Consider the following 123,058-nt stretch of genomic DNA (forward strand, 5'->3'; position numbering starts at 1 on the left):
TGGATACAACAATCCAAGTGGAAGATTTGAATTTTGATCTTTTGTGTGTGTGTGTGTGTGTGTGTGTGTGTGTGTGTGTGTGTGTGTGTGTGTGTGTGTGTGTGTGTGTGTGTGATACCTCGCCTCCTGAAGGGTTTGTCACTGAGTGGTGGGTGTGGTTACTTAAGCTGCTGCTGAGGTCAGCTGGACAGTCCAGGAAGCATAGGATAGGAAGCACAGAGAGAGAGGCCAAGAATAATAGCAGGTGCAACCAATATCAGATTCACTTGCCTTATGGAAAAAAGCAAAATGTTTATTTCCCGAAGATAATACAAAAAACAACAATATATAAATGGAATGTTTTTTATTGTTTGTTTGTTTTTTTTACACACAGCCCCCAAATGATTTTTAGTTCTGGGAACTGTTTAGAGCTTGTCTGGTGTCAATGAGTGACCTCTGAGGCTCCTGTACAGGAGCACACTGTGTCAGGTGACCCTTCAACCTGACTGCATGCGTTGCTGCCTCTTGAACCTGGAATGGACCTGTGATGAGAGAGACTACCAGTACAATTAGTGCATCATAACAGGATGTGTGGTCAAACTCTAGGGGCGTCCCCCTTTTGCACACAGTGGCCAGTGTAGTGATTCTGCTGCCTACAAAGGGGAAAGAAAAAACATGACGTACTGCTGGATCTAAAGATAGGCAGTAAAACACTTTAACCAAATCGATGGTGGAGAAATAAGGTTAGGTGTAAACTGAGAGAGAGCTGTGTATGGATTCTGAGCTGATATGGGTGGTGTGGAGGTTATAGATTCAATAATGCACCATACAATATTTATCTGTATTGGGTGTAGGTACTGGCAGAATGGGTGTATGCTGACTGAGTATATTCTAATACACCTGATTTAATCAAACTGCTTTTTAAAAGGAGGCCTGTAATCACAGGAAGTGCTCACCATTTAAATCCAACTCAATGAGTAGTAACATGACCAGCAGGGACAGTTAACACAACAATTACTCAAATCAATATAATCGGTGTGTGGATGAGGTATGTTCAAACATTTTGAAGCTGTGTCACAATGACTTCAATTTAGCTGAGTTTCATCATCATGATATAAGCTGAATGTCACAATTACACATTACTAAATACAGTCTGAGTTATGTGATCCGTTGATTTTGATGTCCATTCATTCTAGGAGCACGGAGCGCTTTTTTTTTTTTTACCTCATTTTTGTACCAACCAGTCACAGATTTTAGGTGACATACCGAGCAACAGGGTCAACGAAAGAAGTTGCATTTCCTTGCAGCAAATGTCTTGAAATGCTGAAGCTGAAGAAGTGAAAATACTATTGGAAAAAGCTAAAAATGTAAAGAAAAGAGCTAAATAGTTGAACAAAGTATGAACTGAAAATTTGGAGTGTAGAAGGACTAAAGAGGAAGGGAACAAAGAGTTAAGACAGAGTAAAGAAGGAGTAAAAAAAAAAAGGTGAGTGAAAGTAAGGTAGAAATGAAGAAGAAAGGTAGAAGAGAAAAAGTGAGATAGAAAGTAAAAGAAAAGTTGAGAGGAAGTGAAGAAAAAATGGTAAGGAAAATGAAGTGAAGACAAGGAGTGGATAAAGACAGTGAATACAGTGGAAAATGTTAATCAGCCTGTAAAAGTTACAATAAATAAATTCAAAAAAAGAGAGAAAGATCAAACAGTGAAATCTCCAGAAATGTAGAAGAAAGCTGAAATCTATGACTAATGTGTAAATAGGATAAAGGATAATAGGACCAGTTTAATGCCTGAACAAAGTCCTAAGTCAAAGTCTGCAGAAGGTAGAAGCAGTTGAAGTTGAATGAGTTTTAGTGTATCAGCAGATTATTTTAGTGTCTGTCTTTGTTGGCAAAATTGTTTAAATAAATTTCCATAATTTAAAAGTTAAAAAAGGCTATATATGTGAACCAGAGCTGAAAATGTGGAATGGAAAGAATAAGAATTAGCAGAAATAGGAAAAAAAGTACAGAGGTTAACGTAGCACTAGTATTAGAAGAAGAAGTAGTAGCTAATGTTTTGGCATTTTGTGGCGAAGCAAGAGTCTGAATCTTCTGTCGCCTTGCCAAAACCGTGAGGGCTAGGACAAAAATATACACGCCATAAGAACCACAAGATCTTGGGGAAGCTGCCAGTGCAACTTTCATGTATGAAGATGCAGAACTGTGCCATTGAGAGCAGTTTGCAAATGAGGGAAATTCCACTGATCTTTGAGAAAACTCCTCAGGAATTAACATTGGAGTAAATGGCATGCTGGTGCAGACTTTTCATGACAGTTGGTCATTTTGTGATTAAGTGCTCTATGTTTTGCTTTAAACGCCACTTTGTCAGAAGCAGGACAAGATTAGCTACGTTTTGATGTATTTTCTAAGTTTCTACTGTGAATATTTCAGAAGTTATGACAATTTTTCAGAGACAGCTGAACCTTTCAGCAGGAGCCTCTCCCACTCTGGCTGAAGATGATTGCACTCAAGGAGCTGAGATTTTAGGGCAAAGTGGGAAAAGTTTATGTTGCTTGAACAGTGAAATCTCAAAAACAGTAAAAGATATTTAAGAGCAGACATACACATGAAGAGTGGAAAGATAGCTGAATATTTTAAAGTTTAAATGAAGTCTGTAAGTGGAAGTATGAGGAGACTGAAACTTCTCAAAGTTGAAGGAGATTTTTCAAGAGAAGCTGAAGTTTCCAATGCATTTCAGATGGAGAATTATTTTCATAAAAAGCTGAATAATCAAAAAAAGTTTAAGGGTTAAATATGAGAAGAGTCATAGCATGCATCTCCAGAAGAAGTTGAATAGTTTAAAATTTGAATAGTGAAAATCTGACAAAATTTGAAGAAGTAGCGAAAAAACGTACAGAAGAATAAGAAGAAAGTCACAGGAGAACAATATGTTGAAATGCTGACTCAGCATTTCAACATAATAATTTTTTTGTCACAGAACATATGCTGTGAATGCATTGCTGCATTCACAGCAATAAAGTCACAGGAGATGTTGAAATGCTGACTCAGCATTTCAACATAATTGCACTTCCTCTCTAAGATCAAAGTTTCTGTCTCCTTCTTGCTCATAGCTGCTCTCAGAAACTTATCATGAGGCCAATGAGACCCTTTTCTTTGCCTCTCATGCTTGGGGCACAATCAGTACACACACTTGCAGGTTTGGACCAGCAGATGTGTTTTTCCACAAAACTTGATAAAGGGGCATTCAGAATATCCTCATCTCTTGTTTGTCCATAGAGTGGTGGTAAGGACAACACTTCCTCTCGAAAAGAGTTCTCTTTTGGGAACCTCACCCACAACTGGGCAACATCAGTGATATCTGTGCTTTCATCCACGGAGATGCTGAAACATGGAGCTGCACGCAGATCAGCCAACAACTGGTCATGAATGTCCTTTCCAATGTCTTCTATCTGCCTCATTATTGTTGAATCCAACAATTGTATTCCTTTTATTTGTTTAGGAATCGCATCCTTGTTGTCAAAGTCTTTCAACAGTATTTTTGCTGAAACCAAAAAGCAGTCTTTTACCATTTCTGAGTTTTTAAGTTTGCTGCCAGGTGGATAGCTTTCACTGAAATTTGGATGCACCGTTTTGAAATGGGGCTCCAAGTTGCTTTGTTTGAAACAGGCGCGTGTTTGTTTGCATATCAAGCACAGAGGGGTCGTGCCATTTAGACTGAATAAGAATTTGTCTGTCCCTTTCTCTTGAAATTTCCTGTGCTCATCTTGTATACCTCGTATCTTACGTTTTTTACTCTGAACACCTCCAGCTTGCCTGCCTGCCCCCTCTCCACCGTCATGTTGACCTTCCTTTGCGGCTTCCACTGACTCTTTATCTTGATTATTCATTATGTCTGTTTTTTTTGTCTTTTTTTTAATAAGGAATCGATCCATTTTGCAGTGGCTACCTGGGCGATCGTGACCTGAAAGTGTGCACTGCAGTCAAGTGAGCTGGTGTTGCAAACGTGCTGTAAAACGTGCTGTTTCTCTGTTTATAGTGTACATGTATTCAGCACATTTAAAAAGAAGCATTGGTTGTGTTATATTGATATAAGCCGGCGTACCATGCAAGCTACCAATTAAAGCTTAACAAGGCTCGCGAGCTGCGCAATGAGTAACCCTGCTCTAAATTGTCCACAGGTGTGAGTGTGTGGGTGAGTGATTGTCTGTGATTGACAGCCCTGTGATTGAAAGCCCTGTGATTGACAGCCCTGTGATTGACAGCCCTGTGATTGACAGGTGACCAGTCCTGGGTGTACCCTCCCTTTTGCCCAATGACAGCTGGGATTGGCTCCAGCCACCTGTGGCCCTGCACAGGATAAGCAGTTCAGAAAATGAATGAATGAAGAAATTTGGTTGATGTTTATTAGTTTCAACAACTTGGACATGAGGAAACTAACAGCAAGTTGCACAGAACATCATCATGTACCAAGAGGCTTTAATGCAGCAGTATCTGAATATCAGCCCCCATTTCAGGGCTAAATGCTCTCATAAAGGTGACCTGCCGCTCTAAAGAGGGGGAAACGGGCATCTTGCCTCATGTATTTAAATGGTTTACAGACATAGAAGCATCAAAAGCACATTGCATCCAGAAAGGGAGCAGAGGCCGACGGTCCGACCCCAGCCCCCTGTGCTCTGAGAAGTTGAGACAGAGTCCAGGGAGACCCTGCAGAGATAAAGACATCAGACATCTGCTATCACTGTAACACAATACAGACACTTTTTTTTAATGAATGAACACCTCCGTTACATCAAACCACCATAACTCCTACTTAGAAAGTAGCAAAAGCATAAAGAAACATTAAAATGGGTGTCAATGGTAAATGGACTTGAGCTTATATAGCGCTTTTCTAGTCATGGACTACTCAAAGCTGCTTTACACCACAGGTCACACTTACCCATCCACACCCATTCGCGCTCACATTCACTCACTGATGGATCCAATTTTTACTATGATAGCTATCCATCAGTATCTCTAATACAGTAACGCCCTTTCATACCCATTCACACACCACTGACGCAGCAGTGGGAGCAACTAGGGGATAAGTGTCTTGCCCAAGGACACATTGCCATGTGTCGCCCAGAGCTGGGCTTGAACCTGCAACCTTCCGATCACCGACCAAGCGCATTCTCCAACTGCGCCACCGACTTACCTTAGTCGATTTGGTGGGCATGCTGTCTTCTGGCAAATGACAGTGATCAACCTGCTGATTTGGATTTCAGATTTTTGCTAGGAAGGAAAAAGCATTGTTTTCCCAAGATAACTAGAAAAAACAGCCTAGATCTTGAGATAAGATCTAAAATTAACTAATTATCTCAAAAAATAAAGAAAAAATATATTATGAAATCTTGGCCTTTTGGTGCTTCCATACCTAAACAAACCCAATCAAGCAAACAAACTAAGGTAAAGTGCAACTTAACAGTAGGCTTCAGCTACAACCAGTGGCTGGAAGCTGTTTGTGGCAGCTTTCATGGGTTTATATCAAGAGGAATAAAGTATTAATGGAGTTAACGTAAGTTCATGCAGGACACGGAAGTCATACGCCCAGATGTGATCAGCTGACAGACTGATGTTCTAACCTACCCCTCTCAACCAATCAAAGCGTGTGTCTAACAACAAGGCGGTGTATTTAAATCACGTCTTCATCCTCAGTTATTCCTGCTACCTCATTGTTGCTCAGCTGCTGCTGTCTCAATAATTCCACCTCCACCCCAGCCTTCAATTTAGCCTCATGTGTGTATCTTATTGATCTGTATGCATCCATTTGATCTGTATGTATGCAGGGGTTGTTATGCACTCCCTGAAAAGCTCGAGCAAGCTGCTCGGCTAACCCAGGGAGGACTCTGAAAAGCAGAGCTTTAACCCCAATTCTAACTGTATTCATTTGGCAATAAATGGTTAATCTATGACCAGAGTGTTCCTGACTGAAATGAAATTGTTGTAATGAGAAGACAAACTTTTTTAATGTGTAGAGATAACGAGATAATTCCTTATTACAAGGAAACTATTTTAGTTATATAAAGATAATGTGTGGTTACTGTGTAACCTTGGTTCTCTGAGTGAAGAGACTATCTCTCCACTTCGTTTTATGTTCCATATGTACAGGATATGACCTCCGCTGCTTGTCAGTTTACTTGGATAATTCTTCAAGACACACTGGCTAGCCCGGCCATGCCCTATTGCGTAGCTATAAAGCGCCAGGGCTGGTGTGCGATCACTGATAGTTTGATTGAAACGTGTCTCCGAGCGCCCTTAAGACTGGAGAGATAGTCTCTTGACTCAGAGAACCAAGGTTACACAGTAACCACACGTTCTCTATCGTCTCAAGACTATCTCTCCACTCCATTACATATTCCATATGTACGGGGTAGACCTTTAAGACACCCTGTGAGGAGACAGTGCAGCCCACAATCCCACATCACAATGTGCAACAAACGAACTATGTACAAATATACAATATATACAAGACCCAGGAGTAGGCCCCGCCAGGCGCTAGGGCCCATCCTGAGAGGGAAAGGGGCACAATGGAAGCCCGCAAGATGCAAGGCAACCAGTCAGGGGCCCCGCAAGACGCAGGGGCCAGGCTGGCCGCAGGGAAGCCGCTCACCCAGCCTGCAAGACGCAAGGCCGAGGGGAGACAACGTGTCTACCATTGGGCTGAGCCCAGCACCCGCTCCCCAAGGGAGGGGCTGGCAGCGACGTTAAGATAGTAGAACCTGGTAAAGGTTGACGGGGATGACCATGTAGCGGGAGAGCAAATAGAGGCAAGGGAGGCCCCTCGCCACAAGGCCCAGGAGGCAACCACACCCCGAGTGGAGTGCGCCTGGACCCCTGATGGGACAGGCACACCCGACAGGACGTAAGCCTGATGGATAGCGTCCACCACCCAGTGTGACAGTCTGGCCTTCCCAGGCATCCAGGGTCGTAAAAGACAAAGAGCTGATCGGACCTCCGGATAGCCTGAGTCCGCTGAATGTTCCTTGTCGAGGCCCTTACCGAGCACAGAGCGGACTAACCCTGCTCGGCGTCCTCACCATCATCCGGAGAGGAGAGAGACCTAAGCTCAACCAGTTGAGACAGGTGGAACTCAGTGAGGACCTTGGGCAGAAAGGCTGGGTTGGGCCTCAAAACGACACTGGAACCGTCCGAGGAGAACCGGCAGCAGTCGCCATGCACTGACAGTGCATGAAGTTCACTCACTCTCCTGGCCAAGGTAATGGCAAGCAGAAAGGCGGTCTTAATGGAAAGCCACTTCAGATCAGCACCCCCAAGGGGTTCAAAAGGGAGACTCTGAAGAGCCCCAAGGATGACATACAAGTCCCATGAGGGAACTGCGGGACCAGCAGTATGCATCGTAAGCCTGTGGGCCCCCTGGAGAAACCGAGAAATGAGGGCACAGTCCTCAGCACCCAGTGCAACAGAACCCTGGGCCATGGATGAGCCAGAGCATCCCAGCCCAAGGGGAGATCGTCCTTCCTCAGCGGGAAAAAGAGCTGGTAATGGGACGACTCCCTTGACGCGAACAGGTCGACCTCTGCCCTGCCGAAGCGACGCCATTTCTCGGACACCACTTCCAGATGGAGCCTCCATTCCTCCGGTTGAGGGGCCCCCCTCGACATGATGTCCGCCACAGAGTTCAGTTCCCCCGGCACATGCACGGCTCTGAGCGAGAGGAAGAAGGGGTGGGCCTACTGCCAGAGAACTGTAGCCAGCTTGCACAGGACCGGGGAGCCCAGCCCCCCCTGCCTGTTGATGTAAGCGGCCGCCACTGTGCTGTCGGTGCGGACAATCACATGATGACCCTTCAGTCTCGGCAAGAAATGACGCAGAGCGAGAAGAGCCGCCCTCAGTTCCAGGACATTTATGTGCTGACCCTGCCACCGGCCGATGACCCTCCAGCCTTCATGTACCGCGCCCCACCCTGCTGGGGATGCATCGGTGTACATCAGCTGGCGATATATCACTGGACCCAGATCGCAGCCCGCCCTGATGTTCGCGGGGACCTTCCACCACTGTAGGGCGCCTGGGTGGAGCCTCCGGGAGACCAGTACTTTGGTCTTGTAGGACCTCTTAGGGCACAGACCCGAGCTCAGCAGACACCTCTGTACAGGCCGCATGTGCAAGAGGGCGAGAGGAACCATTTGCACCATGGCCTCCATTAGCCCCATGAGGCGAAGGCAGAGGCTCCAGTTGACCAGAGCGCACAGCTGGAACAGGGCAACAAAAGACTGAAGGCCAGCTGCCTCTCCTGGGTCAGAGCAACTGTACCGCTCCTCGAGTCCAGGACCATACCCAAGAAGGAGGTCACCTGGGCCAGTTCGAGCCTGCTCTTCTTGTAGTTAAGGTGCAGGCCTTAACTCCAAACGTGGTCCAACAGCAGGGCAACGTGTTGGCGGCATTGCTCCTCTGAGACTGCGCAAACCAGTCAGTCGTCGAGGTAGTTCAAGATCCTGATGCCCTTGTGCCTCAGGGGGAGAGGACTGCATCCATACATCGAGTGAAGGTGCGTGGTGCCAGGGAAATACCGAACTGCAGCACCTGAAACTCGTATACCTTGCCGGCAAAGCCGAACTGCAGGAAAGGCCAGTGACCCCTCCAGATGGGTATTTGGAAATAGGTATCCTTCAGATCTATAGTGGCAAACCAATCTCCTGCAGAGATTGCCTGTCTCACCCTAGGGACCATCAAAATCCGGCATCGCAGGGACCGGAGATACTGCTTCAGCCCCCTGAGGTCCAGAATCTGGCGAAGCCCTCCGTCCCTCTTCGGGGCCAGAAAGTAGCAGGAGAAAAACCCAGCCGGCTGATCCCCTGAGGCCACCTCCCTTATAGCCCCGTTTTCCACAAGAGTGGACAGCTCTGCCTGCAGAACTGCCCCCTGGTGAGGATCGGGCACAGTTGTAAACCTGGGTGTTCTTGTAATTGGCTGTCGGCGCAAAAACTGAATGCGATAACCGTGGGCCATGGTGGAAACCACCCACAGGTTGTCCTCCAGGGCCAACCAGGCCATCCTGTGAGCAGCAGATGGGGAAGCCTGGTTGGCCCGAGTCCGATGATTGTCAGGAGGGTTGAGGGCGCTTAGAGGACCCCTCTGCCTTAGCAGTCAGTCCTCTGCCCCTGACCTGGCGGCAGTGCCTCTGCTGCCGGAAGGCCTCTAGCTGGAGTCTAAGGTCCCCTTGACCCTGGGGCTGGAGTGTGGAACTGCTGGCACAGCAGCTCCTTAAAATCAGGTAGGAGCGGCACCTGCGTAAAAGCAGGGCACATCTCCGCACCCTCTTCAAACCGAGAGGATGTAGCCCTGGGATTCTCAGGAACGGCAACGCCCAGAGCCCTAGAAGCCCTGGAAATTACCTCCTCAAAACGATTGGCTACCTCTCCCCTAGTTACCTCACTCACAGACGGCTGTGGGCAAGAGAGAACATTCTCCTCAGAGGAAGAGACGGTCTCCACATCTACATCCTCCTCCTCCTCCGCCTCCTCCTCCTCCTCCTCCCCTAAGGGAAGAAGAGAGCTCAGCGGAGGCTGAACCCTGATAGGCTGAAGAGGAGGTAATGGAGCCTGCCAGGCACCAGAACACTTCCCCCTCCCCTCCGAAGCCACAACCACTCTTCTAGTTTTAGGCTGTGGTCCCTCATAACCTTAACACCCATACGCTTCGGAGCAAAAAATCTGCAACGGGCCTCTCTGGTACGTGCAGGCAGAATAAAGCAGTCCATGCACGACTGTGGATTCTCTCTTGAAACTAAAGCATGTTCATGCCCCAGACATAAAACACAACTATCATGCCCATCCTCTAGGGGCATCACCACCCCACAGCCCACACAACAATGTCCCTCCTGAGCCACCATACTGACCCAGAAGTACTCCGTCACTTCCTGTTAGCCATAGCACCGAAGCTAGCTCACTGATTTCCCCTTTTTTGTGTGTGTGTTTGTTCTTGTAATGGAATGTGGGTGCCGGCCGCTTGTGGGAGCCGCACGCTATGGTGGGGTGGACAAGGGAGTGCTTGAACTATTGGAAGAGAGACTATTGGAGAGGGAAAGACTGGCGTCCGTTGCGTTAGCTCCCAAACCGTAAGCAATACACTGGCGAGAGGACACCGTCAGATCAAGGAGCTGGAGCGTCAGCTCTGGGCGGACCCTCAGACGATCAACACTGCAGCTGACACAGTCAGTACCTAACCACCGAACACGTCAGCTCACAAGCCGTGAGCAATACGTTGGGGAGAGAGCACCATACCGAACAGTCAGCACCAGGCGTGTATCCACTGAGCGCGTTAGCTCATGAGCCACAAGCAATACACCCAGAGGAACACAGCGGGAGGACCTCCTGCTCAACCAGACAGGATGACTTCGTTCACGGAAAACAGACAGGAAGAGCCCAAGACACAGTAATCCAGGGAGGCTGACAAAGACAGACGCCCTGACTTACAACAGGTAAGCTGATTCAACAACTGCACCCTCGCTCTTTCTCTATCGTAGATTGAGAGATACTGCACCCTGATGCACACTTGGAGATCAAACAATCAATGATCGCATGCCAGCGCTGGCGCTTTATAGCTACGCAATAGGGCATGGCCGGGCTAGCCGGTGTGTCTTAAAGAATTATCCAAGTACCCTGACAAGCAGCGGGGGTCATATCCCGTACATATGGAATATGTAACGGAGTGGAGAGACAGTCTTGAGACGATAGAGAACAAGATTAGGCATCACCAAAAAAACTATCTTTGTTGTGCAGAGACCTACCCGGAGTGGCTAATCGGGAGGACCGGGATAATTCCCGGTGGGCCGTCCTGAAGTTTGGGCCGCAAGGGCCGGCAGAAATGGACAATTTTTAATATTTTTATAATTTTTTGGTTTGGTGTTCATTCGTGGCCCTGAATGAGTGTTACCTACATGCTAATACCGCTGTCCCTGTGAGCCGTCTCCATTGGCAGCTTTTTTTTTTTGTCTCAGTCCTGTTACGTCAAACCTGACATAACAGCACGTCCGTGCAGGCTAAAAACAATTAGCTCCGCCAGTTGGAGTCTGTGCAACGAGTCAGCATGTAGCTACTGACAGCCAGATGGATCAAAAGAGCAAGGGTGGCTCGGAGAAGTTTAGAAATAAAATTAGGAAAGCGCTGGAAAATGACGCTTCAAAATGCGCAAAAATAGCAATTAAAAAAAAATAAAATAAAACGCCAACGGGCTCGCAGTTTGTAACAGCAGAGGATGGCGATGAAACTGGTAAGGCTAGATGTTGGATAAAATGCAGCTTGCACCATGTGATGAGACGACACCACATAATTGGGGAAACTTTGTCTTGTAGCCCCTCAGAAGTGAGATGCAGCAGCACCAACCAGCTATGAGCCCACCACAGGTGCAGAGTGAATATTAGAATTGATATCAGCGTATAGTGTAGACCTACTCTATATAAAAATTGTCCTGAGAGAATTGATACTTGATGATTCAGCACTACAATAATGAAATTGACATGCATTGACCAGAAGGCTGACTATCGACTATTTTTTAAAATGTGATTTAATGTCAGAGGAAGACACAGGGGACAGTGATGAGGAAGGGATTGCTGCTGTCAGTTTTGAAGAAACAGGTGAGCTGTTGTAACAGAGTGTGTGAACAAGCAAGCATCAGTTCTAATATAATCACTGTCTGTGCTCAAATATTTGTAGTGGCCCTTTTTATCATCAAAAGTAAGATGGTAAACAAAGCACACAATTGAAAATGAATAAGATTAACGTTAGATGCAATAGATCTGCATTTTTTTGCCACTGAACAAAATATTATTGTTTATTATCATTGATTCTTATTACACAGGTTTAGGTGAGTTTATGGAACCTGGAGGAAGTGTGAAAGGGAGAGCAGAGTCTACTCTGAGACTGATTTCAGAGACAGCAGCTCAGCAGCAGCAGAACCCTGAACCACAAGTTAGGGATGAGATAGATGAAGATGAGTCTGTTGATAGTTTTGACTACTTTGCTCGCCCTCAGTCACAGGATGTACATATATTTTTTTTTCTAATCTGCGCTCTTAACATGTAAAGTTATAATTACATTATTTTAATACAAAAGATCATGATATAAAGTGGGCCGGTTTGAGGTATGAAATTCCAGGGCTGAAAATGAGTCCCACTCCGCCCCTGTGCAGAGATGACGAGATAAGTCATCATCACGAGAAAACAATGTTTGTAATGTAGAGGGAACAGGATAAGTCATTATCATGAGAAAAGGATTTTTGTTACGTAGAGATAATGAGATAATGAGCCATTATCATGAGATAACTGCATCAAAAGAAATGAATTGCTCTTCTGGGCTTGTGTAGTAACCACTGTTTATCCTTAGTTTTTTTATTTAATGCCACAAGATGATCGGGGCTCATGGTTCCAGAGCAGGATGCTGGTCAGTTTGCATATCATCTGCTGTGATATAACAATCATTGAGATCAAACATAAAGCCAAGCTTCTTTCCTGTAAAAAGACAACCTTTCTCATAAAGCCTTGCCCATCAAAAAGTTGCCAGACAACTCTGATTTTTTGGAACAGAGATATTTATTAACCCTTTCAACAAAATGCACAAAAATATTTCATGTTTCATTTTCTTTATGATGCAATTGGGTTGTTTAGGGAACTTTTGCGGTAAAGTTTTCCGTAAATATGCATCCTTTCAATGCAAGAAATACTTCATGTAAAAAATGATGAAAAATGTAGATGTAACTCTTACCACAACTTCTGAAAGAAAAACAATAGTTATAATGAAAAAAAGAAGCGTTTCTACCATTTTTATGAGAGCAGGCATCTGAAAGGGGCCCAAAAAAACAACTTCAGCTGACTTTAGTGAAGTGTTATATAAATATATAGTATTTAAGGAAACTGTTTATCATGTTGACGAACTTAAGAACGAAATATGAAACGCTTGGCAGCATAAGGTTTGATCTCTTAATGTCACAACATTAACCGGTACTACGAAAAATCCCCACTGACAACAAGAAATAAAAGTTTTGTACAGTGCATGTCTTGTCTTTCATTGCAACTTATCTCTATTTGAGTGTTTGTTTAAGCAGCTCAAAGCGAGGCAGCTTTCACACCCACTCCTTTTTGTGTTCTCATTACTGCTGTTAAGCTCACACAGGAACAGGAGTGTCCCCACATCCTTGTGAAGTCCCAGCCTCTCCTTCTTCCATTGTGGAGTTTAAAAGCAAAGAAGGCAACTTCTCCAGGTGTGAAACCATCCACAGCTTTTTGTTTCAATCACAGCTTTCCTCTTTGCTGACAGGTTTGAACCTCTGCTGAACTTTTTAATGATTTAAATAGAGATGTGCAAACTCTGCTTTTTTTTTTTTTTTTTTTTTAAGAAACAACAGATTTTTCAATAGTAACATTCATCAAACGTTGAAACTGGGAGAAAGTGAAAATTTCTGTCATCACTCATAGTCCATAAAACATCATGTTTCTGTTTAAAGAGCCTGAAGTAGTAAAATATCAGTAACTCATTCTTTAGTCACAGGAAGTCATTAAGTCTGACACACCAAATACAGACAGGTGTCAAGTGAGCAGGTGTGGAGTAAGCAGAAAGAGTGAGCAAGTGTGGAAAAGGCACATGAAGAGTGAATAGGTGTGGAGTGAGCTGGTGTGGAGTAAGCAGGTAAAGAGTGAAGAGCTGTGGAGTGAGCAGTAAGCAGATAAAGAGAAAACAGTTGTGTAGGGTTAGCAGTTGAAGAGTGAATAGGTGTGGGTGAGCAGGTGTGAAGTAAGCAGGTGTGGAGTAACTGGGTGTGGACTGAGCAGGTGATGAGTGAGCAGGTTTGGAGTGAGCAAGTGTGGATTGAGCAGGTGAAGAGTGTGTAGGTGTGGAGTAAGTAGGTTGGGAGTAAGCAGGTTTGAAGTGAGCAGGTGTGGAATGAACAGGTGTGGATTGAGCAGTTGTTGAGTGAACAGGTGTGGAGTGAGCAGGTGTGGAGTAAGAAGGTGTGAAGTAATCAGGTAAGGACTGAACAGGTGAAGAGAATACAGGTGTGAATTGAGCAGGTGTGGGGTAAGCAGGTGAAGAGTATACAGGTGTGGACTGAGCAGGAGTGGAGTAAACAGGTGAGGAGTAAACAGGTGTGTGTTAAAGATGGGTGGAGTGAGTAAGTGTGGAGTAAGCATGTGAAGAGTGAACAGGTGGGAGTTGAGCAGCTATGGAGTGAGTAGGTGTGGAGAAAGCAGGTAAAGAGTGAACAGGTGTGGAATGAGCAGGTGTGGATTGAGCAGGTGTGGGTTGAGCAGGTGTGGAGTTGGCAGGCGAAGAGTTTACAGATGTGGAGTGAGCATGTGTCAGGTGAACAGGTGTGGAGTGAGCAGGTGTGGAATGCAAAGTAGGACCTCAAAGTTCCCTTTTGTTCTGATGGATGATGTGTTTGCAGACAGCAGCCAGATGAAATTAAAACTCAAGCTATGCTTTCTAGATTTCACAGACATTTGGATGTTCTTTCGAGAGAGGGAACTTTTCAGAGTTAACCTACCTATGAACTAAATTCAAACTCTTCTCATGGGAAACTTTGCACTGTTGAGAAGCACCTGTCATGTCAACAGTAACTGCGTTTAAGTGCAGCCTCATGAGGTCCCCATGTGTACAAGCAGAGCTTTGACAGTCCCAGTGAGGCTTGATTGAGCCACCCAAAATGAATAACCCAACCAAAAATAAATACCTGACCGAAAATATCAAAACTGACCAAAAACACAACTTATCAAAAATGTAATTTAAAAAAATACAATAAAAAATGCCCCATAAGGATGTCGTCATCTAACTTCTTATGGACATTTTTGCACTTTCTATACCCTTTCTTACTTTTGTTTTCTTAAATGCTGCGGTGACTCCTGAATTTCCCCTCGGGGATAAATAAAGTATTTTCTATCTATCTATCTATTCTATAAGATGAGCCTGGAACAAAAACAATTAAATTAAAACCAAAAGGGTAAAAGGAGTTAAATTGTGGGTTGTTGTTACGTTCTGGGTTTTTTTTTCATCATTTCCTTTTTACCTTATGGACTGTTGTTACATTTATGTTGTTGGTACATATGGGTTGTTGTCACATTATAGGTCTATATTACATTATGGGTCATTGTTACATTATGGGTCGTTGTCACATTATGGAATGCTGTAAGATTATGGGCCATTGTTAGATTTCCAGTTACTGTTAAATTTCGGGTTGTTATTACATTACGGGTTGTTTGTAGATCATGGGTTGTAGTTACATTATGGGTTGTCGTTGGATCATAGGTTATTTTTTACATTATGGGTTGTGTTACAGTTTGGGTCTTTGTTGTTAAATTATCGGTCTTTGTCTCATTTTGGGTTTTTGTTACATTATGGGTCGTTGTTTCATTTTGGGCTCAAACAAGGCTTATCAGAGTCCAGTTACTGGTCCAGTTTAGTTACTGGTCTCTCCCGGCTGCCATCGAACAGGTTGTGTTTGCGTTGTTTCCTGTGGTTCATTGAGGTGAGATCTTTATTAAACACCTCTCCAGAGCGCAGAGCCGACACCAAGTCATCGAACTCCCCGTCCTCCTCTTGGTTGGCTCTGGCATTCCTCGCCTTCTGCTCCCGCTCTCTCTTCAGCTGCAGAACAAGAGGAAATGTTCGAAAGACTGACATTGACATTCATTGAAAAATCATCTTCCTGAAGTTCTCCAACTGGATAAAGACTCCACACCTGTGCTTCTATGAACGCTCGTCTCTCCTCCTCCTCCTTGCGTTGGGCTGTGTTCTCGTTGTCCTGTTTGGCCTCAGAGAACGCCGTTAAGAATGCGTCAAAGATCCTGAAGAACTCGTCAGGCTGCATATTAGGAAGTTCCCCAAAGTGTCTCAGTGCTTTCTGAAACTTTAGGAGAGATGAGGAGGTTAAGAGACAATCACTGCTCATTTCTCTTCTTCTCCAACCTATTTCCAGTGAAACAGGCTGTCACAGCTGCAGAGAACCCTTCATCAACCAAAGAACATCACTTTGAGCTTTGCTGTTGGCGACCCTGTGTTCAGACCCTTTACTGCAGTCCTTTAGTCACAGCTTGAATCAGAAACATCCTCTACTGAACGGACATCTATGCAGTCTTGTTTGGCCCACTCACCGCTTCTTTGGCCTCACTGAACGACTCCTCCACCTCAGAGAAGCTGAAGGAGGCCACAGTGATGAACTGACTGACCACAGGGACGAACTTATCCAGCGGCCCAGCAGAGGAATGAGCCTGCTGGTACTGCAGCTCCTGCACACCACACACAGACAGAGAAGGTGTTGTACACACACTGCTCAACACACACTGCCCCAGTCCTCAAAAAGATCTCAGTCTGTAGAGCTCACTCACTGCCTCAACGCTCTTCAGCCCAGACCTCAGATTCCCCATGTCCTTTTCCAGCTCTGTCATACTGAGGAGATGGTGACACACAGTACCTTACTTACTTTGTTTTTCATAAACCTGTATCATAGAGACTGGCATCCTGTTTCTACAGCAGCACAGAGTGGACAAACCAGTGACAATGGCCCTCATTTATCAAATGTGCATACACATGAAAAATGGGTGTACGCTCCTTTTCACGCACGGATCGGCATTTATCAATCTGAACGCGGGCATCAGGTACGCTCAAATCCCAAGTCAGGTCTGAGTTTGTGCATGCAAGTTTCATGTCAGTGGGCAGCACAGTGCAGCGGGGGAAATCTGTCTGTGGAGGAGAATTATTAGATCATATGAGCACAAAACATTTTCAGACAGAGAAACTGATGTTCTTACATTAATATTTAGATTTCTGAATTAGATATGACACCAAGAATGTTTCTAACATTTTACTCTTCTTCCGACAATCTATGAAAGACTTTACTATGAAAGAGCAGCGCAAGCTGTCAGCTGATTTCTCTGTTTAAAAAAATGTGTTTCCTTTGTTGTTTACTTAAAAAAAATGAAAAAAAATAAAAATAGAGAGGGGGTTATCAGTTTTTAATACACTCTCATGTCCATGATGAAGTCTCAGCAGAGAACATCCAGAGGACGCTGGATTTAACTTTTAGCCTGGATTTAACTTTTAGCCTGGATATTTTTAAAGAAACTGAATTGATAACAGATTTACTGTGAAGATGATTATTTCACTCCTCATGATATTATCATATCAACGTGAACTGTGTGTGATAAAGTGACTAGTTATTAACAGAAGACGTTTATTTACATTAGATCACAACCAATGTTCTTGTCTCATGGTACAAATAATCATAAAACTCTAGTCTACCCGTGCGTAATAGCGCATGATCGGCACACTTCAGCTCCACTCCCTCCTCAGTCTGTGACAGGTTCAGGCTGGAGTCTGCAGCTTCTTTCAGAGCTCAAACACATTTTTAAAAGACAGCTTTCCACATTTCTGGACCTGATCAGAAACAATGAATAATACTGTGGCTTCTAACAGTCAGACAGATGGATTAATCAAGGTATAAACAAAGGCTGTGTAGATTAAATGTTTAAACTCTGCTGTATTTTCGTTTGTCACATCTGCGCTGCTGAATCACTGCAATGATATCCTTGCAGATGAGTTTTTTTCTGACTGCCGAACAACTCTATCTCTGTTGCTATGGCGTTGTCGATTACCAGCACGGGAAAGTTTCCTTTTTCCCGAAATCAGTCCCTCCACGTCATAAATTCCGTGGGTTCAAGTAAAGTTATGTAAATTACGATTGTTTTCAGCCACCACATTTATCAACAGCTGATCAGGCGCATGCCGTGATTGGTCCTAGTACGCATAAATCAGACGTGAACGTTGCCGTAGGATTGTTTTTACATCCAGATCTGCGCCAATTCCCATGCAAGATTGATAAACGAGGGCCATTGTGTTTTAGTATTTGGTGAGTAATCATCAGAAAAGTGAAAGCTGGAAGAAGAAGGAGGAGAGAGAGTAATGTCTGCAAAAAAAAAAAAAAAAGGTAGAAGGGAAAACCTTGGTCAGGCTCTTACTAATAGGAAGGATGACTGCAAACTGAAGATCTGTTTTTCATTCTCACTAAGGCATGTGGTCTCAGCAGCCTTTGTCAGGACCTGTGAGGCCAGTTGTTCCTACCTGACTTTAGCAGCTTCTGGCACATTCTGCAGCTCCTCACTCAGTAACAGGACCCTGGGATACTTCTTCTCCAGCACAGTGATCATGTAGTGCAGCAGAGTAACATGTCTGCAAACACACCACACACAGCTTTAACAGGCAACCCTGTGTATCCTTTCTTTCCTCCAGCCAGAGAAACAGGGGGCTGGACTCTTCTGAGTCTGATCCTCTCTGTGGACTGATAGAAAGCTTGACTTACTTATCGGTGCTCGACTTTGTGTCCGCAATCTTGTTGAGGCTGGACACTCTAAATCCGTACGCGTTTCCTCGTTGTCCTTTGTTCATGAAGTTCCCAAAGGCCAGGATGACCTCGAGGAGCTGACGCAGAGTCGGACTCTGAAGAACCTCTCTGGAAGCCAGACTCAGAGCTGAAACAACACCACAACCACAAGTTATCAGCCACTTCAGACCCTCAGGCTGTCATCTTCACCAGGGCCGTCAGGACGCACCCACCTTGGATTTTGGGTTGCACCTCTGCCATACGCTCAGCAAACTTCTTCTTGAAGTTGAGGGACTGCAGTCTCTGCTGATAGTGGTTGATGCTGGAGACAGAAAGGGGACACGCTGTGAGATGACTGCTGCTTAAAAAAGTCTCTACAGCATCTGAGAGACCAGACAAGCAGGCAGAGAGGGGACCCTGTGAGTGTGTAAGTGTGTGTGTACCTGCTCATATCGAAAAGGAAACGATCTGCTTTGGCCATTCGATCCATCTCATGTTTGTGCTCTTCAAGCAGCTCAACATCACTTTTTTCAGGAACAAACTTCAGCAGCTTCAAACGCACACACACACACACACACACACACACACACACACACACACACACACACACACACACAGACATTACAAAGTGCATGTTACTTATATAGAGCCTACCTGGGATTGGCTTTAACATGATGGGAGTTGATCAAAGAGTGAACAGTTCTACAGTTTCATTTATCAGACGCTTTTGTCCAAAGTGATGTACAACAAAAGCAAGAATTTAGACAGAAGGGAAAACCTAAGTCAGTGTGACAAAGTGACATTTGGCTGCAGGTGCTGCCACCAAGCGAAAGAGAAATCCTCACTCCCCACACCAACCCACGCAGAATAATGTAGCCATATCTAACCACAAGTTATTGCTGCAACAGTAAAGTTCATCCTTTAATAACATGCAATGATCAGAGCTAAATACTAACTCAGAGCAGACTTATTTTACCCCTGAGGACAAAAAGGAGAAGGGTCAGCTTAAGTGCCTAAGTATCCCCTGAACAGATGAGTCTTCAGACATCCCTTAAAAGTAGACAGAGACTCTGGGGGATCGTATGGTTAGGTAAGTCATTCCACCATTTGGGCTCAACAGAGAAGAAGAGTCTGGGCACCAGGTGTCTTTCTCATACAGAAGGTTGTGGGCGAGAATGTGTGTAGACCTGGATGAGGGATCCCAGGTAGGCAGGAGCCGTTCTTGTCACTGTTTTGTATACCAGGAAAAGAGCTTTGGATTGGATTGGACCTGCCACCGGAAGCCAGTGAAGAGAGATGAAGAGTGGGGTGACATTGGCTGTTTTAGGCACGTGAAAGACCAGATGTGCTGCTGCATTCTGGGTAATCTGCAGAGGTTTTAATGTACATGAAGAGAGGCCTTCTAGAAGAGAGTTGCAGGAGTCAATGTGTAAAATCACAAGGGCCTGTACCAGAAGCTGTGTGGCCTGTTGTGTCAGGTGAGGTCTGATCTTCCTGATGTCATAGAGGACATATCCACAATTCTGAGCAATCTAGGCCACATGAATGTTAAAGGTCAGCTGGTCATCAATCAGGACACCATATTTCTGATAGAGTTTGTGGCTCAAGTTGATTGGAATCAACCAGGACACTGATCTGTGGTCGAACTGAGGTACACGCTGGAAAGGTTCAGTTGGTTTAGGGCTGGGATTAAAGGGATAGTTCAGTTTTTTTGAAGTGGGGTTTTATGAGCTCTATGTGACCACTAAGGACATTAGATACAGTAGAAAGTTGTCTCCTCTCCCTCAGTAAGACACAGACTGTAATCTCTGGTGACGAGGAAACAGGAAGAGACAGTACCAAATTCAAAGGCTATTTTCTCTGCCTATAAGAACTAAAATCAAAAAGTAATACCACAGTTTAAGAGTACGATACATAAAATATTTTTTAAGTGCAATAAGTCTTTGGAAATGTAAACATTTATCCGGACCTAACTAACTGGTCATGTCCCCCCTCCTCCTTTTAGCTGTAGGGAATGTAAACAAGCTATGCTTCAGGCGCCAGTTGTAGCCTCGTGTAAGTTTGATCAAGTGTCCTAATTCTTTTGTTTGTACTCTAAGGATTGTGAGGCAGGCAGGAAATTCAAAATGAGTGACTATGACAGCGACAATGAAGTTCCATTCACTTTGGAACCAAAAGGATACCTGTATGAACCGGAGTACACAGAGAAGAGCTGCTACAGATGGCGACTGGGAGGAATACAGAGGAAACATCCATAGGCACTGGACATCAAGATGCTGAGTGTTACTGCTGCCATGACTGTTGTTGTTGTTGTTGCTGTTACAGGACACTCCAGAATTCAGACGAGCAGGGAAAAACTGTGGTGTTACTTGGTGGGGCAGTTGGAGAATGCGCTTGGCCGGTGATCGGAAGGTTGCAGGTTCAAGCCCAGCTCTGGGCAACACATGGCTATGTGTCCTTGGGCAAGACACTTAACCCCAAATTGCTCCCACTGCTGCGTCACTGGTGTGTGAATGGGTATGGAAGGGCGGGACTGTGTTAGACATACTGATGGATAGCTGACATCGTAAAAAATTGGATCCATCAGTGAATGGGTGTGGATGGGTAAGTGTGACCTGTGGTGTAAAGCAGCTTTGAGTAGTCCATGACTAGAAGAGCGCTATATAAGCTCAAGTCCATTTACCATTTACTTTTTGATTTTAGTTCTTGTAGCCTTTGTATTTGGTACGGTCTTTCCCTGTTAGCGCCTATTTCATCATCACCATCGATTACAGTCTGTGTCCTATTGAGGGAGAGGAGACACCTTTCTATTGTATCTAATGTCCTTAGTGGTCACACAGAGCTCATGCAAAGCCACTTCAAAAAAACTGAACTATCCCTTTAAGACCAAACATGGACTCAATACAGAGAGTAAACAAAAAGTGAACCTTTAAATTATGATTCACAGATACAGATTTTAGGATCAAAGTAAAATTAGGGAATGTTATGAAATGATTAACCAGTCTATTAACACTGAAATACACAACTACTAATATTCTGATTAAGTGCAGTCCTCTGGACGTAGTTTTCTGGTTCCTTTATTATAAACTGGGTCAGACTCGGCGGTCTGTGCACTCTTTTTGGTTTGGGGGAGTTTCTGATTTATAGGTTTATGCACAAGTGATCATAATGTATATCCAGTCAAAAACCAGGTTGCATGTGCCGGTTACCGTAGAGTAACGTGCAATCATATGATAATATTGTATTTTTGTCGTCAAATCATTAAAAATGGTTCATTTTCGGCATTGCTGTGTGGCTACTGTTAAAAGTGATCTTGATGTTGTAATTGTGGCTTGATTATTCTACACGCTGAAGGAGTTTACATGACGGAATGACAGCTCTTTCAGCCATCTCCACACCACTATTGTGTGCTGCAGGAGAGATAACATGTTAAATGGGTTGAAAATGAATCTCTTGTGAGGAAGTTCTGTGCATTTGTTTGTGTGTTCAGTGATGTAAGTTGATATTTTGCTTGAAAACTGAAGCTTTAGCATTGTATGCTAACATCTGGCATGTCAATGCTGCTTCCCCTTGTTTGTAAGCGCAGCACTAAGTTTTTATATCCGAGCCCCTGATGTACCAAAAACAATATAAAACCACCATCTATATGTCTAACATGTTGAATGTATCAGTGGGCTCTCAGGGAGATCTCTTGTAGCCCTGTTTTTACATTATGCTGCAGTAAAAGTAGAAACACATGAAGTGAGAGGTATATACACATGATTAAACTTACTTAAAAGTATGATTGATCTAATGTTCTTAGCTTTAAACACAAAAGTAAGTCTTCTAGTCCAGGCTAGCTACAATAGCAAAATATCTTCAAAGCTCAAAGAAATAAAACATGTACTTCTAAAGGCTTTATACTATTTGCTACATGGTGTTGTACTAGATACCTGGATGATTCGCCGTATATTACTGACAGACACTTTTGGCAACTCCAGAATTTTTTTTTGTTTATTTAACCTCTGTCATTATAACACCAACTACTGTCACTTTCTAATGTTTCTTTTGGTAACCGGAAATGCCCAAGTCACTTCACTTCAATGCAGAGGCGATCTGTGCATATAGCCTAATGACACGTGTTTACATCCTGGTATGTCACAGTAAATGGAGCAGTACTTCTACAGTCCTTTTTTTTGTCTCTGAGCACTCAGAGAGCTCTTTACACTGCTCGGAACTTTCACCATGTGTCCTGACAGAGTGTACGTGTCCACTTTGGTGTTCATATTTTTACAGCTGCGCTATCAGTTCTGTGTTCAGAGCAGATGTTTGCAATTTTGACCAACATTCGTGGAGGCATCAGGACGGCTGTGAGCCGGTCAGAGAGCAGCAGGAGGGAGGGGCAGAGGTCTGTGTGCATGAGTGAGAGAGTAGATGGGCTGAAGATGATTTTTATTAATTTTTTTTTGTTCTGGCTGTTTTGAGTTGGCGTAATCACTGCCGACAGTTTGACCAGTGAATAAAAACACTAATGTCCATGAATCATTATCATCATGAGTGCAGCGTCCAAATGGATGTTACGTTATACTTTACTTAAGTTGTGTGCAATTCTAGTCATAATGGAAACACCAGCAAGGCACAGTTGTTCTCAATCAAAACTTCAGAAATATCGCCTCTATTTTGCGAAGAAGTGTAATTGAAATGCAGCTATTGATGGCAGGGGGAGTTCTGTTATCGGAACCACCAGCGTAGCCATTATATTCATACTTGTCCATAAACCACTGATTTGGGTTCAGTGCCTTTTACAAGGACGCTTCAGCATGTGACTGCAGGAGCTGGGATCAAAACCTCAACCTTCTGATTGAGAAACGGTGACTCGACCACAGAGTCACAGCCACCTGTGTGTGTGTGTGTGTGTGTGTGTGTGTGTGTGTGTGTGTGTGTGTGTGTCACCTGCTCCAGCATGTCTTTAGGTAAATCCTCCTGCTCATCCATGGTCAGAATGGCACGTCTGATCTCATCATTGCTCAGCTTCAGCCTGAAAAATAAATGAAATTCAGTCAGGAACACTCTCGTCCTGCATTGAACCATTTATTGCCAAATAGATACAGTTAGAATTGTCCTTACAATTCTGCTTTTCAGAGTACTCCCTAGGTTAGCTGAGCAGCCTGCTCAAGCTTTCCAGGGAGTCCATAACAACCCCCCATACGTGCATACAGATTAGAAGGATGCATACATATCAATGGGATACGTACAGATTCTTATAGGAGGAGGCTGGGGTGGAGGAGGAATTATTAAGACAGCAGCAGCTGGGTCGCAAAGAGGTAGCAGGAATAAGACAGAATGATAACGAGATTCACACCGCCTTGTCGTTAGACACACGCTGTGATTGGTTGAGAGGGGTTAGATTGAACATCCGCCTGTCAGCTAATCAGAGCTGGGTATATGACTTCTATGTCCTGCATGAACTTACGCTAGCTCTATTTGTTGCAGTCCAATTATAAAAAAGTTGCATTTCCTTGCGTTAAATGTGTTAAAATGCTGAAGCTGAAGAGGAAACATAGTGAAACAAAGCTGAAAATTAGAGATACAATTTTTAAAATAGTAAAACAATGCAGATGAAAAAATGGCAAAATAAATTGTTGAAAGAGGCAAAGAAATGAAGAACAGGTGAGGTGGAAGTGAAAAGGAAGTAAAGGAAAAGGTAAAAGTAAGTGTAGAAGGTGAAGAAAAAGAGGACAAAGAGTGGATAAAGGAAGTGGAGTGGGAAACGTAAATTAGCCTATAAAAGCTAAATATAATAAATAAAACTTAAGGACAGTTTAAACAGTGAAATCTCAAAAAATTTTGAGGAAAACAGAAATCCATGACTAATGTGTAAATAGTATGAAGTCTTGAGACCAGTTTGACGTGTGAGTAGTCAAAGTATGCAGAAGGTAGAAGCAGCTGAGGCTGAAGGAATTTCAGTGGCTCATTATATTCTTTCAGTCTCTGTCTTCATTGCGACAATGTTTTGAAGAAAGTTTAATCATTTAAAAGTACAGAAGGTAGAGATATAAAGACTACAGGCACCCTTCAGCTAAAGGTAAAATGAAGAAAATGTAATATGAGTTGCAGAATACGTGGTTGAAAGAGCTGTTTCCGTAACAGGGTTAGCAGATGGATGGAGGACTTTGGAAATGGTGCAAAAGTCTTTAAAATGCCCAAACACTGTGAATGTGTGTGTCCTATGTGTTAGACTGTTTTTGCATGTCCTGTGAAACCCAGCTGAGAACAGCTATTACTATGGTGATCATATCTTAAAACATAGCAGAGTAACTGCTGTTGGAATCCTGCTCCAACAGCTTAAAGCTATGGTCTACGATCTGAAACCCAGTTTGGCTGATGAGACACATTTGAAAAACGCAGCTTCACCCACCCCTCCCCTCCGTGTTCCAAGATCCCGCCCCCCAGCTATGGCCCTCTTCGCCTCCTAACAACGCGCCCCCGCGACAGAGCAAGAAGCCGGCCGGCAGAAAATGTAACAAACAAGACAGTCACCCTCCTTGTAACACACAGCGGTAGCTTTTTCAATTAGACTGGCGCGATCAAAACCATGAATTAGCTGGAGAAGCAGGTCTGGTGTTGCCACTGCCAGCTGATCAGAGCAGAGCTGACTGTGGGCCAGGCTTTACCTTTCTCAGCGTGTCTTCACCAGCTCAGTTTATAATGCTAAAGATGTGTGGCTAACTTATGCTAAAATCTATTGACAGAGCTGACCCGTTCTGACCAGCAGAGTTCAGTCATTAGCCAGTACAGGCACAGACTAACCAGATTTATTCAGCTGACATCTCCCACTGTGGGAAACAAAGTCATTACCTGTTGCGGCAAACAGCTGTTTGCCAGCTGATACGTGATGCGAAGCCTCGGTTTCTCCGTGACGCGCACAACACACAGCCAAACTCTGTCTAAGATTTCTGTGGTTTTTAAGGAAGCACTCACCAGAGCAGGAAGGCACCTGAATCCACCCTGGAGCGGTCCGGTGGGTTTTAAAGTACTTCGACATGAGTTCGGCTACAGTGGGAGTAGTAGTATCCACTGTTAAAGATAATTAGTTTGTGTTTAGCCCTGTGTGAAACTGTTGCAGCGAGCGGGCCCGTCCTGTCAGCTGGTTCGTGTGCACGTTAATTGCTCAGCTGTGTCGAATCAAGCAGGAGGAAAGGAGACGGTAGAAGTGAGCAGGTCAGATCAGTTCGGGTTTCTCATCAAGCTATCTACTGAGCTGTGTGTGTACCAAAATCCAAGAGCTGAACTGACAGCCAGTAAGATCACACTTATTTCTTTTGTGGATACAGCAAGGCACTTGTTGGGGTGGTGAGGCACTGTGGCATGGGGGAGAAATGTTTGTGATTGTGTTGGATCCATGGCCGCTAGTGAGGAAATCAGAGAACGTGATCATTTTTCCACCTGAAAGGTCAAGCTGAGTGTTTCACTGTTCAACAGAAACTCAGCTGTCTCAAAGTGGCTCTATGACGCTTCAGTAGATGAGCAGCTGTAGCTGACGTGAGAGGGGTAGTGGGGAAGGATGAGGTGGGACCATGGGCATGACGTTGCGAAATGAGGGAGACGGATTGGATGGACTCACATACCTATCCGAACCGCACATACCATGCGCGGTTTGGATAGGTCAACTAGTATGCAGCTTTGCAGCAGATATACTGAATGGATTTTTTTCATTCTTTTTGGTCTTTATATTGTGTAGATTGGATCATAGGACCAATACAGCCCTATAACCGGTATTATTCAGATGTACAAAGCTCCAAATTGTAGACCATAGCTTCAAGGCTTTGGGATTTCTGCTGAGAAACCCTCTAAATCTGCTGCCACTGTTGAAAAACTGTGAAAGAAACAAGAAAATAAATAATACTGTGAGAAAGCAAAGGTTTCAAGAAATCTTTCAATGTGGTTTTTGAACATATAGAGCCAAGAATGAGAGCAGGGCAGTGATTTAAAAATGAGGTTCTGAGCAGAAATCAGTGACCAAAGTTTGAATGGGAGTCTATGAGAGCAAAAACTTTTTTTTTTCCAACAGTTGGCTGCACACTGGCCAAAGGGTGTGATCTTTTACTTAGATACCCCCTTTGTTGGAAGCAGGAGAAGTCAGGCAACATTTTGATGCCTGATTTATGTCAGTGCAGTGAAATTTGTGGATTTTATGGCAGGTTGATCAAAATATTTTATTGGTCCATCAGCTGCCAGTACACTCTGGCTGAAGATGTTCCACACTCTGGGAGCTGAAGATACAGTGAAAAAACTCCACATTTAGTGTTGCTCAAACAGTGAAATCTCAAAAACTGTTGATGATATCAACAGTTATGTTGTATATAGGTAGTGGAAGGATCAGTCAACATCTTAAAGCAAAAATAGAGTCTGTAAGCGGATATAAGCTGAAGTTATAGTTTCTTCAAGTTGAAGGAAATTGAGAGGAGGAGCTGAAGTTTCCCATTCATTTCAGATGGGGAAATTTTGGGGGAAAACAGAAATAAGTCAAAAAGATTAAGAGTTAGAAGAGTAAAAGGATATAACACACATGTCCTAAACAAGCTGATTACTTTAACAATGAAGAAGTTTGTTGAAGTAGAAGAACAATATGTTGAAATGCTGACTCAGCATTTCAAAATAATAACAAAAACACACTCACACACTCTCAAACACATACACTCACACACACCCACACACTTACCGTGAGAGCAGGATGTTACAGTTCTGCGCTCGGCGTCCATCGATCACAGACAGCTCCTTCACTTTCTTGGCAAAAGAATACTCATCCTCGGTGTCCTTCTGTTATGATATAATACAGTGTAAATAAGTTAAAGGTTATATTTTAATGATGTAATTACAGATTATATTCATTTTTTAGATTATATTTTACATATTAAAAATGTATTAAGATTTTCAATGTATTATAGATTTTATATAGATTAAAGGTAATTAGCATAATAAAGAGAATCAATATATAACAAATATAATGAATATAAATATACAAAAACAACCCTCTGAATCAGCCACCCCTGCTTCTGTTAAACATTTCACCTGAGGTTTCTGGTACGCTGAGAAAATGCTCTGAAACTCTTCCAGATCTAGAACTTCGAACACCTTCAGGTCGTCGATTTCTTTCCATATGGTTCCTTCCACCTTATTCTGAAACAAACAAATTCACCTCCATTGAGACAGTTTTCAGGAGCCTGTGGGTCCAGATTTGGCCCTGCACTGGGTAGTTATCAGCTTCTAGTTATCAAAAGGACTGCTGTTTAAGGTCCATGCAAGATACCAGACCTCTGTGTGTGTGTGTGTGTGTGTGTGTGTGTGTGTGTGTGTGTGTGTGTGTGTGTGTGTGTGTGTGTGTGTGTGTGTGTGTGTGTGTGTGTGCAGCAGGGCAGAAGGAGCAGAGCTCTGTCTCACCTCGGGCAGTTTGCTCCAGTTAAAGGACTTCAGAGGGTTTGACGGTCGAGGGATATTCTTCCTCTGTGCATTTCCAAGCGGAGCTCCAGGAGGAGGAGGAGGAGCCAATGGTTCCATGCAAAAAGCAGGTGGGCCTCCTGGAGGAGGAGGTGGAGGAGGAGGTGGAGGAGGTGGAGGAGAAATGACGGAGGGGATGGAACCAGGAGGAACTGCACCACCTGAAAGCACAGGAGGTCCACCTGGAACACTGGAGCTCTGAAAGGAGAGGAGCAAACACAGAGACCTGTGATTCTGTCACAATGAGGGAAACTCACTAGATTCATGTTTACTTCTGTTTCAGGGTCTGAACGCACAGTGCTGAGCTGCTGCAGGCGAGCCGACAGCTCCGACACTTTTTGCTTCGCTCTCTTGTGGTCATTGCTCTCTCGCTCCAGTTTGTCCTTCATCTTGCTCAGCATGTCCATCATGTTTTCTTTCTCCTTGTTCTTCGCCTCACACTCCCTCTCTTTCTTCTCAAAGCGCTGCTGTAAAGTCTGATGTTCTGAAGTGGAGAGAGGGTGGGACACAGACAGATCGTTCTTGCACAGATGCAGAGCTTTTAGTGGACCCAAGTCATAGTCTGCTCTGGTCTAAAAATCACTGAGTGCAAAAACTGGCCCAGCATTTCTCCTCAAATAATCAGGTCTGAAAAACAGACAGTCAGAGGATGCTTCTGTTTCTCTGTTAAAACATCACAAGGTATGGTTACCTGCAGTATGGACACCTGATGGGGGAATGGGGGCAAAAATAAATATTGTATCTTTATGTATCATTAATAAACTGGTGGTATATGGCATTTAAAGAAATTGAAGTTGAAAGCAGCTATGGAGCACACATTTTTGCGCAAACACTGGATTCATTAATTTTTCACTGCGACAGAATTTTGTGGCTAGGTGCATTTGCATTTATTTCAAGTGAAAGGCAGGCAATTTAGGATTAAAGGCACAGAAAGAATATTAATCACTAAGGTTTCAAGAGGGCCTTCATCGCACCTGTGGTTGGCGGGCTTGGGCCCTTATATGTACTAAGACTTCAAGAGAGCCTTTGCCACACCTACGGCTGGCAGGCTCGGGCCCTAACTAAATTTGGGTCAGAATATGAGCCTTAAGTCCAGAGTCCATAAAGAGGTTAGAATCAAGTGTTTCTGGATGAAAAAAAAGTTTTAAAAAGTGTTTTGTTGTTGGTGTAAAACTTTTTGAAATGAAAACAAAAAAATGAAAATCCATTTATTTTTCAATATCCCATTTGATAATATAGCTCAAATACAGGGAAGTTGAATTATGGGCTTTGGGCTGATACGGCTTTTGTTATTCCATTTCTCTGATCATTGACCCCAGAAGTTATATCTTCTCTGTCAAGAGAACGTAGATAAGGCCAGATTGATGGTAGTTGTGTGCGCAATGATGGACAGCTTTTTTTTTATTCAGGAAGTAGGAGTGACTCTTAAAGATGACATGACAACTGAAAAATCTGCAGGATCAAGTACGTTCAAATTCAATAAAATACTATGCTTTTTTTTCATTAAGTTGGAGAAAAAGTGGCATATTTTAGATGGAAATTAACATAAGGCCGTGGGAAGTAGTGGTGTTGAGGGTGCTGCAGTCTGGTCCTCCTATGATCCATCAAGAACACGTGCTCTGTCTCATGTGTCCTGTGCTTTCACGCAGCCAACTTTGCTTTAAATTCTGCATTTAAAAGATAATTATTTGGTATTATCCTAACAAACACTGCTCAAACTACAATATTCCATGTGTGCATATTCTACCAGTCACTAGAATGATTTGTTAGGAGATAATATTTTAAATATTCATAGCACCATCGTGCTGTACATGAAGCGTTCAATTGTGTATTTTACAGTTGACAGTCGATAAGAATATACTTCAAGGTATTCAAAATGTGAGGTTGGAGCTTCATGTGAGCCATGTGCGTGCATCAAAGGTGAGCTCTGGAGCTTTTTTATAGAAATATTACCCTATTGAACAAACGAGACACTTAAAACTAAAGCCTTTATACACTGCTACCTAATCAAGACCACAATCACTTTATTAACTGATGGAAGAAAACTCAAAATAACACATAGAATTGTCAGCAGGATACTCCGATCTGAATGCTGACAAAACAAACTATCCATCCACTACCGCCGGGGGCACATTAGATATGTTCATTTCCTTCTAAGATACGCCATATGTTTATCAACTTAATGAGAAATGTGTTATTTTAGAAGAAAATGAACATATCTGGAAGATCCTGCTGATTTTTTGGGCTTCATCTTCAAGTGTCACTCATTTGGCTCCTTTGAATCAAATGTAGCTGTTCATCAACACGCGCACAACTATCATCAAGCCGGCTTCATCTAGGCTCTCTTGAAAGAGAAGCTACAACTTCCAGGTCACTATGATTGAAGAAATTAAATTATAAAATCCAAATCAGCCCATGGTCTGTAATTTAACTTTCCTTTATTTGATCTAAATTATCAAACAGAATAATGAAAACCAACAGATTGTCATTTATTTGTTTTCATTTCAAAAAGGAAAAAAAACAAAAACAAACTGTTTTTCAATGTTTTGCTTTTGATTCATACTTAAATATCAGTTGAACGAATGATACACGGATTCAACAGAAGCAACATCTAGCTTCTTTCATTCAGACAAGTTATTAAATTCAAACTGGGAGCAGAATGAAGATGTCTGGTCGTTCTGTCCTCAGTTGTCAGAATCAAGTTTCCCCCCGCCGAGACTCAAGATGCAATGAATTTTGGCGCAATCACAACTGTTCCACAGCTACTGGTGTTCTGGAGTAAAGGGTGACTGTGCCAACTGGAGACCTTCAGCTGAATGTGTCAGTGAGTGTGGGCTGACAGTGTCCAGTTAACAGGGTCACATTTTCCACTGAACACCAGAGCTGTGTCTGTGTCCGTGTCTGTGTCTGAGCCTCAGTTAGGCATGTCTGACTGTAAATCAGTCACGTTAACTCATCAAACTCTGAATCCAGGTTTGACTTTGTGGAGTTGATGAAACAGTAGGTTTGGAGCTGAGGTTAGGACCAAATATGACTCTTAGTACTCAATGTGGAGAGTAAATAATCCCAGGAGGTTTTAATGATGATTATCTGAAACAGATTTCATCTTTACAGTCAAACCTCAGTATACTATCAAACTACTACTGGTGATCATTATCAATCCAAAAAGACTAAAACATTATTTAATGAGAGATCTGGAGCAGGTCTCTGTCTGGACAGAGTTTTCTGGATTGTTTATTATGACCCAGGTCCCAGACTCAGTGGTCTGTGCTGGTCTTTCATCTGGGAGGGTTTCTGATTTATTGATACAATACTTGTGCTGCCAAAATGTGCATGCAGCCATAACCCAGTGCTGACCCTGTGTATTTATAACCACTGAAAAAAAAAGTCAGTGTTTCCGTTTCCTCTATGAACTAAGTTGGCAAACACATTCATACGCGTTTTTACCTTTTCTCATTATATCAGCTTGCTCCTTCCACTTTTTCACCTCATCCTCCTTTACCAGCCTGATGACACAAAGAACAGAATAGAAATAATTCTTTATCATCCACCAATGTGGAAAATTGACTTTGGCTCACCAGCACAAGAGAAAGAAAGCACTAAAATACAAAAAATGTCATAAATAAAAACATACATTAGACATAATATAAAAGTAGAGGTAAAACAAGATCTAGTAAAATTAGTAAAACACAGAATAAATACAGTTCAGGTCATTTTTGTGAGTTTGTCACTTAGTCATATTTAAGATGGTGGTAGCATTTGGTATAAAAGATTAAAAAAAAAAAAAAACTTTAGCCAGAGGAACTCTGTAGCTCTTCCCAGACCTCAGAGTCTCAAACTGACAGGACAGGGGATGTCTGCCAGGATTCTTGAGGCTTTCCTCTTGGTCCTGTTGGTTTTAGTGATAGCCAGAGGCCTTTGGGGTTGTCCAACAATTTTGCCAGCCATTTTTTTCTATTTTCTTGAGCTTGCCCTTACACTTGCTCAAGCTCAAGTGACCAAACCAAGCACAAAGGTGGAAAGTCAAGATGCTCTCAATGTGAGTTGAGTACACAAGCTGTAAAATCTGTAGACTGACTCCAAGACAGCTTAATGTCCTGGCTAGGCAGAGTCACAGTGATCATTTCTTAAAAATAAAATCTTTGTTGTCAAAGAAGCTCAAGAGACAGTCAAAAACTGTTCCAAGTTATTTAAAGGTTTCTACATTTTTAACAAGCTTGAAGCTGACCACAAGTAAAACTGGCTCTATTGACAGTTCATGCTTTGTGTGAAAAACTAGCTCATTTGTTTTAGACACATTGATTTCAAGTTGGCTCTCTAGACACCAACCTTCAAGGGCCTTAGTGTGGGTAAGATAGGAGGCCTCACCAGGGGGATCAGATTTCTGTAACAGGTCAATCAAGGCCATGTCGTCTACATATCTAATCAATTTAAATTTTTTATCATGGAGTGCAAACTTGATGAGCAGAGAAAGCTGAACCTCAGACACTTAAATACCAACGGTTGGTTGGGCGTTTACAGGCAATAGAGGGTCAGGGTTCTCTCATTTAGTATAGATTATCTGCAGCAGGATTCAGAGAGGATCCTCTCAGGTTAGAATTAACAACTGAAACTAAAAACATCACCACACCTGTGAATGTGGCAGTAAAACTTTTGAAAACAATTGCAGCTCATGGCCACAAACATGGAAACTTACATGCGCACAATATTCTTCACATTGAAGTCCTCCAGAGGTGCCACGTCAGGGTTTTCACCTTTATCTGTCTGAAGAACCAGCTGCTGGATGATCCGGTCCAGCAGAACCCAATACTGAAGAGTGGTGCTACTCTGCTTATCTGTGCGCAACAGGCACGCACGCATGCATGCACGCATGTACGTAAACAAGCACGCACGCGTGCGCGCGCACACACACACACACACACACACACACACACACACACACACACACACACACACACACACACACACACACACACACAGAAGAGGGAATTGCAGCAGCAGCTAATGGTGAAAAGTGAGGACAGTTTGGTCATACAGTTGGTCTTACAGGGCATCATGAGACAGTGTTGCAGAGCCGACAGGAGGTGAGGATATGCCGCAGTGTGCATCAGATTCCTCTTGATCAGCTCAAACATCCGACTCGCACTCTTAGTTTCTATGTGGACCTGGAGAGACATCCAACAATCAGCCTGCTATGATATTCTAAGACAAGAGTATTCAGTCTGAGCCTGTCAGGGACAAAAGCATTTTGGCTAAAAGACTTTTATTGTAGCTGGTTCAAATGGTAAAAAAGCTCTTGTGCCCTGAAAGTATAAAAACCAACATGTCATTGGTTGCAGCAATGCATTCACAGCATTTGTTTTTCTACATCATTCTTAATCTTTCTTCTTCTTATACTTCTTCGTCTTCTTCTTCTTCTTCCGTTCATTTTTTTTTTGCTTTGCTACTCAAATTTTAACTAACTTTCACCATTCAAACTTCAAAACACTCTGCTCATCCAGGAAATTTGCACTATGACTTTTCATGTTAGTTTCACCAATACTTTTAGAAATATTTCACTTTTTTGGTCCCATAGAGATGAATGGGAAATTTTCAAAATTTTCTGCCTTCAGAACATTTTTCAGCAACATTCAAACCCTTCTCGTTCACTCGTACACTCATCAACTTCTGTCAAACTTCAAAACATTCAGTGTCTTTTGGCTTTCTTCAATGGGATTCAAATTCTTCCAAACATTCATAGTGTCTTCACAGTGAGTCTTCAAAAGTCGACGGTTTTCATCCCTTCGAGCCATTTAACATTGGTGTGTAATAGTGGAGTATTTCAGCTTAGAGTGGGACATTCAAACTACAGAGTGGGCTGAGGGGGAGACAAAACCTGGAAATTCTATGGTAAAACTGTCCTCTTGCCCACAATTTTTGTCCCACAAACACATATAAGGTATCAAAACGAAGGTATTCTTGTCCTGCTTATAACAAAGTCATTTTAGAAGCATTAAGTATCACGCCCGTAATCACAAAATGGCCAACTGTCAGGAAAACTCAGCAACCACCCCCCTCTACTCCAATGTTAATTCCTGAGTGTTTTATCAAGGATCAGTGAAGGATCCCTTACATGACTTTAGCTGTTACAACTATATTTCTGGATCTATAGAAATGAAACTGACATGGACAGCTTCCTCAAGGTCTCAGGATTCTCACAGTCAGTTTTTTCCCTGATAGCTCTTATGGATCAGGCACATAAGCAGGCAGTTCAAGAATGACTTCAGTGGTAAGGTCTTGGAAATCAACAGTTTAAACCAGCTCTCTGATGTCAGTTAGTAAACAATAAAAACCCTGGTAACATCTGGCTGTAGGTGGGCCTCAGCTGACAGATATACATGATTTAACACACACACACACACACACACACACACACACACACACACACACACACACACACACACACACACACACACAGGACACAAAGTATCACGCTTTAACAGTATTTTAGAGATTAGGCTTCCATTTTCCTTCAGTCAGCTCATTTTTTTCATGGATTTTACTTTGATTTTAATTTTAGTCCTTAAATTCTTGAATTCATTCAGCCATTTAAACTTCTAAATTTCATCACCAATTTCATTGATTCATCCATTTTATTTCCTTTCATCTAAGACTTCATGACAGGCTCCTTCAGCATTTTACATTCAGCAGTTTAGCACAAGCATCTGAAGACTTCATTCAACCATTTTCAGACATAACTGCAGCCACTTGTAGATTTATTAATTCATTTAACAATTCAAGTCCTAAATCCATCCATCCATCCATCCATCCATCCATCCATCCATCCATCCATCCATTTCGTCTAAGAGTTTGAGACAGACTCATTCAGCATTCTGGATTCAGCAGTTCAGCGCAAGCTTTTCAAGATTTCATTCAACCATTTTCAGACATATCTTCAGTCATTCATCTTCAGCATTCTGCATTAGCAGTTCAGCACAAGCTGCTTCAGTGTTCTGCATTCACATTTCTACAGAAATTGCTTTTCAAGTTATCCTCAACTCCCTCTCCATGAGTCAGCAGATGCTTCATCTACAAAAAATAAATAAATCACAAAATAAAACCTAACATCACATTTGAAGGTTTTTCATTTGTCTCAGTGACTCACAGCATCAAATTGTTTGGACATCCAGAGCTCATCTTCATTCCTTAGCATCTCAAAGAAGTCCAGATGTCTGTAAACAACAACCACAGGTAAAAATGACAGATATGACCAGTGATTTTATCATTTAATACTTTTAAAGTAAACACTTTCATCGGCTCTTTCTTTTCAGAACCAGGAAGCAGCGGCATCATTTCAAGGACTTAGACTGAGACACACATTCGTGGAGATTAAAAGTGAAATGTTCCTGGTGTTTGCTGAAAGTACCTGTCCAGTGTGGCGTTTTCATGAGAGTGAAGTTTATCGATGACTGGCTGAATGCCCAACATCAGAAACTCATAACGCAGATGGATCCTAAACTCAAGACTGGTCTGAAAATACAAACACAACCAGACCGAGTCCAGTTTTAGTGCTCAGGAGAGGAGGATTAAAAACACAAGGATGAAGGAATTGTGTTCTTTTTAATCATGTAAGAGTTTAGACAGAAAGACAGGGGGCAGTGAACAGGTGAAGCTGTGTGAAGGTGAGGCAGTGTAATGAAAAGGCAGTGTAATGAAAAGACAGGGAAAGGGTGGGAAAGATAAAGGTGAAGCAGTATAAAGGTGAGGCATTTGTAAAGCTGGAGCAGTGAAAAGGTGAGGCAGTGTTCCAGTAAAGCAGTGTAAACATAAAGCAGTGTAAAGGTGAGGCAGTGAATAGGTGAGGCATTAGGAATGCTGGAGCGGTGTAAGGGTAGGGCAGACTTAAGGTAAGGCAGGGTTAAGGTTAAGCAGTGTAAACATAAGGCAGTGTTAAGGTGAGGTAGTGTACACAAAAAGCAGTGTAATGATGAAGCACTGTAAAAGAACGGCTGTGTAAAGGTGGAGAAGTGTAAAGGTGAGACAGTGGAAAGGTGAGGCAGTGTTCCAGTAAAGCAGTGTAAACATAAAGCAGTGTAAAGGTGAGGCAGTGAATAGGTGAGGCATTAGGAATGCTGGAGCGGTGTAAGGGTAGGGCAGACTTAAGGTAAGGCAGGGTTAAGGTTAAGCAGTGTAAACATAAGGCAGTGTTAAGGTGAGGTAGTGTACACAAAAAGCAGTGTAATGATGAAGCACTGTAAAAGAACGGCTGTGTAAAGGTGGAGAAGTGTAAAGGTGAGACAGTGGAAAGGTGAGGACCTTGGACTCAATGCCTTCTGTGGCTCCGTTATAGTTCAGCTGCAGAGGGTTGAAGCACATGTGCCCGAGTAAGGCAGCGTGCGCGCCCCTCCGTGGCTAAGCAGTGACACGTGTGCAAGTCTTCAAATTTTGTCTGTTATTGTTACAACCATCCAGTCAGCGACGTGTTAATGTTGTTCAAAACAAAGATTTATTTATTTCATGGTGGGCAGACAGCATACACAACTTCAGAGGCCTGAATCAACAGGTTACCTTTTTCAGCATCTCTCCCACATCTACTTCTCAAAGTTTTTTGCTTTGGCTGTTGCACTTGGTCTGTGCTTCCACCTAGTGACCAATTCCAAAATAACACAAACAGTAGTGAAACCAAAGCACTGTACCTTCTTTACCACAACAGTGGTCGAAAACATTTACATTACAGAAACACGGACCACACACACAAAAAAAACTTTTCAGGTGCTACATTCCTCCCCTGCAAAATTAAATGTTCCTCAACATCTGCCTTAAAGGGCAACTCAGTTTTTTTGACACCTGGACCTTATTTATAGGTGTGTGCATGCTCATATACTCACTCAGACAAACATTGTGCAGCTCAAAGTCCTTCAGAAGTTATTTAGATCCAACCGATTTTAGCCGCACTTAGCGGGGACCACAGCAAGGGAGCTTCAGCACGGGACATAAACTCTGCAAAATCGCTCATTTCGGCTATATTTTTTCATCCATCCAGCCAATGTTATCATAAAGTCAGCTCGTCTACCATCTTCAGGTGGGTCAGCTGACCCAGAGCTGACCTGGTAAACAAACGTTTGACGGTTGTCCTTACCGGTTTGAGCCTGAGTACACGGACGAGGAGCTCCATGAAAGAAGGATGCAGAGGGAGAGAGATGAAGAGCTGGCTCGAGAACAACAAACACGAGCACGTCCACGACTCACTGCGAACTGGTGGTGCGCTTGTGGACAGTGTTCGCCTATGGCAACAGAAGAGGAGTGTGTTTGTGATAACGATTGATAGCGATGGATGAAAAAATATAGCCGAAATGAGCAATTTTGCAGAGATTATGTTCCGCGCTGAAGCTCCCTTGCTGTGGCCCCAGCTAAGTGCGGCTAAAATCGTTTGGATCTAAATAACTTCTGAAAGACTCTGAGCTGCACAATGTTTGTCTGAGTGAGTATATGAGCATGCACACACCTATAAATAAGGTCCAGGTGTCAAAAAACCGGAGTTGCCCTTTAAGTTGCAGCTTAGCACGTGCTAGGGAATGCCAACATGAACAAAACATATACCTTTGACATAAAAGATACTCTTGCAGGTTACATGTCACAAAATCGCAATCACTTACCTTTAAAGTCAGACGGTAGTAAATAGACATTGGCGCATTTTCACAGGTTAACCATAAGAGTACATTACTACTGTTTACCATGTGATTCCATCACACTAGCCCACAGTTACACTTGAGCAGTTACAACAGTAAGCTTGTACCTCATTCATGCGCTGTTACAAAACTCCTTTTTTTTACATTAGACTACATGCTCCGGAGCCCTTTAATATTTTTCCATTTACCTTGCCTAAGTGCCATAACTCATCTTCTTGAAGACTGGATTTTTCTTTCAACCACATAAACTCAAGTGAATAACATCATACAACACAAACTACATATGAACCTCTTTCTGGAAGTGTAAGGGGAAATCATTGATAACAACTACTGAACTTACATTACTTGAAATGTCTCTGTTCTCTGTTTTTCTGTGTCTTTTTGTTTCTTGTTACTCTGCAATGGACAGTAACCACTCAGTTCACAAACAGTCCATGTAAAAGTGTTCATATTCCACAGAATGGGTTGTAACGCTTCATACAGACAGTTCATCAGTATTATCCGGTGGGAATGAATGTAGGATAAACAAAGTGTGTCCCAAACATCTGTGTAGGGGGCCAGGGCAGACAGTATTGCCCATATCCCTGTGCAGGTGTGTTTACATACATTGGGGATGGCGTGAAGCCCTACCACTCAACGACTAGGTTGGCCTTAAGACTCGTGGGTAAGTGTCTCTTTGGGTCGTCTGTCTCTCTGTGACCTACGTGGCTGTGAGACAAAAGAGTCTGGTTCTGGATCACGAAGCTGCAGGTTGATCAGTCTCTATCACCTCCTGTGAGTCATGTCCATCAGTGATATAGTAGTGTTGTCGTCCATAAGCATTTGCACTGGAGTCTCAGTCCTGGACTCTGCTGCTTCAGCAGCAAACTCATGCTGAGATGTGATTTCAGGAGTCGCTTGTGGTGCCTTTTGCTCTCCAAGCAGGTGGTGATGGTGCACAAGTCTATGATCACAGTAATAGTCTTCCTCATTTGAGCTCTCCGAGTCATTTGATATTTTCTGCGTTTTGTCGTCATTGAGTCTTTTCTTGTGTTGAGGGTTAGACATTTGTGCTCTCACCAGTTTTTGAGGTTGTTGGAGTGGCAGGGCTTTACATGGCATCAGCATTTTGCGATGAAGGATTCTGCCTCCCCCAATGCCCTGTTCTGGCTTTACCTCATAAACTGGACTGTCTTTTCCCTTTTGAGAGACCACATGTATATGATCTTCCCAGAATGAGCGCAACTTTCCAGGCCCTCCACACAATGTCATATGCTTCTTTCATCTGTTGTTGCCATTTTTGAGCATACTCCTGGTGTGATTTGGATCCTTCCTCATCCTTTATCCCAAAGATCAAGTCAATTGGCAAATGGGGATTTCTTCCAAAGAGCAGATAGAAAGGAGAGTATCCTGTCGCTTCACTGGTCGTGCAGTTGTAAGCATGTACAACTTGGTTTACATATTCACTCCAGTTTCCCTTTTTGTCTTCATCCATTGTTCGCAGCATCGACAACAGGGTGGGATTAAATCTCTCAGCTGGGTTCCCTTGAGGATGGTATGGAGTTGTTTTTGAGTTAGCCATGTCAGTGTATTTTTGCAACTGCCTAAACAGCTGGTTTTCAAATTCTCTCCCCTGGTCATGATGTGTCTTAGCAGGAAAACCAAATTTGAGGGAGAAATCATTGAAAACTTTCTCTGCTGCTGTTTTTCCTGATTTGTCATGAGCCGGGTAAGCCTGGGAAAACTTAGTGAAGTTGTCAATGATCACTAATATATACTCATACCCTCCCCTGCTTTTTTGAAGATGAAGATAGTCTATAGAAAGCATTTCATATGGTGCTGTAGCTGGGACATGACACATCGGAGCTCTGCTTTGCTTTGCACTGCAGGTTTTTTCTGGAAGTTACATTTACACACTTGTGTTATGAAAAACTCAATGTCTTTTTGCATTCCTGGCCAGTAAAATATCTGTCTTGCGAGGTGTAAAACCCGCTCTACCCCCAAGTGACCCATTTCACAATGAAGGTACTTGTAAACTAAGTTTTTTAACTTTGCTGGAAGCACAATTTGAGTACTGATAGGTGTTTTTCTGTACATCTGCCCTTCTTCAGAGACAAACAGTCTTTTCCATTCATGTGACGACTGCTTGGTTGATGGTGTGTTCACATTCACAATCTTTCTGTCTGGTCTCTCACCAGACTGCCTCCACTGAAGGATTCAGGATATGTTAGGATCTTGCAACTGTGCCTGAAGTAGCTCTTGATGTGTTACTTTGATTTCTGGTATGTTACCTGCATCTATTTGCTGAAACCTATGGGTTGCAGGTGATAGCTGACACCCAGTCCATGTCATGATGCATTTGAGTTTCAACTGCACTGAAGATGGCACCCAAAACTTCAGGTGAGCAATTCTCTGTGCACTCAGTGATATAAGAGTCCATGTTCAGAGGACAGTGTTTACTTTTCCTGGACAGTATTTCAGTGTTATGTTGAAGTCGGCCAGTTCAGAAACTCAGGGACGTCCAGTTGCGTTCAGTTTAGCTGTGCTCAGTGCATAAGTGACAGTGTTGTTGTCACTGTACACCAGTGCTATTCAATTAGTATTTACTGAGGGCCGGACACCAAATACAGATACCAAATCAGGGGCCTGAGATATATTGCTCCAGATATGGGTAGCCATCTATTGTAAGCAGTTATATTAGGAAAATCTGTAACAACATATTGGAAAGTGCATACTATATTTTTATTGTACAACAGATTTCATTGCATCATGACACAACATAAACAAGCCATGTCTACATTAAAATGATCATATAACAGGAGCAAGTAGACTCAATCTTACCAATAAACACATTTTTATAACAATAACACCGCAAAGTATTAAGACAAATTTTGCATCATCAGACACCTTAATAAACAGTCAATGTGAACCACACCACTAATGGCTGGCTAGATTGTGTGTCTAATGTAACTTTAAGTGAACATTAGGTCACCTGAGTAACAGTGAGAATGTTGCAAACAACCTGCAAAAGTAATCCTAAAAACTAACAATACTGCTGCTGCTTAGAACAGTCTGCTCAGCCAGCACTTGCTAACTATGGATATAAATCAGTGACAGTGCAGCATTTTTTTATTTTTATTTATTTATTTTTTCAAGAAAGTCATTCTGTATTGAGAATGCACCATTCATCAAAAATTTGTCCACACCAGTGTCCACATTAAGTGCATATTACTGGATTAGAGCTATAAAAGATCCAGAAGTAATATTCAATACAATAGTAATACAAACAACCTGCAAATATCAGAAACTATAACTTACTGCTGTTGTTTATCATGTAGCTTACATTTAATGAGAGAAATGACACTTTTTTGATTTAGCAAGAGCACTGAAGTCGGGAGTGTAGGTTGTCAGAGCAATGCGCAGGCAGTGGTGCAGATGCTGCGCAGTGAGTGATGCACGGTTAGTAGTCTTAATGGCATTCATGTGTGAAAATGAGGATTCGCATGTGTATGTTGAGCCAAACATAGTGAGGATGAAAAGTGCCAGACTTCGTGAATGAGGGAACTTTTCCTTGCTCACTGTACGAGTCCAGAACTTTTGACAACCTATCTGCTGGAATGACTGTTGCAGGTCATCAGATGACTGAATATCAATCAGTTCAAGTTGCAAAGATGCCTCATCCAGTGAGGTGACCAGTCCCTTTGCATTAAATGCAAACTCTCCCTCGACATCCACACAGAAAGGGTCCTTCACAAATGTCATTACTTTAGTGGGAATACTGAAGTGGTCAAATCTTCAGGCAAAGTTTATCTTTAAAGCATCTATGAATCTAATCATTGCCTCTGTGATAGGTAAGCCTGATTTACACATTGAGGGGAAATGAAGCATTTTGCCTGGACACAGATCAGCAGAAAACAGAGAGAGCTTTCTCTGAAAAGCATGGAGTCTCTCCGCAAGCTGAATAGCTGTTTTATCCCTGCCTTGCAGCTCTGTGTTAAGGTGGTTCATGTGATGGAAAATGTCACTCAAAAAGCAAACAGCAGCACAGAATTCCTTGTTCTCCATAAGACACAGAAAATTTTTTGCCCTGGTCTGCTTTGAGTTTCGGAGAAACACCAGTATCTCATCTCTGAGCTCCCAAAAGCATTTCAATACGTTCCCTTTGCTGAGCCATCTAATATCATTATGTGTAAGCAAGTCATTATATTGTGCTGACATGTCCATCAATAACTGTTTGAAAAGGCGGTGCTGTAAGCTGGAGGTAGAACGAATAAAGTCGATTACTGCCATGACAGAGTCCATGGTTTCTTTTAACTCACCACGTAATCGAGCACACAGGAGACTTTGATGAATCAAACAATGAAGGGATCTCAGCTGCGGTGAAACAACAGCCAACCTTGCAGACATTCCCTGAGTCCTGCCCACCATCGCGGATGCCCCATCTGTTACAAGCATGTTGATACGTCCCAAGTCTAAATTGTTCTCCTCAAAGAATGAGATAATATTTTTAAATAACATCTCACCAGTCGTCTGACCTTTCAATGGAATTAATCCAAATAGCTCTTCCGGTAAAGATTCACCATCGAAGAATCTGACGTACATACACAATTGTGCTATATCACTGTTGTCCGTTGATTTATCCACGGCTAGCGACATCACCTCTGCTCTCCTCAGTTTGTCCAAAAGAGACTGGAAGACGTCCGAAGCGAGGACCTCCACTCTCCGCATAGCTGAAGTGTCTGACAGTGGAATTTTTTTGATTGAATCAATAAAACTGTTTCGAGTTTTTCTCATCTGCAACCACCTCCTCAATGGATGCAAGCATACACTCCTTGACAGTCTCTGAGTGTGTAAATGGCATTTTTCTTTTGCCTAATAGCCATGCTACTTGTGGCAATGCTGCTGAAGCTCTCTCTTGTTCAGTACAAGCCCGAGAAAGAGTGAGACGTCTTTGATGATAACATGCTGTAAGCCCCAATATCTTCTGGTGGCGAGCATCAGACTCCAGCGGGAAAGCGGTGTCGATATTGGCGTGTGTCGTTTTGAAATGTCTCCTCAAGTTGTATTCCTTGCACACCGATACACATTCGTTGCAAAGTAAACATACTGGCTTCATACAGACAAAAATGAACAGATACTTCCTCATCCATTCTGCGTTAAATTGCCTGTTTTCTGAGTCCACTTTTTGTTTTTCTAAAGTAGAAAGAGACATTGTCAAAGCCGCTAGCAGAAATCTGGCACTTCTGTCGAGTGTTGGATGAGAGCAGCGCATGCATCAATCAGGAAGGACCGTGGAAGATGAAAAAATAAGGATACTTGTGCCACCATGTGGTCAGACCAGGGTAAGACAAGCAGATTGAGGGAAAGACGGCATGTCTGTCACATACAGAGATCATGCTTGTCTGCAATTAAAAGAATGAATGAAACATACAGTGATTTAAGTGTAAGGGCCACTGAAACTAACGTTGCAGGCCCGGCCCCCGGGCCGCCAAATGAACAGCCCACATAGGTGCTAAAAACTCAAGCTTTCCTGAATGTAATCTGTAGTTCTTTTCTGCTGGTGTAAATGTTTGTGAGCCGTTGACACCAGCCATTAACACCCTAACCCATAACAATGAGTTTACCTTCCTGTCTTTGATATAAGACTGCTCCAAGTCCTTCCTCTGAAGCATCAATATGCAAGATGTATGGATCCTCAAACGTTGGATAAGCCATGACTGGTGGGTTGGTTAAAACATTGACTAGATAGTTCAAGGCTTTCTGGTGAGTGTCAGTCCAGACAATTTTCTGGTGTGGGGGGAGCTGTCCTGTCTTTGGTGTACAAAGGTTGGATTCAGACCCAGGACGTGGGGTGGATTCTGTTGAGAGCAGGTCATAAAGACATTTGCATGGTGAGACAAATCCTGCACATAGCCCCTATAATAACCCAGGAAAACCAAAAGCTTCCGCAGCTCTTTGATATTTGTGGGGGGAGTGTCTTTTGGTGCCCATACTGCAAACACTTCTTTGTTATCCATCCTGTAGCCCTCAGCTGAAATCACCTTCCCAACATATCGGACCTCATTTTTGAACAGTTCACATTTATCTGGTCTCAATTGTATTTCCCAGGTTTGCTGGCTTTGAAGGACAGATCTCACATCTTCAACATGCTGCATGAATGTTTTGCTGTAAACTATCACATCCTCTCAGTAGGGAATACACATTTTGCCCTTGAGACCTTTCAGGCTGTTTTCCATACTGCGCTGAAAAGCAGAGGGCGCATTAGTGAGACCAAAGGGAATTCTGTTCCACTCATACAGCCCCCATGGGGTTGTGAAGGCTGTGGCTTTCCTTGAGTCTTCACTGATGGTGCCTTGATGATAAGCTTTGCCTTAGTCCAGCACACTGAACCACGTGTTACCACCAAGACCATCCAATATCTCCTGAACGCGTGGTATGGGATGCCTGTCTGGAACTGTCTTTTTATTAAGACCCCTGTAGTCAATGCACAGTCTAAGACTGCCATCCTTCTTTCTCACATATACCACTGCAGCTGCATAAGGGGAGGTGGATTTGCGAATGAATCCTTTATTCAGCAAATCTTGGATATGACTCTTAACCTCATCATACAGTGGTCGGGGTACTGCATTGTAGGTTTTGGCAACAGGTTCATCATCAGTTAGCTTAATGTCCATTTTCAGTTTTTTTATAAATCCGACTTCATCTTTGTGATGGGCAAAGGCACCACAACCCTCGCGGAGCATCTGTTTAATCAACAGCTGTTGTTCAATTGTCAGGTGATCCATGTTGACAGGTGGGTCTCACAGTTTTTGAGTCCCTGCAAAGCCTGTGGTGCGGAGTGAGGTGGACTTGTGCGAGGAGCAAGAGATAATTACTAGCTGATAAGTAATCTCAAGTCCCTCATTCAGTTCATTCAGTGAAAGGTTGTCTTCGGGTTCAAAGAGCATTTCAGTTTTTAATTTGAGATCTGTTCTCACTGGGCAGCTAATACAAGAAGTTTTTCCTCCTGGAACAACAATGGGGACACGCCCTGTCTTGACATGGTAAGTCACAATTGCATTTGTAGCTTCAGGTTTTGAGGTTCAGGAGGGCTTCTGCCTTTCTCGATCCTAGCCTCAGTGAGTTTCTGAGCAGTGTTAGCCTTTCAGATGGTTGGACCCCACTGTCTTCATCTTTTCTTATCTCCCCAATTGTCACGGAGGGGACGAAGGGCGAATTATTCCAGATGCTAATGAGTCACGGATGTATGTCTCCATGGCAGTTTGTTCTGGCTTGGACAGGTTGTATAACCGGCTTTTGGGCAAGGGGGCACCAGGCAGCAGATTGATGGCACAGTCATAGGGCCGATGGGGGGGCAGAGTGAGAGCTGCTTCCTTGCTGAAGACTGGAGCCAAGTCATGATATTCCTGGGGAACTGATGCCAAGTTGATGGCCTTAGTTGGTGCGGGAGTAGTGGGGGTAGCTGGAGTTTGAGCTGAACGGAGACAGTTAGCAAGGCACTGGGGGCTCCAAGATCTCACCTCTCCCTTTACCCAGTCAATCTGGGGATTGTGCTTCCGTAACCAGGGGTGCCCCAGAACCAAGGGAGGATTGGAATGATTAATGAGATGAAATGGTATGGTCTCTCTGTGATTACCAGCCAGAATCAGAGTTACAGGTACAGTCTTGTGGCGAACTTCAGCCAGATGAAGGCCATTCAGGGCTCGGGCGTCCAAAGGGGAATGCAGGGGTGTAGATGGGATATTCAGCTGTGCGGCAAGTTGGCTGTCCAAGAAATTCTCTTCAGCTCCAGAGTCAATCAGGGTAGTAATGGGGATGGAAAGGGTCTGCCAGCAGAGGGAGGCTGGCAATTGCAGGCGCTGAGGGGAAGTGATACTTGTGCGGCTCACCTGCAGTCCCCTGGTAGCAGGTGAGCCTGCCCTTTTGCTGGCCGTGTGGGACAATTGGCGATGTAGTGGCCCAACTTGCCACAGTACAGGCAGGCATTGGTGGCGAGACGATGCTCCTTCTCCTGTGGAGTCAACTGGGCGCGACCAATTTGCATGGGTTCAGGGTCTGAGTCAGCAGGCTGGGGCAGCATGGAGGTTGATCGCCCCGACAGCAAGGAACGGGGGGTAGCCGCAGTTGGGCGCTGATTCCATTCCCGCCGGCGTTCCCGTAGCCGATTGTCCAGCCGGATGGCCAGGGAGATTAGCTGGTCAAGGCTGGAGACGTCGTCCCGAGTGGCAAGTTCATCCTTTAGACTCTCCTGCAGTCCCTTGTAGAAAACTCCTTGTAGAGCCTCATCGTTCCAGCCACTCTCCGCTGCCAGTGTCCTGAACTCTACAGCAAATTCCGCCACACTCCGGATGCCTTGTCTCAATGAGATGAGTCTATTACTAGCGTCCTTTCCCCGGACTGGATGGTCAAACACTTTCTTCATTTCTTGAATGAAGTCCACATAGGAATCACAGATCCCAGACTGACTCTCCCAAACCGCAGCTCCCCACTCTCTCGCTGGGCCCTTTAACAAACTAAGTAAATATGCAATTCTAGACCTGTCTGTAGCATAAGAGTGAGGCTGTAGGTCGAATACCAACGAAACCTGAGTTAAAAAAGACTGACAAGAACCTAGATCTCCAGCGTACCGTTCAGGAACAGGTACAAATGGCTCACGAAATGGCTGACTGGCACCCTGACTAGCGCTAGCCACAGCAGGGCGGGGTGGAGACTGAACTGGGGCCTGCAGTGATGGAGCAGTAGACTGGGCTATTTGAGTTGTTAGTGTGGCGACTTTACTGGTGAGTAGGGAGACTTGATTCAACAATGCATTATTACTCTCAACTAGGCTGCGTAACAAATCTTCATGCTGACCTAAGACAGCTCCCTGGTTAGCAATAGCTTGCTGAATGGTTATCACAGGGGGTGTTTGGTCAGGGCTAATCTCGTTGTCCGCTGAGTTCATCATGGCCAGACCGTACTGTCACGGAGCAAATCAGAGACTCAAATGCGGACAACAAGGAGACACAGCAGACCAGAAAATTCACAACAAAAGTTTATTTACAAAACTGAGGGCACAAAACAGACACTGGCCACTAGAGGCTAACAACTAATGAGTCAGGCTAACTAAGAAGCTACAAAGGAAACTGAACGGCTAACTGAGGCTGTGCTGAGATTTAAATAAAGATTAAATGAAGACCCAAACTGTGACTAGAATAAGGCTAAAGAAAGAGGCACGCAACCTGCATGAAGAAAGCCAAAACTGGGCAAAACTAACTGCACTACCTCTTAACTGAATTCTCCCTAGCGAGTAGCCGACCCAGGAAGAGAGGGGCAGCCTTGGAGGACAGCCTGACCGAGGAGAGCTTGAGGGGAGGCAGGCTGAGGAGGTGTGTGGCGAGGCAGGAGAGGCTTCAGGCTAGAGAGCTCCAAAACGGGTGATTCAGGCAGGGTGGGTCCAGAAGCGGGGTATGCAACGGTCTGGCTCCGAGTGGTGACTGCAGACTGACTTTAAGGCAGAGGAAGGGAAACTGCTGTTGATTACCAACTGCCTGCACCTGGTTGCACTCCACACACCTCACTCACGCCCACCTGGGAAAAGGAAAAGAGAGAAGGGAGGGGGGAAAAAAGGGAGGCTGCCACTAAGCAGAGCTAGAGGCCCTGACACCAATAGCATTAAAGCCTATTGTTGGTCTCTGGATAATGTCCCTGCTCACTAGTACTGGAACTAGTATCTCATCAGAACTTGCTATTTTGGTTTTTGGGTCACATAGACTAAGACTGATCTCAACCCAGCCCTGAAAAGGGATTTCCAATCCATTAACTGCTCTCAAATCTAGCAGTTCATTATCACTTAACGAGTCGCTAATTGGATTGACTTTTGCATTGGGCATGTTTTGAGACCTCCACAACTCACTCAAGATAGACACCTGTGCTCCTGTGGCCCACAGAGCTTGAGTCTTAACATTGTTAATGTTAAACCAAGCAAGACATTCCCTCCCCACAAGTTGTGCCACATGTCTGTGTTTTGAAAGTGGACTTGACTTTGATGATATTGAGGGAGGATGTTTGGAGAGTTTTTTCCCTTCTTTCTGCACTGTACGTGGTCGGAGAAGGTCAGACTTTGATTTCACTGCTGGGTGTGCATCGTTTTGGGGCTTGCATTCTGAGGTCATGACGCACCCCTCCATCACAACCTTCTCCCGTTTCCTGAGGGCTTCGACTTGCCCACCACTCTGCATCCTTTTGCCCAATGTGTATCACTGCCACACTTGAATCAATAACTGCAATCTTTCTGATCCTGCTGACATGCAGCGCAGCGTCTTTTTGGCCTTTTAAAAGAACTGACGGGCAGTTTTTCTTTTGTCTTTTCACTCCACTGGCTTCCAGTATCTGCAAGGATAGATTTTAAGATTTTACTTTTTGTTTTTAAAGCCCTTCACTGCCTTGCACCTATTTATTTGAATGAGCTTCTCTCTGTTCATAACCCTAACAGGGAGTTAAGGTCTTCAAACCAGCTGCTTTTAGAAGTTCCTAGCACCAGATACAAGCACTGGGGTGATCGGGCTTTTTCAGTTGCTGGACCCAGACTCTGGAACAACCCCCCCCCCCCCCCCCCCCCCCCCCCCCCCCCCCCCCACATACGCACCATTACAGACTTTGGCCTTTTCAAAATAAACATATTTATTCAGAATGGACACAGTGATGTGGTGACATGTTATTTTATTCGTCTTGTTTTATCTGTTTTTATCTGTTCTCTCTTTTAATCTGCTTTTATTTCTTATCATAACTATTTTTATCTGGAAAGCACTTTGGTCACCTTGAGTGTTGTAAAGTGCTCTATAAATAAATTTTGAATGATTGATTGATTGTTGGTACAGGACAGTTACATCCTTTTCTGCATAATGTGCTCTAAATATTTGTCTCAGGGTGGCTAAAGTCAGATCTGTCTTTCCCTCTGAATAGCTCCTTAGTCTCAATCCAGGGTTCACAGCACAAACAACTGCTTCCATAATCTCAATTTCTGGATAGCCCTTTTTAAATCACTTTCAACCTGCTGCTGGAGGCTACTGAAACTCAAAGTGTCTTTTGAGGTTGACTCACCAACATGTCCATTTATCTTGAAGTCTTTTCAAAATCCACTGGTAGAAGCACAGCAGCTCCAAAAAAGTCTCCCCCTCTGCGTTGACATCCCTCACCACGCGCTGTTGTAGGAACAAGGCGTTGCTCCAGCGATGACAAGGGTGGCGTATCGTCCACCTGTGATTCCCGCGTAGCCTGAGTTGAGCCGACCAATTCCTCCCTTCCCTCTGCGCTTGCAGGTGGTTAGGAAAAAAATGCTGCTCCCACGCTGCCAGCTGCTGATGGGTCTCCTTGCAGAGCGTTGAGTACATCGTTCAGTTCCAACAGCATGGCCATGCCCCCGCCTTCCCTCTCCAGGAACTCTTCGCACACACAAAACTGTACAATGTGCTTAGTCAGAGCTGGGCGGGTTTTATTCTTTATATCCTCAGAGTCTTCACCTGCGACTCTTCAGCGTTCACAGACTCTGTGTAGCTCTTTTACAGTCATTTCAAACAGCTTCTTTTCTGTTTCCAACAGAAAGTCCTCTCGGTCTTCTGACATCTTGCTGCTACCGTTTCTATTTCTCTTACAGGCACCCAGGAAAGAGAAAATAACAAAACGAGATCCTGTCGTGCTAGCTGAACTTGGACTGACTTCTGTAGCTAACTGTTAGCTTTTTCAGCTCTCTGTCCTAGTTTTCCCACACAGGTCTAACGTTTACCGTGTTCTTCCCGGCGTCTAGAGTCCTTTGCAGTGAAAATGAAAATCTCAGTGGGACCTCCAAAATCTTACACCATCCAGTCAGCGACGTGTTAATGTTGTTCAAAACGAAGATTTAGTTATTTCACGGCGGGCAGACAGCATACACAACGTCAGAGGCCTGAATCAACAGGTTACCTTTTTTAGCATCTCTGTGCGCATGCCCACATCTACTTCTCAAAGTTTTTTGCTTTGGCTGTTGCACTTGGTCTATGCTCCCACCTAGTGACCAATTCCAAAATAACATGAACAGTAGTAAAACCAAAGCACTGTACCTTCTTTACCACAACAGTGGTTGAAAACATTAACATTACAGAAACACGGACCACACACACAAAAAAACCTTTTCAGGAGCTACATTATCATGTGCTTATATGCTGAGGTATTTTTTTGCTTGATCTCAAACTACTCCCCCTGCTTGGGGAATAGTCTGGAATTGACGTTGCTTCCCCTCTCCTCTCCCAATGCTGTTGTTTCATATCTATTGCAAAGGGGTGACGGGCAGCTAGCGGCTCCTAGGTTAATCCCACTCATGTTTGTTTTCCCATGTCTACGTTTTTTTTCTTATTTGTCTTGGAGGGATATAAATGAAATGAAATTTCCCCCTCAGGGATCAATAAAGTACTCTGATTTTGATTCTGATTCAGAAATGTAAAGATGCAGCAGTGTAAACATAAAACAGTATTAAGTGGGAGCAGTGCGAGGGTAAAGGTGTAAAAAAGTTGAACAGAATAAAGGAAGAGCATAAAGATGGAGCAGTGTGAAGGTTGAGCAGTGTAAAGGTGGAGCAGCAATAGGGTAGAGCACCATATTGTCAGATCAGTATATAGGTGGAGCAGTATAAGGGGGAGCAGTGTAAAGCTGTAGCAGAATAAGGTGTTGCAGTGTAAATGTAAACCAGTATAAATATGAGGTAGGAAAAAGTTAGGGCAGTGTAAAAGCTGATCGTATAAAAGTGAAGCAGTCATGCGGCAGAGCAGTATAATGGTTAAGCAGTGTAAAAATGAAGAAGTACAAAGGTGGAGCAGTTCTACAGTGCTACAGTTTCATTTAGCAGATGCTTTTGTCCAAAGCAACATACAACACAGGCAAGAATTTAGACAGAAGGAAAACCTAGTTAGTGTGACAACATTGATACAAGTTATTTGGCTGCAGGTGCTGCTATTCAGTACACACACACACACACACACACACACACACACATATTGTGAGATTATTATTTTTAAACGCCTGACAGCACTAATATATATATATATATATATATATATATATATATATATATATATATATATATATATATATATATATATATATATATATATATATATATATATATATATTAGTGCTGTTAGGCGTTTAAAAATAATAATCTAATTAATTACAGGATTTGTAATTAATTAATCTAATTAATCGCATTTTAATCTCATATCTGCTTAAGGTCCCAAAATAAAGAATTTGAATTCCAGGACATTAAAATTACATTAAAAGACATTTAAAAATAAGGTGGGAATATATACAACACATTTTTAGGTACCCTGAGGCATAAGGAACAAATGAAAAAAGTGTTATGGTTCTATCTTTACAAAATCTACACAGTCCTGCACCTAATATAAGCTGATTTGATATTTAGGACCGTTTTTGCTTCTGTCCACATTTTTACTCAATGTAGACTCAATTTTCACTGCAATATGAACTTCTATACTTCTATGAGGTCAGGAGAACCAGGTCTAAAGGCTAAAAACTGTGAGGAACTATGTACAAAACACTTTTTTCAAGTCTTGGATCAAAGAAAAGTGAAGTATTCTCAGTTTAACATGCTCTGAACACACAAACTGTTGCTGATTGGTGCAGAGCAGCCCCAAGCTGAAACATGACACCAGGAAGATGGAAGGAAATTTTCAAAGAATTCTTTAGATTTAAATACAAGACCTTTTTCGATCATTCAGGACTTGTTTGATGCAGTAGAGAGTGTAAAATTACCTGTTTTTTACAGAATTGAGCTAGAGCAAACGGTTGATTTTCTGTAGATTTTCAAAACGGACATGTGAATAAACGAGATGTGGACGGCAGTCCCCTTAAAGGATAAGTTCGGTTTATACAGCTTTTACATTGTTTATAGAATGAAGTAGAACAAAATACTCACCCAGAAGGTTTTCCTGATCCAAGCAGTGCTTCGGGAGAAATTTAGATCCAAAATCGTGCAGCGGACGTCCGTATAATGGGATCCATCGGGGTATAGACAGCGTCGCTCCTTAAAACGGCATTAATCGTCCAAAAACTCGTGTTTTTCACCAATATTCCATCATGGTCGGCTCCGAGATAGTCCTCTGCTGCAGTCTGTGTCTCTCCAGACAGCGCTGTGTGGCTGTACTGACCTCTGAACTGACGAAGACTTTGTTTACGCTTGCCCCTCAAAGAAAGAGTTCAGTACTCAAGAGAGTACTACGCAGTTTTAGGAGCGGCACTGTCTATGCCCCGATGGATCCCATTATAGGGACGTCCGCTGCACGATTTTGGATCTAAATAGCTCTCGAAACACTGCTTGGATCAGATGAGCCTTCTGGGTGAGTATTTTGTTCTATTTCATTCTATAAACAATATAAAAGCTGTATGATCTGAACTTATCCTTTAACGGCGCTCTCTCTTCCCCCCGGATCAAAGCCTGTAGCTAGATGTGATACATTCAGGGACCGTCGGAAATTTGAAAATCTGATGAGAACACCACTTATTTCATGTAAATGCTAGACATTTGAAAATAAGTGTGTCTTTGAACGCCTCGCGGGTTTGGGATCCAGATTAATCTGCGTTAATTTTTATGACACGTTAATTTGCGGTGTAATTAATTAATCTAATTAATGCGTTAAAATGACAGCCCTAATATATATATATATATATATATATATATATATATATATATATATATATATATATATATATATAAATACATTTTTAGCAGTGCAGATTAATCTAGTCAGCAAACAACATTTAACTGCTGCAACAATATACTTCAACCTTTTTTGCTACGGATCTCTGTCTGCGCTCGAATTTTTTTGTGAATCAACCAATAGAAGGCCGACTAGCATTGACCAATCAGATTATCCCAGTTTGTTTATGGGTTGCTGTTGTTCACGGAGCATCACATACGGGCAAAAAATCCCTCAGCACGAGAGGAAGAACTGGAGTGTGAGCGCAGGAAATCTGCGCGAGCTGCATTATATCCGAGCGCAAGGACACAGTTTGAGTGCGCACAGCATTATAACTGAGCACGAGGAGACAGTTTGAGCATGCACAGAGCAAATTTGAGCGCAAGAGCAGAGTTTTGAGAGACAATATCACAAAATCTGATCATGAAATCACTAAAATACTGCTCTCAAATCAATCAAAAACGCTCTTGATTTAAGATAGGATTTTCATTTTAAAGTCTGTAGCCTGATTAGCGGACAGTAAAGAGAACTGAGAGTGGTTGGGCAGTGTGGAGGACACTGCATCAGTCAGCTGTGTTGCTGTGAGGGACCTCAGGTTTCTGCGGAAGAAAACCATCTGCATGGGTGCATGTGTTAGAAGGAAGGCTGCAGAGACTTTTACCAAGAAATGGTCTGAAAGGTGTAGTGGGGTAACTGTCACTTCTGCTGTGGAGCAGTTACAAGTCAGCACCAAATCAAGGATTTTGCCAGCTTTGTGAGTTGGAGGAGACAGGACCAGTTTGAGGTCAAAAGAGGAGAGGAGTGCCAGAAAATCATCTGCCTGTGTCTTGTCAATGTGAATGTTCATGCCTCCCATGTCCCCAGCAGTGTTAGGGAGGAGCAGTGTAGAGGTAAAGAAGTAAGGTGGAGCAGTGTAAAGGAGGATCAGTAAAAAGATGGAGCAGTAATAACATGCAGGAGTACAAAGGTTGAGCAGTGTTAAGAAAGAGCAGTTTAATGTGGAGCAGCGTTCCACGGGTGGAGCAGTGTAAAGGTAAAGCTGTAAAAAGGTTGAGCAGAAAGAAGGCAGAGCATGTTTAGATGAAACAGTAAAAAGGTTGAGCATTAATAACATGAAGCAGTACAAAGGTGAAGTAGTAATTGGTGGAGCGGTATACTGGCAGATTTGAATAGAGGTGGAGAAGTATTAAGTTGAACAGTGCAAACTGTAGAAGTACATGGTGGAGCAGTGTTCAGGTAGAGCAGTTTAAAGGTGGAGCAGTACAAAGGTGAACCAGTGAAAATATGGAGCAGGAAAAAGGTGGGGCCAGTATAAAGGCGGATCAATATTAAAGTGGAGCAGCAATGAGGTGAAGTGTAATGGTACGGCCATACCGGACGCGAATTTGTGTCAAGATTACATACAAAGTCAATGCAAAGATGTGTTTGGAAGCTGAGTCGCCCCGGACGACGTGTTGGACATGTTTGGCACGGCGCGTTTGGAGTGTTGGCGCGGTTATGCCGTCAGACGCCTCTACGCTCGAGTTGAAAATATTGAACTTTTGACGCGAATTCGTGTGAGGAAATGTCGCTGAGTTCTGTAAATATTCGTTTCCAGCTGGATTTGCCTGCTTGGGTCATCTCTGAGTCCGACTGTGTTTTCGTCACTGGAGTTTTGGTGTAAAAGTTGTAAGAGCCTGATAGAGAGGAGGAAGGTGCGGGGCAGGGGCAGAGCCAGGGAAAAGATGGAAGTTCTCTGCGGTCCTCTCTTTCCTCGACCCCTTCATTATTCCCAGGGAGACCTCCGGGAACATGGGTCGGGGGGTCGAGGATGAGATCGCAGGGAACAGCCAGGCAGGGCCAGTGTAGGTGGATTACCAGGGAGAGGCAGCAGGCCTTGATTGTGATCTCCAAGGCTTTCACACACTTTCTTATTATGTTTTTGAAACCACAGCTCATTGTTTTTTAGATGCTCTTTTGGGCTTTTGCGAGTTTGCGTCCGGTGTAGCCGGGGCATGAAGAAGGAGCAGTGTAAAGATGGAGCAGTGTCAAGGAGGAGCATTGTTAAGGCGGAGCAGTATATAAGTGGAGCATTGTGAAGGTTGAGCAGTGTAAAGAAGGATCAGTATAAAGGTGGAGCAGTAATTAGATGGAGCAGTATAAGCATTTGTTTTTGAAAAGTGTCTCGTTTTTGGAAAGTGCCTGTTTTTGAAAAATGTCTTGAACTAAGGTTTGCAATGATTTGGGGCTATAGAGGGATTATTTGTTTGTCAACAAAGCCAGATGCACGCGCAACTTGGGTGCAAAAGCACTGCTGGGTATAATGGTTTGTCAACTGACATGAAGAAGCTAACCACCAAAGACCACATTTTCTAATATCGCTTTTACGGATGGTAAACAGTTTACAGGTTAGTGAAATAGCAGTGAGTGGACAGAAGAGATCAACAAGTGGACATAAATAAGGTGGATAGATGTGTTTAGTGGAGAAACCCGGTGTCACAATCTCAGTCTCAGCCTCAGCCTCTGTCTCCAGCCTGCCTCTCCATTGCTGCAGCCTAATCAGCCCGAACTCCACTCACCTGTGCTCCTGCTCACACCTGCACCTCATCTGCTGCCATCAGGCCACCTATATAAACCCCAGCTCCACACACAGTCATTGTCAGACTGTCTTTGCACTCATGCTGAGAACTTCAGCCCTGTCCTTTTGGGCTGATTACCTGTTGCCTACTAGTTTCATCCCAGTTTCTGCCTGTTGCGCCTGACCCTCGGCTTGACTACAAGGTATCAACTAAAGCTTCTGTTCGTCACTCACCCGTCTGCCTGAGTCCCTGGCCGTCGATCCTGCTTCTGTCTCTGACGCCGAGTTCTGCCTGTCCTGATCCGTGCTGGTCTACCTGGTACCTGATCCCTGCCTGTCTTCGACTCTGAGTATCGCCTGAATCCTACTCCATGTTGGTCTGCCTGGTTACTGAACCTTTGCCTGCCTTCTACTACGAGAGCCTTTGCCTGTACGTCTCCTGTGTGGCTCAGTCAGGAGAGCGCTCGTCTAGAGATCCTGTTGTCGTGGGTTCGATCCCCGCACAAGCCACAACTCCCCGCAATCAGACTGTCTGAGACTTTGTCCCAAATGTCTCCTGTGTGGCTTTACTGGAAAGACATTCACCCTTCATTCCAAAGTGTGTGGGTTCTAACCCTGCTCAGAACTGTGCCTTTAAATATCTGCCAATAAAGACTGTTCATCGTTTGTCACCAACTACTTACTTCTGGGTCCTAAATACAAACGTGTCATCCAGCGTGTACCCAGAGAGGAATTTGAACATACCACCGTCACGCGATGCTCATGACACTAACAAGACAGTGACATACCAGGACGAAAATGTGTGCAAATAAACCAGAAACCCTCCAAAACCCCAAAAACACACAGACTGAGTCTGAGACCTGGTTCATAAAAAAAGAACGAGATAACTATGTCCAGAGAACTGCACTACATCAAATAGAGACGGCACATTTAATTATTAACCTGCAGACACTTGTGCATATTTATGATGACATAGACTGATAACCCCTCTATACAAATAAAGACTGATTAATTGATTCATTGATATAAAGGTTGAGCAGTGTTAAGATAGAGCAGAACTTTGTGGAGCAGTGTTCAGGTGAAGCAGTGTAATGGTGGAGCAGTGAAAAGGTGGAGCAGTGTTAAGGTGAGACAGTGTGAAGGTGAAGTAGTGTTTAGGTGGAACAGTGGTCTTGCAATGTAAAGGTTAAGCTGTACAAAGCTGTGCAGTGTGAACACACAGCACTGGTAAGGTTAAGCAGTATTAATGTAAAGCTAGTAAAAGTTAATTAGTGTAAAGGGTGATGGAGTGTAAAGGCAAAGCATTATAAACATAAAGCAGTGTCATGTTAAACAGGATGAGCAGAATAAAGGTGGGGCAGCTCAAGGTGGAGCAGTGTTTAGGTCGATCAGTATTATGGTGACGGTTATAAAGGTAGAGCATAAAATGTTAGAGCAATGTTAAGGTGGAGCAGTGTTAAGGTGGAGCAGTATAAAGATAAAGCATGTGCTAAGGCAGAGCAGTGTAAATGTCAGGCAGTGTTAAGGTGAGGCAATAGAAAGGTGGGACATTGTAAAGGTTGGTAAGTTTAGAGTTGGAGCTGTGTTAAATTGTTGCGGTGTTAAGATGTAGCAGTATTAAGGTTTAAAGTGTTAAGGTAGAGCATTATATCAGTGGTGCAGATTAACCGTGGAGCAGAAAAAGTTGGAGCAGTGTAAAGGCTGATCAGTAAAAAGGTGGACTATTGTTGAGGTGGAGCAGTGAAAAGGTTGAGTATGTGTAAAGACTGAACATGTGTTAAGGTGAAGTAAGTTGAAAGTCAGTCAGTGTAGAGGTAAAGCAGAGTTAAGTGGAGTAGGGATGATGTGTAGCAGTGTTAGCGCTGAGGAGTTTAAAGGTGGACTATGTAAAGGTCAGGCAGTGTTAAGTTGGAGCAGTGTCAAGGTGGAACAGTATTAAGGTTGAGAAGTGTTAAGGTGGAGCAGTAAAAAGGTGAAACAGAATAAATGGGAGACAGGAAAAAGGTGGAACAGGGTAAGGGTGCATGCTGAGGTGGAGTGGTATAAACGTAGAGCCACGTTAGGATAGAGCGTTATAAAGTGTTGAAAGATGGAGCAGTATAAAAGAAGGGCCGTTCAAAGGTGGAGCAGTGTAAAGGTAGATCAGTATGTAAGTGGATTAGTGATGAGTCAGGCAGTCTAAGTTGAAGCAGTGTTAAGGTGGAGCAGTATAAAAGTGAACCAGTATATATGTGTGCAGCAGGAATAAGGTGGGGCAGTATAAAGGCGGATCGATATTAAAGTGGAGCAGGAATAAGGTGGAGCAGTATAAAGGTGGAGCCATGTTAAGATGGAGCAATAAAATGGTGGAGCAGTGTTAAACTTGAGCAGTAGAAAGTAGTGCAGTGTAAAGGTGAAGCTGTGTAAAAGGCTGAGCATGTGTTAATGTGGAGCATGCATTAAGGTGGAGTAGGACGAAGGTTAGGCAGTGTAAAGGTGAAGCAGGGTTGAGTGGAGTAATGCTAATGAGGAGCAGTATAAAGGTTGAGCAGTATCAAGGATAAGCAGAATAAATGTGAGGCGGAAAAAAAGGTGGAGCAGTGTTAAAGCCATAGACTATATAAAACATGGATGAAACATCTGTGACGCCACCCGTCTGTTCCTGAAACCATAAAACCAAGCCAATCTGCAGACACAGCCACATTCACTGTGACACTGGCTGTGAGGGATTTTTTCTGAGCAGCTACAGGGCACCCGGCGGTCATGTGACCTGAGCTACCTCTAGTGGAAAATCAAACTATCCTAATAACTTCGAAACCACTGAATTAGTTTTTGTTTAGGTAGAACAATTATTAGATGTAGCAGTGTAGAGGTGGAGCAGTGTTAGGGAAGAGTATTAAGGTGGAGCAGCATAAGGGGGGAGCAGAAAAAAGTTGGAGGGCTGTTTAAGTTGAGGGAGTTTAAGGTAAGGCAGTGTTAAGGTGGAGCGGTGAAAAGGTGGAGCATGTGTTAAGGTAGAGCAGTGTAAAGGTTAAGCTTTGTTTAGTTAAAGCAGTGTTAAAGGGGGGAGCAGTGTAAAGATCTGAAACATGTAATTAACGTTAATAGCAACACTGTCGCCGCTGCTAAAGCACGGAAGGAGTGCTGGCAGAAAATTGCTGACAGTCTAAATGCGTAAGTGTAGTGCAAAAAAAAATCTTTTGTGCCATTATCAGCCTGAAATAGCACTGTTCACCATGCACTTTTACTGTAACATGCAACATACCTAATTTATTTCTTAGATGAGTTTATTCATTTGTTCATTCCTATCGTGTTTACATTTTTTTGTGTGATATGTAGCCCACATGAGCCCTACATGAATTCCTGTCACAATTTTAAGACGGGCAATAAAATATTGTCATGGAACAGAAGTGTTGGCATTGAAGATCTTATTATGGCAATGAGAATTCCCTTTAATTACCTGTAGAAAGTGTCATGTACTGTGTGTGACGCGCCACACACCGTAGCTTTGCTGAGGTTCTCAGTGTCACTAACAGTATGTAGGAACCCGATGCATAAAAGCAAAGGGCGATACACACACTCTGCGGTACCGTTAATGCACAGCTTCTACGAGTGTCACGAGACACGTACGGCTCTAAAAGCTGGCAGATGTATACCAACCCCTCCCTGGAAAACCGGTACCTTTCATAAAGGTGGTCAACCAAAAAACAGAGTGGGTCAGTGCGGTCCCTGAAAACTCTCGCGTGCCGGAGTGCTCCTTGGACAATGCGAGCTCCGATGTCCATGGGATCCTCTAAGAACGGACAAGCCATCTTTTCGTGAGGGCTCATTGGTCAGTGGGCGGGGTTTTTATAGTCCACGAGTTCAATCTGAAACCTAACCTGCCCCGGAGCAGGTTAGCCGTTCAGCGTATGTTGCCATGGAGACTCGTCTCGCTGAGGAGTGATCCCGTGTCGTTGAACAGGGAATCCGGAACCTATCCTCAAAGCTACCTCGCTAGGCGGTAATCCTGCTTCGTAGAACAGGGTCCACGGCTTACACCACCTGCACCTCACCTTCCCTTAACTGTGCCTGAGTTGTTGTGACTTTTCATTTTTCTCACGGAGCACATTTTGCTTTTCTTTTTTGTTGCAGTGTTTGAGTGAGTGCAGGGTTTTGGGCACTGTGTGAATGGTAAGTCCACTCCACCCCCATCCTAGTCACTAGCAACCATTTAAGTTTTTCCCTTGTCTGCAATATTTCCCTCAGTAGTCTGTTCATTTACTCTTTGTTTAGTTAACCTAAGTTTGTTTGCCCTTTAAGTTTTGCTGTCCTGTTTTAAGTGTTCATGGTAAAGTTGTGCTCAAAGGGGGATTTGAATGAGTTGGTTCCCTCAGCATACTTTAAATAATTTGGTCAAACCTGGGGCATGGTCACACACAGATGAGGCGCAGTCTGCCAACTGAGCACGTTAACACATTTTGACCAAAGCCAGATGAAGGCTGTGTACAGTCATACTCCTGTTCAAACACAGTTTCTGATGCTGTTTGTCTACCATGAAAAGAGAAAAGAGAGGCGGCCTCACCTCTCCTGCTCCTTTGCTGAGCACAGCATTGATGAAGGACATGATGGCCGTCTTCAGATTCACTTCGTCTCTGTACCGTCCTGTTGATCTGTCCAAATCTGTCACCAGAGTCTGCAGACAGGAGGGGAAATGCTGGCGTTTAATAGTGATGTTTGGTACCACCAATTTCCTTCTCAATCCGATACTGAGTAGAATTCAGGCTGGTACTGGTGTACCAATCCAACACTGATACTTAATGTAAATACATGTAATGTGTCTGGTAAGTCTAAAAAGAAATTGGCGCATTTCAAATTGTATCACTAAATTGAAATTGCCAGTGCAATACTCCAACAAATAAATGCCACAATATTTGCACAAGTTTGTCAGTACCTACATTGTTAACTACTTATTCAACAGCTAAAGCAAACTAGACAGGTTGTAAATTATAATGAATATATTTTACAGATTAAATGTTGTTTTTATTCAAATTGAAAGTGTACATTTTTCTTAACTCACCGTGACTGTTGTATTGCAATTGTTGTGTGTAATTTTATGACACCTGGTGTTTGTAATCCACTTTAAATGATCAATTCTTGAGGGAACCTTAGTTAAATAAATCTAGACTTTTTTGCCTACGTAAGATTATTCCCTTGATCCACATTTTAATACTCCAAACAAACTCATACAGCTATTTATTGAAGCATATATTTGTTTTGTCACTCTTTTCATAACCAAATCTATGAATTGGAACAACTCCAACAGCAAAAGCGCTCTACGTATATCACAAATAGCATCTCGGCTGTTTGTGGAGCTAAATAGCTCCACATGACTTCTTTTGCATTCAGCCATTCTGTCCTACTAGGACAGAGTGGTCTCAGCCTACAGTCTGCAGTTTATAGTATACAAACTGCAGACTGTAGGCTGAGACTGAGTGAGCGTGAGTGACAGACTGAACAGTGTGCAGGTGTGCTTACACATAACGCACTTACTAAGGTAGAAGAAAACATAGTTTCCACCAAACAGCATATCATTAAGATACATTCTCAGCAGTTTGGTAACTTTTCACTGTGTTCCTGTTTAGGATTTACATGACTCAACTATCGAATGTATTGATATTTTGGTTTGAGAATCGATTTTAGAGCACAGAGAGCCAGTATCGGAAGTATCAATATTCTAGCATCGATCTGCACATCACTAGTGTTGAAACATGAGTGTGAGGTCATCATTTCTGCTCCTCTGTCAGGTGAGCAGAAACACGTCGCTGGTCTGAAAATCAAACATTGCTCTGCTGTTTATTGGAAAACAGATTTTATGCCTACAGATTAGACACACAGGGGGAAATATCAAGTATTTTCAATGTCTGATGCTCTACCAAATAAATTTATGTTTCTTTTTTAGCTCACCATCATTTCATCATGGGAAAATGGGACACAGAGGAACATGTCTTGTTCTAATCTCAGTGAACAAATCAACACCTGTTGCTGATTGGTGAGTTATTATATTTAGAGCTATCATGTCTTGTTCTTGTGTGACATTCTGAACATGCTGTCCAGAGCAGACTGCAGTCTGAGATTACTCCACAAGTCAAAAATTCACCAAGAGTATTTGCTCCTAAAGTTAAATAAAAGTTAGAAAAAATAAATAAATAAAAATAAAATAAACAAATAAATTGGATTTTGGCAGGAAACCTGGAGAGTTTTGGCACTGTCGCCACATCCGACACCCTTCATACATCTAAAATAGAAATGAGACTGTCAGTGCTTAAGTACTGAAACAACTCAATTTCACTGGTTTGATCCATAAAATCATAAAAATGTGACTCATGGGCATTAAATATTGAAATTCTTGGATTAATTTTGAGTTGAAAATGGAGTAAAATTGCTAATCCTGGTGTTTAGCTGAACTTCTCTGAGACGGTCTGGATGATTGTGAACATGTGACTGTTGAACTCTGAGGATCTCTTTCACTGTAATGTAGAAAACTTGGAGCTGACCTGAAAGCGAGTCCTCTCTGCAGCAAACTTCTGGTAGTGCAGCATGGCCTCCAGAACTTTCTTGTGACCCCCAGGAACCAAACATACAGCACCGAGGATCTCTACCACGGCGATCTGAAGAGAGAAGAAGAAAAACAAAGGAGCAGGTACTTAGTATTTTTCAGCTGTAGTGTCACCCAGGGAAGAATAAATCGCCAGCTAAAGCTGCCTCTGGATCGGACAGGTGCCAGAACTCTTCCTGTACCTTTGTTTTGATATTTTCTGTTGCCAGACTTTGTGCGATGATGTTAATGCTCTCACAGTGACCCAGCACGTGAGCGCGGCCCTGAGAGTTGTTCAACAGAGCTTTGATGCAGCCAATCAGCGATGTGTGGACCTGAGACTCGGAGATCTCGTAGTCCATCGTCCTAAGGAAATTCAGGATGCAAGAGAGGCCGTCCAACTCAATAAACCGCGTCACAAACCTGAAGATGAATCCAGAGCAGCAAGTTAGAGATCCTCTTAACTTAACAAAACAGTATGTGTGATGGATCGTACCTCATCGACTGAGTCCTCAGTGCCGTCTTCAAACCTGCCACGATCTTATGCCTTCCTTGATCCTCTTCATCCTCCAGTGCCAGCAGAGTCCTTCTCTGAGAGGGTGAGAAAGAAGTAAGGCAAGATTTAAAAACAGATCCTCACCTGTAGGCCGAATACATGGCACGCAGAGATTAGCCTCAGAGCTTTTAATCCACGCAAACATTAGGATGGAAACACGGAGCGTTACTCACAGCAGCCATGGTCCTGAGCTGGTCAATGTAAAACTCTGGCCACCGGGTGGCTCCTTTATTCTCCTCTGCCTCCTTTAATGCACAGAGTGAATGAGGAGACACAGGGAATGCTAACACAAGTTAAAACACTCAACCCTGAAGTCTCTTTGTGTCCCTGACTCAGAAATAAGACAACGTGCAAGTGTGTGTTACTTTTTGGGTTCTTTCTTCAAGCTCTGGTTTTGATTTGAGTTCTCTCTCTTGTTTTCAGTCGTTTCTGCTCCTTGACTTTAAAAAGAAAAGTTTTTTTTTTTTTCTTTTCATTTGCTGCCTTTGTTTCTCACCATCCTCTTGCTACAGTAGATCTGCCATTTTTTCTCTACAGGTAGAGCAAACATGGCGGCCTTGTGCTCTTCTGTCAGGTCCAGCTCATCCTGAAACAGAGAGAGGGAAATAATGGAGAGAGAAGGTGAATAGAATAGAATAGAATAGAATAGAATAGAATAGAATAGAATAGAATAGAATAGAATAGAATATTCGTTATTGATCCCCCTTGGGAGAAATTTTTTTGTCACAGCAGCCCACAAAAAAAGTGCAGTAAAGCAATAGAATAATGACAATAGAACATAAAATTATAACTTTGAAGAACTATAAAGAATATAAGAAGTACAGAAAAGTGGGAAAAAAATAAATGAAACATGTTCAGGGCAGAAGTACATGAAGCCTGAGGTTTCTATGCAGAAAACTGCAGTTCTCCAAATGTCCACTGAAGACTGGCTCTAAAAGTAAGTCACACCTCATGAGGTTCAATGTTAAAGCTTAAACTTAAAAACAGGAAAAAAAAACTGTACAGCCTGATAGAAAACACTGTTAAGGTCTCTATATCACATTTAATTCTTCAAAACATGGACTTTAAGCCAGGAATGCGTGATACAGCCCCCCCCAAAAAACAGCCACTGTTTAAATTGGGATGATCACATTCTGTTGAGTGAAAAAAGAAGACAAGAATGAGATGTGTGTACCTGATAACCAGCATTCTGACACTGTAGGTGGCAGTATGCATCCACCAATGAATGTTTAAAGTCTTTCTGAGGCGATGAACAGCTGCACTTGTGCAGCGGGGATTCACAGAAAAGGAAGACAGACGGCAAATCTTTTGAGCCCCCCTATAACCTGTCACACCCACACACCTTTAGCGAAAAGAAAAGTAAAAGGAACATGAAGCTGCTGTAGTTGCAGAGAGGACTGACACTAAAATCATGACCAGTGTTGTGACAAGATGCTGCTGGAAACTGCAGAGTTTTTCAGACCACATCTGAGGTTGGTGTCATTCCTCCACTCCATGATAGACTCAGGATGAACCACTAGACCACAGCTCACTAGAGTCTCTGCTCTGCCGCAGATGTTGCCCTTCAAGATTTTCAAAACAATGGCTGATCACATTCACAGTCTAATATATGACAATGCCAGGGACAGGAGGACTGCTGAGATATTAGCTTTTGAATCTTCTTTGGTGAAAATTACTCTCATTTGATTTCAGCTAAAGTTGGAAGAAGAGATGATAAACAAGTATCCTTCACAGTGCTCCTTAAAGATGTCTTTTAACCCCCAGTAAGCAGCAGGAGTGAACACAAAGAGCCAAGTTTTCAGCCAGACTTCATCCTGAACTGTTTGTGTCTGGACGTGAGTTGATTTTCCACAAGATGTTTGGTGATCATTGTGTATAATTGTTGTTGGAGATTTATACCGTCTGGTTTGGAAATGTTATACTTTATTTTGAAAGGCACTGGGCCTTTTTATCCCCCTGAGACACAGAAGAAAAACAGTGTTACAATTTCTGATTTTTCTGCATTTCATAATTGTCTTATTTGGAAGTGGCATGCTGCTTTTCATGAACATTTTTTAGTTTTTTTAATTGAATGTCCTTTGCAGGGGACAGCAGGTCTTCCTTTTACTGAAAAATGCTTTTCCTCCTATCATCTTTTCTACAGTTTTAAAGGGGGAACCAGCAGTTTTTTTTGTGATTAAAACAAAACATGAATCATTTCAAGTTAGCTCATTACAGTTGTAGCTTGTTTGCCCTCCCTTCTCCAGGTGTAAGCGTCATCAAATCTGGGTAAAACATTGACAACTTAAAACGAAACATTATCTGAGCCATGAAATGCATGCACGCATGTTTGTATGTATGTATGTATGTTTGTATGTATGTTTGTATGTATGTATGTGTGTGTGTATGTATTTATGTATGTATGTATGTATGTATGTATGTGTGTGTGTATGTATTTATGTATGTATGTATGTATGTTTGTATGTATGTATGTATGTATGTAAATTTGTATGTTTGTATGTAGTAAGTAAGTAAAAGTAAATGGTAAATGGACCAGTAATTATATAGCTCTTTTCAAGTCTTTCCAACAATTTAAAGGGCTTTACACTGCTAGTCTCAATCACCCATCCACACCACATCACACACTGATGGCAAAGGTTTCTATTGGGAATCATCAGTTTTCACAATAGAATAGAATATGCTTTATTTATCCCCAAGTGGAAATTCAGGAGTCACAGCAGCAATCAAGAAAATAAAAGTAAGAAAGTATAGTGCAAAAAGTGTCATGGGTTGGACACTGTTCTTTGTGATTGGTTGGATGTGTTTTCTGTTTGTGTTGGGGGGGGGGGTTGTGTTCTGTTTTCTGAGCAGCAGTGGCTGGTGAAGGTATGGTGAGGAGGCTTTCACTCTGAGAAGACACAGCTGATCCTCATCAGTGGCAATCTACAGCTGCTCTCAAGCTCCTGCCCAGGTCCGACGAGCTGCCAGTTTGTGCCTGCACTTCTGTGGTACACAGTTCATCTGTTGTGAGTTTCTCATCACAATCCCCGTGTCTCCAGTGCTGCCTGCTTACCTCTCTTGTCTCTCCTCTGTTCACAGTGATCTCCACGCTTCCCTCAATGCCTCCACCACCAGCCTGCATCTCCCTCCTTTCTGACATTCTTAGTAGTCTACCTCTGTGCTTTTTGGAAAATAAACTTTCACCCTCACGCCAGTCTGAGTCTCGCTCCTGGGTTCTCTGTTTAACTTGTCACAAAAAGGCTCATAAAAGAATAGATGACGACAGCTTGTCCATCATTGTCCAGTCAGCCAGTCTCCACCTCCACAGGGTCCAGGACTGAGCTTCTTCAGCAGTCTGTTCAGTCTCTGTCTCCCGGATCCTGTCTGCTCACAGCAGGTTAAGTTTTTCTAATGTTGCGTTTGTGTCCAGTGTTAGCTCTGTTAGCCATGTCTGTGAATAGCATGATGCTGCTCCGCCTTCTGGTATACCCTCTGTCACTGGGTTAGCATGGCTGGCTCGTCCATCTTATTGGAGATAGATCTTACGTTCCCAATAATGATGGATGGAAGGACAGGTCCATGTCGTCACTTCTGAGCTCACACCTGAGAACCAGCACGTCGTCCTCACCTTGTGGGGAAACATTAGGCCTTGAACCAGTCAGTAGAATAGAATAGAATAGAATAGAATAGAATAGAATAGAATAGAATAGAAAATAATTTATTTATCCCCGAGGGGAAATTCAGGAGTCACCGCAGCATTTAAGAAAACAAAAGTAAGAAAGAGTATAGAAAGGGCAAAATTGTCCATAAGAAATTAGATGACGACATCCCGTCCACCACTCGTCCACCACTCTCCAGCCCAGCCAGCCTCCACCTCCACAGGGTCCAGGACTGAGCCTCCTCAGCAGTCTGTTCAGTCTCTGTCTCCTGGATCCTGTCTGCTCACAGCAGGCGAAGCTCCTCCGATGTGTCGCGGCGTCCGATGTCAGCTCCGTCAGCCACGTCCGTGAACAGCATGATGCCGCTGGGTTAGCACAGCTAGCTCATCCATCCCCCGGAGCGAGATCCCACGTTCCCAACAACGATGAATGGAAGGACAGGTCCACGTCGTCACCTCCCAGCTCACATCCGAGAACCAGCACGTTGTCCTCACCTCCTCCTCCTCACCTTGAGGGAAATCATCAAGCCCTACATCAGTTAGCAATGACATGCTACAGGCTGCTAACAGCTAATTTCACATGTAAACAATGCAGCCATGGTTACAAGTAGGATCTCCAGACAAACACAGGAGAAAAGTAGTAAAAAAAAAAATACCGCCGAAGCCACAAAAAGTTTGGTGTCCGTGACCAACAATGAACCATACAAAGTGATGATCCACTCCAAATACAAAGATGATGAAAAAGAGACGAAAAAATTACAAGAAACGGACAAAGACGAGAGAGCTGCTGCAACAGGCAGCTACTTGGGTAGCGCCTAGCAACCATATTAAGTATTGACATGCTTCAGCAGACCTGGACAAACTACGGCCCGCGGGCTACATCCGGCCATTTTTACGTCCCTGTCTGGCCCGCGTGAGGCCAACCATAAACATAAAACTTGTGTGAGTACATATGTCTTGATTCTCCATCTGTGTATGCGATGGCACACAACGAAGACAGACAGCTCTTCACAACAACTAGCGTTTCACTATTTATAAGATTATAAGATTCATGCTGCTCTAACCTCTCCTGATTGGAGAGGATGTTGCGTTAGAGCAGAGCTATGTTAGTTTAACTCACAACATGTCATGCCAACACCAAAAAAGAAAGAAAGAAAGAAAACAGCTAAGGCTCTGATAAACTCTTCATCAACAAGTGCTGCACAGTTATCCGTCTCTGTTTCTGAGGTTTCCTGCAGCATCTTGGGATCAAACCAACTAAGAGAGAGGGGGTGGATGGTTTTTGAGTTTTCGATATAACGCCTAAGTATGGGATTTGATTGAAAAATATTAAAGCTCACAGGAGCATACTTAAAGTTGGGGGACAATCAGGAGAAATCACAAGACATGAGACCAGTGGGAGAAAGGTTAAAAAATGAGAGACTCCCTCCATGTTCAGGAGAGTTGGCAGCCTGCCAGTACTCTCGATGGGTAAAAGTGAGCTAATGTATGACACAGATTGACAAAAACAAAAACTAATGACATTTTCTCTACCATTTTAGGATACAATGATTGTTTTATTATTGTTGTTTTAATATTGTTTCATTTGACCTACACACCACAGTTTCAGATAACCGAATATAATCATTGACAGAGTGTTTCATTCTTCTGATTATCAGTACCAGCTATTCAAAATATTTGATTTAGAGCAGTTTACAATGGAAGAAAGTTGGTGGCCCTCTGCAAGGTTATAATAGTTTTGGATTTGTCATTATAGTTTAGTTTTAGTTAGTTTTGAATTTTTTCCCCATTACAGTTTAGTTTTAATTAGTTTTGGAGCAGGCATTCTAGTTTTTATTTAGTTTTGATTTTTGCAACAAGGCTTAGTTTTAGTTTAGTTTCAGTTTAGTTTTAGTTTTTCATACCCTATTAACCAGGTGCAGGATTGAAAAAGGTCAGAGTAAATATTTTGTAATACTGTTTATTTTCCAGTCCAACATAGTGCTCACTGCTCAGTTAATGCTGAAACTGAACTGTTGGCTGCTGCCTTCATCACAAAAAAATAATATAAACTTAATATAAAAAATATAAACATAAATTATATATATAAAAAAACAATGTTAACCTAAATTACATAAGAATAATATAAACAAAAACTATATACAACAATATAATATGAGCTTAAATCTTTAGAAACTTGGACTCTAACAAGAAAGACAGACTTAAAAACAATTAAAGTCAGACTCACATGCAATTAAACTATTGCAGATACTTTAATTCATTGCTCCACTACGTTTTGTGGCAGCACAGCGAACAGCCAGTCAGTGCATTAAACAAGCACGTCCCAGTACCTCGCTATGATGGTGCTGTGCAGCCCTGACAACTGCCTAAAACCGTCTAAAATTGGTTGGGAAAATGTGTCTGATTAATATAAATCCTAAAGGCTGTTAATATTGTCAGAAACTAAAACTAAGGGCATTTTCTCTATAATTTTAGTTAGTTTTAGTTAGTTTTGAGAACACAAGATACAGTTTTAGTTTACTTATCGTTTTTGTTTTCTTTTCTAGTTTTTATTAGTTTGAGGTAATTGCAGTGTATTTTAAATTTTAGTTTTTGTTTTTAGTTTCGTTTTAGTTAACTATTATAACCTTGGCCCTCTGACACAGTTTGGGTTTCGCATGTGGCCCCTGGTAAAAATTCATTGCCCACCCCTGTGCTACAGGTTGCTAACAGCTGATTTCATATGTAAACAATGTGGCCATGGTTACATGTATGATCTCCAGACAAACACAGGAACAAAATAGTAAAAATATCACTGAGGACACAACCAATTTGGTGTCCATGACCAACAAATGAATCATACAAAGTCATGATGCACTCCAAATACAAAGATGACAAATAAAAAGAAAAAAAATGACAAGACACAGACAAAGAAGAGAGAGCTATCCCACCAGGCAGCCACTTTGGTTGTGCCTATCAACAAGATTAACTAACACATTCATATTACTGGGGCTGCACAATGAGCTGCAGCCTCACAGCAAGAAGGTCAGCAGTTCAAATCCCCACCTCGGCCGGTGGGCTTTTCTGTGTGGAGTTTGCATGTTCTCCCTGTGCATGTGTGGGTTCTCTCCAGGTACTCCGGCTTCCTCCCACAGTCCAAAAACATGCTCATCAGGTTAATTGAGCGCTCAAAATTGTCCCTAGGTGTGAGTGTGTGAGTGAATGGTTGACTATCTCTATGTGTCAGCCCTGCAATTGACTGCCAACCAGTCCAGGGTATACCCCGCCTCTTGCCCAATGACAGCTGGGATAGGCTCCAGCCACCCGCGACCCTGAATAGGATAAGGGGTATAGAAAATGGATGGATGGATTCACATTACTGACCAACAGTGGGAGCAATTAAGGGTTCAGTATCTTGCTCAAGGACACTTCGGTATGTGACTGCAGGAGCTGGAATTAAATCCCCGACTTCTGAGGCGATAACTCTACCGCTGATCCACAGCCATCCCAATCGTGTGTGAGTGTGTGTGTGTGTGTGTGTGTGTGTGTGTGTGTGTGTGTGTGTGTGTGTGTGTGTGTGTGTGTGTGTGTGTGTGTGTGTGTACACTGATGGGTTTTTGAAGGTCAGGTCAGTTGAAGGTCAGTTTGTGAGTATGGCAGTCCTCTGTCACCTGAAGCTTTTCACATAAAAACATAGATCTATCAAGTCCCCACGTCCACTGTGGAGGACATGAGGAAAAATGTTGTTTCAAATGAGTAAAAAACAAAGAACATCATGACATCAAAACTTCTCAAAATACAGCTTTAACACTTGTGTGGCGTGTGTGGTGATCTGTGTTCTGTGGCAGTTGAGTTTCCCTGGCCTTCCCTGCAGAGCTCTGGTTGTCACTCTCACCAGCCACCTCGTTACCTGCACACCTGTGGCGCATCAAGCTCATCAGGAGACTGCATTTGAGCCCTGCTGGGAGAGGAGTCTGATGCCAGAATATTCTCACTGCTACCGTGGTATGTCAGCCTACTCTCAAGCACTTGAGTATTGCAAGTTTCAGCTTTGGTGTGTTTTGTCTTGCCACTAATCACCTGTGTCCTCCCTGCCTTTTCCAGTGCCGCCCCCGGCCTCCTGTACCTCTGCCCAGCCACAGCCACACTGCCTGCGCTCTACCCCAGTTCTCACACCCCACTGGATTCAGGATCTGCACCTTCCATCTTCACTTGTTTCAATAAAAACCCTAACTGCTTCACAGCTTATGTCTGCTCTTGGATCCAAGCTAAACTACTGGTCACCAGACAACTTGTGTTTTAAAGGTCCCATATTCTGCTCCTTTTCTGCAGTTTAATATGGATCATTGATGTCTTCATGAAATGGTAGTAACATGTTTTGGTCCAAAAAGCCAATAAATCAAGCACAGCAGCATTGTTTCCAGGCTCTCATAGCCCCTCTGTTCAGAACGCTCTGATTTAGTGGGCGTGACCTTCGTATGTAAATGAGCCACCGCTGATACCGCCCCACTCTTCAGCGTCACTTAGAGCGGCGCCACGAGCTCCGAGTGCACAATGTTTAGAAAACAACGAAGCTCGATTACCATAACATTTCAGACTAAAACAATGGGCTAACCGCAGCTAGAGTGCATCCTCAAGCTAACACAGAGACAGGGGGGACACTGAGAAAAAGCTCTTACATCTGCTCAACAGCACACAGCAATTAAAATACTCACATTTCCAAGGGCTGAGGTTTGTTGGAGGATGGTTGGTAATGCGCCTGGATTCAGGACCAGTCTATTTGCTAGCCCTCTGTCCAAAGTTAGAAAAGCAGTCTGCAGTGAAGTGACTAGCCCACACATGCACAGTTTTACTGAGTGTAGCTGGAACATTTCCTGATAAATGAACTTTTGCCACTTAGTCTTGTCTTCTTCTGAGATGGGAAGCTTGTGCATGGAACTATGTAGCTGTTTACAGCCAACAACAGCCAAACTCCTCTCCCCATTGTTGGAGAGGTTTCTCTCCAGATGCGGGGAGAGGAGTGGGCAGGGAGGGGGTTCAGGTATTTGCCCCGGTGGACCAATCCAGGTCAGACCTGCTCCTGATTATTCAAAAAAGGGACTCCCTGATGTCGGCAAACCCCGGAAATTCCAAACAGCTCGTTTTAGGTCAGGATCTTATATTCTCAAGCACTACTAAGTACAGGTTTTGTCATTAAATATCACATTTTGTGGACTGGGAGGAAAGCCAAAGACCCAAAAATTTAACTAAAAGACTTAATGAAGTGATTTTTTGCATAATCTGGAACCTTTAAGAAACAATCAAGATTTACTTTTAAAGCAAAGCATGTGCATAAATCTGGTAACTTTCTGTCCTTCTGCTCATGAAACACAGGGGCCTTTAGGGTGGTCATTTTGGAAAGACAAATCTTTTAGAATAGAATAGAATAGAACAGAATAGAATAGAATAGAATAGAATAGAATAGAATAGAATAGAATAGAATAGAATAGAATCGAATAGAATAGAATATTCTCTATTGATCCCCCTTGGGGGACATGTTTTCGTCACAGCAGCTCACAAAAAAAGTGCAGTAATGCAATAACAATGAAAATGGAATACGATAATAGAATATAAAATTAGAAATTTGAAGAAATATAAAGAAATATAGAAAAGTAGAAAAAAATATTACTATTTACATATTTATATAGAATCGAGATATATACAAAGATTGGTTCTTGACAATGAAAATTCACAGTGAGTACTGGAACGGTGAGCAAAAAGACATGTATTTATTGAATGCTTGATGTCATTCTGGTGAGAGTTCAGGTGTGTGTGTTTTATTAAGTCTTATTGCCGATGGGAACAATGACATGCGGTAGTGCTCCGTCTTGCAGGGTGGGAGTCTGAGTCTGCTGCTGAAGGAGCTGCTCAGATCCCCCACAGACTCATGCAGTGGGTGAGAGGGATTGTCCATAATGGATGCCAGTCTGTTCAGTCTCTTTCTGTCTCTCTCCGTGCTCCCCGCTCCCCAGCAGACCACTGCGTAGAAAAGTGCTGAAGCCACCACAGTCATAAAAAGTTCTGAGCAGAGTCCTGCACACTCTAAACAACCTTAGCCTCCTCAGCAGGTGGAGACCACTTTGGCCCTACTTGTACAGAACATCGGTGTTGTGTGCCCAGTCCAGTTTATTGTTGAGGTGAACACCCAGGAATCTGTAGGACTCCACCATCTCCATGTCCAGACCCTGGATGCTCACAGGTGCTGTCTGGGTTGTCCTCCTCTTGCAGAAGTCCACGACCATCTCCTTCATCTTTCTGGTGTTAAGCTGGAGGTGATTTCTGTCACACCAGTCGATGAAGTCAGCGATGACGGTCCTGTATTCCCGCTCATCGCCCTGTGATGATGGCCGTATCGTCAGAGAACTTCTGGAGGTGACAGCTCCCAGATTTAAGAAAAGTCTGAAGTGTACAGGGACCCTTTCTAGGAAGAGTGGGGGAATGAGTGGGGGGAGGAGTGGGAGCAGAGTCAAATCTATTGAAAAACAAATTCAGCTCATTAGCCCACTCCTGATCTACTGCCTCAGGTCCCCGCCCGTGGCCCCTGCTGTGATCTGAGATGGTTTTTAGGCCTCTCCAGACCTCCCTTGCACTGTTCAGTTGCAAGAGGTTTTCCACCTTGGTCCTGTAGCTGGCCTTTCCTTCTCTGATCCTTCTCTTCAGCTCCTTCTGCAGCCTTCTCAGCTCCTCCTTGTCCCCCGATCCAAAAACCCTCCTCTTCTCCTTCAGCAGGGCTTTGAGTTCAGGGGTCACCGAGGGTTTGCTGTACACTGCAATCGCCAGTCCCCCTCCCTTCTTCCCCTCCCTTCTCTCACACTCCGGTCCGCTCTAATGAGGTGAAATCTGTCCTAAGTTATGTGCGGGTCCAGGGTGAGTTCGTTGAGCCATGACTCCGTGAACATTGTAAGGCTGCACTCACGGTACTCCCACTGCAGCCAAGTCAGCACTGAGAGCTCTTCCATCTTGTTAGGGAGAGACCTCACATTTCCCACGATGATGGACGGCCAGCTTGTAGCGTCTCCTCTTTGCCCGATGCTGTACTCCGGCCCTGCATCCCCTCCTTCTCCTACGGAGCTTCACGGGGATGCTCGGTCTCTCCCAGTGAGGTGGCCTGGCGCAGCACCAACAGCGGTTCACGGCTGTAATCAGAGGGGCCGCTGAACGGGTTACCAGACGCAAAGTTAAAAGCTCCAATAATGAATAGAAAAAAAATTAGCAGTGTCATGTGATGCACATCCATGACTGAATTGTGCAAACACAACGCATCTGCTAAAAAAGAAAGAAACTAATAAAAGGCAAGGAATGGCATAAAAGGTAAAAAAGAGTTAAAGTTGTGAGGAGCTGCTGTCACTGGCTGCCACTCTCAGGGCGCCGAGTCATGAATGATTTTTGTTTCATTGGATAAGCTCTTACAAATCAGATATCACTGAAGAGCCCAGGATGTCCTTTACAGAGAAGAGTAGGTTTGATCCTTTTTGACTGTTTTCTTTTTTAAATAAAGCTCTGAAAGTGATGTCCTCTGCAGAGGACAAAAGTGAATTGTTAGGTCTCAGAGGGATAAGTGATTTCCGTGCACCACTCCATGCCCCCCTCGATCTGCTTTTTTTTCCATGTGTCACAACTCCTGCATTCAGCAAAAACAGGAGGCTTGCATGCATACACAGTCCTTGGCTGCTATATGCTGAGGCAAAGATAATGCTGGACCACCACAGAGAAGATCCCGTGTGAGTTTAGACATTAGTTTGAATAGAAATCTGTCTGGTCCTGTGACAAAGCAGAGCTGGACAGGACACGCCTCAAGTGTATTTTGGCCATCAGAGTCAGAATGCTTTATTGATCCCCTGAGGGAGAAATTTCATTCCAGTTACATCCCTTTCAAGACATATAATAAAACAAACATGGGGAAAAATGCAGAAATGAGATGTACCTAGGAGCTGCCAGGTACCCAGCGCCCCTTAGCAATAGGTAAGAAAGGACAACATTGCTTTGGTCTTCAGTGTTCCTACTCTGTAGCTCTTACACTGTCAATGTGAGCTGACACAGAACCAATCAAATAGGAATTCAGACCAGAACCACTGATTCTGGTCAGGTACTCACCACCAGCTCAGCAAACATGGAGTCCAGCTCCTGAGAGGGGGGCATGGGCAGGGTGGATTCCAGGACCGACGCAGTGTTGACGTTGTCCTGGATATGTGTAATCTCTGGTTGGTGGTCACTTCCATTGAAGCAGCAGAAAAACATGGAGGACAGGCTACGCCCCTCAGGCTGATTGGCCCCGGACGCCATGTTTGTGTCAGGGCCGTCACAGGATCTGTTGACTGAAGACAGAAAAATGGGGTTCACCTTCACAGACCTGAAGACCTGACTGCTGACATAAAAACAAACACACAGGCACACAGTTACACACACACAGTCACAAACGCACACACAAACGCACATGTGCACACAGACACACACAGTAACGCACCCACAAACGCATACACACACAAACAGATGAACACACATATACACACACACGCACACACACAGTCACACAAACACACAAAAACACAGTCACAACAGAGGCAGTCATACACACACACACACACACACACACACACACACACACACACACACACGCACACACACACACAGAGTTACACACTCAGGCACACACACACACAGAGTTACACACTCAGGCGTACACCATCACCCAGTCACATGCACAAACATACAGACACACACGTGAAAAAATGTCATACAAACACACACACACACACACAAATAAACACACAGCCCCCAGGCACAGACACATAAGTTATCATAAACACTCACCAACACACACAAACACATGCACATACATTCACACAGAATCACACACGCACAAACAGAAACAAAAAAAAAACACTCACACAGGCTCAAATGTTCAAACACACACATAGATAGTCACACAGGCACACACTCTCTCTCACACACACACACACACACATGATGCAGACACACACACATATGCACACACACATACAGACACACAAACACGCGTGCACATTTATCAGGGTGTGATGGGACAGGTCTTGCCCAGCAGGCTGAGTCATGAGGTGTGGCTCCATGCTCTGCAGTCCTGGGTGATAGTTTATGGAGACTTTGATTAGCAACATTGCTTACAGACAGTTTCACATCACATACTTGTGGTTTGGTCATGAGGTGAGTCCTGATGTTGTGTCGTCAAACTCAGAGCTTTGTTCAGCATTTCCTGATGTTTGTTTCTACAGCTATGACTCCAGAGTAGTTGGGACACTGCATTCATTGTCAGTTGAAGCAGAGTTTAAATCCCATGAATCCTATGTTTATAGAAAATAAGTGAAAGTCAGTGTATTGTTGGTACAGATACACGTCTCTCATCTTGTCACCGTCATCTTCTTTCATCAACCTTCTGTAAATGTATGTGATCCATTTGTCAGCATAGTTGGATTCTTCAGGCCCAAGGACACATCTTCATTTCCATTCACACACCACTGATGCCGCAGCAGAAGCAACTTGGAGTTAAGTGTCTTGCCCAAGGACACATCGCCATGCGACGCCCAGAGCTGGGCTTGAACCTGCAACCTTCCCATCGCCGACCAAGCGCACTCTCCAACTGCACCACCGACGCCCCTACAACACAAGCTTAAGTCTAAAGCCTGGATTTTAAAAATCTTATAAGATTCTGAAATCAGGCTGTATCTCACACAAAAGGAGAATCTTCACAGATCATCTTCTCTTAAATCTTAAGCATGCACTAACTACAAGATTTAAAAATACTGACCACCACACACTACAGGATTTCAACAAGATTATTCGACCAGAGAGAGTGTGCTCAGTTGTTTGATCTGAGGTTTTTAGCACACTGGTGGGACAGGAGGAGAGAGAAGCAGACCTGTCAGCAGCGGTGCCTTTCATCCATTACGCGCATGCAGAGGGACAGAGGTGAATCAGCCAATAATGGCATGATCTCACACAGATCACTGATAAAACATCAGTTTGCTACTGTATGAAAATGGCGTGGTTATGTGTTATTTTTAAAGGCATTATTGAACTGGCTGGAGTGGGCCAGTGGAGCGCACAGTCAGCTGACCCGAGCCTTTCAGTTTTACTTAAAGCCTAAGTTTGTTGTCTGCTGTCCAGTCTCTGGGGCTCTCTCTAATTAGCTGTTGTCATCCTCAGTGAGAATGAATGTTGTAATCATCCAGATAAATATCAAACATGTTTGAAAATCATTGGGGCAGCTCTGACGAGTCTGTGAGACGATCGTGGGGCTAAAGATTCATCTGTCAACAGCTCACACAAGAAGATAATCTTGCCCGAACGTTGGGGCCGATTTTAGTCCCCGACCAGATTTCTTCCCCCATTGCTGAGAGGACCGAATTTGGTTTAAATCGGGGCGAGAATCCTGTAGTGTGAACCAGGCTTAAATCATGAGCTAAAGGTCAAGACACACCTTAAGGCTTAAACACAACTTAGGGCTAAATCATGGGCTAAAGGCTAAAACAAGAGCTTAAAGCAAAAACAAGGACTAAGGGTTGAATCAAAACTAAAGGCTTGAACACAACCAAGGGTTAAAACACAAGCTATTTTTTTTGACATGTAAAGGACTTTGTGCTTCATTTATTTGTATGAAAAGTGCTCTATAAATAAAAATTTGATTTAATTTGATGAATGCCTAGACACAAGCTTAAGGCTAAAGCATGATCTTAAGGCAAAAGCATTTATTCTGCCGTGGTCTGTTCAAACTTGAGAGTCTATCAGTGAAATGAAGAGCCAGGTTACGGTAGCTCTGCTTGGTGAGATTGGAATTGATAGGTGAGCACTAGTAGGTATGTGGTTCTCTTTGTGCCAAAAATATGTCGATGACTTTTAAGACATACCATTTGTGTCAAAAATATGTCGTCATACACACTGTGCATGTCTCCTGTGCATGTGACATGACATTTGTCTGTGTCTACTGAATGTTGAACTGTCCTTGTGTCCATTTTTCTTTACCTGGTGTCGACGTGTCGTCATGATGTGTCATTTCACAAAGTGTTGTTACTATGTGTCATTTGACAATGTTGTTGCTATGCGTCGTTTCTATGTGTTGTTACTATGTGTTGTTACTATGTGTTGTTACTATGTGTTGTTTCTATGTGTTGTTTCTATGTGTGGTTTGACAATGTCGTTGGTATAATGGTGCGGCCACACCAAACGCGAACATGCGAATTTACTCGCGCGAATGGCCTGTCACGCGCCGCGTGAACGCCCGAGTCTCGCCGCTGGACTTTTTTGACAAGCTGAGGCGTGAACACGCGAATGCGTACTGCGCATGCGGAGTAGAGAGCTCATTCATTTAAAGACCTAAAGTCAAAAAAGAGCAGCTGAAAAACAATGAGCTGTGGTTTCCAAAGCATGACAGGAGAGTGTGTGAAAGCTTTGGAGATCACAATCAATGCCTGCTGCCGCTCCCTGGTAATCCACCAGCCCTGCTTGGCTGTTCCCTGCGACCTCATCCCCGATCCCCCGAACCTCTGACCCCCCGTAGCCTACCCCCGACTACCCGAACCCCTGACCCATGTTCCCGGAGGTCTCCCTGGGGATAATGAAGGGGTGGAGGAAAGAGAGGAGCACAGAGAACTTCCATCTTTTCCCTCGCTCTGCCCCTGCCCCGCACTTTTCTCCTCTCTATCAGGCTCAAAACTCCGCTGAGGAAAACACAGTCGGACTCAGCGATAGCCCGTGCAAGCAAATCCAGCTGGGAACGAATGTTTTCAGAACTTACATTCAAAACCTGTCTCCTCAAAGACTTTCGACCAAGCCTGCTCCTTTTTTTCTGCTCTCTGTAGAGTACACACGTCGTATCGTATAACTCTGGATGATGGCACACCACACAGATTGTTTTCTCCTCCATCCTCCGGCAGAGTTGGAGCCGGAGCAGGCGGCAGTTGCCCCCCAACGTTGTCAAAACAATGACGTCGTGGGGGAATATTTTGAACTCGAGCGAATTCGCGTCTACCGCCCAAACGCATGAACGCTCCAAACGCGCCGCGAGAGGCGAATCGGCGGCTAAACGCGTCTTTGCATAGACTTTGTATGTAATCGCGCCGCAAATTCGCGTTTGGTGTGGCCGCACCATTAGTCTTTATCTTGTGTCATCTTAATGAGCTGTTTGACAGCGTCATTATGCTTTGCTGCCGTGGTGGCATTGAGAGCTCCTGTCTCACAGGTGGTGGGTAAAGAATATGCTACGGTCCTTCATCTTTTATTTCGTTAACCAAATGGCAATAGTAAAAATCATTATTCAACATTCATGTCTCTCAGTTTGTCGGTCTTTCTTTTCTGCCCAAAACAACAAATAGGAACTAAAATTTCAAGAGCAGTGACAAATGATTGCAACGACACATGGTAATGACGCATAGCAACTACATTGTCAAATGAAACATAGTAATGACACGTAGTAACTACACATAGTAACATCACATAGTAACATCACATAGTAACGACACATAGTAACGACACATAGTATCGACACATAGTATCGACACATAGTATCTACACATAGCAACGACACATAGCAACTACATTGTCAAATGGCACATTATAATGACATTGCAAAACAACACATCAAGGTAATGCTCTATAGAAAAAGTGACATTATCCAACAGCACATCTTAACAACACTGTCAAATGACACATTTTGATGACAATAACTAAGTCAAAGATTCAGGGACAATCTAAGATTAAATACACACAAATGTCATGTCACATGTCACATACACATACACATAGTGCGCGTGACAACACGTTTTTTGGCACAAACGGAACCCTATAGATAGGACTTAACCAGGATTCCCTTACGTTACACATAACAGACACTTCTTATAGCACCAGGCTGTGAGGAACACTGATAGTCGGCTCACCTTCGGGGCACTAAACCAAAAACTGAGATAACATAGTTTGGTTGTTATCTCTTTTCAAACTATAGCTCTACTCAACTATACATACATCAAAAAGTTGTCTTAAACAAAGAAAAGCAGAGTTAACAAGAAAAACAAATTTCCGCTCAAGTCGATAAAATCATCTTTGGATTAAAACAATAATGTGCTGCACAGTGGAGCAACAGTTAGCGCTGCAGCCTCACAGCAAGAAGGTCACCAGTTCAAATCCCCACCATGGCCGGTGGGTCTCTCTGTTTGGAGTTTGCATGTTCTCCCCGTGCATGGGTTCTCTCCGGGTACTCTGTCTTCCTCCCACAGTCCAAAAACATGCTCATCAGGATAATTGAGCGCTCAAAATTGTCCCTAGGTGTGAGTGTGTGAGTGAATGGTTGTCTGTCTCTAGCCCTGCGATTGACTGACGACCAGTCCAGGGTGTACCCCACCTCTCACCCAATGCCACCCTCCACCCTGAACAGGATAAGTGGTACAGAAAATGGATGGATGGATGGATTAAAACAACATTTTTTTTCTTTGTTATTGAAGGTTTATTGAGTGGGGTGATGTGTAGTGAGCAGGTGTTTATGTGAATTAGCCAGCAGACTGGTTATCACTCATGATTCTTGAACTCGGGGACAGTTGACTTTTCTCCACTTGGAAGTCACACACTCTGTCAGGATAATGCTTGAAAGTTTAAAACACCGTCCAATTCAGGACCACATAACTTCAAAGGTAACATGAGCGTCCATCAGTGAAGCTTCGCTAACGTTCAGACTGAAAGAACTCAAAGTGAGTGAAGAGCTTAAAAAGTCCAGGTTGTTCTGTTGGACACTGCCTCTGTCCCTAAGCGTCTTTTGCATAACACAGTGTCAATGTTTCATGTTTAATCAGCTGTGTGTGTATGTATGTGTGTGTGTGTATCTATCGATAGCACGCTTGTTATTTGTTCAGACACAGATGAACCAGCACGCTCAGAGTTTGCTGGGTTTAATCAATGCTCATCAACCCATTCATGTTTTCCCCCTCACACAGAGGTCAGTATCAGCCAGAACAGCCTGTTTCAGCCGGAGGGGATCGCTCTCACTCAAGGACGAATTAGCCAGTGAGTGTTTGTCTTTCCCATCCTAAATACAAAGCCTCCATAACCATAAAACTATATTGAAAGTGTTTTAAGAGCTGAGTATCAGAGAGTAGCAGTAGATTTCTTGCTTTCAACAAATACTGATGAAAGAAGAGGTAAGTCACCTGAGAGGGGTGCTTTGGTGCATCCTGAGCAAACTGGGGTTTGTTATATTTCTGTTCATACAGCACTGACCACAGCCTGAATTTCAGAGGTTGCTGTGTTTAGGATCAGAGTTCATTCACTCATGAGATAAAATCCAAATCCACAACATTAAAGGTGAAAATCTCTGTGAATAAGTTTGTGAATGTGTGGGGAATCCCAAGGCTGAAGCGGATAATAGATACATACAACAACCGCTGGATAACAGAAATATAGCTGAATTCGCAAATCACAGTTCACTCACTCAGCATCCCATCAGGGACATGTTCTTTCAGCCGTAAAGGGATTTGTCTGTTTAGGTCAGGGTGAAGCCAATAAATTACAGCGTCCCCTTTTGACTAGCTGCATAAGTCAAGTAGAAATGTATGTTACACTGTGAAATATCACTCAGGGAAATCTGGTGAGACTTTCCACATAAAGCTTTTTATGGGTTTGGGACGATCAGCCATCATTTCAGTTGGAGCACAGTTCTGTTGTGTGCAAGGACCAAGGCCTGTATGCACGTCCAGTCATTACACAAATGGAACCATTAGTCATGATGTATCGTTATGGAAGGGCCCATTTAGCTGTAGTATTAGCTGCATGCACCACTGCCAAAAATTGGCAGATTAACATAGTGTCCACAAAGCAAACCCAATGTTTTCTGTCTTGGAACACCTCTGTCTGACAGATCTGAAATGGGCATGTGCATGTGGTTCTGTACATTGTCATACCTTACAAAAGATTCATTCCATCCTGATTTGTCTCGTCCCTTTGCTTGTCTTACATGGTAACACATAGGAACAATGTCCGCCATTTTCAAAACAGCCCAACAGGTGCCATACTCCTGTCGCTAGCGCCCTTAATGGAGTCAACTTTCTTTACATTTAATGCTGTGCATGGGTGTTAACCTGACTCATGCCACTGATCCATAACTAATGGCTGGATGTGCATATGGGCCCTGGACTCTAGGTGAGTGAGGTAAAGGGAGTCAGCTACTGCATGGAATCTAGCAGCTTCCCTCACTGATATTCACAGACTACATGTATCTTCTTTGTCTTCTGAATTTTATTTTACATAGTGAGGCCTGTCACACGAAAGGTCTATTTCTTGACAGGTTCAACAGGACCTGATGAGACCTCTGTGCCCCTTGACTCAGAAAACTCAGCCAACATGAAACTCAAACTGTCTTTCTGTTCATTGTGTGGGTGTCTTTCTGAGTTTCTGCCACCATAACACCACAATTTAAAATCCTCGCTTTCTTACTTCCTCTGCAGCTCATCCACAAACACAGCAACATGTATAAAATGTAACAGCTAAGACTTTAGGATGTGATCCCTCCTCATGCTGGGATCGTTAACATAGGGGCAGGGGCTGTGTGTTTCTTACCTTTGTGCTCCTCCTCTATGTGATGCAGCGAGAGGCCATGTTGAGCCCCAGTCAGGTGTCAGACCAACATCTGCAGTCTCTGTGGCTTCAAATCCATCTTCATCCAGCAATAATACAACTCTAAGGACTTAGTTTTCACATGTTCTATATCTGAAAGCTAAAACTAAAGTAAAGGGGGGAAGTTAGAGCTGGAATGAGGCTCAAACAACAACACATTTAGCTGTAACGACTGCAACTAACAAACTCAGAGAGGAGTCCACATTTATAATCCGCAAGAGGAAGAAGTCTTGACGTGCTGCTTTGTACCAAATCTGACTCCAGATTGGTCCCAAATAAAGATCTGTCCTTTTCTCCTCTCTCCTGTTGTTTTCTGCCCCAGCGTTTTCCTCCTTCCTCTGCTGCTTCCAGAACTGATCAGTAGACCTGATCAGTGTTTGTGTGTGTTTGTGTGTGAGAGAGAGAGAGAGTAAAAGAGAGAGAGAGAGAAAGAGAGAGAGAGTAAAAGAGAGAGAGAGTAACACAGAGAGAGAGGTTGAGTGAGTGTGTGTGTGTGTGTGTGTGTGTGTGTGTGTGTGTGTGTGTGTGTGTGTGTGTGTGTGTGTGTGTGTGTGTGTGTGTGTGTGTGTGTAATACAGAGAAACTGACAGGTGAACCTAAGTGAGTTTTCAAGATGTGGAGAGAGCAGAACACACATGACTGCATTCCTGGTGGAGGCAGTCACACCCAGACCTCACCCAGTGCTGTGTGTGTGTGTGTGTGTGTGTGTGTGTGTGTGTGTGTGTGTGTGTGTGTGCCTGAGTGACAGAGAAGGAGAGGTCTGACTGTAGAAGCTGTGCAGCTGGTTTTCTGCATGTGGACTCTGTAGCGTTGGTTAGAAGACTGCTCGCAGTCTGATCTGAAAAAACGTTATGTATTGGAAGTTTGACTCCAAGAGTTCAAACACAACCTGCTGCACTATACAAGTGCTATACTAGAGCTGAAACGATTCCTCAAATGATTCGAGGTACTCGATTACAAAAAATAATCGAGTAATTTTCTCCGGCTCGAGGAATCGTTTAATTTTAGAAAAGATCAAAGAGTGATATTTCAAATCGAGCTGAGGCCATATTAAGAGAGTTTTCAGACCCCTCAAGCTACCTCTTATACAAAATAGCAACTAGCAATAAACCTAGCTTCTTTTGCGGGGTTTGGAGACTAATGAGTCATTCAACAGGTGCCATTTGGGTCCGCAACCTTTGATGAGATGTACAAGGCACAAAAAGTGTGTCAAAGTGTGTTTACAAATTTTGGAGCTACCAAAGCAAGTGCTCTAATTGGCATGCTGTATCAGAAAATTCTATTTCTTAAAGAGAAAAAATTTCATTTGAAAAATAACTGCTCTTTAACTAAACAAAAATGTATTTTATCCGATTACTCGATTAATCAATGGGATTTTCAGTAGAACACTCAGTACACACAGTAGAATACTAAAATATTTGATAGCTGCAGCCCTATGCCATACACAAGTTCTATTCCTCTTCAGGGCACGGGTCAGAGGCTCGAGTTCCAAATGCTGAATTTCCAGTCTCTGTCATCAGTCGACTCTGTTTGACTGGACCTGGTCAGGATTTAATCTAACTGGAACAAACCCAGAGCCATCCCTGTACTACCAGGCCAAACTGGTCTTGGTCGCGCAGCCAACAAGTCAGCCAAGGTAAACTCAGCTTTCTGATGATCCTGAGCTGAACTCTGCAGACTCCACTCTCTACCCGTCTGTGTGACGGCCATCTTTGACACTCCAGTGTTTGAGGAGAACAGGTGATGTCGCACAGTGAGAGGAAAAAAAAACATCTACAAAAACATCGACTGATGAGATGCAGAGAAAATCATGAAAAAATAATTTATGCAAACCAGAGGATGTGATGCAGAATTTAGATAATACTAAAAAACAAAAGCAACAAAATAATAGTAATAATTGTAGTGAAAATATAATACTCAGAGTGATAAAATTTTCAATAGATTCAGTGTGAATTAGCAACTTTCCTCTCAGGTTGGTGGTGCAGTTTTATCAGTTCTAAACTCAGTACTTTTCATATGGTAAGCTTGGGATTTGGAAGGAAAGAGCATAAGGAGCATGGATCCATCCTGGCTTGGATAAAACAGCCTGCTTATGCTGCGACTGCTGTTGCCTTGCTGCTGCTTCTGTTGATGCTACCACTGTTGCTTTTGCTTCTGCTGCTGGTGTTGCTGCTGGTGTGTGTGTGTGTGTGTGTATCTGTATCTGTATGTGTGTGTGTGTGTGTGTGTTTGTGTGTGTGTGTGTGTGTGTGTGTGTGTGTGTGTGTGTGTGTGTGTGTGTGTGTGTGTGTGTGTCTGTCTGTCTGTCTGTCTGTCTGTCTGTCTGTCTGTCTGTCTGTCTGTGTCTGGGTGTGTGTGTAATGAAGCCAGGCAACATTCCAGTCACACCCTGCTCTGCTGCAGGCTGTTTGCTGTGTTGTCCGCTGAGCTGACCTGATGTCAGCGTTCCGTTGATGGATGACTCACATAGTGATTCTGTCACTCTAACAGTTTGTTTGAAACCTCCCTCACCTTTGCAGGTAGTGTCACCAGGACCAATGATTTGGAAATGTAACAAGTGATCTTGCAGCACCTGCAGCTGCTGCAGCACCACACAAACAATAAAACTCTTTGAAAGCAGGGAGCATCAGTCTGCTGAGGACATATTGTAGCTCCCCCTGCAGGACAAGATGTGAACTATTGCCCATTGTACCTGTAGGGGCAGAGATATAACATTCACATATACACCATCAATCAACATGCAGCTTAAAATAATCAGAGCTCATCCATTTGTGTTCAACCTGTGGCTTTCTTCTAGTTTTCTCTTTGTTTGTGTTTTCGGTGCTTTGTAGAAAAAGAAGTACGTTTAAAGGGACTATTTTGATATTTTGAGATTCTTTTTTTCTTTCTCCTCATCTTTAATTTCTAGGCTGTACCAAACAAGTACTATCTATCTTTAGCACATTTACATTTCTTACCATAAAACTAATATATCATAAATTCATGTTCAAGTAAAGGAGGGTTTTTATCAGCATCAGCTTTTTCTCAGTGGGACAATGACTATATCAAAACCCTTGAATCAAAAGAAACGTGTTAGAGTGCAAAATGAAAATCCCAAAGTAAATGCTTTATTGTTGAAAACTAGACCAGATGTTGACACACAGAGCTGCTCAGAGAACAGCTCACAAAAACAAGAAACTTCAGAGGATGTAAAGAGACGTCACAGCCCTTCCAGTCCTTTGAACTTCAGCCAGCTGAATGTGATGGAGTCCTTCCAACACTGCTTCATTTAAGAAATAACAATGGGGGAACTTTCGTGATGTATTTTACTGCCTCACCAACCACCGTCTATTACCACACTGCCTTTGTTTTTGTCTTTTATGCAAGCGGTGCATTATTAATACTTCCTCCACAGTGGTCATGCTTGTTTTTGAGTTTCGTCATCATAAACTTTGTTAGGGTGTCCCCCCCTGGTTAACTGCAGTGCCAACGTAAGGCCGTATGGAAGGATGTGAGCAGTGATGAGCCTTACTGAGCACTGGTTCTCCTCCACTGTTAGAGGAAACACCTCTGCTTCGGTCTTTAAAGCTGAGCTCTGCTCTCTGAAACAATCAAATACAGAAACATCTAAAACGACAAGTACAGTACAGTGAACCATGATAGTAAGGGGTGGAGTGACAGGTAGCTCCTTCAAACTCTTCCATGTCAGCATGCTACATTTACTGATGAAGAGAAGTCTGACACACAGGCCTATGAAGCACAGACATGTAGGTATTTCCATCTTACTTCTCCTCTGAGAGTTAATTCCATCTGCTGATGGAAACAAAGTGTCCACGTTATGAACAGTCCTGCAGTGACACATATGATACTCTGATTCCTGGAGGACAGGGCGACAATGAGTGTATAAACATAATGAACAGGTGAACCTGTCACAAACTGGTGGATCACAACACCACACAAGAGTACCATGAAGCTGGTCCCCAGACAGAGTCCTCCTCACAGGCTGGTGTCGGCCGTCTTCATCTTAGGGGTGCAGAAAGAGTTGGGCAGCACTGCCGTGTCTGGGTGGGCATCTCTGCAGAAGAACACAGCAGGGTTCTTACATGCCCACATCGCAACCTCGCCTCCTTTTCCTGGACTTGAATTTGACAGATTGTTGTTAACCCCTACTCGACTCACGTAGCGGTCCCTGATCCTCTCTGCTTGGTTGAGACGGATTTCACGGTTTTGGGTTTGGCTGGAGAGGTAGGCAGCGATGTTTCTGGTCCGGTATCCCTCCTCTCTGCTGCGCCCTAGTAACATGGATATGTTGGGGTTTCTCAGAGCGTAGATCAGGGGGTTAATGGCTCCATTAGCCCAGGCGAGCCAGATAGCCACGGTGTCCATGGCAGGGTTAAATGTGAAGTTCCCCACGGCTGTGATCAACCCCATTAAACAATATGGCCCCCAGCAAAATATGATAAACACGATCATAATCAGAACAGTGGTGGCTGTTCGCATCTCACTGTAGAAGCGCAGCAGGTATGCGTACGTTGTCACTGGTCGGACTCGGATTTCCGTCAGCCGAACTGTCTTACAGATGTTGTAATGACAGAAACACATGAGCGAGAAAGGCAGCAAGTAGCACACAATGATCAGACTGATGCTGTAGGCTGTCCCCATGCGTGACGTGCCCGAGTGGAACACATACATACAGTGGTAAAACCCTCTTTTATGGATCTCTGTTGGAGCTCGGACCAACAGATACCACGGCAGAGAGAAAACCACAGCAGTCAACCACACAGCAATCAACAGCTGAATCGCTTTCTGACGTCCTATTTTGGCCTGTGGCTGGTGGACGATGGCGTAGTATCTGTCGAAGGAGATCAGTGTCATCGTCAGGGTGGAGATGATGCTGAAGCAGGTGTTGAAGAAGCCGTTGGCCACGCAGAAATGGTCCCCAAACATCCAGCTGCCGTCCTTACTGAACAGCATGATGAAGGAGAACGGCAGGCACAGAACGGCCGTCAGAAAGTCAGACAGCGACAGCGACATGATGAAAGCGTTGGTCACTGTTCTGAGCTGCCTGTGCTTGATGATAACGATGACCACAGCTGAGTTACCCAGGCTGGAGAGGAGGAAGATGGAGAGGAGGACCAGGGCCTGAGCTGTTACTGTGATGCCTCGCAGGACGGAGTTACTCTCAGCGGCGCTCAGCACTGAAGGAGTCGGTGCCTTGCGGAGGCGACTGAGCTCATTCTCTATCTGGTTTCTGAAGGCTGAGAAGTTTCCTGTGGTCCCCACTGTGGACTCTGGGATTGTGGTCGCTAGGCTGGTCATTATGGAGACAACCCTGAGGAAGGGAAGAGGGGAAAAAAAGAGGAAACTGAGCTCAATCATCAGTTACATAGCTCCATGCAGTCTGAGCTGGCATAACCTGAAGGCAAATGAGTCACATTACACAGAAATGAGTTGTTATCAGGTAAGGATGCATGACCCTTTTGGGCTTCCATACTGCAGAGACACCACTTTACTTCCAAGATCTCTGATTTTTCTCCTCATTTTGACTTTATTAAATCTTTTAGAGCTTTAGAAAGAGGGAGTCTTGGTGAAAAGAGAAGGTGACTTACCTTGGTACCACAGGTGAGGTGGTGCTCAGCTGCTCAGTGAAGCTGGGAGCCAAGGTGTCAGCTGTGTAGTTACTGCCCCCACTGCCCCACAGGGCTGTGCTGACAGACAGATCCATGAGTGTGTGAGCACAACAAAACAGCTGAAGGAAACACCTCCCTCACACACTTTCATTCAGACAAGGGTCAGTCTTTCCCACTGTGCACGCTGCAGACCTAGCTGCTGGTAGCTCCTCATTGTCCATATGTGCTTTTCATCATGTGTGGCTGTGTCCTTACATGAGCTAGTTTGTGGTTAAAAAGATGCAGAATGAGCTCTGAATGTCTCAGTGGAGCAAAACTGCTGCTGTCTTTGTCTGTGCATCAAAACCTCCGCTCTGACCTTTCTTGCTGACGTCCAGCTCTCACTCTCAGCTCAGGGTTAGGGTCAGTGACTGAAGCCTTTCATTAAAGATGCATGTTCACACGCAGCAGCCAATCACACTCTGTGTTCTCGCTCTATCCTGACCCGCCTGCCTCTTTGTACAAGCCTGAGTTCACTAAATATGATGGAAGCTTGTTTTTAATCCCTTTCACTGATGATACTCTCATTTTTGTGGATGCCTTTTGCAAATCGATATGAGCTGAAAATACTTTTTCTTTGAAGTGTCCAAAAAATACATTGATGCAACAAAAAGTTGAGCCATGTTTCATTTAAATTCGTTAGCATTGTAGCATGGTTTCTGGTATTGAGTTTGAGCACATTTTGAGTAGCAGTGGTGTTAATGAAGATCTGGAGATAAAACAACATTTCTCCGCGGTGCATTCTGTGTGTGCTATACTAAGGGATATGCTGTGTGCACTAGTGTGTGTGTGTGTGTGTGTGTGTGTGTGTGTGTGTGTGTGTGTGTGTGTGTGTGTTCGTCCTTTTCTCTTCACGGTGTTATCTGCACAGGTAGCCGTGCAGTGCTGTGTTCTGCATGGTTTAAAGTCTATTTGGTAAACTGGAGCTATTGGTGCTCGTTAATTCTGCACAGCATGCTTCATTTACTTTACCCCTGCTCACGTTTGGTTCCATCTGAGCTTTTTTTCAGTCCACGTGAAGCCTCCAACCAACAACATCCCGTACCTCCCAGTCAGCGCTTTGTAATACTGCTGCTTGAGCGGATAACGTCCCCATTTGTCCGGATGTTTGGCAGGCAGCACGTCGTAAAAAGCCAGGATCAGTCACAGCTCCACGTCCGCGCCGTGGATGTGCTGTCTGGGCTCTGGCCTCTGGGTTCTTTAGTGAGAAGGACGGGAAGCAAACAGTCCCTGTTCTCTCTCCCTCGCCACAGCTGGAGAGGAGGAACCGAGCCTCTTCTGACTGCGGTCCCTCCTCCGCGAGCTTCTCTCCGGAACAAAGACAACTTTTGTGTTTCAGGTCTCCATTTTGCACGTCTGTAGTCCAAAAAGTCAGGTGTGTGGGAGTAGATCCAGCACGGCTCCCTGTCTTCTCTCTCGGGGTCTCTCTACCTGCCAACAGTCCCCCACTCTGAAACCACGCCCTCCCAATGAACGTGCTCTGCTTCGTGCGACGTTTCAGTTGCCATGGTAACAGCTGACAACCCCAGCTGGGTTTGAAATGTTGGAGAGCTGGATGTGAATCCCTCAGAGGTAGATGCAGGATCCAGAATGAATCAAATCCAGGTAGATCTCCAAACGCCCAAAACAGGTCTGAAGAAGACCCTGTCAGTCAGCAGTTAGCAGAGGGAGCTAAGGCCATATAGGAGAATCTTTGTTGACATATGTTTGGCGCATGCGCGGTTAGTCGTGTGGCAACAAAACATTGACGATAGCGGACTGTAAAGACGCGACGAACACTTCTGAAAAAGTTAGCGGGCGAAATCTCACATTGGAAGAGTGCCCAAACAACATGAATTTCCCTCCGGGGATTAATAAAGTATGTCTTATCTTATCTTATCTTATCTTATCTTATCTTATCTTATCTAGCACCATCAATCCTATATTGATCTAGTATAAAACAAAATCTTTGTCATTTATTGGCAGAGTGAAAAAGAAAATGGCCAAGACCACTGATTTGAACATGTTTCTTTGCTTGTTTATGCCTTCCTTTCCGCCCACAGTTAAAAGACTGTCGTTCTGTTGAGTTTGAGCTTCGGTATACATGAACTGTTTATAGGATGGGAATGGCTGTTCATCTTGAATGAGCATAGTACCAATACAGTGTTGGTATCAAATCAGACAGCGCACTTTCGTGACTAACAATTGTGTATCAGGATAAAAGCCTAAATACTAAAACACAATAAACTTAGAAACGCGTTTCTGTGCATTTTCATCCACTAGTAGTGGAAGGAGATAATACTTTGATAGTAGAAGCTAGCTTAACTAATGAGGTAAAAACGACTCACAAAGGGCACACAAGACCGTTTGGAGGGCTGAAGAGTTTATCTGATGAGGCAGAGACAGGCTAAACTTTCATATTGACTCCCAGCGTTTGCGCTAAGCTAGGAGCGGTGGGCAGGCTTTATCCATCTCTTCTTCCTTGTTACTGGACGGACAGTCAAAAAGATGGAGGCTATCTTCTTGTTATGGACTCAGGAGTAAAGGAAGACACAAAAATTCTTTATTTAAGCCATCAATATAGAATGGATATCAGGAAGTTTTTCCGAAAAGTAAGTATTTATCACTGATGGTGGTTAACAATTGATTCAAGCCCCCTGCTAACAGTAGTTTATGATTATTATTATCATCATATTATTGTGATGAATATAACAATAATAATACAGTAACAATAATCACTCCACCATCCCTATTGATCTGTAGGAGTCAGGGCAGAGGAGCACAGGGGATGAGAGGGGAGAGACCTCCACTGGAAAGGTGAGTCTAAAGATAGAGTCATTTGTCTGTAGGACACTGAAAATAAATAAAATAAAATTTGAATAAGTAATATGGTAAAATGAGATAGCCTAACTCGATGGGTAATAATAACAGCTAAAGCAGAGCAGTCATAAAATTATAAGTAATACATCTGGTCTAAAAAGGAGAAATGAAACAAGTTAAGAGGATTTAAGTAAATAAAATAACAATAAATTATACTAAATACAATCAGCTAAAAGCCAGACTAAAAAGATAGGTCTTGAGTTTATTTTTAAAAATATGAACAATAGGAGCTACCCTCAGGTCTTTAGGTAGGCTGTTCCACAGATGGGGGACACAATAATAGAAAGAGTGTTTTAATTCTAACTTCAGGTACCATTAAAGACGACTACCTGATGACCTGAGAGCCCTACTTGGCTCAAATGGTGAAAGCAAATCTGATAAATATAAAGGAGCAAGACCATTAAGAGGTTTTTAGACTAATACAAGAACCTTAAATTCTATTCTAAATCTTTTCTAGTTACTTATGTGCCAAAATTGTATCAGTCTGACTTCAAAATACAAAACTATTATTGAGTTGTCTGCAAAAGTCATGGCATTAGCCTCTATGTTGAGCAGTTATGAACTCTATGTGTTGTGTTTCGTTTGTTACACATTTGATCATTTGCATCTCCTGGGGCTGAAGCCCCCCGTCCCTAAATCCTAGCGACGCCCCTGCTTCAGAGTTACCGTTGCTTTCCGTTACTGTTTCAACCGTAAGAAGGAACGGACTATTTTTTCAAGCAGATGCAATGAAATCTTTTGAGAATCAATAAAATCATATTTAGATAAGCATTTGATGTCAAATTTTTGATTTTTTTAGTGAGTAGCCGTGTAATAAGCGGGATAATGCAGAGCGAGCCGGTCAATACCCAGCAAACACATACAGTTGGGGCCCATATGGGCCTTGCTTGGGCTAGTTGGGCTTTGGGAGGGCATGGGCTTAGAGTGGGCTTCGTTGTTGGGCCCCACAAGGGCAATAGGTGGGCAGTAGATGGGCAAAATTAAGGTTGGGCTTAGAGTGGGCTTTGTTGTTGGGCCCCACATGGGCAGTAGGTGGGCTAAACTAAGTTTGGGCAATAAGTGGGCTCCAGCTGGGCATTGTTGTTGGGCAGTAGGTGGGCAGTAGATGGGCTAAACTAAGCATGGGCAATAAGTGGGCTACAGCTGGGCATCGCTGTGGGGCAGTGGGTGGGCAGTAGATGGGCTAAACTAAGCATGGGCAATAAGTGGGCTACAGCTGGGCATCGCTGTGGGGCAGTAGGTGGGCAGTAGATGGGCTAAACTAAGCATGGGCAATAAGTGGGCTACAGCTGGGCATCACTGTGGGACAGTAGGTGGGCAGTAGATGGGCTAAACTAAGCATGGGCAATAAGTGGGCTCCATATGGACTCCACTCAAAAATGTTCAAAATTGAATATGTCAGGCATGGATGAATTTTAACAATAATGACCGACCTGGGCCCACTTTTATATGAAGGTTAGGGCAATAAACTTAAAAGTTGCTTTAGCAATTTCTATATTGATTTACAATTCAATAAGTTTTGTCATGCATCTTTCTCTAATAATACTCTTAAAAAATGCAAACAAACTCATACATAAACTCTTTATTCAAACCTTGAAAACAGCACCGCACTGCTTTCCCACAAGAAAACTTCATGGGAAAACTCCACCCCCTTCGATGAAAAAAAAAAAAAAAAAAAAAATTCGTCCGCCCAGCAACAGTTTGCCGCCTTCACAGTTTGCTGCAGGTTTGCTGCTTCAAATCGGGATATGCTCACCCTCAGGTAAGAATAAACTCAATCACGAAGAGAATAAGCTTATATCTCCTGTGGTGATAATCTGGAGTTTTTTTCTACCACATGACGTTAAAAGTGTTTTTTTTTTTTTTTGAGCGGACAGGACTAGTCAGCTTTTTGCTAATGTGAGCTAACGCTAGTGCTACTGCTAGCTGTAGTAAGCTTTGGTAAAAACCTTGATGTTGAGCACACGAGTCCCATCTATAAGTAAATATGAAGCATATCTTCAGATTTTTTGTTTTGTGGTTGACATAACTTTAAACGGAATAGACTGTGCATCTAAAAAGGTAGTCAAACAGACATAGATTAAACTGTTTTAAAATTATCCCGCCAATGCAGACCTGAGGCGTTTTTCGTTGGCACTTGTTGCATATATATATGATACAAACACTATAAGTCCTTATGAAAACCATCAAAATGTTATCGGCTAGCAGCTATACGTTTTATAATATTTTTACGGGGCTTTACTGTCACCATGTGCCATGTGCCATTTAAGCTAAATGTCCATATTTTTGTTTAATCTAATAAATTAACCGTTCCTGTAATACTGGTGTATATTATATTGTATTAGTTCATTATTTTATTGTATTATTTGCGGCACACACGAACCACTTTCTCTCCTCTTCTCTGTTCAAAAGCCACACCGGCGTCTGCCCCACCCCTCCTGCGTCCCAGGCTTGCTCCACGCCGCTGCATGCTCCCTCCGCCTCCACAGCAAAAACAAAACAGGTATGGCCACAACACCGCAACGATACAACCAGAGGCTTTTAAAAAAATTATTTTAGCTTAATAGCAGCGGGCCAAAATGCTGATAGAGAAACGTCTTGTGCACCTAAATGTAAGAGTCACGTTTTCTGTTGTTTTATGGTCCAGCTTTCTTTCCTTGTTTTTAAAATGAGCCGTTTTGTGTCGCGATGTAAGTTTGCAATGAACAGACGTAAAAGCTGCGGGGTGCTTGCTACAACTGTACATAGGTGTCATGCAGAAGTGAATAAGAAGCAATGAATGGATGAAATGGATCAGACACATGTGTGAGGACTAGAGCGTCTGATAAAGTCAGTTAGTTGTGGGTTGATTGTAAAATGGATTCCGTTATGTCAAGTCCAGTAACAGACCAAGAAAGAAAGATGTTTTCTGGAAGTGTTTTGTTCTGTTGTTGATTGCACTTTTGGCTGTTTTAATCAGCTCATACAGGACTTTAGGCATTTCCTCTTAAATAAACTAAAATAAATGAACACAACTTTTGTCCATGAGCCAGTTGGCCAGTAGGTACCATCTGATGTAAAAGCGCAGTATTTTTAAAAAAAATTATTTATCCTTTTTTTTTTTTAATGATATACCAGCCTCATTGTAGAAAATAAATGATAGGATTGCATTAATGGGAGATTTTGTGTATTATCATCCTGTTTATACCCACTTCCCCTATTGAAAGATATATTTTAAATATGTAGGGTGAAATATTAATTTACAGATATTCCCTCAAAACTTCCGAGCTTATTTTTTAAATTATGACATAATATTTTTTTCTATCACAAGTTTTCTGATCCAGACTGACATATTTCATGTGCTTATTTTAATATTAATGATTATAACAGACAAAAACTTATTGAACTCATCAAACTTTTTCATGATTTTCTTATTATATGACCAGCACCTGTAGTGCACAGACCACTTTAAAAGATTACTAGCAGAATACTAGTTGGTAAAATTAGCCACTTTAAAACCTGCTTCAACAAGCTAAACATTTACAGTAGTAATGTAGAGTTTGTCATTCCTGATCCTTGAATAGTCATTGCTGAAATCTTAAATTCTTTTTTGTTTTGCTTTGTAGGATGATGAGCTTCCTCCTAGACCATGGCTTATCCAGGCAGTACAACTTTGTGGGCCGAAACGGGAAGAGAGAGTTCAAGGTCTTAAAGCTGTTTGAAGTCATATATGGTAAGTGCATGTGAATAAAAGTGTCACAATGTCCTAATGTTATAAATGTGATGGTTGGACTGTAAAGGCACCCACAGGTTTGTCTCAAAAATTGAATATTGGGGAAATGTTAGTTGATTAAGTAATTCAATTTAAAACATTTAAGTCATACAGTGGGGGAAAAAGTATTTGGTCAGTTCCCAATATTTAATTTTGGCCATATACTTTTTGCCCCGTTGAAACAAACAATGTAGAAAAAATGGAAAATATTTTATTATATTGGTTTGTCTGGTGAGTCTTTGCCGCACCCCTTCAAGTCCAAGCACACCACTTTGTGCATGATTTTAATACTGCTGAGGACTGGAGAGAAATCTCTTGCAGTCCCTCATGAGGGTCAGTAGGACAGAAATGCTGCAATAAATGCCTTTAAAAAAAGACAGTGTTCAGAGATTTTTCTCTACTCCTCGATTTAAGTACCAGCGTCTCTTGTGCACCATCTTGTTTGACTCTAACTCCTTACTGAGCTTCTTAAAGGGGTGGAATAAAATTAGTTTTGTCCTTTATTATATTTTAAAGGGAGGCATTTTGTCCAAAAATACATTTTTGTCTTTTGAAAGGCTTTTGATTCATCATTAACTGACAGATGAATTGGTGTTTTTTGTTGTTGTTGTTGTTGTTGTTTTTTTAAATGGTTTTTCCTCCTACAAGTTGTGAAACATGATTTTAATCCCTGTGAAGAATTTGTATGTTAGGAATTCATTATGAAAGTCAAGGATTGTGTGGATCACAAAAAAAAATCAAATTTAAAATTTTAGTGACCCTGTACCATTGTCAAAATTAGGTATAGGTCCTTTAACTCTTTGATGAATTAGAATTAAGCTAAATTATTTAAGACGTGCCTCTACTTGCTTTTGCAGTCCTGGCCGAGAGTTGTGTTGTCACATGAATTAAGTGGCTGTTATGTTTGTTTTTTGCAGGAAGCTTAAAGAAAAACGCCATGATCAGTCAAATCACCCGTAAAGATGCAGAGGAGGCTGTTGCCAAGTGGCTCATTGGTGCTAGGGAACGGGGAGGTAATAGACAGGCCCGTCAGACCCAACAAGCAACACCACAACAAGGACTTCAGGCTCATTTGATGTGGAAAATGAGTGATTTTTTTCAGAAACTTCTCTTTAAAAGGAGCTGTAAGTTTGGCAAAGTATTTCACATTTTTTGCTGGAAAAGTACAAATTAAAAAAGGTAACTGCATTTAGTGGTCTCTTTGTTCTTATTCCTAGTATAACAATAACTGCATGGCATGAGTGTAAAATATAAATTTGTAATAACAATAATAATGGGCAACCAAAATCAGCCCCTTGTGGGCTGATTATGGGTCCCTAATGGTACCTATATGGGACCCATAATCAGCCCACATGGGGCCCAGCTAGTGTGGGCCCCAGAAGGGAGAAACCTAGGTTTCCCTTGTGGGTTTTGGCTAGGGCCCATGTAAGGCCCACCTTGAGCCCATCTGGGCTTGCCTACATGGGGCCACCATGGAACCCCCGGACAAAATTGACTGGGACCCAGCTGGGCAGCCCAAATGGGGCCCATTCACCAGCCCAGATCCAACCCACATGGGCCCTGCATGGATGTGTTGACAGGGTAAACCCCTCCAGGGTGATGACCGGCTCGCTCTACATTATCCCTTACTTGTGTTGTGCCCGGTAGCTGTTCCTCCTTAGCAGCGGGTGGCGCTAAAGAGTTCCAACAGTGTGAACATAACTAGAAGAAGTCGATGAACTTCCGGTCTGTGTTACATTATTTTACGCCGTGTGCTGTATTAGTGTAGATTTATCACTGGGAGGAGGGGATTTTTTTCATTAACGTTTGGCGTATAATGGGTGAGTTTCAGTCTCATTTGCTCTTTCCATCTGTCCACAATCAGCTTCTCACAAAAATAACCTGCCGTTATAACAGAAATATGTGCTTCAAACAAACGAACCTTAGCCAGTCGGTGAAACACAGCTACCCCAGACAGAAACGTTTTGTTCATTACCTTATCCGGATACTCTTTTTGTTGTTGAGGTTGTTGTTTAACTCCCAGGGTAATTCGAGTCTAAACTAAAAAAAACTGATCTGGTTCTTCTGAGAGTTGTTCGTAGCTTCTGATTCATTTGCGGAGGAGGAGGTGGGAGTTTAGCATCTCAACTGGAAATAACGAACGTCTGACTACCGATCATCGAGAGGAGTTATACTCCTTAAAGGGAGACAGTAACAGCTGCTTCAAGGACGATGAAAGCTGTTTTAACAGATGTACAATCAGATGTAGTTCTAAACCCCATCAAGCTTAAACTTCTTGTTGGAGATGCTCCAGGGAGCACCGGATTACCATCATAAATTTACAACCAGAACGCCAAAGGTCTGCGAGGCTGTCAAAGCATCAAGAGGTGTTTTTATTTATGAAGGCAAGGTTAGAGAACACGTTCATCATTTCCGTTAAGATATGGATATGGATTCTGGGCCCGTATTCACAAAGCATCCTAAGGCTAAAAGGCTCGCAGTGACGTAAGTCATAGGAACATCTTAGATTACCTCGGACTCTAGATTTTTCACGAGTCGGCATTATAATTACAACACAATACTAACATTAGACGGTCCGTGAGATAGAGGTGAAGTGATGCGAAGAAACACCAGTAAATCTTTTCACTTCCAGTCGTAAAAGAGGTGTTTACTTCTACAGCATCATTAGCCTATATAAACCACTAATTTACTTTCTAAACCATACATGGATTATATAGACATGTATTTCATCGGCTGTAAAAAATAAAAATCCCTTTCAGATTTATTCTCAGTAAATGATATAACTTCTGGTGTAAGATTGGAAATCAAGTATGATTATTCTGTGTGATATGAGAAACAAAATAACCACAAAGCTGAGATCTGTCCATATGTTGTTTATACATTTATAATAAAGGCAAAAAAACATCATCTGTAGCTTCTGAAACTGAAAACCAGAGCAGTAATACTACAAAACAGATCCAACAGAACAGTCATACTACATACTAAAGCAAAAGCAGTACATAGTATGTAGTGCCTACTACGTACTACACTCACATGTAGTTGGTGGTTTGGAAAATAGTCACAGTTTCTGTCACCTGAGACAGCTGTTTAGCTGCTGATCCACCCCCTGAACAGTCCAAACAGATGAAACTATGTAACATTCATGCAGTTTTTGTTATCAAAGAAACCGATGTAGTACCCTAAGTGGTAGCCCACAAAACTGTTTAAGAACAACTTCACTTCGTGCTGTAGTCTCCCCTCTTGCTTGAGATTGCAGCACATACCAGCACTTCTCACACTCCCGCAGAATGTGCACGTGAGGAGAGGGAGTGATGCTCTGATTTGTTGGGCGATGCGCTCCCAAGTCTGTCTCCTCCCTTGTGCCGTGATCTCGAGACCCAAGTCCCCTCTTAACACTCTTGTATTCTCCTCCATGTGCTGAGCCAACAGCAGGGTCCTCTGTCTAGTTCTTTTTTTTATCCAGTTATCACATGAAGTGCAGACAGCTGGGTCTGCCCAGTCCACCATTAAAATCAAACACATTGAGTTGTAACATGACCAGCATGGACAGCAAACAGATCCATAAGCAAATCAATGTAATCAGTGCGTGAATGATTATTCACTTCAAAATGTTTGAACCGCACTACATGGTTTGGGACAGGTTTGTGTGTTATGCTTTCCACACAAACGTGACATGTGGAAATGAGACGCTCTTTTATACAGTCTATGGTTTCACCCCAAACACTAAAACGCAGTAAAAAATCTGCGTTTACAGGGGAACGCTGAGGGGACTGAAAACGCTGTGGTGAGAATGTCAGGCCTGTAGCTGGTGCTGTAGCTGTCTTGTCAGGAAGCAGCTTTTGGTAGCTCTCCACCAAAGTAGAGTCAAGTCAATCATCTGGTGTTTTGGTGAATGCTAAGTGCTGAAGTGGAGCAACAGATGCACATTTTGTTGAAAGACAGTCAGCAGATCGAGTAAGACAAGCTAAACACGATAGTCCGCAACCATTGGAACAGTGGTTGTACTCTTGTATGTGCATGCCCAAAGCGGAGCGTGACGTCAGCGTTCCACTGAAACGGCTTACTGTTTACATGGCAGTGGTGGCTGGCTGCAGCGTTTCAGAAAACATCCACTCTGGAGACCGTTTTCAAAAGTTTGCATATTATCTTGGCTTTGGGATGAAATGTTGTCTTGTCAGACTAGTTTAATGTGGAGAAGAAGAGCTCTTTCACACACAATCCCAACACTTTAGAGCATCGATGTATTCGTGCAAATGCAAAACTGTTTTTTGTTTGTTTTTACCTGAAGTTCACAGCCACAGCACATGGATCAGTTAAATGGGGGTCCCCCCTGAGGAGCTTCAGACTTTCAGAGTTGTGAAACATGCAGAAAAAATAAATTTCACAACTTTTTCACCAATAGTCTGCATCGGACAAGAAGCGAGTCTCCTGTGGTCTGTAGGTGAAGTACAGGATTTTGATTTCATGAGTCTTTAACTGTTTTAAGGAGTCTTTAATCTTTGTTGGATTATCCTGTCCAAATCCGACAAGTCTAAGTATGGAAGTTCTGGATCAGGACTTGGTTTAGGCCACATTATTACACATAGAACAAAGGTATCACATATCTGACAGTGTGTTTCACACAGCTCCAAAACACAGCAGGACCAGCAAGAGACTGTTGAAATGTGTTTTTACTTTACTTCCTGCTGTATAAGGTGTTCATTTGTCTTTGCAGCGGTGGCCATGAGTTCACGATGTCCAGGTCTGTACTGTGGCAGGATCATGGTGAACGGATCGATGGAGGGAGAGTGCGGAGTGAGTTTTGTGCACAGACACCCCCTAATATCCAACTTATGATCCCTCTTTCCTGCATCAGAGCTGTGTCCCTAAACCCCAGTGTGGGGACTCTCATGTATTAAAGTCTGAAGAGGATTATTCAGTCATATTTGTGTGCTTGATATGACATGACATAATGGTGATACATGTGAACACAGAACATGGCAGAGTGCTATGACAGTGTGGAGTTTAGAGTAAGGGGACTGCTCACCTTTTATCACAGACCTGTTGTAACCTTTCACACAGTCTTGAAACAGCACTCTGATTTCACTTTGACCCACATCATATCTGAAGAGTCTGGGGGTTGGTGTAGAAACAGTGAGTTTGTCATTTCTTCCACCTTTTTCTGTCCATCCAGGTTTGTCCTCGTGGAGAGCGTACTAACCTGCAGAAGGTGTGTGAGCGCTGCACGGAGACTCCTGAGCTCTATGACTGGCTCTATCTGGGCTTCATGGCTATGCTGCCCCTGGTGCTGCACTGGTTCTTCATCGAGTGGTACTCAGGGAAGAAGAGGTGGGTCAACACACTTGTTGTTAGAGACATTCCATTCTGTGTCTGATGCTGGGCTAGTCATTTTTTATGATTTCTGTCTGACACTTTTTGCTTATCTCTTTATTGTTTCTGTGTGTTGGATCTGCGTGTGATGTGCTGCAGCTCGAGCGCTCTGCTGCAGCACATCACAGCCATGCTGGAGTGCAGCGTGTCAGCGGTGGTCACCCTGCTGGTCACAGAGCCGGTGGGAATGCTCAGTATACGATCCTGTCGAGTCCAAATGCTGTCAGATTGGTACACCATGCTGTACAACCCCAGTCCAGACTACGTCAACACGTTACACTGCACGCAGGAAGCTGTCTACCCACTGTAAGCACTGAAAACACAAGGCAGAGATAATTCTACAATTGGAGACAGAAAATGAGTCTAATGTGTCAGGATTTAGTCCTTGCTTTGCAGTTAATTTTGTTTCTATCTCATTTTTAGTTACACCATCGTATTGATCTACTACGCGTTCTGCTTAGTGATGATGATGCTGCTACGTCCCCTGCTGGTGAAGAAGATTGCATGTGGTCTTGGGAAATCTGATCGCTTCAAGAGCATCTACGCTGCTCTGTACTTCTTCCCCATCCTCACTGTGCTGCAGGCAGTGGGAGGAGGTCTGCTCTGTGAGTATAAGGATGCCTTTGAGACTGTATGTATCTGGCGTCACTAACTGCACCCAAACCACCTCCATCAGAGAGCTTCTGATTGGGCCTATGCAGTGGTGAGTAACTGCTTGTGTGTTTCAGATTACGCTTTCCCGTACATCATCCTGGTTCTGTCTCTGGTCACACTGGCTGTCTACATGTCTGCCTCTGAGATTCAGGTAACCACGCTCCCTGCTCTCCTCTGTGTTTTTATCATGCTGCAGGTTGGATCAAGGCAATTTAGAACTCTTTTTTTCCCTCTTCACACTAAGAACTCTGGACTACAGGCTACAGGCCTTCTTGCAGTCCTGTGTCTGTTCAAGACCATCTTAAGTCAGCCAGTTCAATTCAAACAACTTCATTAATCCCGAGGGGTCATTTGCATGAAGCAGCTTGTAAAAATACACAGGACAAACAGACATGCAGAGAGCAAGGAGCTCAGAGAAGGAAGTTTTGAAGTGATGCTGAAATCAAACAGATTGATCAGTGAAGAGACAGGCAGGAGAAAATTAGTCTAAGAAGAGATTAAAAAAAAGTTGTGAAAATATAAAAAGTCCATGACGAAATCATTGCCCCCCCCCCCCCCCCCCCCCCCCATGTGATGGCTTATTTCTGCTTTAAATGTGGCATCTGTGATTATTCTTCACCTTTGATGTCTAGGCCTGGTCTTATTGCATAATTTGCTTTAACATGCTTTGTTTGTGTCTGTTCTGATTGTGATGTGTTGTATGCAGTGATGACCTTATTAGGGGCAGGTGGGGCAGAGCCCACCTATTGGCTGCAGGCTCAACGTGAGGCCAGCCCCTCTCGCACAGCTTAGGGTGTATTGTGAGTGGAAAAATTGTAATGCTCAGAGTATTTGTACTCTGGTGTATTACATTCACTTAAAAATATCCTGTTATCAACAGATAACTATCTCATAAAAACAGGATATGATGTAAGATATGTAACAGGAATCCACCAGAGCTCTTTGTAATGCCATAAATGACCCCTTATGACCCCTCGCAGTAGTTCGCACTTGGGTTCTACTGTTATATGTTAACTCTCTCTAACCCCAACACAGTCGAGACAGATGTCTGTCTAACATGAGTCTGGTTCTGTCCGAGGTTTCTGCCCGTTAAAGGGAAGTTTTTCCTTGCCATTGTAACTTGCTAAATGCTGCAAAGTCCTGTACTCATGGTGGATTAAGATAAGATAAGACTCCTTATCTTGTCTTGATGTTGGGTTTCTGCTAATAAAATTTTATTAACATTTACGGGTCTAGACCTGTAAATGTTTTTGTAAAGTGTCTTGAAATAACATTTGTTATGATTTGGCGCTATATAAATAAAGATTGATTGATTGATTATATAGCATTGCACATGTGGGGGCCCCACCAATTTTTCACACAAAGAAACGCTACTGGTTATATGTTCTTTCTTTAGTTTTAGGCCTTTTATAACCATGAATTCATTTTTACTGTATGAAATATTTATATTTTAGGCTGCCTGTTTGACAACTGGATGGGAACTACAGCTGAAAATTGGCTGTAAAGGCTAAAGCTGCCTCTTTTATTGTATAGTAAAATAAAGGGGCCGTCCCCGAAATTATAAACAAATTATTGAAGCTAAAACTTTTAAAGTGGGGTGTTCACTCTGTTTCCTGCCATTTTTCACATCAGGTCAAACATGGATAGGTGAAATCAACCAAAGCCAGAAGTTTTTAGCATGAATCTACTACTTTGATTGTTTACTTGTTGTTCTATTGTTTGAAAAATGAAACTTCTTCATTTTTGACTTTAATCGGCTTTACTTTGAAAATTAAAGTAGAAACAACCTTAACATGTGTGACTAGGAAACAATGACTGATGAGGTTTTACTGCTGACCACCTCCTGCCTGTCTCCCGGTGGAGACATGGTGAGGATTATCTCTGTGGTATCAATCTGTGGCATACAAAAATGGCTGATAACCCATATTGTATTTTAGATTTATCACACAGAAATAAGAAAATGTTTTTGAAGCTCTCAGGAAATCTGGATGTCATGACTGCATGAGGCTAACCTGTTTGTGTCTCTGTTTGCTCACCCCACTCACACAGTCTTTTAAGCACCTGTTCGCCAAGAAGAAGCGTCTGGTCGTCTTGTTCAGCCACTGGCTGCTCCACGCATATGGCATCATCTCCATCTCTCGGTTGGACAAGCTGGAGCAGGACCTGCCACTGTTGGCCCTGGTCCCCGGCCCTGCCCTCTTCTACATCGCCACAGCTAAATTCACCGAGCCGAGCCGGATCCTGTCAGAGGGCGGCAACGGACACTGAGTTCATGAGGCTAAAAAATGAAATGTGAAGTAAAAGTGAGTCAGTGAGCCTTAGAGGACTGATATGGGGTCTGACAGCTGATGTTTTCCAAGTGTCCTCTTTCCATCTGCATGAGCTTTCACTGTGAAATATGAGCTCTCTGCTGGCAGCAGCTTGTCAAGTAGCTACACGTCCAACAGACTTCATAAGATCACGCTGCTGAGTCCCATCCTCACTTTAAAGCTCTTGTCTGGAGTTTTTCACCGGTCACTAAACCCGCTGAAGTTGACTCTGATCCTTTGATTGATCCCTACACGTGGTTATCTGAGGTTCATGTCAGTAGTAAGTGAATCACCCACAGAGGGAGCTGGTCAGCCATACCACCCTCGCTGTCTCACTCCACTCTGACCCAGACACTATCTATGGTGGAAGTGTACCTTCTTCTTGCTCATTTTTTTTGGAAGCTAGTTTCTTTTTGTACCACAAACGTTCGTGTTCCACCTGCTTGTGTGGATCTGCTGGCTCTGGTTTCAGCACCCTGCCCAGTTTTAGGGACCAGCCCCTGTGTGGGTCACCCTCTGACACCTCATACAGCTACTCTTCAGATGACCAGGGCTATCCCTCAACCATCACACTGTTAAAAATGATTTTCTTTACAATTTCCACAGCAGAGATGAAACCCACTCACATACACACACACACACACACACACACACACACACACACACACACACACACACACACACACACACACTCACACTGAAGGCTTTTGAGGTAGGGTGACGTTAGTACAGTAAGATGACAAGAAAAAGGCAACGTGTCCTAAATCCAGCGACAATACCAAACGGACTCATCTCACTGCTCCTGACGCAGCTCACGCAGACATGCAGCAGGTACAAAGCAGACGCAGACACACAGCAAACACAGACAGGCAGCAGACGCACACACACAGCAGACGCAGACACAGCACACAGGAACGCTCAGTAGAAGCAGGCACAAACACACAACACACACATACTCTAGCAGACACAGACTCGCAGCAAATGTAGACATACTTCAGATGCCGACACACAGCACACGCAGAAGACGCATTCATCAGCACATACAGACACAGCAGCAGAAGCAGACACACAGCAAAACACACATACAGCAAACACAGACACACAGCACACACGTATACACAGGACATGCAGAAATGCAGCAGAGGCAGACATAAAGCAGACCAAGACACGGAGCAGACACGCAGCAGATGCAGACATGCAGCAGAGGCACATCCACAGCACACAAAGAAACACAGCACTCACAGACATGCAGCACACGCACATACACAAAACAAGCAGGAGACACACAGCAAACAGACACAGCAGACGCAGTTACGCAGCAGAGGCAGACATGCAGCAGACTGCTGGATTTCAAACTGAAATGAGCTTAATGCAAATTATTCAAATGTAGGAGCTGTGTTTACACTTGCTCCTTTTTAAGTACACTAAATGTTTCTGTGTGGGGGGAAGTTGTTGACTGTGATGGAAAGACTCACCGAGTGTGATTTTATTTCATCTCTTTCCTGTGATAAGGGCTCAGGACCTGATGATCACAGCCCCAACAAACAAGGATAGGCCCAACCCTCTTTATTGGAGGTGGAACACGACCACATGAAAACTCGCTGTGTTACCCTAGACCAGTGTTTCTCAACCCTGGTCCTGGGGACCACCTGCCCTGCATGTTTTAGATGTTACCCCACTCCAGCACACCTGATTCAAATGAATGGCTCGTTATCGGGCTCCAGCAGAGCTTGATGACGAGCTGATCATTTGAATCAGGTGTGTTGGAGTCGGGAACATAAAAAACATGCAGGTCAGGGGATCTTCCAGGACCAGGGTTGAGAAACACTGCTTTAGACCATAAGAGCGGTCAGTCGGGTCAGGGAGTGGGGCTAAGCTGCAATCACAGAGTAAAATGTGTGGATGACTGTAAATGACATCTTTTTAATTATTTATTATGCACACACGCTCTCTGAGCTCATCAGCTTTGTAATATAGGCATGTCTAAATGTGACTTTGTGTTTTTGGGCTCCTGGTATCAGCTGTGGAGCTTTCCACCCTGCTCTGGACCTGTCCCAGGCTCACACCACCCACCTTCATAGGAACTTGTTTTAAGTTAAGGGGTGTTTTTAATGAAACACACACTTTACAAAGGTTTCCTCAGTCAGAACTCCTGTGAGGCGTTTGGATGACCCCAGACTGATCAGATCAGGGAAACAGAGTGAGGTGAGAGACATCTTTGTCCACAGGGGGCGCAGAATCAACACTAACTGTAAGCTGCTCAGATAGTATCCTATCTTCTGAGTTAACTACTGTAGCACAATGAAACGCCTGAGCTGGTGTGTAGGGTGCAGCTCTCTTTTGGAGATAGAAGGCATAATATGCTTGATACACATCACATCTGGCAGTATGAGCTGTTGTTTGACCCTTTTAAGTTTGTGTGTAACCTGTTATTTTTTTCCCTTTCAAAAAGTTAAAGTATGACTGTCATTCAGAGACCTCTTCAGGACCTCTTTACAGGACTCTGCTTTCATACAGAACTGTAAGTGTTGAGGTGAAACCCCAGAGGGGGATTATTTCCTGTGAATGTGTGTGTAAGCAGTTGTGTGCTTGTTTTAGGAGGGTGTGCTGATGGATTCAGATTTAACTGTCACTGTACCCACCTGGTGTTTCAGTGTGACTTTGACTCTTCATGCTCTTTGTATGCTTCAGTTTCTATCCTCAACGTGAGCTCAGCCTTCAGTTCTGTGAGTCATCTCCATAAATCTGTAAAACACCAACCTGCTCCCTCTCTTTTATCAGGGTATGGCAAAGTTCAAGAGCTGTGTCAGTTAAGTTAAACAGATGACTGAAAGGTGTGTCCACGGAGCAGCAGCTGTGGGCTGAGGGGTTAGCGAGTGAATAAAAACAGGAGACTGAGGAGGCTTTCACATGATCTGTTAACCTTAGAGCACAGGGTACAGGAAGCATTCTGTGTGTGTTACACTCACTGACAGCAGACAGAACACAAAAGTGATAATAGTTCAACAAAAGCCTTGATGCAGAGCTCCAAGATGATCTCAGTGTGTCTGAGGTCGGCGTAATGGATGAAAACAGCCAAGAGAAGCTGTGTTAAATCTTATCCAGAAGTGACTCCAAGACCACAGTTATAGTGCACGGCAGTTTTGAATTTCAATAAGAGAGTCTTCAAAATCAAAAGACGCTCAAACAAGTGTCAGAGCTGTATGATTTCACAGGCACATGCTTGAAGCCCAACACAGAAAACTGGATGTAGGAGGGAGTAAACATGATGCAGCAGAGCCTCACATGGACAGGACATGCTGTGAGTGCTAGCTGTACATTCAGACAGGATCAGGAAACTGCTGCACTCACACTACATGCCAACATTCTGCACGTTGGTGTGTGAGTGCAGCTGTAACTCTACAGCCTCCAATTCAATAGAAACACACTGTTTCCCACAATGCCTTCCTCTAGATCAGCTGATCAAAGCAAGACAACGTGAGTCAGCAGGGCATCTAACTCTGGTTGATCATGTCTCAAATTTAGAGCTCACCAGTGAGAGCACACTTTGTGCCCAGGAGTGCCCAATCCCAGGAGGACGATACCAATAATCCAATTGGAAAATTTCAAAGGTTAGAGGAACAGGAAGTGCATAAATACCCTTAAGTTACCAACCAAAACATTTCACACACATAACAAGGATGTTCTGTCCGCGTATGATTTCTGAATCCTCAGTCCCAGCCCACAGTCCTGTTTCTGAGGCAGGGGCAGGTCCAGACCAAATACCCCCTGGAAAAGAACCCAGCTCTGAGTCTACTCTGTCTGATCAAGCTTCAGAACATTTCCAGAAACCTGCCAAACCACCTCAGCTTTGGAGTGCTACACCAGTCTCCCTGTAAAAGCCCAGATCCACTGTCAATCCCAGTTTGGTGTGCGCAGCCGTCAGCCCGTGTCAGCTCTAAAACCAGAAGCCTCCACTCTGATGCTCATTCCTTTTGGATGTAGATGATGATGACGCATAGAGTTCCCACCAGTCCCAGAGCCTGGATCCCTAGGAACCAGAGCAACAGCCAGAAGAAGACGATTACCACCGGCTCCACTATCTTGTCCCCGAAGTACATCTGGGTGAAGCCGAGTCCTCGCAGGTACCTGTTGAGCATCCCGAACAGAGTCCCTAACCGCTCACAGTCATCCAGCTGAGGCTGTGTGGTGGTTGGGTCAGCAATGAAAGGCCATCTGGTGCCAGCGTCTACTGGGAGTCTAGGTGGGGCCCAGGTGCCATCATCCTGCAGGAACAGAGAGTGTTACATAGGAGCAGAAATGAATGAGACAGCGTTCCGTCATCACAGTAACAGGTCAGAGCAGGCAGACAGCAAAACAACTGTCCCACAGCAGCTGGTTCATGCTCCACCTGGACCTTCTTAATCCACGTTCATCTTTCAAAGGGGGATGGGCACCAAAGTTTGGTATTGATAAGGTTTTATTTACAACAATGCCATTACTGATCAGATTCTTTATGGACTCTCTTATCAATTTCTCCTGTGAGTTTCCTCTGTACCAAACATCGGCTCTAAAGGTTTTCTGTCATTTTATCCAGTTTGTAAGTAAATACAAATATGACATGACACTCTTGGTATAAGGTGCCGTGCGTCTGGCATAATGTTAATAATAGACAAGGCAATCATTAAGCATAAAAGCCAATGATGTTGATGTATCCAACCATTTTTATTCGATTCTTTGGGAGAACCAGTTATTGACACCCGTCACAGGTGTTGTTACACACACGTCATATTCAAACTGTCCCCTTTGGCATGCCGGTGACCAGGCATGTTACAAACTAAGTAATTTTGCTTTATATTTTAAGATGACCAGCTAATAACGTCACCGTAAGTCATCTCTTATTGACAGGTTGAACTAGATTAAGGTGGCTGGGGTCTCTCAGCCTAAACCTGAGCAATGAAAGAAACAAACCCTACTCTGAATCAAAGTAAGCCCTGTTTCTGTCTGTGTGCTGTTCTTTCAACCGTCTGTCACCTCCTAGCCTTACAACCCATTTCACAACCACCAGCTGGTGAGACTGATGAGGTAAGATCAAAATGATGACGTTTTCAGGCCCCAAAGACACTGTTCAGCCGTCCCAGGAACACTGCTACAGCATGTGGCCGAGCCTTTGTCTCCTGACTGACTCCTGCCTTACTAACCATTTCCATTTCCTCACACTTTCACCTCTGAGCCCTTCCTGCTTTTAACTTTCCTGCATGCAAAAGGGTTTATTCATGATACTCGTAAGCTTCATTGATCCATGGGGGGGGGGGGGGATCCCTGCTGTGCAAATCATTTTTTCATTTCTCCTGATCTTTCTTTAAAGTATTCTGTGGAATGGCAGATTCTTTTAAGGCAAAAAAAAACTGACTGATGGGAAGACATTATTTATAGGAGTAGGTGAAAAGTTGTGGCCAGCAGAAGTGTGTTTTTGTCAGTATCCTTAAGACAGAGGGTAGTCCTGATAGAACCGTTGTTTTTTATAACCCATATGTCTAAGAAACTCACTGTAGTATCACTGAAATGTGACATAAATTGGAAGTTACTGTCAAGATTGTTTAACAAAGTAACAAAATCTGCAAGTTCATCTGAGTCTCCCTCATAAATACAGAAAATGTCATCTATGTATGTATACCACTTAACAATCTTGGACACGTGTGTTTTTCACAGGGTTGAAGACAAAATTCTTTTCGAAGAAACCCACAAATAAATTGGCAAAATTAGGTGCACAGATTGTGCCCATACTGGTACCTGAAACCTGCAAATAGAAATCATTGTCAAAGCTCAAATAGTTGTATTTCATCAAAAATCTGTCTAGATCAGTGATAAAACTGATAGTTTTTTGAGTGTACACTCGCGGTCTTGTAAAAAGAAGCGTTAAGCCTCCACCTTCATGAGGTATGTTAGAGTAAAGACTTGTGACGTCCTGGGAGTCAGTCAGGGCTCCCTCACACGTCTCCAGTTGGTGCAAAACGCGGCCGCTCGGCTTCTAACTGGAGCACGTAAGAGGGAGCACATTACTCCCATCCTGGCCTCCCTCCACTGGCTGCCTGTGCATTTTAGAGTCCATTTTAAGATTCTTCGATTTGTTTTTAAATCTTTAAATGGTCTGGCCCCCGTGTACCTCTCTGAGCTCCTCCATCCCCACGCTCCTTCTCGGTGCCTCAGGTCAGCTGATCTGCTGCTCCTGGAGGTACCGAGGTCAAAGCGTAAGCTCAGAGGGGACAGAGCTTTCTCAGTAGCTGCACCCAAATTGTGGAACGAGCTCCCCCTCACTGTCCGCTTTTAAAACAAGTCTTTAAACCCATTTTTATTCTTTGGCTTTTAACCCAGCTTGAGACTCTGCTCATGTTTTAGTGTTTTTACGGTTTGTTTTAGTTTTTTATTAATTGTTTCATTGTTTTAAAGTATTTTAAAAACAATGTCACGATTTATTTTACTATGTGCATATTTGTTTTAATGATTTATTTTTTTTATTTACTAATTTATTCCTGTACAACTTGTATGTACAGCACTCTGTTTTAACTGAGGTTGTTTTAAAGTGCTTTATAAATATAGTTGAGTTGAGTTGAGTTGAGTCAAGAGTTAACAGAAGGACATTATTTCGCAGATTACTAATACATTACATTTTATTAATGAAATCAGTGGAGTCCTTGATGTAAGCTGGTAACTACTGGACCAGGGGCTTGATGAAAAAATCCACATCATTTGACAGTAGAGACAACAGCGTATCAGTCTGTGCCACAATGGGGCGGCCTGGGAGATAAGTGAGTGACTTGTGTATTTTGGGCAAAACATTTGCTTAACAAAGGTCTGTGACAGAAACGTTGAAGTGTTTTCTCTCTGGAAGTTGGCCAGTGTGTGGGATTTTTCATTTTGTTCTGTTAAATTTGGAGTAGATGTGCGAAGATCTGTGCACTTCCGGAAGTTTAGCAGTGAGAATAAAGCTCTGTCCTCTTTCACAAAGAGAAGGATGTCTCAGATTTACTTTGCCGTCATAGTGGACACTGGAGCTAGACTGGCAAAAAGTAACTACAAATGAACAGAAAAGTAGTGTTAAAAGAAGATCTGATCTTCAAGACAAATGCAAGCCATGGCAAGAGTCATGTCTTTATGACAGTGGGTGATGGTGCTCACTGGAAACAGAGTTCTTTTCCTGGAAAAGCGCCACCAATTTAGACCACAGGTGTCACTGCATTCAACACTTTACAGAGTGTACAGGTTAACTCACAGACTCATTTTAAACAGAGCGCAGTTTGTGAAAACGCTGCTGAAGGTAGCTGAGTGATTCTATAATTAGGGGTACATTTCAGGTATACAAAAAGTGAAAAAAAAAATGTTTCATATTCTGTTTAACTGCAAATGATATACCTGGAATGTACCAAATTCATTAGTTGGCTAGCTTAAGCTCAAATTAATTCTTAAATATTTAGGGTTTTTTTTAAATGGAGCATAATTTTGTCAACTGTGTTATGGACAAAAGTTGTGACCATTTTTTCTACATAAATCCACATTATACAGAATTTAGAGTTAGTTAACATGTCTATGCAAGACTATGCTCCCAAGAAATGTCCCCCATCATTTATATCACAGTTTAGTCAAGATTTAAAAGAATAATGGCACAAAAATTGCTGGTAACACAGTTAACGGGACAAACCTGTCTCTACAACATTACATTTTGTGATGGATAACACGGTTGACAAGTAACACAGATGGCATTTTCTCCATTATTTTGGCCCTTGTGCCACAGACCATGAACATGTCACCACCTGACCTTAATCACCTCATATTTCTGTGCATTTTCTTCACAGTTTATTATTTTAGCATTTTTAGTAAGAACACCAGAAAATATTGGTAACACAGCTGATGGACAATTATTTAAAGTGCACCATGTACAGACAATCATTTTGATGAAATATTGATGAGGAGGAGCTGAAACATGCCACACTTTCTTCAAGGTTCCAACGAAAAAGGATGGGACTTCAATTAATTTAAGTCATGTGACTTTGGAGTAACCATTGCTGATTCATAGGCCTATTTACGATGGGTAACACGGTTGATGCAGATTTCTCGAACACACACAAAGTGAATTATTTTAACCATATAAATGATTAAAATAGTTTTTAAAAAATTGTCACTTTTTAATGATCATACTGAAAATAATATTCACAAATATGTATTCTAGTGTTAATTCTGAAGAGCAAACTTGACATTTGAGAAATCAGACACCAGAAGAACCGCAAATTCAATTACATGATTTGCATTTTTAGCTAAATAAAGTACGGAACCTGTTAACTTTCTGTATTAAATGAAAGTGAAATGTCAACCAAATGACCCACTGTAAAATTGGTCAATGCTTAAAATTAATATTTAGTAAAACTGATAACTACATCCCATGGACATGAAATGTATCCCTAATTTTAGAATCAGTCAGCTAACAACAGCTCTGGTGCTTACAGTCAGATTTTAAGTTTTTTCGTCATTCACAAAAAGGTGGGTGGCATCACTGCCTCTTTAAACCAGCCTCTGTGTTGCAGCTTGTTGTAATAAATATCCTCCACTGACTTTAACCAGGAGGACTTTCAGTTTACAGAGTGGATAACAAATAAGACTGTAGTGTATGGTTGATAGAAATCATCTTGTCTACAGGTGAATGTGACCTCACTTGTCTTTCCTGTTAGTCTCCGGTGTCTGTTTGTTCAGGCTTGTTGTTGTTCAAACAGCCTCTGCCCTGAAGGTGACGCCAAGCCCTGTCCTGTTTCCTGTCAGGTGCAGAGAGAGGAACCAGACTGCGTGAAATAGTTTCTTGCGCCTACATTAAGGACACAGTCGTGTTAAACAGGCGCCGATGTAGCACGACCTTGAATATTGAAAATTCACATGAGATGTGTCCTCACAGCTTTGCGAGGCTCAGAGTCTTACGGAGGAACATTAAAGTGTCATGTTTTTGAATGGGGTTTGGTCGATAAGTTGATGCTAGAGAACAGCTGACCAAAACGGTTCCAGCTGACATCGTATTAAACTGACGAGCTCTGTTACTCTCACAGCAGCTTTCTCAGCTTATCGTTAGCTCCAAGCCATGAGTGTCAGGGCGTGAAGATTAGCGTTAAACCCAATAAAAAGGCTCCAGCTACCGTGCTAATGTAGTTTCGCTTTACCCGGTGTGTCTGTTGGTGGGGTCCGGGCTGTCTCGCTCCGTGGACGGCTCGGGGAGTGTGCCATCTTCTCTGGTTCTCTAACGTCTGCGCTTTGAAGTCACGTCGATGGTTAACACAGAGTTCATCTGTCTGTTGCGGCTCGGCCGACATTTTACAGCTACAGTCCACTGAAAGCAACTTTCAGAAATTGAACCATGACACTTCATTCAGGAGCACAGTATCAATGTCCGCCCAGGAGGCGCGCCGAGCGTTATCGAGTCAGAGCTCAGCGACATCATCCAATAGGAGAGGAGCCGTGTGCACACGCGCCACCTACAGGCTGTAGAAGGATTTACAGCAGCAGGCTCATAGAGGTACAGCGGGACCGGACCATTTAAAGATTTAAAATCAAGTTAAACAATCTTATAATGAACAGTGAAATACACAGGAAGCCAGTGGAAGGAGGCCAGGATGGGAGTAATGTGCTCCCTCTTACGTACTCTGGTTAGAAGCAGAGCGGCTGTGTTTTGCACTAACCAGAGACGTGCAAGGGAGCACTGACTGACTCTGTTTGCTGTTTACTGTTGGAGTAATCCAGCTAATCCAAAAATGTAATAAAAGCGTGGATTACTGTTTCAAAGTGGTGCTGAGCAAGAAAAGGCTTCACCCTTACCAGCTGCCTAATCTAAAAGAAGCTAGACTTTACCACAGAGTGTATCTGCCGATCCAATTTAAAATCACTGTCAACAGGAGACTTCACAAGGGCCACTGAGACCAAAAGCATCACTTCTGTTTTTTTCTCATTAAAGGTTCAAAAGTTCAAAGACATCCAGGCCTTGATGTCTTTAAGACATGCCAAAAGTGGTTTAAGGGAAAACGCGTTATTCTTTTTCAGTGCCAATTATATCTGACTGTCATCAGCACAGTAGTGAAAAAAGATGCCATGCTTTCTCAGAATGGAGCCCAGGAGCAGTATAAGGAGAAAAGATGGAACCCTTGAATCGACCCCTGAGGAACTTTATGTGAATAAACTGATCCTGTTGAATTATTAGAAATAAGAAATCAATCCTGTTTGATTATTGTAATTTTCAAAAGAGCGGCTTGACGTTTTAATGCAGCTGGCACAATAATGATAATTTCAAGATGTGTTTGGTATTTGGTACACAAGTCAATACTGCTGACCTCGGAGCCTAACTGCGTGTTTCTGGTCCTGCAAGTACTTGTAGCAGGATGACATGTCTCATCCATGCCTCATTACGAGCTGCAGTGTTGGACTCACTGAAATCTCTGCGTTTGTGTGGTTGAGATGATGTAGCACCCAAGCGGCAACCTCTGGTCTGAGAATATGAGACAATGCAGAAGTGCTAAAATCTGCTATTTCTGGAGTGTTCGCTTGAGGCTGGCTCTAGAAGTAGCGGAAGTCACATACACACCAAGCCAAAAAAGCTGTTTTCAAAGCAGAAATTAACCTATCAACAGCCTGGTTCAAAAAACGTCTCCTGTCTGAGTTGCAAATTTTATCACTGGCTCCCACTGTACGGGGGGTGAATTTTTTCAGATGATATTAAGATTGCGAGCTCCCCCAATAAGAGGCACAGCTGAGGGTCACGTGACGGCCGGGGCCCTATGGCTGTAGGCGAACCCCTTGCCACTACCAATATGACTGCTTTAGCCAATGTGCTTCATTTTCCGTTTCAGAAACAGACGGGTGACATTGGCGAGACTACGTCCATGCTTTATACAGTCTGTGGTAACACCATGTCGCTGCAGTAGACAGTGCATGTTTACCTGCATGTCTACCTGCTGTAGCTGTGCTTGGTCCCACATCCTCACTGGCCTGGGCCACCACCCGCATGTTTGGCGCATTTGGCTGCATCTTCTCTTAAATGTTTTTTTTTCTCGAGCCATACGTTTTTCCGCTCCACAAGCGGCTTTTTCTGGTGGCATCTGTCTTTTCTTCATCTTTTTATCTCTCGTCTTCAGTCTGGCTCACTACGCGGCTGGGCCAATCACATTTCAATGGGCCAATGGATCAGCTCAAATCGGCATGGTATCCCCCCTTAATATACAACATAATACTGTGACCCAGTCTGACGTCACGTTGCACTCTGAGCTAACCTGCTGCTGAAAGGAAGGTAGCTGATACGCTCATTCCGCCTCGGATTTTCATAACCCACCAACCCTACGTAAACTATGCCACGGCTCCTAGTGCATTTATTGCTTTGGGACAGTGGCGACTGAGAAAGTACTTCATGTAACGCGGAGGAGATAGGACAGGAGGCATGAAGTTATCGCTTTGAGACGCACCCACTGTCAGCTAATGACCTCACAATGGCACTCTATAAAAGGGAGTAGTGGCAGCCTGCCCTCCCTCTTGCTCTCTGTACCTGTACCTGTCACTTCCAGGTCCCTTCGTTCCTCTCCTCTTGCTGTTACCGCTGCAGGTATGTTAGCAGTGGCTGCTAGTAGTGCGCAATTATCATTGTGTTGTATTGATTTGCCTGATTCAACTTGTTTTTAGACACCGTCACGGTTTCCTGCCCTTGAGACTGGGTGACCTTTTCGCCCCTGCTCTGCCCTGTTTAGCCTTTGCTGCTTTGACTGTGTTACTTTGCCTGTGCTGCCTGCCTCGCTTCGCTGCTGCTCTAGCTAGGCTACAGCTCTTGCTGCACCAATTCTGACTCGGTGTCGGCAGCTGCTTTTTGGCTTTGCCCTGCTGCTGCTATAAAACCTCAGGTGCTCTGCGTAGCCGAAGCTTCTGCGTAGCCGAAGCTTCTGCGTAGCCGAAGCTACTGCTAGCGGCTTGCTGCTAACCCTGCTTGGAGCTGTGTGTCTGTCATTGCCAAGGACCTTCAAAGATTAAACTGTTAAATCTGCATGGCAAACTGGACTGGACTGGACTGCTTTATTTGTGAACCGGAAGCTGATTTTCCATCAGCTTGATCTTAAGGGTTGATCCCAATGATTTTCTGAGATCAGTGGGATTATTTTAGTTAAGTAGTTAAACTATTTCTTTCCTTTTTTCCCCTTTTCTTTTGGTATTTTCTAATTTTTCTAATCTCTTCCTTGATTTTGACATCTTCAGTTTATTTGGTTTGTTTTGAGTTCATTTGTAAAAATATTTTGGGTTAACTTTGTTTTCATGAATTGTCTCAAATATTTTTTCATTTCTTTACATCTTTATTTCTACTTCTGTATGTAATTATTTTTTTTGCGTTTGATTTTTTGGTTTTGATAAGTGAAGAAACCTTATTTTTTAACTGACTTTAGATTTTGGGTTTATTCACTTAGTTAATTTAGTTGTTTTGGCAGCATGTTGATTTGGCATTAGTTATCTGGGGGGCTGCCACCCTTATTGCTTAGTATAATTGATATTAGTTTGAGTTGTACTTTTGGTTACCTTTTGGTGTGTGTGTGATCCACTAATTCCCTTTTTGTTTTTCACCTTTTCAGTTGCTGAGAGCCGACGGTGGTAGTTCTTGGTGTCCTGGTGGTGGTTCCCTCTTAATGTCCCTCAGTTATCAAACGTGTGTACGCCTGAAAAATGGGTGTACACTCCTTTCCAGATCGACATTTATCTTTCTGAACGTTGGCGTCTGGTACGCTCCAATCCCACACCTTATCTCAGTGGGCAGCCCAGTGCAGCGAGGGAAATCCATCTGTGGAGGAGAATTATTCGATCATATGAGCCATTTTCAGACAAAACAACCTGATGTTCTTTGATTAATATTTAGATTGTTGAATTAGATATGACACCAAGAATGTTTCTAACATTTCACTCTTCTTCTGCCAATCTGAGAAATACTTGGCTATGAAAGAGCAGCGTGAGCTGTCAGCTGATTACTCCGTATAAAAAAATGTGCTTCCTTTATGTAAAAGAAATAAAATAAAAAAAGGAAAAATAGAGATGCTGTTATCAGTTTTTAATACACTCCCATGTACATGATAAAGTCTCTGGAGAGAGAGACGCAGTATCAAACTTTAAGCACAGATTTTTATAATTCTCTTTACAGGATTCACTGTGAAGATGATTATTTCACTCCAGACAATATTATCAAATAAACGTGAACTGTGTGAAAAAGTGACTATTTCATAACAAAAGATGTTCGTTAACATGGGATCACAAACAAACTGCTCATCTCGTGGTACAAATAACCATAAAACTCTAGTCTACCCGTGCATAATTGCGCACGATCGACACACTTCAGCTCCACTCCCTCCTCAGTCTGTGACAGGTTCAGGCTGGAGTCTGCAGCTTCTTTCAGAGCTCAAACACATTTTTAAAAGACAACTTTCCACGTTTCTGGACCTGAATGGAAACAATTGATAATATTGTGGCTTCTAACAGTCAGACATCACAGATTAATTAATCAAGGTATAAACGAAGGCTGTGTCAATCAAATCTTTTTTTTTTTTTATGATTTATATTTTTTGATTAGTTTTTTCTTATTAACAGTGACAAGTAATCACACAGAAACATAAGAAGGATATTAGTCAACAACAACACAATTTAGACAATTAATGAATGACATACATGGCTCTGCCAGAAAGTGAGAAGAGACAATATTTCTGTGTGTACATTTTGATACTTATAGGTAAATAAGGTAGCAAAACAGCATAAACAAAACGCTTAAAAAATAAATAAATAAATAAATAAAGGACATGTGACAAACAAGTAAACGTGTACTGGTAGATCAATGTTAGTCATAGCATTACAAAGCCACAGATCTCAGAGTTGTATTTCTTAATGTCAACCATACTATAAGGGACCCAATCTATTTAGTCAGCACTTTTCTATAAAGTCATGATAACACCCCCACTTCTGGTAATACTTCTCCACCCTGTTTATCAACCTAAAAGAAAGTTTTTCTAGTTTCGCTAACTGGGTGAACCACAGAGATGGTGCAGGAACAGTAGAACCTTTCCAGTTAATTACTAGAAGTTTTCTCCCCAACATGAGAGCAGTTTGCACCCATTCAGCATTGGAAGGAGCTAAATCTTTTAACAAAGTAGGATCACCCAAGACATATAGATTTGAAGTAAAGGGGATGTGCAGGCCAATAATTGTTTTGATATAATTATGAATAGTAGACCAAAATTCCTGGACCTTTGGGCAACCCCACAGCATATGTATCAAGTCACCAAAATTTGTAGAACACCTCCAGCAACAAGCATCCTCCCGCAGCCCTGCCCTGTGTAGCCTGGAGAGGGTCCAGTAAACTCGATGTAATATCTTAAACTGAATTAATCTTGTTTTTAGTTCTCTAGACATTGCTTTAAAATTTCTAATGATGAGGTCCCATTTTTCCTTGGAAATATCAGAATGAAGGTCCAGTTCCCACCTAGATCTGAGGGCTGACAGATCTCTCTCAGAGTCCTGGAGCATCATGGAATAATAAGCTGATGCAGCATGATTCTTTCCAGAAATTTTTACTATATGGCACCAAATTTCTGCTGTAGTAGGGGCTAGGGATGTTGAGCTAAAGATCTGTGTCAGGAGGTGTCTTAGCTGTAAGTAATGCCAAAACTGATTTTGTGGGATATCATATGTTTGTTTCATATTTTCAAATGACCTCAGTATTCCTTTGTCATAAAGGTCACTCAGGCACTTAATTCCTTTTTGATACCATAGTGTCCAAAGGAATGGTACCTCGTCAATAAGAAGCTCAGGGTTAAGCCAAATTCCGGCATGAGAGTGGAGATAGGGGTTAATCTTGGCACTCTGTGCCACTTTCCTCCAGACCCACTGAAGGTGTGAGATTACTGGATGTTTATTAACTTCAGGAGGTAGCTGGGCTGTTACGAGGTATGCGGGAGAGAGGGGGTTACATAAATCACTTTCCAAAGTGAACCACGGCGGAGCTCTCTCAGGAGGCAGAAACCAGTGCGCCAAGTGTCTAAGGCTAAAAGCAAGGTGGTAAAGCTGGAGGTTAGGAACTCCCAGCCCACCACGATCTACTGACCTCTGAAGTGTCCATAATTTAAGTTTTGGGCGCTTTTTATTCCATAAAAAAATGTTGCAAATACTGTCATATTGCTTAAAGTAAGTCTGTGGAATTTTAACTGGGGAAGCTTGCAGCAAGTAATTAAATTTAGGAGCACATGTCATTTTTATTACATTAACCTTACCCCATAAAGAAAGAAACAGTGGGGCCCAACGCTCTATGTCAATCCGTAGATTTGCTAACAAGGGTTCAAAATTACTTTTTACAAAATCAGACAACCTTGGAGGGAATGTAATCCCTAAGTATGTCATGCCTTTCTGAGGCCACGTGAAATTGCATGTTTGAAAAAGGGATTTAGGGCAACATGCTGTCAATGGCAGTGCTTCAGATTTTGACCAATTCACTCTGTAACCAGAAATTTTTGAAAAGTTATCAACTATTTTAAGTAAGGATGGCAAGGATTTTTCTGGTTTGGATACAAACAGGAGGATGTCATCCACGTACAGCATCAGCTTATGGGATGTTTGGCCTGACTGGATGCCTTCAAAGTCTGGGTCCTGCCGAATGGCCTCAGCCAATGGCTCGAGGGCAAGGGCAAAAATAAGTGGAGACAGCGGACAGCCCTGTCTTGTGCCCCTACCTAGAATAAATGAAGGAGAGATTAACCCATTTGTGAGGACAGAGGCTTTAGGTCTGGAATAAATTAGTTTTATCCAGTTTATGAAGTTATTACCAAATCCAAAGGTCTCCAGGGTGGAGAACAGATAATGCCACTCCACCCTGTCAAAGGCCTTTTTGGCATCTAACGAAACGGCAGCAGAGGGGGAGGAGGCATTCCATTGGGCCCACATTATATCAATAAAACGTCTCACATTATCAGCAGAGTAGCGGGAACGAATGAACCCTACCTGATCGGGATTGATCACAGACGTTATGACCTTATCTAGCCTGTTTGCAAGGATTTTAGCTAAGATTTTACTATCACATGATATCAGGCTAATGGGTCTGTAATTTTTGCAATCACGTGGATCTTTATCTCCTTTTGGTGTAAGAGAAATTAGTGCTTCTGATAGTGATGGGGGAAGTTTACCCAAGGCTAGAGCTTCATTATACATATCCAGCAAAAATGGAGCCAGTTCTTCAGGGAAGGCCTTATAGAACTCAGCAGTAAATCCATCCAAACCTGGGGCCTTCCCGATGGAAGGTTTTTAATAACTTTAATGATCTCCTCTTTAGTAATTGGAAGCTCGAGATCTTTAACTTGGTTCTCAGATAACGAAGGAAGATTGAGAGGACTGAGAAATGACCTTATTTTATCTCTATCAGGTTGTGATTCTGAGGTGTAAAGTTTTATATAGAACTTTTTGAAGGCTTCATTTATTTCATTATTATGTGTAATTAATTTACCAGTGTCATTTCTGATAGCTGCTATAGTGTGCATAGCTTCCCTTTGTTTAATATACCTCGCCAGAAGTTTACCAGCCCTATCACCCTCTTCATATTTTTGTCTTGCTCTAAAGAGAGAAAATTCAGCTTTTTGCTAGAGTAAAGAGTTAAGCTCGTATTTTAGCCTAGTCAGTACAATCAGGTTGTCAGGGGACATATTTTGTGTAAACTGGGTGTCAGCAATCTGGATTTGATTTTCTAAATCCACCTGTTTAGTGATGCTTTCTTTTTTTTTTAAAAGGAGGCATGCTGAATAATATATCCTCTCATGAAGGCTTTAAATGCTTCCCAAGCAACCCCTATTGATGGCGCTAAATGCAAATTTGTCTCCTTAAAGAGGTTAATCTGCATTTTCAAGGCTTCCTTAAAATTGAGGTCCAGTAAAAGAGCTGAATTCAATCTCCATCGGGGTGATCTTTGTGCATTACTAAAGGGAGCCATGTGAAGATACACAGGTGTATGATCAGAAATAATGATGTTCCCAATGTGACTTGATAAAATGGAGGAGATCAAGGAGTTTGAAACTAAAAAAAATCTATTCCTGAGAAACTCCTGTGAGGTGAGAAATAAAATGAGTAATCTCTGTTAACTGGATTGTGTACACGCCAGACATCTACCAGCCCATATGTTTTACACATATCCTGTAGGGCAATACAGGTCCTTGTGGGCCCTTGAGAAGGCATGCTGCGATCTAATATTGGATCTCGGACCTCATTAAAGTCCCCACCCATAATTATTGGGAAATCCCCCATGTCTATCAGCTTGCTCTCCAGGAGGCCAATAAAGGATGGATCAGCTGCATTTGGGGCATATATATTTGCCAATATGATTTTTTGTCCCTGAATCTCTGACAATATTAACACTATTCTCCCTCCCTCATCTGAGCTCTGTCTTAGGCATTTCAGTTGTAACTGTTTGTTAACTAAGATGGCAACTCCCCGACTGCTCTTACTTCCAGAGGAGGATGCAACAAAGCCAACCCAGTCACACTTAAGTTTTTGTGATTCTTGAGCTAGATGGTGAGTCTCCTGCAGGAAGGCGATATCACACTTTTTTGATTTAATATATCTCAGTACTTTTTTCTTTTTGATTGGGTGATAAAGGCCCTTTACGTTCCATGTCATGAACTTGAGATTCATTTTGTTAACTGACATAATTAATGTGGGTATTAAATATGGTTGAACACTTAAGATCTATGGCTAGCAGCAAAAGATACACCCCTACCAATACAATGTACACAAAAACACACACGATAACACAAAAACTGAACTTATGATGACCGGTTGTCATCAACAGGCATCCTCTGAACGTGATGCCGAACACACAAACAGTTCTTGGGACTGTGACTCTTAAACTTAACAGCAGCTTTCCAGAATGAAAGCCGCCCAGTGGTAACATCAATACAGCCACTCTCCTGGCACACTAACACACACAGTGCCAGGAAGAGCAAAGATGCATGAAAATCAAACGCGGTAAATATTAGGTGATCCAGGAGCACGTTTAGCATTATGCAGAACACATAAAACATAGAACCTTCAGTATTACTCACAGATAGTATGCCAAGACCTTTCCACTAAAGAGCTAAAGTAAAATGAAATATTCTTTCAATAAATGTAGATAAAAGTTAAAGACTCACTCATATTATATTTAACAAATCAAATAATAAAAGAAGATGTCTCTCATGCTAAATGGGGGGGTCAGCACGGGGCTGCCGAAAACCTAACTCAGTCATTCCTAGTCCACCACGTATTATAAAAGAGACTAGAGACATGTGCAGCGGTGGTGTACATATGTCCTCTCTTGATCATTACCTGTTAAAGGAGAGCATGGCGTGAGGGCCAAAATCCAGCAGGGACCTCGAGGCAAGGCAGCCGAGTCCGTGCGTAAAAGTGGCGCGTCATCACATTAACCCCGGTGATGGATGTAGGCAAGAGCCTTCTTTGGATCATGAAACTTACGGCGACCCTCCGGTGACCGGATAACGAGTACAGCTGGAAACATTAAGGAGAACTTCATGTGATGATCGTGGAGCAGTTTCTTACATTCACTGAAGCGCAGCCGTTTTTCAGTGACAGTCTTGGAGTAGTCGGGGAACACATGGATGTTATGACCATTCCAGGCAACCTTCCCCTTGCGCGCTGCCTCCATGATGCGCTCCCTGTCCTTAAATCTCAAGAATCTAGCGATGAGAGCCCTCGGTCTCGGTGACTGTCCTGGTTCCGCCTGGCGTCGGGCTCCGATTCTGTGCGCCCGGTCCACCTCCAACGACGCCGAGAAGTCGATGCTCCATAATTTTGGGATAATGCCAGCAAGGAAAGCCCGAGCATCGCCGCCCCCACACTCCTCCTGGAAGCCAACAAAACGTAAGTTGTCCCTCCTCTCCCTGTTTTCAATGTCATCCAGTTTTTCACGGAGCTGTTGGACTTCATCCTTGGTTGCTGGGGGTTTCTGATGGAGTGCCTGATTCGCGTCTTCCAGGAAGCTCAGCCGTGCCTCAACATGATTGAGACGTTCAGAAACTTCAGGCACCTTGTTTTCTACAGCAAACGTTGACCTCCTGATATCTTCCAGTTTCTTGTCCTGTGCCTCAGAGCTGTCTTTTATCAGCTTAGACATATTAGTGAGTTCTCTGGCTACCTCGCTGTCGGCGGCTGTGGAGGCGCTGCTAACTGTTAGTTCGCGCTGCGTGGGTGAGTCCATGCTAGCCTTTTCGTTAGCCCTCGTGGTAGCCGCGTTAAAGCTTGAAATTAACTTCTGATTTCCAGGTTTTTGGGAATTGGCCTGAGGCATATTGCACTCCTGTTTCACCAAGCAAAACGTGGTTCAAGAAAATACGATTTTCACGGTGTCTTTTAAAATTTCACCACCTGGGCGGGCAGAGCAAATCTTTCAAGCAGCCATCTTCATTGCTTGCGTCACCAGACTCCCGTGTCAATCAAATTTTTAAAACTCTTCTGTGTTTTAGTTTGTCACATCCACGCTGCTATGGGGCGCCGTTTGTAAAGCAGCGCATGCTAAAAAAAAAAAAACCCAGCAACATTTTGTCACGTTTTGCTTCAAACTACATGCAAAAAACGGGTGTGAGTTTTTCTAGTGACCTTTTATGACATTTAGGGCAATATTTGTCATCTTAGAAATATCTTAAATAGTTAAATGTAAATATCAAATGTCACACGTAAATGCTATATATAAATATAAATGTTTAATCTAAATCTAAATGTTAAATCTAATTGTTAAATCTAAATGTTAAATCTAAATTTAATTGTTAGATCTAAATATTAAATCTAGATGTTAAATCTAAATCTAAATTTAAATGTTAAATCTAAATCTCTCAGACCCAACTAAATATTTAGCTAATATGCAAATTGAAACTCCTGGTAACCCGCAGTACCAAAATTAAAGCTCACGGAACTACCATTGTGGTGTTCAACATGTTATCATGCAGTGTCAGAAATAAACGGCTGCTAGCACAGCTGATAGAGAGAATCTGATCTATGTAATTGTGGTGTTTTAGCGGAATTAATTAAAAAGATATATTTCGCACAAAATGTCGAGGGAGACTGGTATTCTTTCCTAGCCCCTCTAGTCACATGTCTGAGCATCCTTGAGCAAGACACTGAACCCTAAATTGCTCCCACGGTGACTCAGTGGTGTGGTTGGATGGGTGTGAATGGTTCGGTAAAAACTGATAGTTCCCTAGACCTCCCCTCTACCAACAATGAGTGAATGTCCTGTGATCAGGTAAATAAGATTACAAGTGTAAAGCACTCAGAGTGGTCAGAAAGACTATTACCTACCTACTACTAACCATTTTTTTGTTACACCTAAACATAATTCATATGTGTATATATATTTTTTGTTTAAAATTAATGTGTAATTAAGATTTAGCCCCTTTTTGAAATTTATGTAAAAGCATGTCATCCCCACCTCCTATTTTTTAGTAGCGTCAAACTTCCAGTTTGATCTCATGTTGAGTCATACCAATTTGTTCATGTGATTTTGGTCACCTTCTTCCAGAGAAAGCTTTCTGCAGTAACTGCTTTTAACCTTGTGTCTAAAAACAGAAAGATTTTTCTTTATCTGTCTCAATTTACCTGACTCCACCTCATTCAGTCATTCAGTTTTACTTATTCTAAAAGTGTAAGAGGACACAGGATCCTTTGATCTGACATGACACAGCAGGGTTAAAGGTTGTTCTGACATATGATAAGCAGTGCTGGCTTAATTCCAAACAAACAAACAAACGATTAAAAAAAAACGAGTACCTACCCATTGTCATAGATTCCTGAAGAATAATGTAAAGGGGCCACAGAACTGGAAAAAGCCTGAAGTCATGTACAACCCAAACCTTATGGAAGTGTATGGGCTGAGATTTGTGCCATAAAAAGCTGAACTTGAATGGCTGTATTGAATCTGATTAACATGGTCCAAAAATGGAATGGATGTTCTAAAAGTGAATTTATTTTCTTTGGAATTTAATTTAACCTGTTTGAAAATTTACCTCTGTAGATTCATTAAATTCAGAAATATGAAATGCATTACAGCTTGGCTTGACCATTATACAGTCATCTCTGTCAGTGAGAAAGACTAACCAAGCACAGATTCACTGTGTTCCCTGTGTTCAACTTCTCTACGATCTGAAAACCCAAGTTTCCAACCTGATTTTTTCAGTCCCCAGCCTTCACATCATCATGGAATGATGCTATCTCAGCTTGCTCTGCTCAGGCTGCTTCAGGTGAGGAGTACAGAAGTGTTTGTGGACATGAAGAGGATTTCTG

General features: G+C 43.1%; 4 protein-coding genes and 1 long non-coding RNA gene across 6 annotated transcripts; 2 read left to right on the forward strand and 3 right to left on the reverse strand.

Annotated features, from left to right (window-relative positions):
* Nucleotides 1-14,970: 14,970 nt before the first annotated feature.
* LOC141806460 (disheveled-associated activator of morphogenesis 1-like) lies at nucleotides 14,971-81,220 on the reverse strand. The gene is made up of 26 exons (XM_074692011.1): nucleotides 81,084-81,220; nucleotides 73,608-73,828; nucleotides 62,355-62,444; nucleotides 62,032-62,103; nucleotides 61,799-61,893; nucleotides 61,506-61,725; nucleotides 61,262-61,375; nucleotides 59,290-59,400; nucleotides 35,222-35,325; nucleotides 34,961-35,027; nucleotides 32,864-32,981; nucleotides 32,513-32,651; nucleotides 31,264-31,322; nucleotides 28,113-28,300; nucleotides 27,760-28,014; nucleotides 27,391-27,498; nucleotides 27,041-27,138; nucleotides 23,272-23,356; nucleotides 18,783-18,889; nucleotides 18,573-18,661; nucleotides 18,319-18,487; nucleotides 18,081-18,188; nucleotides 16,349-16,409; nucleotides 16,115-16,249; nucleotides 15,703-15,870; nucleotides 14,971-15,608 (listed from the first exon to the last, which is right to left on the reverse strand). The coding sequence occupies exons 2-26, from the start codon at nucleotides 73,794-73,796 to the stop codon at nucleotides 15,408-15,410; spliced, it is 3,150 nt and encodes a 1,049-aa protein (XP_074548112.1). The 5' UTR covers nucleotides 73,797-73,828; nucleotides 81,084-81,220; the 3' UTR covers nucleotides 14,971-15,407.
* Nucleotides 81,221-84,225: 3,005 nt separating this feature from the next.
* gpr135 (G protein-coupled receptor 135) lies at nucleotides 84,226-88,397 on the reverse strand. The gene is made up of 2 exons (XM_074692877.1): nucleotides 86,729-88,397; nucleotides 84,226-86,451 (listed from the first exon to the last, which is right to left on the reverse strand). Exons 1-2 carry the CDS (start codon nucleotides 86,842-86,844, stop codon nucleotides 85,116-85,118), a joined length of 1,452 nt encoding a protein of 483 aa, XP_074548978.1. The 5' UTR covers nucleotides 86,845-88,397; the 3' UTR covers nucleotides 84,226-85,115.
* Nucleotides 88,398-92,136: 3,739 nt separating this feature from the next.
* On the forward strand, nucleotides 92,137-94,929 carry LOC141806947 (uncharacterized). The gene is made up of 3 exons (XR_012599801.1): nucleotides 92,137-92,259; nucleotides 93,253-93,359; nucleotides 94,316-94,929. It is a non-coding gene; the product is annotated as an uncharacterized LOC141806947 (long non-coding RNA).
* A 165-nt stretch (nucleotides 94,930-95,094) lies between these two features.
* On the forward strand, nucleotides 95,095-102,428 carry jkamp (jnk1/mapk8 associated membrane protein). Its single transcript, XM_074691618.1, has 7 exons — nucleotides 95,095-95,218; nucleotides 98,113-98,192; nucleotides 98,572-98,726; nucleotides 98,868-99,074; nucleotides 99,192-99,373; nucleotides 99,497-99,573; nucleotides 101,472-102,428. Exons 1-7 carry the CDS (start codon nucleotides 95,215-95,217, stop codon nucleotides 101,688-101,690), a joined length of 924 nt encoding a protein of 307 aa, XP_074547719.1. The 5' UTR covers nucleotides 95,095-95,214; the 3' UTR covers nucleotides 101,691-102,428.
* A 2,196-nt stretch (nucleotides 102,429-104,624) lies between these two features.
* On the reverse strand, nucleotides 104,625-111,188 carry fam241a (family with sequence similarity 241 member A). 2 transcript variants are annotated; one of them, XM_074691619.1, is made up of 2 exons: nucleotides 110,887-111,188; nucleotides 104,625-105,996 (listed from the first exon to the last, which is right to left on the reverse strand). In XM_074691619.1, the coding sequence occupies exons 1-2, from the start codon at nucleotides 111,058-111,060 to the stop codon at nucleotides 105,697-105,699; spliced, it is 474 nt and encodes a 157-aa protein (XP_074547720.1). In that variant the 5' UTR covers nucleotides 111,061-111,188; the 3' UTR covers nucleotides 104,625-105,696. The 2 variants fall into 2 exon arrangements, with proteins under 2 accessions (XP_074547720.1, XP_074547721.1); XM_074691620.1 differs by having other exon boundaries at nucleotides 104,628-105,996; nucleotides 110,911-111,185.
* Nucleotides 111,189-123,058: the final 11,870 nt, after the last annotated feature.

Source organism: Halichoeres trimaculatus, unplaced genomic scaffold (assembly GCF_033239565.1).
Source record: "Halichoeres trimaculatus isolate MK-OKI-2021-1 unplaced genomic scaffold, fHalTri1.1 fHalTri1_scaffold_17, whole genome shotgun sequence".
Taxonomy (NCBI): domain Eukaryota; kingdom Metazoa; phylum Chordata; class Actinopteri; order Labriformes; family Labridae; genus Halichoeres; species Halichoeres trimaculatus.

Bases quoted from the DNA above. Each gene is read 5' to 3' on its own strand.
- jkamp (XM_074691618.1), top strand. The intron at 98,727-98,867 runs GTGGGTCAACAC...GATGTGCTGCAG, and splicing joins TGGTACTCAGGGAAGAAGAG to CTCGAGCGCTCTGCTGCAGC. The intron at 99,374-99,496 runs GTGAGTATAAGG...TGTGTGTTTCAG, and splicing joins AGTGGGAGGAGGTCTGCTCT to ATTACGCTTTCCCGTACATC.
- fam241a (XM_074691619.1), bottom strand. From the start codon at position 111,060: ATGTCGGCCGAGCCGCAACAGACAGATGAACTCTGTGTTAACCATCGA. The intron at 105,997-110,886 runs GTAGCTGGAGCC...CTGTTCCTGCAG, and splicing joins AGCGAAACTACATTAGCACG to GATGATGGCACCTGGGCCCC.
- gpr135 (XM_074692877.1), bottom strand. From the start codon at position 86,844: ATGGATCTGTCTGTCAGCACAGCCCTGTGGGGCAGTGGGGGCAGTAAC. The intron at 86,452-86,728 runs GTAAGTCACCTT...TCCCTTCCTCAG, and splicing joins ACCTCACCTGTGGTACCAAG to GGTTGTCTCCATAATGACCA.
- LOC141806460 (XM_074692011.1), bottom strand. From the start codon at position 73,796: ATGGCGTCCGGGGCCAATCAGCCTGAGGGGCGTAGCCTGTCCTCCATG. The intron at 62,445-73,607 runs GTGAGTACCTGA...TCTCTGTTTCAG, and splicing joins CCATGTTTGCTGAGCTGGTG to GATGAGCTGGACCTGACAGA. The intron at 18,189-18,318 runs GTAAGTCAAGCT...GTGTGTTTGCAG, and splicing joins ACAAAGTCGAGCACCGATAA to ACATGTTACTCTGCTGCACT.